General features: G+C 42.5%; 2 protein-coding genes across 2 annotated transcripts; both read left to right on the top strand.

Annotated features, from left to right (window-relative positions):
- The first annotated feature begins 28,502 nt into the window (after window positions 1-28,502).
- Window positions 28,503-105,693, top strand: ACTN3 (actinin alpha 3). The gene is made up of 21 exons (XM_069740253.1): window positions 28,503-28,825; window positions 68,262-68,376; window positions 71,446-71,565; window positions 73,968-74,054; window positions 75,041-75,128; window positions 80,406-80,484; window positions 81,777-81,858; window positions 81,933-82,018; window positions 82,120-82,212; window positions 83,795-84,025; window positions 84,146-84,293; window positions 89,629-89,779; window positions 93,907-94,015; window positions 94,100-94,240; window positions 97,280-97,462; window positions 97,546-97,680; window positions 100,533-100,712; window positions 101,830-101,976; window positions 102,107-102,172; window positions 102,304-102,462; window positions 104,580-105,693. The coding sequence occupies exons 1-21, from the start codon at window positions 28,694-28,696 to the stop codon at window positions 104,736-104,738; spliced, it is 2,691 nt and encodes an 896-aa protein (XP_069596354.1). The 5' UTR covers window positions 28,503-28,693; the 3' UTR covers window positions 104,739-105,693.
- Window positions 105,694-114,649: 8,956 nt separating this feature from the next.
- Window positions 114,650-127,231, top strand: CTSF (cathepsin F). Its single transcript, XM_069738953.1, has 14 exons — window positions 114,650-114,888; window positions 116,271-116,384; window positions 118,271-118,352; window positions 118,457-118,518; window positions 118,616-118,691; window positions 119,922-120,035; window positions 120,742-120,887; window positions 121,231-121,327; window positions 122,963-123,043; window positions 124,028-124,147; window positions 125,210-125,274; window positions 125,908-125,998; window positions 126,241-126,299; window positions 126,759-127,231. The coding sequence occupies exons 1-14, from the start codon at window positions 114,682-114,684 to the stop codon at window positions 126,831-126,833; spliced, it is 1,389 nt and encodes a 462-aa protein (XP_069595054.1). The 5' UTR covers window positions 114,650-114,681; the 3' UTR covers window positions 126,834-127,231.
- Window positions 127,232-144,179: the final 16,948 nt, after the last annotated feature.

Genomic DNA, 144,179 nt, shown 5'->3' with positions numbered 1-144,179 from the left:
TATTGCCCAACCACGTAGTATATTGCCCAGTCACATAGTATATTGCCCTGCCACATAGTATATTGCACAGCTACGTAGTATATTGCCCAACAACGTAGTATATTGCCCAGCCACGTAGTATATTGCCCAACCACGTAGTATATTGCCCAGGCACGTACTATATTGCCCAGCCACGTATTTTATTGCCCAACTACGTAGTATATTGCCCAGTGACGTAGTATATTGCCCAGCCACGTAGTATATTGCCCAGTCACATAGTATATTGCCCAGCCACATAGTATATTGCCCAGTCACGTAGTATATTGCCCAGTCACGTACTATATTGCCCAGTCACGTACTATATTGCCCAGTCACGTACTATATTGCCCAGCCACATAGTATATTGCCCAGTCACGTAGTATATTGCCCAGCGACGTAGTATATTGCACAGTCACGTAGTATATTGCCCAGCCACGTAGTATATTGCCCAGTCACGTACTATATTGCCCAGTCACGTACTATATTGCCCAGCCACATAGTATATTGCCCAGCCACATAGTATATTGCACAGTCACGTACTATATTGCCCAGCGACGTAGTATATTGCACAGTCATGTAGTATATTGCACAGCCACGTAGTATATTGCCCAGTCACGTACTATATTGCCCAGTCACGTACTATATTGCCCAGCCACATAGTATATTGCCCAGCCACATAGTATATTGCCCAGTCACGTAGTATATTGCCCAGTCCCGTAGTATATTGCCCAGTCACGTAGTATATTGCCCAGTCACATAGTATATTGCCCAGTCACGTAGTATATTGCCCAGCCACACAGTATATTGCACAGCGACGTAGTATACAGCACAGAGCCACGTAGTATACAGCACAGACACGTAGTATACTGCCCAGTCACATAGTATATTGCACAGCTACGTAGTATATTGCCCAACCACGTAGTATATTGCCCAGTCACATAGTATATTGCCCAGCCACATAGTATATTGCACAGCTACGTAGTATATTGCCCAACCACGTAGTATATTGCCCAGTCTCGTAGTATATTGCCCAGCCACGTAGTATATTGCCCAGCTACGTAGTATATTGCCCAACCACATAGTATATTGCCCAACCACGTAGTATATTGCCCAGGCACGTACTATATTGCCCAGTCACATAGTATATTGCCAAGTCACGTACTTTATTGCCCAACTACGTAGTATATTGCCCAGCGACGTAGTATATTGCACAGTCACGTAGTATATTGCCCAGCCACGTAGTATATTGCCCAGTCACGTACTATATTGCCCAGTCACGTACTATATTGCCCAGCCACATAGTATATTGCCCAGCCACATAGTATATTGCCCAGCCACGTAGTATATTGCCCAGTCACATAGTATATTGCACAGCCCACGTAGTATATTGCCCAGTCACGTAGTATATTGCCCAGTCACATAGTATATTGCACAGCCCACGTAGTATATTGCCCAGTCCCGTAGTATATTGCCCAGTCACGTAGTATATTGCCCAGTCACATAGTATATTGCCCAGTCACATAGTATATTGCCCAGCCACGTAGTATATTGCCCAGCCACATAGTATATTGCACAGCGACGTAGTATGCAGCACAGAGCCACATAGTATACAGCACAGACACGTAGTATACTGCCCAGTCACGTAATATATTGGCCAGTCACGTAGTATATTGCCCAGCCACGTAGTATATTGCCCAGCCACATAGTATATTGCACAGCGACGTAGTATACAGCACAGAGCCACGTAGTATACAGCACAGCCACGTAGTATACTGCCCAGTCACGTAATATATTGGCCAGTCACGTAGTATATTGCCCAGCCACGTATGTAACAGGTTAAAAAAGGCTTAAAATAAAAAATAAACATATACTCACCTTCCGAAGGCCCCTTGTAGTCCTGGTGCCTGTGTGCGGTGCACGCGGCAGCTTCCGGTCTCAGGGTTGGTATGAGCGCAGGACCTGTGATGACGTCGCGGTCACATGACCATGACGTCATGGCAGGTCCTTCTCGCATAGCAGCCTTAGCACCGGAACCTGACGCTTGCACTGCTGAGGACAGGACGCGACATCGGAGGGAGAGAATAACGTTTTTTTATTAATACTATTTGTAACATTAGATCTTTTTACTATTGATGCTGCATACGCATCATCAATAGTAAAAAGTTGGTCACACAGGGTTAATAGCTGCGTTAATGGAGTACCTTACACCGCCGTCCATTAACGCTGGCATTAACCCTGTGTGAGGGCTGACTGGAGGGGAGTATGGAGCGGGCACTGACTGCGGGGAGGAAGGAGCGGCCATTTTGCCGGCGAGCTGTGCCCGTCGCTGATTGGTCGTGGCAATGGTCGTGGGCGTTTTGCCACGACCAATCAAATCAGCGACTTGGATTTCCATGACAGACAGAGGCTGCGACCAATGAATATCCGTGACAGACAGACAGACAGAAGGACAGACAGAAAGATGGAAGTGACCCTTAGACAATTATATAGTAGATAGCAATCTCTTGTGATGCAAAGAGGAAATAATGACTTCTAGGTTGGCCAGATTTTGAAAACTCCTGCCCTTAATCATCTGCTAAATGGAGCAGTTCAGTGGTTTCCTTCCATAGTGGTCTGTAAGGAAAATCAAGAGTGAATGGAGCAGCAGAAACATAATACAATGTTTACTAACTAGACTTGTGGCTGGGAGACCAGCTAAGACACTGACCTATCCTTAAGCCCCCGTCACACACAGCGAGATCGCTAGCGAGATCGCTGCTGAGTCACAAGTTTTGTGACGCAACAGCGATCTCAGTAGCGAACTCCTTATGTGTGACACGTAGCAGCGATCAGGCCCCTGCTGTGAGATCGCTGGTCGTGTCGGAATGGCCTGGGCCATTTTTTGATCGTTGAGGTCCCGCTGGGTAGCACACATCGCTGTGTTTGACACCTTACCAACGACCTCGCTCACAGGACGTCCCATTGAATCATCATGAAATAGCATCGTGCTACAGGTCGCTACAGTTCACCGCATCGCTGCTGCGTCGTTGGGGAGATCGCACTGTGTGACATCTCACCAGCGACCACATAGCGACGCAGCAACGATCCCTGACAGGTCGTATCGTTGTCGGAATCGCTCAAGCGTCGCTATGTGTGACGGGGCCTTTAGGGTAGGTGATAAATGTCATATCAATGGGGGGTCTGACACCTGGCACCACCACGATCAGCTATTTTAAACTCTAGCCGGTGGATGTAAACGTTGAACAAAGCTAACCAGAGCTGCTCATTTCACTGTGTGGTGGCTCTATCCACATAGTGCAGCTCAGCTCAACCCAAAACATCCAAATGACCCTGATCAAAAGTTCACATACCCTGGTGATTGCGGCCTGATAACATGCACAGAAGTTGACACAAATGGGTTTGAATGGCTACTAAAGGGAACATCCTCACCTGTGACCTGTGCGCATAAAAGCTGAGATCCACAAACCCAACCGCTAACCACGAGTGGAGAAAAAGTTTTGGTGTTATCATTCATATTCTCTTAAAAAAGGCCAAGAAAGCAAAAATTCCGCCGGGGTATGTAAACTTTTGAGCACAACTGTATCTTGATCACTCTGTATTGCATTTTTTTTTAAGTCATAATGATGACGAAAAATCTTCAATTTTGTCTTTTTGATATTTTTGATATTTTTTCTTAATGACGTTTACAGTAGGGGTTTCATTAATTTTATATTGTGATAGACTGGACTATAACCCCTTTATATCAAACCCCTTTTTCTCAAAAGTAAATTAAAAAATATAAGTAATAAAAATCTTTATAATTTTGGTCTCATCATATCAATCCATAGAACAAAGCTATCAGGTAATTTATACCACAGCGTAAACATCGTAATAACAAAATTCAAAAAACTATGCCATTATTGCTGTTTGTTTTTCAGTTCCTCCCTGTGCTTCAGTACATTATATGGTAAAATGAATGGTGTTAGTAAAAGCTACAACTTGTCCCGCAAAACAAAAGCCTTTACATGGCTATGTCAGTGGAAAAATAAAAAAGTTTTGGCTCTTGGAAGAAGAGGAGGAGATAAAAAAAAAAGCGGCATTTTCACTGCTCCTCCCATAAAACTTTTTATCCTTTTAATATATTACAATCATCATATTATCCATATAATCCACCTCCCATAGGGGTGGAGCCGCACATTCATTACTGTAATAAGCGGCACCACGCTGAGAGGATGGAAGCGCCGAGGGAGCTGGGTAAGTATTTTAATGCCAGCAGGCGGGCGCACAGGGGGTGGGAGGGGGCAGATTACCGGCAACTTTATTTTAAAAATAAAAAAAAATGCTTTTTCATTCCTTCTTTCCAGCGAACACTGCTGGGAAGAAGGGATGAATACCGGCTTCAGCACCGCACGCAGGGGACAGCGCTTACTGTAGCGCTGTCTCCTGCACAGTCCGTGTGGTCCTCAGTCGGCACACGGGCGGCACACGGCTGTCGCACGTGTGCCACACTGATGTGCTACGTAAGCACACGGACACGGATAATTCCGGTACCGATTTTTCCGGTACCGGAATTATCTGGACGTGTGGGACAGGCCTTACATTGTGTTTAAATCTGTAAGGCCATATGCACACATTGTGTTTTTGCCGTGCAGATTTACCAAGAAAACCTGAAGGGATTCCTGATGCCAGGAAAGTGAATGAGAATCCTGAAGACTCATGCACACTTGCAGATTTGGTGCAGAAAATAATCTGCAGCGCGTCAATTATTTCTGCATTTTTGCAGCATTTTTTTTCCCACTCATTGACTTCAATTAAGCGAGTAAAAAATGCTACAAAATCGCAGGTTGAAAAATTACCGTGGATTTGGTGCTTTTTTTTGTACTGCGTTTTTAGACAATAAATGCTATAGAAATAGAAAATAACCTACTGTATATGGCCTGAGTGTCAATATGAGAGTCAAATGCCCCCTTGGCGTCCCTGGAACACAGTCATATGGTAATAACTATTCTCTCCTGCATTGTTTCGTATTAAACATATTATAGTTATGTGTGGTTGTTATTTGATTTCACACCTTGGTCAGCTCCTTTGTTAGCACTGGTTTAGTTCTCCCTTCTTGAGACTCCCATACTGTCACACCTTGGAGCATTATTTGCACACAAGCATCCCACTACCGTCCATTATTTAAATATGTTCTGTGTATGCATACCTATCCATTTTATATTTACAACCAATGTGGTGTTTGATATTGTGCCTGTCTCTGTTCTTCGCATCCTACATAGCCCTATATTTTCTCTTTTTAAATGGTTTTAATATGTATATCCCTTTGAATTGATGTATCGATAAAGGATTTTTACATTAAACGGGTTGTCCAGTCCAAAATCGATAAGTCTGCAGTCACTTTGTGTGACTACAGACGAAGGGTAAGTTCACACAGGGCGTTTTTGCTGCTTTTTTTTTTTGTTCTGCAGAAAAACCTGATCATCTTGGCAGGAAAGAAGCTGCGCCAAAAAACGCAGGTTTAGGTGCGTTTTTGGTGCCTTTTTTGTTGCGGATTTGGAGCGTTTTTTGGTGCTTTTTTTTCTCTTTGTCCAGGCTAATGTCCTTGGATTTTCAGCAGCAAAAATGCAGCAAATAATGACACGTGCGTTTTTGCTGCTTTTTTTCAACACCCATTCAAGTCAATGGGTGAAAAACCGCAGCAAAAATGCTGAAAGAAGTGACATGCTCTGTCAAAAAAACGCATCAAAGCACGAAATACTGATCAAAAAAACCCAATGTGTGTGTATGAGATTTCTGAAATCTCATAGGCTTTGCTGGTACTGTAAAAAGCAGCTGAAAATTAGCATAAAAAAAGCAGCAAAAATAAGCAGCAAAAACGTCCTGTGTGAACTTACCCTTATGAGTCCCTCCTGCGCATGCACTCATTTATGGTTGAGAGTTTTGTCCTGATTGAGTTAACAGTTGAAATGAGTGATTTATGTGTCATCTGCTGGACACAAGTGGTACTGCATTTTTTTTTTTTTTTGGGATGCTTTTTTTACACCATTGAAGCAATATTTCTGGAGAAGGGAATCGGTAGCGTTCAAAATATGCAAATAATAACCCACAAACTCCAATGCATGTGATAGCAAAATCACAATTTTTTTTTTTAGGGGGGACAACTACATACATGATAAAACTCAATGAATTAGGGATATTACCCTTCGCTGTACTGACCTTGTAGGATCAGGACAGCAAAACATCCTATTAATATCAGGATTGGGATTTCTTCGGTTTAGAAAGCTTAATGTGACGCCTCCTGTTGGTTTATTGTATTTACACGCTTTGACATAAGCCTATGCCTATGCATATCTGTTCTTTGTTAGCAGCAAAGTAAAAAATTCAAAATGGAAAAATAAAGTTTAAAATATATAAATAAATTTGCATAATTTGCCTTCTTTTACCAACCTAAGTTGCACATGGCCATATTCCTATGTGCAAAAATGCAGGTTTTTTTTTTAAGCCTTTTGCTGCAGATCCGGCAGTTTTTCTGCATCTGCCGCGTAACGGATCACTTACGGCAACACTGCGTTCAGCCTCATTCATTCCCTATGGGATTTGTGGACATTTGCCGCGATCCGGCAAATGCGGTATCATACCTCCCAACTTTTGCCACGCGCGCGGCAAATTTTAGGCTACGCCTCTGACCACACCCATTTCATAACTAGTCACACCCATATCCACACCTCAACCACACCCATTTAGCACTGCTGATCACACTGTTTCATAAACAATAATTATAAACAAAAAAATATGGCCACACAGTGCTCCATACTGTATAACGACCCCACATGATGCTCAATACTGTATAATGGCCACACATGATGCTCCATACTGTGTAATGGCCACACATGATGCTCCATACTGTGTAATGGCCACACATGATGCTCCATACTGTATAATGACCCCACATGATGCTCCATACTGCATAATGGCCCCCTCCCTCCCATCTTGTATGCATGGCTCATCTCCCCCCTCCCATCCTGTATGCATGGCTCATCTCCCCCTCTCCCATCCTGTAAGCATGGCTCATCTCACCCCCCCTCCCATCTTGTATGCATGGCTCATCTCACCCCCCCTCCCATCCTGTATGCATGGCTCATCTCACCCCCCCCCCTCCCATTCTGTATGCATGGCTCATCTCACCCCCCCTTCCATCCTGTATGCATGGCTCGGCTCCCCGCTCCCATCTTGCATGGCTTGGCTCCCCATCCTCCTTCATCCTCCCCCCGTCCTCCTTCATCCTCCCCCTGTCCTCCCTGGCTGTCATACTCACCTTTCCCACACCACGCCGAACATCCCTCCATCTCTGTCCCGGCACAGCATCTTCTTACTGCGTGAGCAGTCATGTGGTACCGCTCATTAAGGTCATGAATATGCATCCATATTCATCACCTTAATAAGCAGTACCACGTGACCGCGCACACAGGACGAGCTGCTGGCGCTGAGACCAGGCATCGCTGGAGTAGGGTGATTATGACTTCTTCAAGGAGACAGGCAGGCAGGCGGGCGGTCGGTCGGGAGGTGACCCCGGACTTTAATTTTAAAAAAACAGAAAAAAAACTTGCTCAGGTGCTGCCCCCCGCATCGTCCCGCCCTAGGCATGTGCCCTCAAGTGCCTTATGAAATCACATTCACTTTGCTTGAACTATTAAATGTAACAGACCTTCTGCACAAAATATACACTGGAATACTGGCCCAGAAATTAAATTAAAATAGCTGCAAAGCAGGGAATGAATGAATACAATAAAATAGACTATTATTCACTAAGGCTGGTAATGTTAGAGGGGCACTGTGGTTGTCACCGCTTGGCTGAAGGCATTAGGTTGTGGGTGTGTAGGGACATGCCATCATTGGGGTGACTACCCAGTTGCAGGATCTGTCAACCACAATGTCCACCCTGCCTTCCGCCTCTACCACGTCTGGCCAACTCTTCTTTGGATAGTTAGCCTCTCTGAGGGAACAAACTAATACTTCAGTTTCTGGTGCAGCTTTAACTTCCGTCCCGCTGCGATGGAGGTCCCAAGGAGTGTCACAGCTTCTTAAATCAGTGTCAGATCCACTTTATACTCCACGTTCAGCACTTTCCTTTGAACCAGACCAAGATAGCATTTATAGTATCTATGCTGTCTGGTCAAGCCCTGGCCTAAGCAAACCTCATTTGGGAGTGTGGAAGTCCGGAGACCTGCGATGTTGGGTGGTTTCTGGAAATGTTCTGTGTGGCTTTCGAGGTTCAGGCCTTACCTCCTCTGCTGCTTCATGCCTCTTGTCCCGAAGACAGAGCACAGATATAATCCTGTATGTGTTATGCTTCCCTACTTTGGCGATGGAGCTGGCTTGGAATGAAGAAGCCCTAGTGGTGACCTTTTGGCATGGTCTGTCTGGTCAAGTCAAGGATGAGTTGGCAGACAGAGATCTACCATCCTCGCTGGACTTCCTTATACACCTGGCCACTAGAATAGATATCTGCATCTATGAGCTTGCTCAGAACAAGCTTCAGTGTCTCCTCATGCCAGAAGACCACCCAGACTGGCTCCAAACTTACAGTTGTCTTTGCTACCTCAAGTCGCACCACCAGCAACTGACCTAATGCAGGTTGAGAAGGCCAAACTTTCTGTATAGGAATGACAGCGAAGGTACAGCGTGAACGTTTGTATGTACTGGTGGTGAGGTGTAAGGAGATGGACATATTGCCCTGTTCCCCCTTGAATACATCAGTGCTGTGTACAATGTAAAGTGTAGTGTCATGTATTAAGTTTTGCACTGAACTGTTTGAAAGCTCAGTTCTGCCCAACAATAGACAGTGAGTAGGGTAAGACATAGTTATATATTGGGACTAGCCCAGAGAAGGAGGGGCTATGTAGCAGTATCAGAGAGGACTTCCTGGTAGTGACTCAGACAGGGCCTAGCTTGCAGTGCGTGTTCTGTGGCAAGAAAGAAAGGAGATCGGGACAGAGAGAACATGAACCCGAGGAATGACCGAGACAGAAAGAGTTACAGAAATGGAGAGAAGAGGACAGTGCCAGCTGAGAGTACTGCCCGAGAGCAAAATGATCAAGTGAGAAGGGTCCGAGGAAAGTACGCCTAGCAGCACAGCCCCGAATAGCTTATTGCTCTTAAAGATAATGAGCCAGGAAGGAATAGAAAATTAGATGAAGTGAGTGTCCCGGGCAGGAATTCTCTAAGAGTCAGAGAGCTTGAAGCTCGGTCCGACAATATTGGCAAACCTTCTCCTCTTCGAGGAGATTTAGACGTGGAACCACGGGAAGAGGAAATTACTTTCACGGACTGTACTGTGGTGCAAAGCTGGGTGATGGGGGAAACAAATGAGACCAGTGGAGACAGGAATATGTGAGGCCGAGGAAATGAGACTGTGTATTGAGACGCTCTGTATTAATATAGAAACATGCAAGAAGTTGTCTGCTGTTTACATAGGTGCCATGTGTGAAGAGCAGAACAAAAATGATTACCTCAATGAACAAAAATAAAAAAAAGAATTTGTGATAAATATTGACCTGTCCATTCAAGGACATTTTAGCTATAGTATGAAATCCTGTTTTTCTTGTCTGTGGAATTGCCTTTGTACTGTTTGTTGTGAAACTGCCGCCCACGAAACTGTTTTCTTTTCTTTTCTTTCTTTCCTGTTTTGTCTCTTTGTTTAAACATGCAAAACTTGTATAACCACTAAACCTAGAAACAACTATATAAAGAAGGGATAGCACTTTGAAGGCAGGCGTGCTTCAGAGACTTCCCAGTGATACACTATACAAGACGTGTCTTGTGTATTATTACCTGGTGATTCCCCACTTCCAAAGGCTGCTCCGACTGAGTGTGATCTCGACATTTCCTGGCGCCCGAACAGGGACCCGAGGTCTGTGTATTCCTTCAAGAACACCGTGGAGTCTCACTATACGCACTAATTTGAGCTTCATTATGTAAGAATGGGTGGTCTCTGTTTACTTATTAAGCTTTGTTCTGCAGTATCATCCATGTTGGGCCTCTGTGGCTGCTGATTCTCTTAGCTTCCTTGTTACTCATTTATTATTATATATGCGGATGTCCTTCCTCCCTGGTCCCGTGCGTCTGTGGTCTTTTATGCACCGGTGAGGCAGATGTGCACACCATGCGGTACTTCCCCCTACTTGTGTCTTTCTTGTTCTATGTTTTTGTTGTTATATTGAATAAAGATTTTTCTATATTTATATTTTGATATTGACTGTTTGGTCGTTTGTTCTTGGTCCCCGTGGACCAATTCTGTTTACTTCAAGAACACCGGTAGAATACGAACGAAAAGAGAATCTGGGATAATGGACGGCAGATGAACAAAAACCTGGCCAGGTAAGAGACACTGTTAGATCTCTTATATCTGCCCTGCACTGTCCGTAAGATTTTGTGTGTCGTGTTCTTTAGCGGGTAGTTCTAGTAGAGGAGGATACCTATAGCTCGGGTTCTTGAACTATTTAGGAATTGATCACCTCACGGAGTACGGCATTGAATGAGAGTGAATGTGAATAGAAGGTGTGTGGAAGTTGGGAATAGCCCTATAAGCCGCCCAGGGGGTTGAAACAGAAGAAGTGACTGTCCCACTGGGCAACGTGGTTGCGTCCTTTCGGGGAGACCTCCGCGCCTATGTTCAATCTCTGATCCTGTCTTTGACAAAAACCTGGTGACGGATAAGTGTATGATAGTATGAGCCCAGGACAGATAAATTAGCCTGGGACAAGAATACGTTGTATGTGATAGTATAAGCCCAGGACAGATAAATTAGCCTGGGACAAGATACGTTGTATGTTCTTTTTCTTTTTCTGTCTGGTTGCATTTGTGTTGTTTGCTATAGGTGTAGGAATCAGGATTTTCTTACATCAACACAGTTTAAACATCCTAGCTCCTTAGGAAGAAGGTAACGAGGTATTCTCATACCCAAACGCCACCTAGGGCAAGAAAAAGACATCCTAGCTCCTTAGGAAGAAGGTAACGAGGTATTCTCATACCCAAACGCCACCTAGGGCAAGAAAGCTCAGGATAAGAAAATGGGGAATAAGCAAACAAAGTCGGAACCAGAAGAATTAGATATCTATACTATCATAAAGGAGAGAAGTGGTGAAGATGCCACTAAGGGGCTGAAAAAGATTTTTAATAAGTTTGGAGTTACTAGGGCAGAAGCTTTTAGTAGAAAACTATGGGAAGGAATTCAGGAAAGGAAAAAAGGCATAATCAGAGACAAGAAATGGATAGATCAGATCCAAGCATTGATTGATGTCTCTAGGGTAGCAGAAAATGAGGGATGGACATATAATCAACAGAGTAAAAAGTGGTGTATTAGACCCACAGGCTGTGGAGAAAAACAAAATGTGGAATCTAAAAATACCCCACCCCCATACCTTAACCCACATGCCCCATCTTTTCTCCAAACACCACCTCAAAGTTTAGCCGGACCAGGAGGATGGGTATGTCCGCACTGTGGACAACAAAATCCAGACTGGAGAAATGATTGCCTAGCCTGTGATACACCTAGACATGGCGCTGTACTTGCCCCTGTTAGGGTAGTACCAAGACCCTTTAGGGAACCTGGTGCTGACGGAGTAATGGGAACTAGATATCACCAAACTCGACAATATTTCCCTTGGTCCCCCGCTGAAGGCATGTCTCTCTTGCATAACGCACCAGATCCCACCCAGTGTCCAGTTAGATTTGCACAATATATACAGCAAATTATGCAGACTCACGCTGGAGTTTGGGCAGATGGAGAAGAATTATGTAGAATGAAAATGACTCCTGGACTCTTCCAGGAGCTATTAGCAAATCTACAGGTACATAGGCCCCAAGCAGGAGATGGTGCCTTACAAACGATAGAATCAGGTACACAATTTGTAGATCACTTAATGGTTTTCATGAGGGAGAGACAGAGGCAGAGAGGAACAACGGGAGTGGTGGCTCAGAAATCTGGACAATCAGTAGACGAATATTATCTAAGTGTAGAAAATAACTTCAGAGATGAAGGCATGGATCTAACCGCTCCAGGAATGATGAGGTTAGTTACAATAACCTTTATAGATGGATTGTCTCCAAAAGTGAAGGAAAAGCTTAAGGCCGCAACCCCTGATTGGAGAACCTTGGAAGACCCACCCCTGGCTAGACAGAAAGCTGTAGGGATAGAAATGGACTTAAGAGAAAATTCTAAGCCAGTAAGAATTGCACAGGCTAATACTGGCTCTGCTAATCAAAAGTTTACTTGTCATTACTGTAAGAAGCCAGGACATTTCCAAAGGGAATGTAGGAAGAGAAAAACAGATATAGATTCAGGAACCTTTGTACCCAAAAATAGGATAAATAACCCAGTGCCTGATCAAACAGACAGCTCAGAATTACTGAAAGTTATGCAGGTCTCTCTTCCTTCTAGAAGACCAATAATACAAGTTGAAGTTGAGGGTAAAAATGTACCTTTTCTGATAGATACGGGAGCAACATCCTCCATTTTAAATCAGGACTTTTTACCATATCCTGACAATATATCCTCAAAGGTTACATATGCAGAAGGGTATGATGGTAAAATTCAGGCGTTGCCCTTTACAAAACCTTTAAATGTGAGCTTTGGCCCTAAAACTTTTGTATCCAAATTTTTATTTGCTAAAGGTGCACCTACCTGCTTGTTGGGTACTGATGTCTTAAGTAAAATGCATGCAAACATCCATTTTAGAGAAGATGGCACAGTTATGCTGACCATCCCTGAAGATGCAGAAACTCTGGAACCATATGTTAGAATACAGGCAATGGAGGATTTTCCCGAAATTTACACTCAACAAGCAAAAATTGACTTGTCTCGGGTTCCTGACAGCCTATGGGCAAAAGGAGACACTGATGTAGGATTTTTATCAGTAGCTCCTATACTGTTAGAAACTGCCCCGGGAACCATATTACCTCAGCTTAGGCAATACCCCATCAGCGCCCAGCAAGAACAGGCGATTTCTCAACAAATTCAGGATTATGTGTTTCAAGGTGTTTTGGTAGAAATCAGGTCACCCGCCAATACACCCTTATATCCTGTTAAAAAGAAAGTGTCCTCCAAAGAAACTATGGTGAAATATCGCATGGTGCACGACTTACGGGAAATCAATAAGGTTTTGGCACCGGTCACCCCTGTGGTACCGAATCCTCATACCTTACTGTCTCAAATTCCCAGCACTGCTGCATATTTTACGGTAATTGACTTATCAAACGCATTTTTTTCTGTGCCACTACATAAGAACTGTTGGCATTTGTTTGCCTTTACATTCAAGGGTAAACAATTAGCATGGACAAGATTGCCACAAGGTATGGTACACTCACCAACTTTGTACTCTGAAGCAATGCAGACCGTGCTAAAAAATTTCATCCCAGAACCAGGAGTAGTCATTCTACAGTATGTAGATGACTTACTTATTTGTTGCCCTGATGAGCAGACGGCAGTTACCTCAACTGTTAATTTCTTAATTTTCCTAGCGCAAGAAGGCTGTAAAGTAAATAGACAGAAACTCCAGGCTTGTCAACAAACAGTCGTGTTTTTAGGTCACTGCATATCACAGGGCATCAGACACCTCACACCTCAACGTACGGAAGCCATACGTAACATGCTTGAACCCAGGAATCACAAACAGCTGCGTGCTTTCCTAGGTATTGTTTCACACTGTAGACAGTGGATCATACATGCAAGTCAACTCATGCAGCCTTTATATGACTGTATTGCCAACACACCATATTCACTCAGTGAAGAGGCTAAACAGTCATTTTCCTCTTTGAAAACAGCACTGGTATCAGCTCCGGCTTTGGGACTCCCAGACTACACTAAACCTTTTCAATTGATGGCAGCTGAGATATCCTCACATGCTACAGGGGTGCTCACACAAAAACATGGAAACAAACAGAGACCTGTGGCATACATATCAGCTCATCTGGACCCTGTAGCTAGAGCCGCACCTTCTTGTGTAAGAGTAGTAGCCGCAATGTTATTAGATAAAGCTTCTGAGATTGTTCTTGATCACCCACTTCTAGTTCAGACCACTCATGATGTACATGGCATTCTTAACCAGGTCCAACCTAAACATATTTCAATGGCCAGACACCTCCGTCTCCAATGTTCCCTACTACTGCCGCCCAACATTTCCTTTGCCAGGATTCAGACTCTTAATCTCGCGTCTTTGCTCCCTTTAGAGTCTGAGGGGGGTACCATACCTGAGGAAACTGCACTCTCCAACTCCTTTGAAACTGCACTCTCCAACTCCTTTGACCCATCAAAGTCAATGCATGATTGTGTACAATTAATGGAACAAGAGACTCAGGGCTTATGTAATGTACGTGACAAGCCACTCTGTAATGCTACATTTGAACTTTTCATAGATGGCAGTAGATATGCAGATATGAATGGACAATTTCATACAGGTTATGCGGTAGTAACTCAGCATGAAGTGCTGAAAGCAGAACCTCTCCCTGCTAATCAGTCTGCACAAGAAGCAGAACTTACGGCATTAGTTGAAGCTCTAAAAATAGCCAAAGATCAGACAGCAAACATATACACTGATTCTAGATATGCACATGGCATTATTTTCGATTTTGGCGTAATATGGAGAGCCAGAGGTTATATGACTGCTTCAGGCCAACCTGTTAAACATGCCTCCCTCATTAGACAGATTCTGGAGGCAGCACAAGAAACTAAAGAAATAGCGGTGATAAAGGTAGCTGCACATGTGAGACTCGACACCGAGGAAGCCAGGGGTAACGATAAAGCCGATAAGGCAGCAAAACAGGCAGCACGTAAACCCTTACATCATGCCCACACACGAGATAGCTCTGAAGATGATGAGGAAAGATTGAAGGAAGCTCAGAAACAGGTAGACGACGAAGAACGAGGGCAGTGGCAGAAAAAAGGGGCAGAAGATCAGCAAGGATTATGGAAAAAAGGAACTTTGTTGTGTTTACCCAGAGCCTGGTACCCCGCAGTGGCAAGTGACCTCCACCTACCCACGCATGTGTCGGCAAATGGTATGACGCTCAAGGTAAAAGAAAGGTGGTTGGCTCCAGGCTTTGGTAATTTTGCTCGGAACATGTGTGCTGCATGCGCTATATGCCTGGCACACAATCCAGGTCAGGCCATTAAAACCCCAACCAAGCATCATGTAAGACCACTGTATCCCTTTCAAAGACTCCAGATCGACTACATCCAACTTCCTAGGTACAATGGATACGAATATGTGCTTGTGTGTGTGGACATGTTCTCAGGGTGGCCAGAGGCTTATCCAGTTCGTAAAGCCTCAGCAAAAACTACTGCCATTAAAATAGCACATGAACTGATACCCCGTTACGGCATGCCTGAGGTGATCGAGTCAGATAGGGGTACCCATTTTACTGGGGAAATATTCCAGAATGTTATGAAAATGTTGGGAGTAGAAAACCAGTTTCACACTCCATATCATCCACAGAGTTCAGGTAAAGTGGAAAGATTAAATGGGACAATAAAATTAAAAATCCAGAAGGCCATGGCAGAAACAGGAAAGCCTTGGACCGAGTGTCTACCACTTGCCCTGTATTCCATCCGAAACACCCCAAGGGGGAAGGCTAAGCTGTCACCACATGAGATTCTTTTTGGTAGAGCAGCAAATTTGGGTTGTTATTTTCCACAACAACTGATGTTGAATACTGAGACTTTAACTGCTTATGTACAAGAATTACAAAAACGTTTAACTAAAGTGCATTCGCAAGTTTTTGCTTCCCTTCCAGATCCAGAAAATCTCGAAGGAGGCCACAAGTTGGAACCTGGTGATCAAGTCTACGTGAAAAGACACACCAGAAAGACTCTGGAACCGAGATTTGACGGACCTTTCCAAGTCCTGTTAACAACTCCAACAGCAGTCAAGCTTGAAGGAAAGGCATCATGGATACATGCAAGCCATTGCAAAAAAGCAGTATAAGACTCATGATATTGATGTTAATAATGTTAACCTCAACGGAGGCATGGGAAAGACTGAATTCTCTAGCCCCTTTGAACAATAGATTCGTACAACATCATAGAAAATTAGTGCATGACTTGTTAAATAATACGCAACCCCTGGCAGATTGTTGGATCTGTACCCATTCACCAGTATCAGCCACAAGTATACCTTTTCTAGCAGTTCCCGTGTCAGCTGAAGAAATATTCGCTTGGCCTAATTGTTCAGACAACCTGGCCAACAACCAACCTGGCAATACTAGACTATGGAATACTACAATCGCCATACCAATTGTGGGATGGGTAGAATTTCCTTGGTGGCAGGGCAATCTTACAGGAAAAATAGACAACTTACAATATTTAGCATTCAAGGGAGGAAAATGGGTACCTAGGAATAAGACTGGATTAACTGATTTAGGACAGGTCCCCACTGAAAATCTACAGCTCAGTTTCAGTACAACCACCCCTTCCTCTGATGCTTTCAAACCTACAGTATTGGAAAGATACATACATAATAGAAAATGGGAACATTCTGAGTTGTTCCCCCAAGGTGATGCAAACAGTTGTACAAGTAAGCCGGGGAACCTGGTTTGTAATGAATCCAATGAGTATGTCAACGGAATGCATGTATGTGGGAATCCCGCAGCCGGGTACTGTAGCCCCTTGGGACAAAAACCCTCTTGGTGTATGCTTCAGAATGTATCTAGTTTTGTGGATTTGGCTCACAGATTGGTATTGCAGCACTCAGCTCTATGGGATCTGCCTGAGGGTACATTTTGGATATGCGGAGAAGGAGCATATAAATGGCTTCCCGTAGGTATAAAGGGTACTTGTACATTAGGACGCCTAACCCCAGCTACTTTCATAATTTCAAATAAACAAGTGAATATGCAAGCCGTGCCCAAGCACACACTGTATAAAAGAGCTGCAGATAACTCACCACGTCCCTCGGGGAGGCCGCATATAGTACAAATGGGAATTCCCAACAAAATTGCTAGTACCATTTTTATTTATCCTATGTTAACACAAATGTGGGATAAATTAGTTAGAGCCACGGATTATCTAGATGATCAGATTTGGGATATATTGGACATATTAAATACTAGTATAGCTGTACAGAATCAGCTTATAATAGTCACTAACCAACATACCCTGGTATTGGATTACCTAACTGCCTCACAAGGGGGTATGTGTCAAATCATCGGACCCACCTGCTGTCATTATATAGACCCAAATAGTACTATGAGTATGAGATTTAAATTAAAAGACGTACAACGACTCAGGGATCAGTATGACAAAGACAATGACCAAAATAAGGATAGCTGGTGGTCAGATACCTTTTCTTTTCTTAACCCGGCCAATTGGTTCAGAGGGATCGGTGGGTGGGTTACCGGGATTATGCAAAGCCTAATACATACAGTTATGGTTATTCTAATTATATATGTATTATTCAAGGTTGTACTCAAGGGTATCTCGGTATGCACAAATAAATTTTGTGTAATGGATGCGAGAATATAAAGTTTTTTTTTGTAATATCACAAAAAGAATGACTAAAATGATCGACAAGGTTTTGAATGGAATATGTCAAAGGGGGGATTGTGAAGAGCAGAACAAAAATGATTACCTCAATGAACAAAAATAAAAAAAAGAATTTGTGATAAATATTGACCTGTCCATTCAAGGACATTTTAGCTATAGTATGAAATCCTGTTTTTCTTGTCTGTGGAATTGCCTTTGTACTGTTTGTTGTGAAACTGCCGCCCACGAAACTGTTTTCTTTTCTTTTCTTTCTTTCCTGTTTTGTCTCTTTGTTTAAACATGCAAAACTTGTATAACCACTAAACCTACTGAAACAACTATATAAAGAAGGGATAGCACTTTGAAGGCAGGCGTGCTTCAGAGACCTCCCAGTGATACACTATACAAGACGTGTCTTGTGTATTATTACCTGGTGATTCCCCACTTCCAAAGGCTGCTCCGACTGAGTGTGATCCCGACACACGCAATGGCTGTTTAGTAAAGCTTTGTTTGCTAAGAACTGTTTAACATCTGGTCCTAGCAAACCAACATTTGGTGACATGGGGCCTGAACGGGCGTAACGCCCTCACAGCACAAGCTCACGCTCCCAGCCAAGACCTCCACTTTCATGTAACGTGCCAGGTGCCAGGGCACAAGAGATGATTACCTTGCCCACAGCTACCACCTCACACCACATTACAGAGGCAAGAGACATTTTGTTCACACATGCCCTGTCAGACTGGGAAAGGCTATAAGAACATAGCAAAGCGTTTTCAAGTTGCCCTTTCCTCAGTTGAAAATGTAATTAAGAAATGGCAGTTAACAGGATCAGTGGTGGTAAAGATAAGGTCTGGAAGACCAAGCAAAATTTCAGTGAGAGCTGCTCATAGCATTGCTAAAGAGGCAAATCAGAACCCCCACTTGACTTTAAAAAGACCTTCACAATGATTTAGCAGACTCTGGAGTTGTGGTACATTGTTCTACTGTTCAGCGACACCTGAACAAATATGGTTTTCATGGAAGAGTCATAAGAAGAAAACCTCTCCTGCATACTCACCATAACATTCAGCATCAGAAGTATGCAAAAGAACATCTAAACAAGCCTAATGCATTCTAGAAACACGTCCTGTGAACAAATGAGGTTAAAATAGAACTCAATGATCAAAATTATGGGTGGAGAAAAAAGGCCACAGAATTTCAGGAAAAGAACATCTTGACAATCATTAAGCATCGCGGTTGATCAATCTCACTTTGGGATTGTGTTGCAGCCAATGGTACTGGGAACATTTCACGGAGAGACGGAAGAATGGATTCTATGAAATTTCAGCAAAATTTTGATGGAAACATAACACCATCTGTAAAAAATCTGAAGATGAAAAGAGGATGACTTCTACAAATGGATAATAATGACCCTAAACACATGTCAAACTCCACAACAGACAACCTCAAAAGGCGCAAGCTTAAGGTTTTACATTGGTCCTCACAATCCCCTGATCTGTGGTTACACCCCAAAATAGCAAAGGATGCAAGACGACCCAAGAATCTCACAGAACTGGAAGAATTTTCCAAGGAAGAATGGATGAAAATCCCTCAAAAAATAATTGAAAAACTCTTGGCTGGATACCAAAAACCTTTGCAAGTGGTGTTACTTGCAAGAGGGGGTGCTACTAGGTACTTACCATGCAGAATGCATGTAATTTTTAAAATGTAAAAAAAGATAATTATTTTTACTTAAAATACAAAGGAAATGTGTCATTTTTAACTTTAGTCCTTTTAGAGATCAATTCATCTTACACTTGCTTAAAGATCCCTTCCCAATTTGTATTAGGTGTAATAATAATAATAATAATATTAGCAAATACCTCCAATTAGAAATGTAGTATAGTTTTTCTGATTCGCTATGTCTCTTTCCTCATATACAGGCATTGCATAACCTTAGGTATCCATGGTTATGTCCACTGATATAGTGAAAGTTAGTTAGCTAGTTGCTAGTGGTCATAACTGGGAATACCTAAGGTCCTGCAATGCCTGCACATGAGGAAAGAGACATAGCGAGTCAGAAAACCTATACTACATTTCTAATTGGAGGTATTTGCTAATATCAGTAATTTTGACCAGTGGTGCCCAAACTTTTACATGCCACTGTACTTCTGCATGCTGCTTAGGTCTGTGAGTTCTGTTTTTCTGGGCCTTCAATGGCTGCATCTACATGTGCCAGTTATTGACTGGTCCTCCAATCAGGTACTTCATTGGGGACTGTATTTTGCTTACAGCTGCCTAGCCAAGATCACACCCAAGCCACCGCCTCTACTGCCTTCGAATTTTGCTTTGCTGCCCATCCATTATCGTGCCTTTGCAGACATCTTTTGTGAAAAGAAAACAGAGTTGCTGCTACCCCATAAACCTTATGACTGTCCCGTCGATCTTCCTGGCACTTCACCATGATGGGGGTGACTGTATCCCCTATATCTACCTGAAACTCGGGCTATGTATGAATACATCCAAGAGAATTTAGCCTAGGGAATAATCCGTAAGTCCTCTTTTGACAGTGCAAACTTCTTCATGACTAAGAAAAATGGGATTGAGGTCTTAAAATCACTATTTAGAACAAGTACCCCCAGCTTTTAATTTCTGAGCTATTTCACAGAATCCGTGGAGTTAGAATCTCCTCTAAACTGGATCTACGAGGGGATTAAACCTTGATTCGTATCTTTACAGGCAAAGAATGGAAAAAGGTCTTTAATACACGTAACATTCACTAAGAGTATCTTGTCATGCCCTTTCAGACTGTATAATGCACCCGCCATGTTACAGCAGTTCATTAACAACTTCTTCCACAGATCTCCTCTGTTTCCGTGGTTGTGTATTTGGATGATATTTTGATATTCTACCCTGATCTACCTTCCCATAGAAAACACATCTGTCAAGTTCTGCAGCGTCTCTGGGAGAACAATTTATTTGCCAAATTGTCCAAATGTGTCTTTGGAAAAACCTCCTTGCCTTTCCTCGGCTACATTGCTTCCAACCAAGGTCTTGAAATGCATCCAGAGAAAGTTTCTGCTGTTCTATCCTGGCCCTGTACTCAAGGTTTACTTGCTATTCAGCACTTTGTGGGTTTTGAATACTTCAACAGGCAATTTATCCCACACTTTTCATCCCTTATAGCACCTATCTCCGCCTTAACTAAGAAAGGGGCTAACAAAGTCAGAGACTGCACTGAAGTGGCCATGTCGGCCTTCCAGAATTTGAAAGAGGCCTTTGCGAGTGATCTGATGCTGCATCACCCTAATTCTATCAAGCAGTTTCTCTTGTAGGTAGATGCCTCATCTATTGGTGCTGGGACAATGCTCCTACAAACAATTTCTTCTGAGAAATCTGTCTCTTTTTTTCTCCAAACCGTTTTCACCAGCTGAACGAAATTTTACTATTGTGGATCGTGAGCTTCTGGCTATCAAGATGGCACTTGAGCAATGGCGACATCTACTGTAGGGTGCCAACCCTTCGGTAATAATATACAAGGACCTTAAAAATCTGACCTTCCTGCAGTCCACCCAGCGGTTGAAACTTCATCAAGCCAGGTGGGAGCTCTTTGTTTGTTGTAACTACAAATTACACTTCCGTACTATAGAGAAGAATGTCAAAACAGATGCTTTATTTGGATCCTTTCATGTGGCCAATTTTCTGGAGGAGCCTCAGCTCATTAACCTTGCCAGGATTACTGAAGCAGCCCCTGTCGTTTTTAAAGACATTCTTCTGGACAAAACCTTTGTTCCCACTGCTAAAAAGAGGAGATTTCTGTCCTGGGGACATGAATCCACGTTTGCTTGTCATTTGGGTATATGCAAGTCCACTGAGCTGATTGCTCGCCACTTCTGGTGGCCCTCGCTGGTCAAGGATGTTGGGAATTTTGGAACCGCTTGTTCACAGTCCACTAGACAGAAGTCTTCCAGGGATAAACCTGCTGGTCTCCTTCAGCCTCTGCTGGTTCCATCTGCTCTCTGGCAACATATTGCTGTGGACTCTCTAAGGGTTACAACACCATCTGGGTTATTGTGGATTGGTTCTCAAAGATGGCTCACTTATTACACCTGGACGGTCTTCCCTCTGCTCCCCAGCTCGCCACACAGTTTTTCCAGCATGTATTTTGTCTCCACGGTCTTCCTCTCCACATAGTCTCTGATCTTGAAGTACAGTTCACTTTGAAGATTTGGATACCTCTGTGCAAGCTGCTAAATGTCCAGGTGAACTTCTCCTCCGCATACATTCCGCAAACCAATAGTGAAATGTAATGGGTAAATCAGATTCTCAAGAGCTACCTTCGCCACTTTATCTCTGCCCATCAGGATGACTGGGTGCAACTACTCCCATGGGCGGAGTCTTCCTACAACAACCATGTTGGGGGATCTTCCGGAGCATCTCCATTCTTCGTGGTATACTCCCAGAAGCCTCAAATGTTCTCTCCTATGTCTTCTTCCTCCAAAGTTTCAGCAGCTGATGACTCATACGGCGATTTCCCCCAGATTTGGCAACAGACAGTCTTCCCTCCTTAAGGCTATGTCCCAGATGAAGACTTATGCAGACAAAGAGAGGTTTGCCTCCTAAGGATCATCCTGGAGATAAAGTCTGGCTGTTGTCCTGGAATATTTTCTTGAAGTTACATTCATACAATGTTGCTCCCCTGGAACCTCAGTCCGTAAAAATCCTCGGGCAACTTAATCTGGTGACCTACCGTCTTCAACTCCCTGTTAACTTACGGATCCCAAACGCCTTTCATGTTTTGCTATTGAAGCCAATGGTCTTGAATCACTTCTAGAAGCCCCAAGGTACATCTGCTACTGCTGTTCCTGAGGGTCACTCGGACGTCTTAGAGGTTAAGGATATCCTGGATGCTAAAAATATTCAGGGGAGGAATTTCTATCTGGTGGAATGGAAGGGCTTTGGATCTGAGGAGAAATTATGGTACCTTGCATAGAATATTTGATCCCCTGTCATTTTGGAAAGGTTTCTCTCTCGGTCTGGACAAAAAAGGGGGGCTGTAATGCGGGAGTACTGTCATGACGGTAACTTGTGTGCCTCCTCAGCTCCATGCTACTCACCATGGTCAACGTGCGGCTTCTCCCTGTATCTGGCCGTCTGGCTGAATTTTCCTCTTTCAGCACTTCTCAGCACTACTACATCTGCATGTTCTTTCCATTTGACTATAGGGGGTTTGACCGGTCCCTGCAGAGATCAGGTTCCCTGGCCTATGCCGTGTCAGCAGCATATTAGGCAGCTCCGCCCATCAGCCCTTACCTAAATGATGGTACCTAGCCTGCTAGCAAATGTTTGTGCATATTTCCATATTCTGTCTCCCGTTATCGACCGTACCTGTTTACCAGCTCAGTTTAACTTCTCCTTTTTTGTCTCCAGCTTTGTCTAGTGAACCCACGCTGCCTGGTCTGACCTCAGACTGTCTGACTATGCTTCTGTTTCGCCATCCTGTACCTCTGGTCAACTTCTGCAGTCCCGGGGACTACCATGGTGTGGTACCTGGTGTCTATCGACAGCCAAGCCTATGCTCACCATTAGAGGTCCTAGTGAAGACCTGGTTGACACTTAGTCACGCCCCTCCAGGGTAAGCCCGGCCTGTGGCACACTGGGTCCACATCCACCAGCGTTACATAGGGACAGGCATTGTTATGGGGGCACTGTGGCTAGCACTGTTATGGGGGCACTGTGGCTAGCACTGTTGTGTTCAGGGCATTAGATTGTGGGTGTTTAGAGACATGCACAGTTTCAAGGGCACTGTGATTAGCACTGTTATATTGGCCCAATGGTTGTCACTGATGTTTTCACTGCATTTGGTTGTGATTAGGTGCATATACTGTTAGAGGGGCACTGTAGTTAGCACTGTTGTTGCTGTAATATCCCCTACTCTGGATCTTCAGCAAGACACAGGCCACTTCCAGCTATGCCTTGTTGGAGAAGGCGCACTAAGGGGATGTTGGATGGCGTGATAGAGTGACGTCATCTTGCCATCCAACATCCACTGCTGCACTTCACAGAAGAGGAGACTGTGGACGGGAGCCGGGATTACGTGAGTATAAGCTTTTTTAAAATTCTTAAAAATTTTTTACGTTACTGTGCAGGGGGGCATAATATGAGGGGATGTGCAGAGGGGTGGGGTATAATGAGGGGAGAGGCTGAGCTGATGGGAGAACAATAAAATGAGGTGAGGGGCTACGCTGATGGGGGAATAAAATGAGGGGCTATGCAAATGTAAGAATAAACTGAGGTGCTGCTCAGATTGGGGAATAAACTGAAGGGCTGTGCAGATGGGGCAATAAAATGAGAGGTGCAGAAGGGGGAATAAAATAAGGGGCTGTGCAGGGGGCATTGTGAAAATTTGTTTGGGATGCTGTTTGTGGGTTATAATACTGTATGAGGTGTTGTGGGGGCCATCATAGTATACATGGGGGTCTATGGTGGACATCATGCTATATTTGGGGGCTGTAGTGGTGACCATACTATATATTGGCAGCTTGTTGTGGATATTATACAGTATAGGCAGCTGTGGTGACCATCATACTGTGTAGGGGGACAATGCGAGGAGTGGTTACAGTTTGAAGAGGGCAGTGTGGTGGGCGGTGTGAGGACATAGTGAGAAAAGGAGCGCATGATGGATATGGAGAGGGGACAGCGTGAAATGGAGGCACAATATGGAGATGGGTTAGCATGACGGGGGGACAGTCTGGAGATATAGAAAGTTTAGTGGAAAATTATACAGAGGACAGCCACGGTAAAGGCCGTGGTTCATAAGGGCGGATGGCGTGGGGGTTATAGCTGATAATGATAGACAGTGTGGAGGCCATATACCACAGGAGGCTTATTTAAGTCATAATATGGACAGATATTTTTATGCAGAGGGCATTTTAATAACAATTATTTTTAAGGGCACCGTGTGGTGATATGCTGTAAAAGACCGGAGAATAGGGAGGTTTGCAGAGAAGAGCTGTGGATGTGAAAAGTCATCATGGTGTCTGGACAAGATGGAGATGAAAAGAATGAGATTACTCCAGAGAAGATGTAATCTATAAGGTGGATGTAAATGTTTATTTGTGATACTGACTATTTCTCATCAGTATTGTGGTTCCTGTATTGTCTGCAGTCTGATGATGGCTATTAATTACAACTTCCAGTATCCCCTTACGATTGTTAAGCACATACTGGGAGGTGTAGGGTTGTAGGTTCAGGTGATACAATAGTTTTGGGGGCTGACTTGATATTACAATCTATCATTGTACTAAGCTTGTTTCTAGTATTCAAGTACTCTTGGTTCTTGTCATGCATTCATGCACTTATGATGGGTCTGGTGATATATTTATGCACTGATGGAGGCTCTGGTGATGTATTAATTTACTGATGGTGGTTCTGGTGACATAGTCAAGTGCTGATGGTGAGTCTGTTGGTATGCTCATGTACTGATGTGGATCTAGTGATGCATTCATGTACTAATGGTGGTTTTGGTGACATATTCATGTACTGATGGTGGTTCTGGTGACGTATTTATTTACTGATGAGGTTTCTGGTGCCATATCAGTGTACTATTGATAGCTCTGGAGCTCTAATTATGTGCTGATGATGATTTTGGCTTCATATTCATGTACTGATGATGGTTCTGGTGATGATCATATCACCAGAATCATCATTACTACATGAATACAGAACCAGAACCAGAATACACCAACACAACCACTATCAGTTTTGTGGAAGCTGTAATTGTCGCGTGACGGATACAAAATACAACAGACGTATCCCTTTATGTATCATGAGGGTCTGTTTATTTTCCATTAGGATAGCTGCCAAATGCTGGACACCTTAATTGAAATTAAATGGCCCTAATTGTAGTTATGCTTTATTAGTTTCCATAACTATCCCTAAGTTCTACATTTAGGATTACAGTACATCAGGGATGAATATTGCTATTTTTCCCTTGTATTGTGTAAATAGTCCTCAAAAAATAATTGATTCTGTATCTAACTTTGAAATTGCACTTTCTGTTAAGTCACATCCTTAAAGTACACCACTTTTTTTTTACTTTTCATGACATTGTTTTGTGAAAAAGGTAACAATTCTAGTGGAAGTGGTCAGCAGAGTTTGCTACATAACCCATCGGAGGTAGAGGGGGAGGTGCATTAGGGGTCCTGTTACCTTATTCTCTAAAGGTACCTTCACACATAACGATTTCGTTATCGATATCGTTGCAACGTCACGCTTTTTGTGACGTAGCAACGATCCCGCTAACGATATCTTTATGTGTGACAGCGACCAACGATCAGGCCCCTGCTGGGAGATCGTTGGTCGCTGGGGAATGATCAGGACCTTTTTTTTGGTCGCTGATCACCCGCTGTCATCTCTGGATCGGCGTGTGTGACGCCGATCCAGCGATGTGTTCACTTGTAACCAGGGTAAAAATCGGGTTACTAAGTGCAGGGCCGCGCTTAGTAACCCGATATTTACCCTGGTTACCATTGTAAAAGTAAAAAAAAAAAAACTACATACTCACATTCTGATGTCTGTCGCGTCCCCCGGCGTCAGCTTCCCTGCACTGTGTCAGCGCCGGCCGTAAAGCAGAGCACAGCGGTGATGTCACTGCTCTGCTTTACGGCCGGCGCTTATTACACAGTGCAGGGAAGCTGACGGCGGGGGACGTGACAGACATCAGAATGTGAGTATGTAGTGTTTTTTTTTTACTTTTACAATGGTAACCAGGGTAAATATCGGGTTACTAAGCGCGGCCCTGCACTTAGTAACCCGATGTTTACCCTGGTTACCCGGGGACTTCGGCATCGTTGAAGACAGTTTCAACGATGGCGAAGTTGTTCCCCTGTTCGTTGGTCGCTGGAGAGACAGCGACCACACAACGACTTACCAACGATCACGGCCAGGTCGTATTTGTGGTCGTGATCGTTGGTAAATCGTTTAGTGTAACGGTACCTTAAGCCTACTCCTTTGCTTTGCGGTGGGGGGAGCGCCATTGGCTTCATCTGCCTAGGGCACCAAAATACTTTGTCCTGGCCCTGGCTGTCACTGATGTGTTCAGGTCATTTGGTTGTGTTTACATGCATACAGGGGCCGGGGTTAGCACTGTAATGGGGGCACTATGGCTGTCACTATTGTGTTCTGGGCATGTGGTTATGTTTAAGTGCATACACTGTTAGAGGGGCACTGGTGATCACTGATATACACAAGACAGGGGTGGAAATATCATTAAAGAATCCTGTGCAGCCACACAGGGGCCCAAGACGTAAGGGGGCCACTTCCAATTACGAAACAATGGTGCATTATGATGGGCCCTTTTCTGTCTGTGTCCACCAGTGGCGCATGACATTAATTCCTCTTTCACACTTCTGTTTGTAGAATCTGCACAGGATCCGTCAAAATGTTGAAATGACGGATTCTGTGCATATTGTAAAAAACAGGTGCACTGGGCCCGTTTTTCTGACGGACCCGTCGAGGCTATGGGCACCTATTGTGTATGTGTCTTCGCAGTGGTTTTCCGCTGCAAAAACGCATACACAACACAACCCAGGTTAAAAATAATTAAAAAGATAAAAAAAAATCGCAATATTCTTACCTTCCGGCGTCCCGCGCAGCGTTACCGATGCTCGCGATGCTCCCTGAAGCTGGTGTTCCCAGTTATGCCTTGCGTGCAATGACCTCTGATGACGTAGCGGTCTCGCATTACTGGGAACGCTAGCTGCCGGGAGCATCGGTAACGCTGTGCAGGACGCCGGAAGGTAAGAACATTGCGATTATTTTTTTTTTTTAACATTATATCTTGTTACTATTGATCCTGCATAGGCAGCATCAATAGTAAAAAGAGAGAGAGAATTTGCCTGACTGGAAACTCTTCCACGCATGCTTAGTGCTCAGTTTCAAAAGACGGAACCCGTCGCTGGATTCCTGCTTTTGACAGTCAGTGACGGATCCTGCGTCATAGGCTTCCATTATAGCCAACGACGGGCAGCGCAGGATCCGTCACTGAGCGAGTTTCCAAAGTGCAGAAAAAACGTTCTGTGCGTTTACTCTGGCCGACGAACAGCAATTTTCCGACGGTTCCAGTGCACGATGGATGAAACGGAAGGCCATCCGTCACAATCCGTCGCTAATACAAGTCTATGGGAAAAAACAGGATCCAGCAGAAAAAATTTGCTGGATCCTGTTTTTTCAAAAATCGACGAGAGCTCAAAGACGGAAGTGTGAAAGAGGCCTTAGTTGTCAGTGGTTGGGGGACATGAACTATATAACAATGGTCCACGCACAACTCACAATAGAAGTTCTGGCCTTTCCAGTAGAGTTGCAATTCAGTAGTAAATGCAAACAGAAAAGAAAAAAAAATAATAATTCCTACTTTTTTTTGCACTCGTGCAACACAACATTGTCATGAGAGCACCGAAATATATATTTTTCTATTATTTGCTCCCAGATCTGTTGCCTTTTGGTGCCCTCTATATTTTCTTTAGCTTCTTAGTTTTGAAGAATTTTTAGAGATAACCCGTCTCCAGTGCAGTATGAAAGTCACATACTTGCTATTTACAGGGAGTATTTGTTTTACTGCTGGACTATTCTTGGACGTTGAAAGTGCTTGCAGTTTAAGTGTATGCCACGGGAAGACAGCGAGGAGGGAGAAGGCTATTTCTGTAGATGTGACATCATGACAGATGTCACATACAGTAGCCTTGAGAGATCTTAAGAACTTGGAGTTACAAAGTGAAGCAGGTGACACAGACCTTTAAAAATTGATATTACTAATGTGACCGGCCGCAAAATAAGTGTAATAACCCTATAAAAAACTTTTCTCCAAACTTTCATGAGGTCTGAACTCATAGGGCAGCTGATCAAGGAGGGGTTTTGTTAGACCACCCACTCACCATTTATGGGTGCCTGTGTGACCACATGGTACCCAGCTAATGGTACTTATGGGCAATAGGTCACGTGTATTTTTTTTGACCAGGGACGGCAGGCTGGTAAGGAGGAAGCAAGCAATTTGAAGAGGGGATTCCTGGGTTAGATCTCCCAACTACCTACTACTGCAATACATTTCTTAAGCCACTACCTGCCGGCCAGGGGCTGCAGGAGCCTTGAAATTCAAAGCCAAGAATAATTAAAGAGCGAGCAAGGGAAGGGGCGAGCGCAAAGATGACGGCCATCGATCCACATCTACAATATGCCAATTCATACAATATTACAGAAGAAGACTACATGCACCAGGAAGAAGACTGGGATAGGGATCTACTCCTAGACCCTGCATGGGAAAAGCAGCAGAGAAAGGTAATATCATGTGGATTTTTATCCTAATATTTTTGAAACAGTTTGTTGCTTTTAAGAAACAAAAAATCTGCACGTTTACCATTATCGGGTAAGGAAACAATGACGGGAATAGTAGTTAGTTTTGCGGAAAGGGAGCCATCTGACTGGCTTCCTTGGGTGTCTAGCAAGTCGACCCAGCTGGCCCCTGAACAGGTGCCCCTCCACTAGAGCTCTCCCACCCTACGCACGCAGCTCCCCTCCCTGGCTCAAGATGTTCCACTGATGCTTTTTTTGGAAGGAGTGGGCTCAGCAAGAGTGATGGATTGTTTTTCAGTCTCTAACCAGCTCCTTCGTTTTAGTTTGGCGAGCTGCAAGGTGATCCTTGTAAGGGAGGGGACCTAGGGGGTTGGGAAAGGAAGCCCGCATCTGTGGTTTTGGGAGCAGCTGGTCCCTTGTAATAACCCTGGTATGGTTGATGCCTTATAGGTTGGTGACATTTTCAGTAGAAGGTGTCATCATCATGTGGAATGTATGAGGAGGGCGATCAGGTGGCACGGCGGAGACTTTATGGTTGGGATATGACTTCAACGTACAGATATAGAGGCGAGCACGGTTATCAAATCTCTAATGACATCAGTCTAGTCACTTTATCTGCCCGTGTCGTAAATGTTTGGAATGGCATGAAACAGTGTTTGCTTTATATCAAATGGAGGGTGACCTCTAGTTTTCCATAGCCATAATCAATATTGTGTCTGTTGGCAACCAAAGACAGCCAACGACTGGGGGGGTCTACAAACATCTCTAACTCTGGACCATTGTCAGGATGTCCGGATCTCCAATAAATCACAAATACATTGCTACTCTAGAATCTGTATACATCACATAGCATCAGAATTAGCAAATTAAAACATCAGTTTACCCAAATAATAATAATAATATTAACAATGCTAAATATTGTAATTTATACTATATTATTATAGATTAATTTCCACAAAAAATATCTGCAATTTGCCTAAATCAGGAACGTATGAGATACATAACGTAATACTAAAATAATGATGACCAGGGGAAATGATCATTTCTAAGGAAGAAAACAATAACCGCAACCATTCATAGAAAGCAATATGTCATGTATAATTTATGTTGCCTAAAAAAAAAAAAATAGAAATATCTACATGTTCATTTTTAACATTGACTAATATTACACTTTAAAATTCTTTTACATTTTAACTAAAATAAAAAAAAATATATCTATCTAAAAACACAAAAAGGAAAAAACAGCATGAATTAAAAATGGTTGCATTTGAAAGCATTTAGGATCCCTGACCTGACCTCCCCCCCCCAAAAAAAAAAATCACCAAATGTAAACAAGAAAGCAGCACCCTTATCTAATTTAAATAAAAAAGCATTTTATTTTTCCAAATTGCCCAAGTACACAGCGTTTCAGTAGGGGGTGAAACGGTCTTTTTTATGCAAGATACAGTAGTGGTGCCACAATTATATAGTGCATATATACATGTATGCATAATTAAGCTCTACGGCACTTTTTTATAGCACTATATATATATATATATATATATATATATATACATATACGGCATATATATTTTATATAAAATCTATAATATATATATACGATATATATATATATATATATACACATATCAATATATTAAAAATATATATGTCAAGTATATATATGCCGAATAAAAAAAAATAAAAAAAAATAAAATATATATATATATATATATATATATACACATACACACATAGTAATGTATTTATTTATTCAGCATACATACATGTACGGTAATTAATATGGACTACGTTGGTGATTCACTCCTCTATTTAAATATTATTTTTACACCACCGTATTGCTTGAAAAAAGGTGTACATATATATATATATATGTATATATATATATATATATATATATATATATATATATATATATATATACACACTGGACTGAAACATTGTGTACTGGTAAAATACCAATTTTATTTTTCAGCTTCTGAATGTGAACAGTTGTGGACGAGCAAACGTGTAATTGGATTGTAAAATTGAGCTTCACAGACAAAAATCTCGTTGTTTTTTTGCTTTTTTAAATAAAATGCAAATTGAGGCAACTTTGCCATTAGACTTGCTTGAATACGCTGATAGATCATAGGTGCAACCTTTGCAGCCACACAGGCGCCCCAGAAGAAAGGGGGACCACTTTCATTTACAAAGCAGTGAACAGACACATACAGGGGTGTCTTAAGAGAAGCCAAGGGCCCATGTACTGTTCTTGCACAGGGACTCTCTTCTGTCTGTATCTGCTCTCATTTACACCTTTACATAGAGCTTTTTGTAAGTTCCTTCTGTCCCCTAATTTGTGCATATCAATGGTAAAGAAGTAGTAGAGAATAGATAAAAACTTCCGACTGTAAAATCAGACTACACTGGGAATATTTGTAGTCTGTAACCATGGCGACACAAATGTGTAATATCCATGGTATAAATTATTACAGTAGCTATTCCTCTCTCGTTAGAGGCTGTCATAGAGCTTTCATCCTGCTGTTGGTTGTCTACCCCTCTGTAGGCTGACGTAGGCTGACATGCCACCCATACAGATGGCATACCACGGAACAATAGCAATTCATTATGGGCCATTGCAGTGATGTTTCATCCACAGTGTGAACCACTGCAGTCAGGTGGCACGTCATCCGTATGGACAAGGGTATAATTTGGTTCATTTTCCTTTCAGATACATTTAGGACAAACTAAAAGTTTTAAATTAAATACTTTTGTAAAACATATTATCTTGTTTTTGGAAGAAAATATAATGGAACATCTTCTACACGTGTGATCCTTTCAATGAGCCCCACAAGGGTTTCCCTTGGTAGACGCATATGGATCAGAAGAACACAAAGTAAAGTGCGCCATAACGGTGTCATCACTAAGGTGGTCATACGCATGAGATAAGAAAAGTTTGATAGCTCAGCAACCATTGAAAGAATGATCATCTGGTGAATGATTACACCGATGCAGCCACACATTTTGGAGTATGTTGGCTGTTACAGTCGTTCAACCTGGCCATACAAGTTCATTGATCAATCCTTCTGGGAATATTCTTTCAGCAAAAAGATCTTTCGTCCAATTATCAGATGAAAAAATCAATCTTGACCACCTTATTTTCAGACTGTGGCAGTGTATGATCAGTTAGCTAAAACAGCAGCTCACTCTTAATAGGGTTTTCTCATCGTCGTAAAGAGGTAAAATGCAAAGAGCTTGAAGAACAAGCAACTTTGCAATTTACCACTTATTAAATTTAAAACTCCTCTCCATTCTCAAGAAAGGAGGAATTTTTAATTCCATTGTGCACTGCTCTTTGCATAGATTACCGGTTTCTCTGCAGTTGATCAGCAGTGACCGCTCTCCTAGGCAAGGAGTGCGCGCTTACAAGCTATTTGCTGCAGAGCTTACAAGCGCTTTTCTGAAGTTGGTCAGGTCACAGGATCTTGCTAGCTTCTTCCCTGTGCTTCTCGCATGCTGTAGAAGTAACGTTGTCTCTACTTACATTAGGTGAGAACATATGGATTGAGCTAGAGGTGCAACTATGCAGCTGGTCCAAACCGTCAATCATCAGAAGCACATTGCCCCCCAGCAGGCACTAAACCGGGAGGCAGGGGAGCACTGTGCTCCTGAAGATCAATCGTGAGAATGACACTAAGTTTTTCCCAACTTTTTGTTTGAAACTGTTCATTTTCATACACCACAGTCTAATGTCTATGGGCACTTCTAGTCTCACAAAAGAGAAAGCTAGAAGAAATGTACTTAAAAGTATATTCCAGACAAAGACAAATATGGCATTTCCACATAATATGCAATTTAAGTCTTGACCCATGGACAACCTTTTGGAATAGATCTTGACTGGTGGCTGCTGCTAATAAATGAATGTACTGGAGGCGCGCCCACGCATTTTCTTCTATGTAGGTTACAAAAATAGCTAAGCACAGAGGTCAGAGGAGGTGAGAACCTTGTCTAGCAGAAATCTCTATCATATCATATGGACATGCAATGAATGTCTTTTGGTTTCCTAATTTGCAACTTTTTTAATAGTCACAGATCATAAATATGCCTAAATCAGTATCAAACAGGAAGCCGCAATTCCACTCCACTTCTACAAATGGATGTGCAAGATGAAATGGTGTAAATTCTTGGAAAAATCTTGAGATCAGAGAGGAACTTTTCTGTTTTTTGTTTTTTTTTAACCTTCACTTAGTTCAATAATGGGAAACAAAATTCCAATACAGCTGCTCCCCATTTCTTTAATCTATATCATCTCCCCTCCCCTTGTTCAACACATCTGGCATACATGGCAGTGTTATTAGCACCCTGCAGTTTCAATGCAAAACACATACCGTATATACTCGAGTATAAGCCAAGATTTTCAGCCCATTTTTTCAGGCTGAAATTGCTTATACTCCAGTCATTCCCAGGGGTCAGCAGGGGAGGGGGAGCGGCAGCTGTCTAATCATACTCACCTGCTCCTGGCGCGGTCCCTGGACGTCCCTCGTTCTCCGGGCGCTGACATCTTCTTCCTGTATTGAGTGGTCACATGGTACCGCTCATAACAGTAATGAATATGGACCCCACTCCACTCCTATAGGGGTGGAGCCACATATTCATTACTGTAACGAGCGGTACCACGTGACCGCTCAATACAGGAAGAAGCTGCCGGCGCCTGGAGTACCAGGGACATGCAGGGACCTCGCCGGGAGCAGGTGAGTATGGCGGGGGCAGTGCGCTATATTCACCTGTTCCTCGCTCCACCGTCAGCGCCGCTGTGTCTTCTGCGTCCTCTGCAGTGATGCTCAGGTCAGAGGGCGCGATGACACGATTAGTGTGCACGCCGCCCTCTGCCTGAGCGTCAGTGCGGAGGACGGGGAAGACACAGCGACACTCGGCAGTGGAACGGAGGACAGGTGAATATAGAAAGTGCGACGAGAGGTGAGTATGTCATTTTTTTTTTTAAATCGCAGCAACAGCATATGGGGCAAAAATCTCTATGGAGCATCTTATGGGGCCATGTGCAGCATTATATGGGGCAAATATCTGTATGGAGCATCTTATGGGGCCATATGCAGCATTATATGGGGCAAATATCTCTATGGAGCAACTTATGGGGCCATGTGCAGCATTATATGGGGCAAATATCTCTATGGAGCATCTTATGGGGCCATGTGCAGGGTTATATGGGGCAAATATTTCTATGGAGCATCTTATGGGGCCATGTGCAGCATTATATGGGGGCAAATATCTCTATGGAGCATCTTATGGGGCCATAATCAGCATTTGTGCAGCATTGTATGGTGTATAATAGTCTATGAAGCATCTTATGGGGCCATAATCAGCATTTGTGCAGCATTATATGGGGCATATTTTAATATGGAGCATCTTATGGGGCCCATCATAAACTGTATGGAGCATTATATGGGGCGTATTTTGTATGGAGCATTATATGGGGCCCATCATGAACTGTATGGAGCATTATATGGGGCTCCTGATTCAATATGGATATTCAAAAACACTTAACCTACTGATGTCTCAATTAATTTTACTTTTATTGGTATCTATTTTTATTTTTGACATTTACCGGTAGCTGCTGCATTTTCCACCCTAGGCTTATCCTCGAGTCATAGTTACATAGTTACATAGTTATTAAGGTTGAAGGAAGACTTTAAGTCCATCTAGTTCAACCCATAGCCTAACCTAACTTGCCCTAACATGTTGATCCATGTTGAGTCATTAAGTTTTCCCAGTTTTTTGTGGCAAAATTAGGGGTCTCGGCTTATACTCGGGTCGGCTTATACTCGAGTATATACGGTAAGTTTGTTTTGATTTTTAACAGCTTTTAATAGCTATATGAACATTGTAGGCAGAATATTATGCTTTGGACAATCAGACCTATTCTTCAGCAGTCCCACAGACAATGAATGGAGCAGAGGTTGTCCATGTGTACCACCACTCCATTCAAACAAGGCTGCAAAGCCTGGTTCCTGTCTTCAAGAACCCCACTCTCGAGATTGCTGAGGGTCCCAGAGGCCAGATTCCCAGCAATTATTAATTAGACAGGTATGCAAAATTTGGGTTCATGAAAATTGTTTCAAATTACATGATTGATTAGGCCATATTTTCTTATGGCCTAATTAAAAAAAACGCACTTACATTTTCAACCATCACATATTGATTACGTACAAGCGAGATGAACAAGAAAAAAGTTTATGGTAGCCAAAAATGTACACAATATAAATAAAAATGTATTGAACATTCATTCTGTAACTTTATGAGAAATTCTTGTGCCTTTTCCTTTTCTCTTCAATGCTTCTCTTGATATCTTTTCTCTTATAGAAGGCCTGCGGATCTTCTCTGTGAAGTATCTAGCAGTTGTCCCCCATCATGTTTACGTTCCAGCTACCTTGATATCCTGATTAAATCTTTCTCCTTGCTTTTCACTAACGGCATCAAGGTTTTCAGGAAAGTAGTCCAAATGGGAATGTACAAAATGTAACTTCGAATTCATCAGACAACTCAAGGTTTTGAAACATTTCAGCATGTTCTCCATGATGGACTTACATTTTGGATCTTTGTTATTGCCTAGACATTTCTTCACAACTTCTTTAAAAGAATCTCAAGCTTTTTTCTCAACAGCTTTATTTTTTTTTCCAAACATGTCGTCCTTCATGAGTTTCAGAATATCTGGATCACAAAAATGCCTTCCCTCAGTTTTGCTTTGGAGAGTCCCTGAAAGTTGGTGCACAGGTACTTAAGTCTCTCCTTCTTTCAGTAGAGCTTTTACAAACTGCTTCATCAGTCCAAGCTTAATGTAGAGTGGTGGCAGGAGAACTTTGGTGGGATCAACTAAACCTTCCGCAACTATGCTCCTGGGTTCAGGTTGCGAAAATGTTCTCATTGTCAAACTTTTTTGCCACCAGTGATGATTTCTATCCCAGCTGTCCCATTCACACAAAACGCATGGATACTTCATGTATACTCCTTGATGCCCATGGAGCAAAGAGAGAACTTTCTGATCACCACATATTGGCCATCCCTGATACTCATAGTTAAGTTTCTTGAGAATAAAATCTAAATTCTCAAAGCTTTCCATCAATCACACAGAATTCCCTAAAGGCACTGAAGAATATTTGCTGCTATTGTGCAGCAGCACAGCTTTCAGACTTTTTTTGGATGAATTCATAACATCACTGCAATACATTAGAGCACCGTCATGAGAAAAGTATGGAAGGAATTCCTTTTCTCTGCTTCTGTGCCATGAAAAACCATTTGTAACAAATCTAATGACACCAAGACCATCCACTAAAGGTCACACAAAGGGGTCAAAGTATGGTGCAGGAAAAAGCCTATTAAGTCAGTGTTTGTGAAAAAACTGTATGTGATGGATTTTTTTTATATTTTTACTAAGTTCTACGATTAAAAGTATATAAAAATCACCTCTTACTTTTAAAACACTTTTACCCTTGCAGAACTGTGATACGGATAGGAGATAAATATGAGTGGGAAGGGGATAACTTGCTATCTTAGTAATAAAGATAGATGACAATTTGTTCAGTAGTAGGGGTCTGGCTGCTCGGACCCACACAGAATGTCAGAAATGGGAACTTTTATCTCCCTTAGGCTAGAGCAGCAATGCACCTGTTCGACCACTGCTCTATTAGTTTCCTATGGGGATGCCAAGTGCTGCACTCACCTTTTACCATCTACCCCATAGGGAATGAATTAAGTGGTGGTCGGGCATCCTACCTGCTGCATCTTCTTGCAATGGGGATGAAGGCTTGTTATCACCTGTAGATAGATGACAAGTTATTTTAACTAGAAAACCCCTTTAAGGTGGCCATGTTGTAAGCTAATCAGTTTACTGCTCCATGCAACCTCTAAATGATACAAAGATGTAATACACAGCTCATGGCCTCAATTATAGCTGTATGCTGTCCATTTTATACAAATGTGTTTTCACATGAATTATGATAGACATCATAATGAGCCTCATTTATCAAAACTTTCAAAAAAAAATCAACAAACTGCTATTACTGCCCATATCAGCCAATCATACAGCAGATTTCATTTTTTTAACAGCTCTGGTAAAATAAAAGTTGCGCTTTGATTAGTTGATATGGGCAGCTAAGACCTTTTTTCTATTTTAACCAGTTTCATAAATATGCCCCTTTTCTGCCACATTCTATGAGATATTGTATAAGGCTGGGTTCACACTTTGCGGTTTTTACCGCGGAACCGCTGCGATTTTGATGCTGCGGGTCCGCAGCAGTTTCCATTGCGTTTCCATTTACATGTAAACCCTATGGAAACCGCAAACCGCTGTGCACATGCTGCGGGAAAAAACGTGCAGAAACGCAGCGGTTTAAAACCCGCAGCATGTCACTTCTTTGTGCAGAATCGCTGCGATTCTGCACCCATAGGAATGCAATGAAACCGCTTACTTCCCGCATGGGGCTGTGCCCACCATACGGGAAGTAAGCGGCTAATGTGCGGTTCCTACCCGGGGTGGAGGAGAGGAGACTCTCCTCCAGGCCCCGGGAAGCATATTTGGGGTAAAAAAAAGAATAAAAATAAAAAATCATGTTATACTCACCTCTCAGCGCTGCACGCGGCCGTCCGGTCAGAGTTGCTGTGCGAACAGGACCTGCGGTGACGTCGCGGTCACATGACCGTGACGTCACGAAGGGTCCTTCTCGCACATCATCTTTGGAACCGGACCGCCGGGTGCAGCGCTGAGGAGATCGGGACGTCAGTGGGTGAGTATAACCAATTTTTATTATTTTTAACATTACTATTGATGCTGCATATTGCTGCATATGCAGCATCAATAATATAGGCGGAAACCCGCAGCGGAAACCGCGGAACAAACCGCGATAAATCTGCAGGGAGAACCGCAGCGGTTTTGCCCTGCAGATTTATCAAATCCGCTGCGGGAGCACCCGCAGAGGGACGCCGCAAAGTGTGAACATGGCCTTAAGGAGCTATTCTTCTAGAATTGCTTTTAGGGAAAAGTGTGGCAGATTTACGAAAACTGTCTTTTTTGCCCGTAGCAACCAATCACATCTCAGCTTTCAATTTATCAGAGCATTTTATAAGATGAAAGCTGAGCTATAATTGGTTGATATGGGTGACTTAGACAGTTTGTTTTGGACAGCTTAGTGATGTGCAAAACACCAGGGTCCCGATTAATCAAGACCAGCCATATTCACGATGGTCTTGATGAGTGACGAAGTAGGATGTGCCTTGCCACAAATCTTATTCCAGTCTCAGCCGGCATAAGATTTGAGGTGTAGCGAACCACTGCCTTCGTCAAATTCATGAGGGCCCCATATTTATACCAATAATCTGTATTACAAGTTTCTAGATATATCACTTTAACACAGTCTCTCATTAAATTTAGGCTTTATGTTTTTGGTCAAAACACAATCGTGTAGCCCTAGCCTAAGTGTATGTTCTCCATCTGAGAAAAATGGTCCGATTACACAGGTCTGCAAAATTTGTTTTTCTGAAAATTGTTTCAAATCCAATGACTGATTCTTATGTTTTCTTATGCCTTGATTTATAAAAAAAAATGCACAAAATGAGCGTGAAATTACGAACAAGCAAGATGAACAAGAAAAATCTTTATTGTAGCCAAAAAAGTACTCAATATACAGTATATAAAAATTAATCAAAATTCATTCTCCAACGTCATGGAGAATGAATTCTTGCACCTTTTTCCTTCCTCTTCAAAGCTTCTCTTGATACCCTTTCTCTTATTGAAGGCCTACGGCTCTTCTCTGTGAAGCATCCAGCAATAGTCCCTCATCATGTTCTCCTTCCACCTACCTTGGCATCGTCGTTCCATCTCATTCATATCAGTGCAAATGGGATTGTAAAAAATGTAACTTTAAGTTCTTCAAACAGCCCAAGGTTTTGAAACGTTTCAGCATGTTCTCCACAGTGGACTTACATTTTGGACCTTTGTTGTTACCTACAAACTTCTTCATGACTTCTTTGAAAGAATTCCAAGCCCCTTTTACACTGACCAGAGTTTGATCAAAGTGGGATCTGTTTTTCTCCGATATGGAGAACAAAAAAATTTTTCCCCATCTTCTTCATTCAGACTGTCCGTGAAAATCGGTTTTGGATGTCATCTGAGTGCGGTCCGAATTTGCCCCGGACTCATTGACTTGAATGGCCGAGTTCGATCAGATTATTATCGAAAGCAATTCATGATTCCACTTTTTTCCAAAGATGACTCGGTCTGAGGAAAAAATTGGTCATGCACTCAGCCTCATTGAATAACACTGGTCCGAGTGTGATCCAATATTTTGATGGTTCACACTCGGACCAAAGCTAAGGTCGTCTACCCGAGCCCTTAAAGAAATGGTAGAATCTGGAAGGCTGGAGTAACAACTTAAAAACATGGGATGCCTAAATGTTTACAACTTAAAGACAGCAAAGAATTAAAAAAAAACTATAAGGCCTCATACACATTTGCATATCTGTTTAGCAATTTAACTCCATTTATTTAAGGGATAGCTATTTTACTAATGTAAACCAATGAATGATAACTGTGATTATAGTCTAGGCACTAAAACATGCTTTTTTTGTTGTTGTGTCCCATTTTCTGTATTTCTGAAGTCACTCCATGATGCCTATCCCATCTATAAGAGGGAGGCGGATGGAGGGTCATGTCACCGGATATGTCATATGGCCTCCTTAATTCACACTGCGAACAGGAAACTAGAGCAGGCGTAGTGGAGGAGGTTGATATGCCGCAACCTCTCATGTACTCCTGAAGAATATAGAAAATGGGATACTACGTGAAAAAATATCAATAAAGTAACATATAAACGCCGATACATCGGTACAAAATTTACTTACGGTATGTTATAACCATGTAATGGAAACATTTATACTTCTCTTTTTTTTTTTTTTGCATCCACTATGGATTTTGGTTTGAGAAGAGGATGCAAAATACTGGTCAAATATACAAGTGTGAATGGGCAGTGGCGAAACTTGCAGTTTATGGGTGCCAATGCAAAAGCCATCACAATCATAAAGAAATCCTCAATATATATAAAACCACTTTTTATTACCGTATTTTCCGGCGTATAAGACGACCCCCAACTTTTCCAGTTAAAATATAAAATCTTCTCAAAAGTCGGGGGTTGTCTTATATGCTGGGTGTCGTCTTATAGGGTGGGTGCGGAGCAATCTGCGGTCGACGTATATAGTGGGGGGAGTGGTCCAGATGACGAGGTGAGGGAGCTCCTCACCAGGAAGGTGTAAGTGAAGCAAACTGTCAGCGTCTGGGATGCCAGGGGTATACAAATAAGAGAGAGAGCGGTGCTGTGCCTAGAAAAACACTCCTCTTTCACTCATCTGGCTCGCCCTTGTATCCTATTATCTCCTTCTCTGCTTCAGTTACACCTTCCTGGTGAGACGCCCCCTCACCTCGTCATTGGGGTCGCTCCCCCCACAATATGCGGCTACCGCAGATTACTCCGCACCTGCCCTATAAGACGACACCTGGCATATAAGACGACACCCGACTTTTGAGAGAATTTTCAAGGATTAAAAAGTAGTCTTATACGCCAGAAAATACAGTAGTTAAAAGCAAGGCAACGAACCCCACCAATAGTGACAAACAACAACCGAAATAAGCAAAAACCAAATAACAAAAGTGCTATGAAAAAACAATAAAAACTAATGGGGAATAACTATACCACCCTAGCTGAGGCAACTATATCTGCCCGTGCCTGGCTGCGGAGGTAGACACCCTAAGGGGGAACGTTGTGGCGCCCCCGCTCCACGATGACTATCCCTAGGGGCCCTACCCACAAGACTATTTATGACACATGGTATGATCCACCGACAATCACGGGAGTAGTTGGTGGTATCAATGATTAGGCATCGTGGATTTCAGCGTGGTTATCTTTTTGTCTCCTGAAGTCGTGGAGATACCTGACGGCTTTTTGTCTGCCCCCTCCTGTTTTTACATGCTTGGCTGACAGCTATCTAATACTAAGTACACGGAGAAACAAAGAACTGTGAGAATATAGAGCCCCAACTCTTACATATCACTGTTATATCTGTCATGACCATGAGTTATTATTATATGGTATTAATCCTTTAATTGGCACAGGCATGTGATACATAGCATGTCATGCTGTCCTATTAGGCTCCCTGGATGAGGTGTGAATGGTCGCATAGCTGAGGTGTGAAGACTTCTGACAGATGTATCTATGACATTGATATTGTATTCCAAATATGTACCAGATATCTATATATAACCTTGCCAGTTTCATCGAGCACATTCATCTATACGGTTGACTGCATGTACATTGATTCTGCAGGACTAATTAACAAAAGTTCAAAAAAAAGGGTCTTAACCAAACATTCATTAATATCAGGTTACTAGAAACCTTTATCAGGTTACAACAGCCCTGGAGGTCTATATTTCAGATGTGAATTAACAGGTTATGGAAATTTCCTATAATGTAAGTCGCAAGTCCTCAAACATTAGCTACTTGTGCTACATGAAGGTAAAATAAGATAATATTGAAAAATACGATTAGAGAGAGATTATTAAAGTGCGTCTCCAATTATATAGAAAAACGATTATAATGTAAAAGTGGGCACTAGAATGTTAGCGGCTCATAGCACGGAGTGCAGCAGATCGGCGATGCTAGCTTTTAGAAAAAAATTTTTTGTACATGCTTGTATGTAACTGAAGACACACGTTATATATATATATTTTTACGGATTACCACATAATCTGCCATTAAAGGAAACCTATCGGTTTGGGAAGACTGTGCAATCTAATGACGTAATGTTATAGAGTATCTGGAGCTGAACAGATTGATATATCGTTTTCTGGGAAAAGAGTTATGATAACCGGCAATTTAGCCATTGAGATCCCTGCTTGGGCTTAGGAGTCCAGTAGGCGGTCCTAATCAGTGATTGCCCAAAATGAGCAGGGATTTCAATGAACAACATATGTTATTCTGAATATTTTCCTACAAACCTATATATCAATCCGTTCAGCTTCACCTGCTCTATAGGATGTTGTCCATAGATTGTCCAGCATTACCAACCCAAGAGATTGCTACAGTTGTACTCAAAAGTGTACATACCCCGGCAGAATTTTTTGCTTTCTTGGCCTTTTTTCAGAGAATATGAATGACTAGATGGTGGCCCGATTCTAACGCATCGGGAATTCTAGAATATGTATGTATATAGCAGCCACATAGTATATAGCACAGGCCACGACATATTCTTGAATACCCGATGCGTTAATACAGGCCACGCATTATATAACAGTGGCCACGCAGTATATAACATAGCCCAAACAGTATATAACACAGCCCACGCATATATAACATTGCCCACATCACATAGTATATAACACTGGCCATGTAGTATATAGCAGCCATGTAGTGTATATAACGCAGCCCACATAATATATAACACTGCCCACATAGTATATAACACTGCCCACGTAGTACATAGCAGCCATGTAGTATATAACGCAGCCCACGCAGTATGTAACATAGCCCACGTAGTACATAGCAATGTGGGCACTATATGCGTGGTTAAAAAAGACTTAAAATAAAAAAATAAACATATACTCACCTTCCGAAGGCCCCTTGTAGTCCTGGCATAACGCGGTCCATTAACGCTGCCATTAACCCTGTGTGAGGGCTGACTGGAGGGGAGTATGGAGCAGGCCCTGACTGCGGGAAGGAAGGAGCGGCCATTTTGCCGCCGGACTGTGCCTGTCGCTGATTGGTCGTGGCAATGGTTGTGGGCGTTTTGCCACGACCAATCAGTGACTTGGATTTCCATGACAGACAGCGGCCGCGACCAATGAATATCTGAGACAGACAGACAGACGGAAGTGACCCTTAGACAATTATATAGTAGATAACACCAAAGCTTTTTCTCCACTCATGGTTACCGGTTGGGTGAAGCCATTTATCGTCAAGCTACTGTTTTTTCTCTCTGTTTTGCAAGACGTCAGCCCCCAATTCAACTATTTTCTTTTTGCTGCTGTCTTGCTATTAGGTGTGTCACATATTGCGCAGCCAAGTGGGACTATAGATTTGTAGGACTTATATACAGTCTTCTGCCCAATTCATCATTTGCATTTTTTAAAGTCACCTTTAATTTTAGACATGTGGATGTTTTTTGCACCAAATTCACCCAAATGTTGCCCATGATTCATGAGGGTTTTTTTTTTTTTTGCAAAGCCCGAAATTGCTTTCTTTTCTGTCTTAACTGGTTTTGTAAATTTTTTTTTTTTAACTGAAAAAGTCTCATGTTTCGTAAAATAATGAGCAAATATAACCGGCGTACATAAAATCACTAGGGGTGGAGGGAAGAATTGGAGTTGAGTTGCACCAAATTTTGCAACTTTTTGAAAAAGTTTATGGCATCTCCTAAATCTGGCCAAAACATCTGGAAAAGCCACATTGAGGTAGAAATGGGAAAACGAACTAAACCCCAAAAGACAACTTGAAAATCGTTTGATGAACTTGTTGAAATAAAAAAGCCATTAATTGGGAAGTATTTACACCAAAAAACTGGCAAGAATGCAATGTTGAATCTGACTCATCATCTTGTATGTTTCATAGGAACTTTTCTGGAAAAAAAAACAAACATTTCAGACAAAGAGCACCGATCGATAGGCCATTTTGTTTCATTGGCGAGGGTCTGACTTTCAGGAACATATCAGATCAGCAGAATGAAGGGCTGTAAAGCCAGTGCCGAGCCGTAACGATTACCCATTGATGGTCTATCTCAAGGAATCCCGGGGACTGCAATATACTTTTTCTTCTTTAGAAAGGTTGACCTTGATGGACCTAGGTCTTTTTTCCACCTATGTACCTATGTATAGTTTTGGGTTTGTTTTTCATGATGATAACACATGATGACGTGGTGTGACATGAGACCGTTCATTCTTTACACTCAATCACTAAACTTTTAGGTTGATTACCACTTTTCCCAGTTGTTAATGATAAACATTATTGTAATTATTCATGAGAATAAGTTGCAGTGTTGGAAAAATAATTTCCAATGATCATAAGTATTTCTGGGGAGCAAATTTCCCCCTCTATGGTCAGCTGAATATTGGTCATGACATTTCTCAATAATGCTTCTACTTTTTGGCCTACACATTCATGAATATTTTTCCACTGGTTTCAACCATGTGAGCTGGAAAGAAAAATAGGACATATTCTTAATGGGATCATCTCACTCTTGACCTTGCTCATTCTCCTGTTGGACTGGACGTGGCAGGGATCTCGATCCCTGTGACTGTGAAACCACAGATTTTCACAATCATCCACAACAGAGATCATAGTCAAGACTCATTCAAACGTCCATGCCAATCGGTCCGAGCATGGATTGCTAAAGTATGGACTAGCCAAGGTTCTCCCGACCCATAGAAATATGTGAAGCTATTATGCTTCGGTTGGGAAAGCCACAGCTAGTCCGTGCTTTAGCAATCCATGCTCGGACCGATAGGCACAAACGTCTAAATGAGCCCTAACTGATTGTGAGGTTAACAAAATATCAAGAGGGGTACTGTCCTATTATACTGTCTATTAGGATACAGATATATGCTAGTGCATTCTAAAATAAAACAACCTAAAAATCATTAAAAATCAAAGCAAGTTATCCCCTATCCATAGAATAGTGGAAAACTTACTGATTGGTGGAGGTTCGACTGTAGGCACCGCCAGCGATCGTAAGAACAGCAATATGGAACCTGAGATCTGCAGAGCCCCATTGTAAATGGAGAGCCCCATTCCAGATTCTCAATATAGTTGGAGGGTCCCTGGAGATATACTCACAGGATTGAGTAAGTTCATGGGTTGGGAGCCCCATTCTTGCTATTGCTGGGAGTTCCAGTGGTTGGACCTCCAGTGATCAGTAAGTTATCCCCTATCCTGCCCACAGGCGAACATACTATTGGTACAACCTGTGGGTCAAAGACGTATGAGGACCTGCTTCTTCCTCCAAAGCAGGTGGAATGGTGCATTATGATGAGCTATTGGACTGTGAAGAACTCATATAGTGTTGTTGTATAGGGGCTCTTTTCTATCTGGGTCTGTTCCTGATCCTGCAGATTAGGGATAACTTACAATTTTGGGAATAACCTTTTACATCAAGTAGAATGTGCCAATAGGAATCAACACTTGAATTAACATACACAACAAATAAATAAATTGTATACATATATATATATAATAAGTATATAAGGTAATGTTTGAGACTGAGGTCCCATCTCTTCAAGTCACTGACCAGGTCCTCCCATGTAGTTCTGTGCTGATTCATGACCTTTCTCAGAATCACTCTTACCTCACAAGGTGAGATCTTGCATGATCTTCTATTTTCTAATAATTATGCCAAAAGTTGTTGCCTTCTCATGAAGCTGCTTGCCTATTGTCCTGTAGCTCATCCCAGCCTTGTGCAGGCCTACACTTTTGTCCCTGGTGTCCTTAGACAGCTCTTTGGTCTTGACCATGGTGGAGAGGTGGGAGTGAGATTGATTGAGTGTGTGTACAGGTGCAAGTAATACAGGTAATAACTGCAGAGTAGGAGGGCTTCTTAAAGAAAAGCCAGAAAAAGCCAAAATTCTTGCTGGTAGGTGATAAAATATTTATTTCATGCAATAAAATGCAATTAAATAATGTAAAAGTCAACAATGTGATTTTCTGTTTTTTTTTTTTTATGTTTAGTTTCTGTGTCTCACAGTGAAGTGTACCTACGATAAAAATCACAGAACTCTGATCAGTCTGATCAGATGTGGCCTGACCGCTGGGAGCCAAAACAAAGCCTGAAAGGAAGGAGTTATGTCCTACAAATTTCTTGTTTGATTTGTGCGGAAATGCAAGATAGTCCCTATTCCAGCAATAACACAGCACTAAGAAAAGTGATGAGACCTTTATTAGATACAGCATTCATATTAAAAGTGAGAAGACATATAAATGATTCCCTGTGTAGCAAAAAAAATAAACAAAAAAAGAATAACGGTCAAATACCAATAGCCTACATGGTAACATACTGATGGGTACATCTTGTCGTAGTAAGATGGCTTTTATGGTAAGGTTTTAATACTAGAGACAGAGTAGGACTGTCCCGATGGGTACACCTTGTCGCGGTAAGATGGCTTTTATGGTAAGGTTTTAATACTAGAGACAGATTAGGACTGTCCCAATGGGTACACCTTGTCACGGTAAGATGGCTTTTATGGTAATGTTTTAATATTAGAAACAGATTAGGACTGTCCCAATGGGTACACCTTGTCGTGGTAAGATGGCTGTTATGGTAAGGTTTTAATAATAGAGACAGATTAGGACTGTCCCGATGGGTACACCTTGTCGCGGTAAGATGGCTTTTATGGTAATGTTTTAATACTAGAGACAGATTAGGACTGTCCCGATGGGTACACCTTGTCGCGGTAAGATGGCTGTTATGGTAAGGTTTCAATATACTAGAGACAGATTAGGACTGTCCCGATGGGTACACCTTGTCGCAGTAGGATGGCTTTTATGCTTTTTTAATCAAAATAGTGTTAACTAAGTCCCCTATGTTTTTTTACTCGTACTATTACCATTTACTGATTTACTTGATGTAGGGTATTTGCTCATTTTTATTTTTTTTCTTGTTTTTTTTATATGGTACTGTATTTGTAGCTTGATTTTATTATGTCACTTGCGGCAGAGGACCATAGTGATATGCTTTACTAGTCTCACACAGGACGGTGACTACAGATAACGTACATGCTGAAAGATAGCGGACAGTTGGTAAAGTTATTATTATCCACAGAGCAGGGCAGGACTGTATTCTATGCTCTACATGTAGAAATAGGTGCTGCTCTGGCTGTACTGCAGACAGTCTGCATTGTGTGAACAGGCCTTACACTCATCGTAAATCATTTAAAAAAAATCCAACAACAACATTGTATGTAAATTGGCATTCGTCATAAACCAGTAATGACCATTGTTGGAGATTTAGGTGCTCCCTTTACAAGTTGGAGGAATTAATTAACTGATGAAAGAGATGGGAGAAATTCCTAATCTCCAGTCAATACTACAGTATATAGTCCTTAATGCTATATACTACAAAACAATAATATTTTTATAAGTTAATTTAAAAAGGGCAACACCATCTCCAACCAGAATCATATGTTTATACTGTAATATGTGTCCAGGTGGAAGACCACTAATAAATACAGATATAGACCACGGAGAACTAATTTTGCACATACATTTTGGATAAAATATCAGAAATAAAATGTAATATAAAATATAACAAATTACAGAGTAACACGTAAATCAACAATTAAACAAGAAAAGTGAGTTCATGATGAGAGAAAATCGGTTGTGTCACCGTACCCTAAGAGGGAATGTTCTTTTGAACTTTCACGGATTTGTAACTTGATGAAAATTCTTTACATTGCAGACTTGTGCCCAGATGATGGCAGGCATTTTTTGGGAAAAATTATTGATGTTACATTCCACCAGATGAACGATCATTTTGATAAAAATTGTCTGTGCTGATGGCGATAGATGTTTAATGGCAACAGGTGAAGGACAAATAAGCTTTTCAAGAACATTCTGGGAAAAGATCTTTTGTGGACTTGTGACTACTGACGAAAACTTTAAACTTAATCGACTCCTTTCTAGACAATGACAGTCATCGGTAGGCAAAAACAATGTTGACGATTGTGTTGGTTAAAATCTTCTGAATGGATAATCTTTAATCTAACACGTAAGGCCACATTAAAGTGGTATTCTAATGTTTGAAAGTTATCCCCTATCTATGGAATAGGAGATAACTTTCCGGTCACTGGGGGTCCGACTGCCGTGGCTTATTCAATCCGGTGAACTGGGGCTCTGAAGAGCCTCAGATGCATGGAGTGGTTTTCGATCATGTACACTGCCGCTCCATCCAGTCTTAATGGGAGCATTGGAGATTGCCGAGTGCTACGCAAGGCTGATCTTCAGTGTTCCCATTAGGTTGAGTGAAGCAGTATTAGGTATGATCAACCTCCGGAATAACTTCAGTCTTGAGAATAACCCTTTTAAGAGTTCCAGAACCAACAATTAGTGGCATTTACTTTTGCTATGTTATGTGTCATTCTGAATACACATACATTTTATGTCCAACTTTCCAAATTTCGGCACTCCCGTCAGCTGTCGAAGGGACCGTAGGTCTCATTCAGTCTCTTCAACATTTCCTTTGGTTTCAGATTGGTTTGTCCTCACTTTTCACCGTGGTGGAGGGTGATTGCATCATTGTCTCATTCACTTGAAGAGTGAAGCAAAACCATATTCCAACCCTATAAAAAGTATGATGTGAACAAGTACAAACCAGCCTAAAATTGACATAACAAAAACCCATGAAAAGGCTACTTCACTAGCCCAAGGGCCATGGCTGCTTCAAACAGCTGATCTGAGGGAGTGTTGAGAGTCAAACTCCCACCGGTCTAATATTAACGTCCCACTTTAAGGATAGGTCATTAATTTTAGGAAGCTGAATATCTATTAAAGACAGCACAATAGGTACTTTATTTTTTTATATGCTTTTTTCCATCTGGATGTTATAGCCTTCATCGCGTTTATTCAGTTTTGCAGGTACTTACTTCTGGATATGTAAATACAATAGGTGCAGGGAATCCAGTCACAACCGGGCAATGGAGTCTCAGTGGCCCACATGGTCCCTTTGGCCCATGATAGTTAGTGGCCCTGTTGGAGGTTTTCCATCGGGGCCCATGAGCTTCACGTTACACCACTGGTAATCGTTAGTGATGAGCGAATATACTCATTACTCGAGATTTCCCGAGCAAGCTCGGGTGTCCTCCGAGTATTTGTTAGTGCTCGGAGATTTAGTTTTCATCAACGCAGCTGAATGATTTACAGCTACTAGCCAGCATAAGTACATGTGGGGGTTGCCTGGTTGCTAGGGAATCCCCACATGTACTTATGCTGGCTAACAGATGTAAATCATTCAGCTGCTGCAAGGAAAACTAAATCTCCGAGCTCTAAAAAAATACTCGGAGGACCCCTGAGCGTGCTTGGGAAATCTCAAGTAACGAGTATATTCGCTCATCACTAGTAATTGTCCATGATTTTTATGTTCTTACGGTCCATTTTTAGTTTTTTGGGAAGAACTCATAAATATACCTTTGCATTATTGTACAGCATAAGTACTTCATTTTAGACCCTTAAAACACATCTGACCATACGTATAAAATATGTCATTCATTCTCGTGGGTGAATGAACAGTATAAAAGGTTTGCTTTGACTAAAAAAAAAAAAAGAATATTATAGAGAGTGAATGACTATGAGAATTAAAAAATGAAACTGCTAAATAACATTAAAGTAGAATGGGTTATTCAGAATTAAATAGAGAAGAGTGAATCGATTTTTAGGACCCTAATCATGCGGCCAGGTCAATATTCCATGACCGCTTTACGGGAGCCTCACAAACTGCCTTCTACCTGCCAACATTCGCGACTCCTCTTTTCATTAAGCAGCCTGGCACAAGGCCATCATTGTGGCATAATACACAAAATCACATGCCAGGCTGACTAATCAAAGGAGTAGACATGGATGCCAGGAGGTAGGAAGTGGTTTACAGGGTTTTCGGGCCAGCTGCCATGGACTATTGGTGAAATTTATCATCTCTAGAATTTAAAAAAAAATGCAGCTCTACCCTCACCTACTGTATCCTCACCCATCCCTTGTAGATTGTGAGCCTTCGCGGGCAGGGTCCTCTCTCCTCCTGTATCCTCACCCATCCCTTGTAGATTGTGAGCCCTCGCGGGCAGGGTCCTCTCTCCTCTTGTACCAGTTGTGACTTCTATTGTTCAAGATTATTGTACCTGTTTTTATTATGTATACCCCTCCTCACATGTATAGCGCCATGGAATATATGGCGCTATAATAATAAATAATAATAAGAAGAAGAACGCAGCCATGTTTTTCTAATAGTGTACAACTCCGATTAGGATATGGACTGGGGTATAAGTTCACATATTTTAAAATCAAGGTTATTTACTCCTAAACAAAAGGACTTTGCTTTTTAAGCCAGCCGGATACAAGCTGTGTTATGAGGCATGGACTCATGGGACAGGGACATAATCTTACTGCTTTGCAAAGCCTTAGCGCAGCCTCATTTGGAATATGGAGTTTAGTTCTGGGCACCAGTTCATAGAAAGGAAGAGCCAGGAGTTGGAAAAGGCACAAAGAAGAGCAACAAAAGTAATAAGGGACATAGAGGATCTCAGTTATGACAAGAAATTTTAAAGGCAGGAAATAAGTAATGTAGAACTGTCCCTGGACAAAAAAAATATATTGGGAAAAATAACCCTTAAACAATATAGGGACAAGTATTCTGTCTCAATAAAAAAAAAGGTTCAGTCCCAAGAGACAACAAGGATTCTTCATCAACTGGGAATCAGTGCAATAGCCGACCTCAGGAGCTGGGTTTAAAAAAAAAAAGATTTTGAGGATTTGTTAGAAAACAAATTGTACGTTTTTGTATGAGTGTTTATAAATGTTTATACCTTAATGTACTTTTCAACATTGGATTCGTCAGGAGAAGCAAACGACTAAGACTTACTCATAACCGTGCCTCCACGCCATCTCTACAACCCTTAACGGTGTCAAAAATTATGACATTTCTAAAGAAGTAAAGTCCTAATAACGACTTTGAATGTCTCTATTATGGAGAAATCAAGCACGAAAGTCATATTTCTGATATTAAGACTTTTTAGATATACCGGTAGAATTTGAAGAAAGTGTCATTGTGATCAGCAAAAAGTCATGTTTCGGGATAAATCAAAATTGTAGAACTTAAAAGAGCTTAAACTTAGAACTTTTACAGTTAAAAAAGACTCAATATTTAGAAGTTTTAAAGTCCGAGCTAAAAAAAAAAAAAATATTCTTGGCTTCAGAACTCTTATGTTGAAAAATATTAAGATTCGAGAGTCCTTAGTGGTTGATACCTTTTAATGGCTAACTGAAAGGATGGTAACAAATTGCAAGCTTTCGAGACGTAGCCATTAAAAGGTATCGTCTACTGAGGACTCTCATATCTTAATATTTTTCTATTTACCGACTAATACAGTAGAAAGATATATATCTTTTCTGATCTCTTATGTAGAAACTACACCTTGTATAAAAGTTAATTAATAGCTTCCCTTTCAGCATTAGTATTTGTAAGTTACGACTAGTTAAACACCGGTATCAATTTTTTCATCACTCTTGTCGACATTTTCACGTAACCTCACATTTGATTGTTACGTTGTTATTTTTGCAATTAATATTATTATAATTACACCAAACATATCTGTTATCATTTAGATATACGCCTGGAATTTATTTTCCGTTATTGTTCCTTAAGTCATCTATTATGACTGAGTCATGGAATAATCCATCGTTTTTGATCCTACAGTTATGGAGGATCCATCATGTAAAGGCCCTGTCTGAGCTATAATGGTTTGCGTGTGTAAGGGGAGTAGCAGGAGGAATCCAGCATCGTGTAACAGCTGCTATTCCGGACTGGGGATCCTTTCATGGTAATGTCTAAATTAGCTCAAGATTCCTACACTGTAGAGGAGGGGTGGACATGAAGGAAACGCAGGGCATGAGGTCACTTATGTATTTCTAAAGGAAGACCTGTCTTAATTAGGGTATTTAAGGGACTTGGAGATACATTTTAAGGTTACAGCAGGAGGGTAAGTTGAGGAGATCTTGGAAGGTCTTGATATCATCAGGGAAAGACTTCACGGTTACCAGTGGTGCCCATTCTCCTAGAAGACATAACGCTTGGGGGGAGCACTATGGGAGATCCATAAAACAGTAAAAAGGAAATACACTAACAATAGCCTCAACATTGTGGAAGTAATCTAAAAACTAAAAATAATAAAACAAATAGCTACATAAAGCCCATATTAATCAGTGGTAGTTCATACAAGGTCATCATGCATTACTTCTCAGAGTCAAAATCTATGTCATATATTTTATCTCTATTATGTAGTAGTGCAACTAGTGGTTAATGTCAGTCCTGCATGAAAATATAAAGCAACTTATCACCCTGACATGGAAAAGTGTCTACACATTTGTCATGTACTGTCACCCTACTCGACACCCTTCGTTTGCCTCCTGCTCCCTTCTGCGTTGAGACATGCATTCTGATCCTATTGCATTCAAGATGGCCACCCCAATGGCATAGGGAACACAGTGTTAAGTCTGAACCATGTCTCCTCTCCTTTTCTTTGCCGCGGAGGTGTGTGGTTCAGACTTACCACTGCACCCTATGCCACTACAGGGGCTATCTTGGATGCAAGGAGGGCCAGAATGCCAGTTTCACAGGAAGAGATGGCGAGAGGCAAAGGAGGACATCATGTAGGGTGACTATACATGACAAATGTAAATGCAGTGCAAGATGTTGGGTCGCTCTAATGATCCAAAATGTTGAAAGGCTTTTCTCACTTCTGCTCCATTCAAAACAGGGTTGCAGAGTCTCTTTTTTGGGTTCCGATCTCAAGATCAATAGGGGTTCCCACTGGTTGGACCTTCAGCGATCAGCAAGTAGGGGAAAGCCCTCATTAATAAAGAGGAGGTAGGACAACCACATGTTATTATTAGTGCTGCCTCTTACAGTGTCAGCAAATTGCCTCCCCAACAATGCCAGCAATGTGCCCGCCATTAATATCGCCAGCAAAGTGTCTCCCTCACCAACCGCTTGGTACCACACAGTACATTTATAGCGCTGAATGCCTGCTATTAAGGACAAGCGAAGTAAATGTACGTCATGACAGTAATGAAGCTGACAAAATAACTTGACTGGCAGATGACTCCTAATTGCAATGACAGACATCAGAGATAACTTGGCCCTTTCACCTTTTAGATCACACTTTCCATAGTGACCACAGCATGCAAGGGATTAATCTAACCATCGTCTTCACCCATCTGTACATGGCGTAAAATAATAAAGGTAAACAAAAATCACAATTAGTTTTTTTTTTCAATACTTCCCTTAACAAAATTAGAACAGTTAAAGAGTAACTAACTTTTTGGACAAAGTTTTATATTCAGCAGCCTTTAAGTTTGTGCATATTGGGGTTCGGGTCCAGAAACACCTAGAGATTGCTCAAAAGGGTCTTTCAGAAGTGAAAAAAGAAAAAAGAAGTGGAGCGCACTCACCGGAGTAGAAGTGTCAAACTTTTATTCGGACATACAGTATTGCGGCAGGGAGGGATGTGGAGACAAACGGACGATGGCCGTTTCGTGCACACAGCACTTCAACGGGTCCTGGCACGAAACGGCCGTCGTCCGTTTGTCTCCACATCCCTCCCTGCCGCAATACTGTATGTCCGAATAAAAGTTTGACACTTCTACTCCGGTGAGTGTGCTCCACTTCTTTTTTCTTTTTTCATGCTATTGTGGATTTCTTTTTTGGAAGCAGCATATATGTGGGGAAACATCAGCACGGCCAACACAGCTAAGTAGGGTTAGAGGCATTAGGGTCTAAGAGATTGCAGCAGCGCGGAGGTACTCTTGCTTGTTTTTTTTTCAGAAGATCTTTCAGAAGTGTCTTTCCATGCAAACAGTAAGTTATGAAATAAATATAATTTTTTTATACTGCCACACCCAAAGTGATGTACAGATTCAATAAAAATGTGTACTTCACTCAGTGCAAACGGTCAGGCAGGAACTGTGCTCTCCAACCTCCCGAGCAGCTTGCGTCTCAAATTTTCTGCTCAGGTAGGGGGTTGTGCATTCTTCCCTCCAGAGCTGTTCGCTCCTGTGGATTTTCCATTGAATCTGTGTGCGTTCTCATGCTGGAGTTGTGCGTCATTGTGCCGTTCTTAGAGGTCTTTTGAGCAATCAGTTGGTGCGCAACATTAAAGGGTTTAGAAAATATCAAACTTTATCCAAAAGTTTACTCTATAAATGCTAATATATGTAGCCCCATGTTGGGAATTAAAGCATAAAATATTAAGACTGCACTATTAGAGGTTTAAGAAGATTATGTTTTCTTATGGCCCTTTGAAGAAACACAATATGAAATTGCAGCGCACCTGGGATTTAGATAAAGGTGGAGCAGGACATTGGGCTGCTGTAACCTGATATACTGTGTACATAAAGCCATTGATAACCAGCTTTTTATATGACATGTAACCAGGCTTGGACTGGCCCACTGGAGAACAGGAGAATCCTCCGGTAGGCCCTTCTGCAAGAGTAAGCCACTTACTCCCAACATGAGCAGTAGTTGGCCAATAAATTAATTCATCGATGAGTTATGACCACTGGTGGGTTGTAGAAATCTATTAGCACTGTTTTACAGCTCACTATAACTTGGCGGTTGTAAATCAAGACTAAATCCCATGTAAAGCACCATGGAATAAATAAATATGGGGGTAGTCGGATCGTCTGGGGTAGTGCATTCCGGAAAACTGGTGCAGCACAAGAGAAGTCTTGGAGACAGGAAATGCTAGGCTCGGATTGTGGAGGTCGTTAGTCTTATATCAGTTGCAGAACGGAGGGAACAGGTAGGGTGGTAGACAGAGGTGAGGCAGTAGATGTAGGGTGGTGCTGAACATCGGAGCTCCGTCTTTGCTTATTGTCAGTAGCAGGGAGAATGTCAGCATGGTGATTATGCAAAATGCAGCTTTAATATTTCTGGATTTACTAATTGTACTGTATATGTGCGTAGTGTTTGTGGAGATATACTACATACCTATCATATACACTATACATGCCTATGGCGTTACTAAAAACTAGGCAGCACCCATGTGGAATCAACTTATGCAGCTTGCAGTTTGTTTTCATCACTTTGTGTTTGAGAGAAGACTGGCAGCCGATAAGAAGCTTGTAAGAGGGTGCTTGAGTGGTCCTCTCGCTGCGCTCCGTGATAGTCTCCAGGCTCTGCTTAGTGATATTGGGGGGATAACTCTCAACTAATGGGTCTCCCAAAAAACACTAGGCAGTAGGTGACCCACTTTATAGGGTCTTCACAGGCTTCCGAGCACACTCTTCAGCCCACAGCCTCCTCTGCTATATATATATATAAGCCACTTGGCTTCCAACTCACCAGTGGAATCGGCCCAAGCCTAAGGGCCTCCGTACACATTAGATGTGCTGTGGGCTGAATGATTATTCAACCCTCCTCACTCTCCATACACATGGAGCCAAATACTCATATATTCTCAAAGAGGAAGGTGGCAGGAAGCTCTGGCAGTGACTTACCTCCAATTAGAAATGTAGTCTAGTTCTTCTGATTCGCTATGCTGTTTACCCTATAAGCAGGGCATTGCAGTAGCTTAGGTATCCATGGTTACGACAACTCATATAGTGACAGTTAGTTGTTAGTGGTCATAACCGTGGAAACCTAAGCTACTGCAATGCCCTGCACATGAGGTAAGAGACATAGCGAATGAGGAGAACTATACTACATTTCTAATTGGAGGTATTTGCTTATATTATTATTATTACATCTACTACATATTGGGATAGGGTCTTGGAGATGGGAGTACGCTTTTAAGTCTCTATAAAGGCATATTTTGTCTCCTTCGAGTCCAGCTTCCTTTCTTTATCAACTCTTCTCTGCCCTTACTATCAGCATTGCGTTGCATCACAATTCCCAAATAAGTAGCCTATTTCCCTTAAAAGTTTGGGATATTTGTTTGCACCACTTAAAATGATAAATGGATAAAAATGGATAAAATGGAGCTCATCAAGAAAGGACTGATCAAATCAGAGTCCAGACTGTAATAGCAGGTTCACACTGCACTTTTTGACGAGTTTTTCTTAAGTGAATCTGATAAAAAAAAAAAAAAACACTTCAAAAGAGCTTAGAAAATCCTTCTTATTCTTTTTTTATGGGAAATCCACTCTGCTCACAATTTGCTTTGTTCATGAGAGGAATTTGAGGGTTTCTGTCCAACGGCCCCAAATATTGACCTGGCCTTGGATCCTATGGATCCTATTCACTCACGTCTCATATTTACTTATCTTCAAAAAATGACTCTGAACTGTCATCGTGGATTTACTCTAACAGTGCCGGACTGGCCATCTAGCAATTCTGGCAAATGCCAGAAGGGCCTGTCTGGTCATGAGCTGCCCTGTCTTGCTACATTGTTAACAGAATCGGTGTTCTCAAGACACCCATACTGTTAAGAGTTGTGACGGAGTACAAACTGGCTGACTCCATCACTTATCCCAGCAGGGCAGGGGTATCATTAGAAATATTGGTCTTATCGAAAATCTTCCTTTCCTCCATCCAGGGTAATATCTATATATAATTGTCTAAGGGTTTTTCCGCCTGTCTGTCTGTCCTGGAAATCCCACGTCCCTGATTGGTCGAGGCCGCCAGGCCTCGACCAATCAGCGACGGGCACAGCGACGATGATGTCGTAAAGGACGTAGACATCCCGCGTCTCTGATTGGTCGAGGCCACCAGGCCTCGACCAATCAGCAACGGGCACAGCGACGATGATGTCATAATGGTTGCCATGGCGACGATGATGTCATAAAGGTTGCCTCGACCAATCAGCGACGGGCACAGTCTGCCGCGAATTCTGGAATCATCATTGTCCATATACTACGGGGACATGCATATTCTAGAATACCCGATGCGTTAGAATCGGGCCACGATCTAGTTAGTAATATATCCCATCTGGTTCATGGGGACGGGGACAACATGGGCTTGTGTGATTTCAAATGCCAGGACTGAACTTCAGCCCCAGTCCATACCTGTACTCTACTATACACAATATAAGCATTAAATATATTTTGTCGAAACCACATGAAAGTTGATACGTTGGCCCATATTTATCAGTTTACCCCAGTTTTGGAGTAAGATGAAATGCAAAAAAACCCTAAAATCTTTGCACTAGAATAAAAAAAGTTGGCATGGTATACAGAGAAGGGTCATGGACTCTCAGGCAATATGTTTTGTAGTTGTCAAAAACAGTCAAAAACGAGTGTTCTGGTTGATAACTTTTCAGGAAATGCTCCTTGTTTGGGGAGGCTTTAGAAGAGTTTGTCAATTCCTGAAGAATTTATTGGAGCAGTTTTGAAGAGTTTTTGAAGCATTTTGGAAGAGTTTTTGCTTCTGAAGATTTTTTTTTGCAGCCTAGTTTGGAGCGCATTCCATCAGGAGATGCATTAAAGAAGTTACATGCGAAAAAGTCCACCCGCTAGGCATTTTTGAAGATCTGAAGAGGAAAAAAAAACAACTCAAAAGACTCAACATATGAACAGCAAAGTGGGTTTACAATAGAAATGTATGGAGGAGTCAAGCATTTTTTGAGTGGACCTGCTCCAAAAAACTTCTGAAAAAACTCCCTTAGGGAAGGTTCAGAGTTTCATCCAGAAAAGTGGGATTATTTTATTCTCACTTATGCAATCTGTTTTTTTTTCCAGCACCAGCTATTAATCATTTACAGGACCATTGACAGTTTCCTATTTTCCATTTTTGCAATGTATCTGTAAAATCGGATGTAATACTGTGGTTCCATACAGCATCCGATTTTTTTTCTCACACTCATAGACCTGAATGGCTGAGACTCATCCGATTCCTGGAGGAAAATGGCGCACGATGCAAATTTTGACACATGCAATTTGGTTGGTGAAAAAGAAAAACGGTCATCTGCACTGCCCCATTGAATAACATTGGTCTGAGTGTGATCCTTAGAGGCATTAATTAAGCCTAAAGTCAGAAAATGGTGCAAAATGCGGGCACATATGTACGTCATAACTGTTTAACTGTATTAACTTCAGAACAGTCCAAAATGGGTCCAATTTATCAAGAGGTATGGGCCTTTAAAAATTAAATTTGGGACAATATACTCCAACCGTGTTTTTTAAATGGGTGTATGAAAAATATACCACATTGTTTATATGCAGAGAAAAATTGCCATTTTTGTCATGTGCATGAATTACAATTTGTCACTGATCTCAAAAAGTAATCCTAACCTAATTTTTATTTTATAAATGAATAACGTAGTACAAAAATAAGTAATGTTTTAATATTTCTTATAAAAGAAGTTTGTTTCTTTCTCTTTGATTAATTCGCTCTCAATTTATGGATACAATCTGTATTCAGTGAAGACAGATTTTCCCATTACAGTGACGGGAGATGACAGTTGGTGCTCGTAAAGTTCTATGCAAAGGGGAGGAGCTAGAGGCGGACATATTCTACTGCACCTTCCATAGAATGTTAGGAGCACTAACTGTCATCTCCTATATCAGTAATGGTAAAATCTTGTCACTTAATATCGATTTTACCCATGAATTGAGAATTTTGAAAATGACTGATTAGTCCACAAGTAGAAACAGATTTCGCTGATAAGATATATCGCAAAGTTTATTATTTCCACGTGTACTCTTTAAGGACGCAGCCATTGTTTGTTTTTGCACTTTAATTTTTTTCTATCCTTTTTCACATAGCCTAAACTTTTTTTCTTTTTCTGCTGACATAGACATTTGAAGGCTTGCCTTTATGGATCGAGTTGTAGGTTTGAATTAAACCATTCATTTTATCATATGGATTAAGAATAAATGTCAAAAAAAAAAATTCAAGTGAGAAAAAATGGTGAGAAAAACGCAACTCCTCCATTGTTTTTGGGGTTTTACTTTTATGGCGTTAATTGTGCCGTAAAATTAGCTGAAAATATGATTTTCCAGGTCAGTCCAATTATGGGGATACCAAATGTATAGGTTTTTTTTCCCAGTATATTACTGATTTAAACAATTCTGAACTTTGTAAAAAAAAAAATTTGGTTTGTGTCACCATTTCTGAGACTCATATCTTTTTTTCCTTTAATGGAGATTTCTGATGGCTTGTTTTTTTGCAAGATGAGCTGGTGCTTTTCTGTATAAAATTTTGAGGTGCATATTGTGTTTTGATAGTTTCTTATTGCATTTTTTGTTGTATTGCGACAACCGAAAAACTGCAATTCTGGTGTTTCGCTCTCCTCTCTTCTTTACAGCGTTTATTTATCGAATTAGTTAAATTTACATTTCGATAAATCGGACTTTTATGGATGCTGTGATACCAAATATAGTATATGTTCAGATTTCTTTCATTTTAACTGTCAAAAAAAGATTGGCTCATAGGGGAACAAGGGAATCCTCTGGTGGGCCCTGTCCTCCTGCAGGCCTCCCACCTCCTATATGAGCAGTACTTGGCACCATATACTATATTCACTGTTTACAGACACACAGCATCTCAAAATTCATTTAACCCCTTTCCGACATCGAGCGTAATAGTATACTGATGTCGGATGCCTGCCGATGTCAGCATCGGCGCGTGCACCTTTCCGGGCACATGTCAGATAATATGTACAGCTCACATGTGCCCACAACAGCCGCGGATGGAATCACGATCCACCCGTAGCTGTTAACTAATTAAATGCCGCTGTCAATTTACCGGAAGCGTGTGGTAAATCCCGCCCATTGGTGACCCAGTCACATGATTGCGGGTCACTGATGGGTCAGCATGACAACCAGAGTTCTCCAGCAGGCCTCTATGGTTGTTATTGCCGGATTGCTGAGAACGCCGCCCGCCGCTCATAGCAAGTGAGCATTTCTGCTACACACAGGCGATCCGATCATCACCTGTGTGTAGCAGAGGCAATCAAAGTACTGCAGCTTCTATTCTCCAATGGAGACTATTGAAGCATTGCAAAAGTTTTTAAAAATATTGAAAAAAATATAAAAGGTCAAATCACCCCCCTTTCACCTCATTCAAACTAAAGCAATAAAAATACAAATATTTGGTATCGCTGCATTCAGAATCACCCGATCTATCAATATAAAAAAATAATTAATATGATCACTAAACGCGTAACAAGAAAAAAATAGAACCGTCAGAATTATTTTATTTGGTCGCCACTACATTGCAATAAAATGCAATAACTGGCGATCAAAAGATTGTATCTACACCAAAATGGTATCAATAAAAACGTCAGCTCGGCATGCAAAAAATAAGCCCACACCCAACCCCAGATCACGAAAAATGGAGACACTACCAAACCTTGGATTTTCTTTTCACCTTTTCACCTATTTACTTAAATAAAAAAATAAACTTGTCATGTTTGGTATCTAGGAACTCGTAATGAACTGGAGAATCATAATGGCAGGTCAGTTTTAGCATTTAGTGAACCTAGTAAAAAAAAAAACAACTGTGGCATGCACTTTTTTTTACTTATAATTGTTTTCCCGTTTTCCAGTACATGATATCTTAAAACCAATGATGTCGTTCAAAAGTACAACTCGTCTCACAAAAAACAAGCCCTCACATGGCCATATTGACCAAAAAATAAAAAAAGTTATGGCTCTGGGAAGGGGAGCAAAAAACAACAAGTTGAAATCGAAAATACCGTACCTGTGGTCATGAAGGGTTTAAAAAAACTATCCAGTTAATTATTATCTAGAAGTAGAGGTAAATTTATGCATGAGGCTGATGTAATATTTGCATGTGACTGAGCGGTGAACTCAGAGTCATTGGTAGTGATCAGCCCTTGGCACTCCAGTCCAACACTGGCTTCTAAAATATACAACAATGGTATTGCTGTATAGGGAAAAAAAATCAGTGTCTTCTATAACGCCTAGAAATCATGACAGGCATAGGGGCCTTCAGCTGTCCCCCGACAGACATAGTAATCCGTCAGCTTCCAACTATGTTGGCCAAGTCCACCAATATGAACAGGTTCGGACAATGGTCTAATGTATATGGGGGCACCGGCCAACTGATGGTCTGGGGAGATATCGATAAGGCACGTCTTATTTTGGACTGACAATCACGTTGTTCTCCTGGATATGGAGAGAACAGGAGTGCTCGATCAAACGAGTGCACCTGTGTATCAGAAAGATGACCAATATGTTCGAAGCATCGTTCGGGCGACAACCATCTAATGTCTACGGGACCTTTGTGCTGTGCTAACATACATTAGGTATGTTAGAGTGCTTTGGCACCCATTCATTGGTCCTGTCAGGGCTTATGTCCGAACCTCCAGCAAAACCGGATTCGGGCGTATGCGCCAACAGGACCATAGTCTATAATGGTGTCAACAGAGCGATCACGTGCTCTGTCGTGCATCACTTTCGGGCGTGTATGTCTACTGGACACTCAGACATAGTAGACTGCATCTGGGTGTCCATCTACAGTAGGTATATATGCCCGAAAATTGTGCAAGTCAGAGCACACGTCCCACACCACTGCTTAACTCTGCAGGTTTTCTTTCAGGATTCTAAAAACTGGGCAATTACTCCTATCGGACCTGAAACGATGGCCAACAGGCAAAATTGACTGTTCACTACATTTACGCTGATGACCTATCCAGCAGTGGTAATGAAAGCCTATCGGGTGGGTGAGATGGCTGTCAGAGTCACATCAATCTGATATCAACGGCCTATCAAAAAGATGGGTCATCAATATCAATGTAGTGGACAAGGCCTTTAAAGAAAAGGGACTTTATTAACAAGCTCTTCGAATGGCTGTTGTACTGTCCCTTTTGGATATTTTATGGTACTCTGTGCATACTATTCTGAATGTTGATCCAGTTGATCGACACTCGGATTCAGGAGGGAAAGACCTACTTTTTAGGGCAGACGGGATCATGCATTATGGATGTACCTATACCTATTTGGACATGTGTCTTTTTCCAACTGTACTAATTGTATTACCATTGAACATATATCTTTACATATGATTGGTATCAAACCAATTTAAACCAAAAAATTTTGAGTACGAAAAAGGCTTCTGCCATCAAAAGATTTGCTATTCCAAAATTTCCCATCACTCTCAAGCCTAGGGGAATCTAATGCAATGGATTTGGGTTTGCGTTCCCAGCCATTCTATGGTTATGGTAAATCTGGTTCTACGATCAGAGTAAATGATCTTGGTGGTGACCATCCCATGATTGTGATCCAGGATGAATGGTGACAATCTCCCACCCCTGTCCAGGAGCAATCCAGTCTATGCAGTGATAATCTAGAAGGTATGGAGATCATCTAGACTGGCATGGACACCGAGCTCCGGCAATAGTGGCCATACACTGCTGTGGTGGTCAATTGAAATGTGCAAGGAATTACAGATTTTGTTGTTTTCTTTTTTTATAAACCATAGAAACATTACGGTTATTTAAAACTATACAATGTCTAAAACATAAAGCATTGGCTGAAGTGGACGTGTCGTACTGTATGCAGTGTCCTAAATAGACCATGACGGCCATAAAATCTGCAGGACGATGTTCCCAGCAAATTGCAGACAGTAACCGGATCTCCCACCTGTCCATCCATTTGGTATGGGATAGCCAAGCTCCGTCATTCCAAGATGATGTACAGCGCACACCCCATAAACCCTCTTTGGGACTCTCCAGGATATCGTTACCCTAAAAATAGATTTCTAAGAAGCTGACAGATTTTTCGGTTTGGCCAGACGCCTAAAAATAAAATGATTTTTTTTAAAGAAGTCTTAGTAAGATAGACGTATTAATTGACCAGGACAAAACATTAATTCACTGCTATTTTTTTTCTAAATAGAATAAAAAATAAATAAATCTGGGCAAATGTATTTTCATTACAAAAAAAATAGAGGTTTCCACTAGTCCACTTGTCTGCTATAGCAGTGGTCTTATAGAGCAGTCATGGGCAAAAAGCGGCCCATGGACCACATCCGGCCCTCTGGCCGTTTCAGTCCGGCCCACGAACAGAGACAGACAAAGGGCTGAAAACACTTGTCCATGGGCAGCACCATGCGGCCGCCCTTCCCTGCCCGATGTCACTGAGGACGCAGATATTGATGAATAAAATGGTGGAGGACGGAGCAGAAAGCTCCTTCTTCCACCATTCAGCGAGTGCGACTGACACAGCAGACACGAATACTTCACTACATCATGTCTGCTGTGTGGAGCGTCAGTGCACACAGCAACGACCAGAGCAAAGGGCCGAGGGGACAGGCACGAGATTTTTTAAGGTGTGGGATGTGTGCCTGTAGATAGGAGGGCTATGTGAGGGCTCATGCTGTATATAGGGGCTATGTATTGGCTCATACTGTTTATACGAGCTATGTGAGGTCTTATACTGTATATAGGTGGGCTATATGGGGTGTCATTCTGTATACAGGGGGCTATGTAATGCCTCATACTGTATATAGGGGTTATGTATTGGCTCATACTGTTTATACCAGCTATGTGAGGTCTTATATTGTATATAGGTGGGCTTTATGGGGTCTCATTCTCTATACAGGGGGGCTATGTAATGGCTCATGCTGTATATAGGGGCTATGTATTGGCTCATACTGTTTATGCGAGCTTTGTGAGGTCTTATACTGTATATAGGTGGGCTATATGGGGTCTCATTCTGTATACAGGGGGCTATGTGAGGGCTCATACTGTATATAAGAGCTATGTATTGGCTCATACTGTTTATGCGAGCTATGTGAGGTCTTATACTGTATATAGGTGGGCTATATGGGGTCTCATTCTGTATACGGGGGGCTATGTAATGGCTCATGCTATATATAGGGGCTATGTATTGGCTCATACTATTTATACGAGCTATGTGAGGTCTTATACTGTATATAGGTGGGCTATATGGGGTCTCATTCTGTATACAGGGGGCTATGTGAGGGCTCATACTGTATATAAGAGCTATGTATTGGCTCATACTGTTTATGCGAGCTATGTGAGGTCTTATACTGTATATAGGTGGGCTATATGGGGTCTCATTCGGTATACAGGGGGGCTATGTGAGGGCTCATACTGTATATAAGAGCTATGTATTGGCTCATACTATTTATACGAGCTATGTGAGGTCTTATACTTTATATAGGTGGGCTATATGGGTCTCATTCTGTATACAGGGGGCTATGTGAGGGCTCATGCTGTATATAGGGGCTATTTATTGGCTCATACTGTTTATGCGAGCTATGTGAGGTCTTATACTGTATATAGGTGGGCTATATGGGGTCTCATTCGGTATACAGGGGGGCTATGTGAGGGCTCATACTGTATATAAGAGCTATGTATTGGCTCATACTATTTATACGAGCTATGTGAGGTCTTATACTTTATATAGGTGGCCTATATGGGGTCTCATTCTGTATACAGGGGGGCTATGTGAGGGCTCATGCTGTATATAGGGGCTATTTATTGGCTCATACTGTTTATATGAGCTATGTGAGGTCTTATACTGTATATAGGTGGGCTATATGGGGTCTCATTCTGTATACAGGGGGGCTATGTAATGCCTCATACTGTATATAAGAGCTATGTATTGGCTCATACTATTTATATGAGCTATGTGAGGTCTTATACTGTATATAGGTGGGCTATATGGGGACTCATTCGGTATACAGGGGGGCTATGTGAGGGCTCATGCTGTGTATAGGGGCTATGTATTGGCTCACACTGTTTATATGAGCTATGTGAGGTCTTATACTGTATATAGGTGGGCTATATGGGGTCTCATTCTGTATACAGGGGGTTATGTAATGCCTCATACTGTATATAAGAGCTATGTATTGGCTCATACTATTTATATGAGCTATGTGAGGTCTTATACTGTATATAGGTGGGCTATATGGGGTCTCATTCTGTATACAGGGGGCTATGTGAGGGCTCATACTGTATATAAGAGCTATGTATTGGCTCATACTATTTATACGAGCTATGTGAGGTCTTATACTGTATATAGGTGGGCTATATGGGGACTCATTCGGTATACAGGGGGGCTATGTGAGGGCTCATGCTGTATATAGGGGCTATGTATTGGCTCATACTGTTTATGCGAGCTATGTGAGGTCTTATACTGTATATAGGTGGGCTATATGGGGTCTCATTCGGTATACAGGAGGGCTATGTGAGGGCTCATACTGTATATAAAAGCTATGTATTGGCTCACACTGTTTATACGAGCTATGTGAGGTCTTATACTGTATATAGGTGGGCTATATGGGGTCTCATTCGGTATACAGGGGGGCTATGTGAGGGCTCATACTGTATATAAAAGCTATGTATTGGCTCATACTATTTATACGAGCTATGTGAGGTCTTATACTGTATATAGGTGGGCTATATGGGCTCTCATTCTGTATACAGGGGGGCTATGTGAGGGCTCATGCTGTATATAGGGGCTATGTGGGGTCTCATACTCTATATAGGAGACTATGTGAAGGTACGTGCTATACAGTGGGTACGGAAAGTATTCAGACCCCTTTACATTGTTTCATTGCAGCCATTTGGTAAATTCAAAAACGTTCATTTTTTTCTCATTAATGTACACTCTGCACCCCATCTTGACTGAAAAAAAACAAATGTAGAAATTTTTGCAAATTTAATAAAGAAGAACTAAAATATCACATGGTCATAAGCATGTCACATCACTACCTGCTGTCCCATTCTCCTACACATGCTTAACCCCTTCATGACCAGAGCTTTTTTCGGTTTTGCGTTTTTCCCTCCCCTCCTTCCCAGAGCCATAAACTTTTTTATTTTTCCGTCAATATGGCCATGTGAGGGCTTATTTTTTGTGGGACAAGTTGTACTTTTGAACTACACCATTGGTTTTACCATGTCGTGTACTGGAAAACGGGAAAAAAATTCCAAGCGTGGTGAAATTGCAAAAAGAGTGCAATCCCACACTTGTTTTTTGTTTGGCCTGTTTGCTATATTCACTAAATGCTAAAACTGACATACTATTATGATTCTCCAGGTCAGTACGAGTTCATAGACACCAAACATGTGTAGGTTCTCTTTTATCTAAGTGGTGAAAAAAATCCCGAACTTTGCTAAAAAAAAATGGTGCCATTTTCCGATACCCGTGGCGTCTCCATTTTTCGTCATCTCAGATTGTGTGAGGGCTTATTTTTTGTGTGCCGAGCTGGCATTTTTAATGATACCATTTTGGTGCAGATATGTTCTTTTGATTGCCCGTTATTGCATTTTAATGCAATGTCGTGGCGACCAAAAAAACGTAATTTTGGCATTTTGACTTTTTTCTCGCTACGCCGTTTAGCGATCAGGTTAATCGTTTTTTCTTTTTGATAGATCGGGCGATTCTGAATGCGGCGATCCCAAATATGTGTATTTTTTATTGTTTTATTTTGAATGGGGTGAAGGTTGATTTGAACTTTTATATATTTTTTATATTTTTCAAAACCTTTTTCTTTTTGGCATGCTTCCATAGTCTCCATGGGAGGCTAGAAGCTGGCACAATTCAATCGGCTCAGCTACATAGAGGCGATGATTAGCTCACCTCTATGTAGCTGAATTACTGACTTGCTATGAGCGCCGACCACTGGGTGGCGCTCATAGCAATCCGGCACTGACAACTATAGAGGTCTCCAGGAGACCTCATGTTGTCATGCCGACGAACCGATGACCCCCCATCACGATCGCATCGGTGTGCTTATTTCCGTCACAATTGCCGGAAGCCCCATTTAAGTGCCACTGTCAGAGTTTGGCAGTGGCATTTAACTAATTAATAGGCGCGGGTGGATCGCGATTCCACCCGCACCTATTGCGGGCACATGTCAGCTGTTTTGAACCGGGAAAGATGTGGTCTCCCCGCCGGAGCCCACATCAAAGGTGGGGATACTGACATTGGCCGTACTATTATGCTCGATGTTGGTAAGGGGTTATAGGGCTTTTCTCATGTTCAATTTTCAGGAGCCCACCCCTCACCTGCCTCCCTGCTTCCTGTCTGTCTGGGGGCGATGCATTCTTAAATGATTGACTGTTCGGACCAGCATACTTGTTGTTCTCCTGGTCCAAATTGTGCAGTATCTTTTGCTACTACCGTATATGAGTTGGAGAAGCACAGGAGCACTTCAGAGCAGCGCTTACAAGCTCTTAAAAAAGAGTCTGAGTAATGTGCTCCTTTGCCTAGGAGACCGGCCACCACTGATAGACTACAGAAGTGGCTGAAAACCTAAGCAAAATTTTAAACACAATAAAATTAAAAATCCAGAGACTGGAGAGGATTTTTCATTAGACTCAAAGTTACTAGTTTTTACAAGCACTTTCCAAACCCTAATCTTGTAGACTGGGGGATTATGCTTTCTCATATATAGACATAAAAATTGCAGCTGTAATCATGAAATATAATGATTGTACTCTTCTAATATTTTTTCTTAAAAAGTTTGCAATTTTTTTTTTTTTTTTTGGGGGGGGGAGGGGGGTGTCAGTTGAATATAATAGACTAGCGGAAATATAGTGGGATAATAGAAAGTGGGAAAAATATTAAATTGGTTGTCCGGTCACAATATATTGATGCCTCATCCATAGGATCCATATGGCAGGACATCAATATCAGATAGGGTCTGACTCCGGGGATGCCAACCAAACAGTTGTTATCTGCTCATTCGGTGGCCAGATCTAAAAACTTTGACCAGAACTAGCTCCGTTCAATGTGTAGCAACCACTACAGGGTGCTGCAGAACAGCTCCAATTCATGAGAATAAGAACTGCTCTGCTGTACACGGAAATGGCTACTACATAATGAATGGATCCAGCTCTGTTCCTAATGCCAAAATCCGGATGTGATGCAGATTATGGGTAATTGTTGGGGGTGCCAAGTGTCTGTCCTCCACTGATCTGATACTGATGACCAATCCGAAATCAAAATATTGTGACTAGACAATGAAATGTTCATTTATTTATAAGGAATTATGCCATATTCTGTGCCAAATAGAAAATTCCCTAATTGCTACCTATCACAGTCTACCGGCATGAAGGCTCGTCGTCATACTATTTCTATGGAGCTGTCATTTGCCGTAAATACCTGGTGTGAAGGACTGGTGGAAATGGTTCTTCTTCCCTTAATCCAGGGTTGCTTATTTTTTGTTGTTGCACCTCTCCATTCCTGAGATATAACCGCCTTGTCTTGCATATAAATCAAGTCTTATTAGTATGGTCCTAATGTAGACTCCCGAAGAGATGAGTTGAGGAGCACTTACCTTGGCCAACAAGATTAGGTTTACCTACATGGAAGAAGGGGCCATATCTCTGGAATGCAGAGGCGCAAGAACAAAAGAAAAACAAAGCCGGATTCAGGGAAACAGTGGCGTTTACACCAAATATGTAAAAAAAAAAACTACATATTTATGGCAAGTGACAGGTCCTTTGTAAAGATTGAAGCCTGATGCCAAACCATCAGATTATGGCATTGGGATTTAGACATTTTATCCATGAAGATACATTTGTCCCTGAGAAGGCCGTCTTCTTTATTGGAAAGGTTTTACCACCCAAGGAAAAAAAAAAATACTAGTTGTCATTCACTTAGGTAGTTTTTGGGGACACCCTTATCGCACCAATAAATCACGTTACGCTCTACTAGAAATATGAATAACCCGTCCATCATTTATTTTGTCCTCACAGACCTTCACAGCCTGGTGTAACTCTCACCTCAGGAAAGCCGGGACACAAATTGAGAACATAGAAGAAGATTTCAGAAATGGCCTGAAACTGATGTTACTGCTTGAGGTTATCTCCGGTAAGTGGAAGACAATGAGGCACTTTACTGATTTATGCTCTGAACCAGTCATAATTCATTACTATTGTGCCTGTGGAAGCTCAGATTATTACGCTGGTGTCATGAGTAGAGTTGAGCGAATATGTTCAGAATTGGTCGCCGAATCTGAATTTGCCATATTCGTGTCATATTGGTATGCTATTCGTGCCAAATTTATGTTGGATAATAAGTTCCGACCATATTTGGTAATTTCAACTCCCATTGACTCTAATGACATTCAGCAAATATTGCAAAAACAAAATTCACCTCCGATCGTAACCGAAACAGAATTTTGAAAAATTCGCTCAACTCCACTCATGAGCAGTTAAGGTACCGTCACACTCAGTGACGCTGCAGCGATATAGACAACGAGCCGATCGCTGGAGCGTCGCTGTTTAGGTCACTGTAGAGACGTCAAACACAGCAACTCCTGAACAATGCAGGAGCGATCCAGTGACGTAACGGCGACTCACTTCTCGTTCTCGCTGGTTGTTAGCTCCATGTCAAACAGCCGGAGTGTACCGCTCCGACACACATCTAGGGGCCCTATGCTCGTTGCTGACGTCGTGTCAAACATGACGATACACGCCGACCTGGCGACGAAATAAAGTTCTGGACTTCTAGCTCCGACCAGCGATGGCACAGCGGGATCCAGATCGCTGTTGCGTGTCAAACACAACGATATCGCTAGCCAGGACGCTGCAACGTCACGGATTGTTGTCGTTCTCTTTGCAAAGTTGCTGAGTGTGACGGTACCTTTTAGGCAGGAACCCTGCTGATCAGGACCCCATCAGAGTGGAGCAGTTGTCTCGCATGTGACCACTATTTCATCATTTCTCTATGGGACTCCTGAGGATAGTGAGTACATTTGACTAGACTCCGCAGTCCTACGGAACAGGAATGGTGCACACATGTGGACTGGTCACCATTCCATTCTGATGGGGTACTTCGGAGGCTCATTCTCAGGATCTCTCTCAGTCTCATAGAGAATGAATGAAGCGGTAGCGCATAGGCAAAGTCACTGCTCAGTTCTGATGGGACATTTCAATGTTGCGTTCTCAGGAAGACAGGGACTCCCAATGATTTCCATGTTTTCACCAATTCTGTGGATATGTCATAACTTTAAATCTTGAGCATAATATTTTGACATATTAAAAAATCTGTGTCTCACAATATGGTTCCAAAAATGGTATGATAGGATAACAGTGTAGGAAGAAAAGTTGTGGGCATCTGAGTTACTTCTCAGTCCTTCATTGTAGGATATATCCATATTTTATCTGGACTACACGTTGCTCCAATCAATGGGGTAACTTGAAGCTTAAGGGCACAAATACAAAATCTCCAACAGGGCCCCCAGCTATCATAGGTCTATATTAGTATTGGTCTTCTAATATGGGCCAAAGTGACCATTTGGGTAGGCTAGTAGGCTCCAAGGCCTGATGCAACTGCAACTCCTGCACCTATTACAGTATAGTTACACCCCTAGTTCCAATATATACAAAGAGTATAACAAAACTGGTTACATATGGGATACCTATCTGCCAAATCCTCATTTGACCACCCGCTTTATCTTCTGATACTATGTGCTAACTACCATGGAGCATCAGCTTATGGGCGTTATAGATAATGCTGTAAAAATCGTGCTGTACATAGGTGAGCAAATAAATTGGTCGGTTAAACATTGGAATAATAACTTTTACAACGTGTGGCAAATTTGTGTATAATTTAATTTGGAATTCTTAGGTTTTTATGAAGCTCCTGCACTACTTCGTGGGCCTTCAAGACCATGAAAACTCATTTAAGGACACATTCAGTCCTTTGTTTTTGTGCATACGAGAAAAATAAACTACTAATCAGAGTGATGAATCCTATTTTCATCCCTATTTGATTTGTATGTCCCTTTAACCATCAGGTTTTTTTTGTGTTTTCCCTTGTATGCAAAAATAAAAATTTTCAAGTTTCTCCTACCCATTATAAACTTGAATGACACACAAGAAGCATCTGAATGCTGACTGCTTTTGTTTACAGACCTATTATATTACATGGGTGATTTTCATACCATCTTTTTTTGGGGGCGGGCTAATCGATCATCAACAAAAACGGACATCTGAACGATAATGGGTACGTATTCCATCTGTGAAAGATATACATTATTGAGGCCTAAGATCAGTCAAGGAGAGGCATGTGGGTCCTCTTAAACAGAACCCGTCAGAAGGATTTTGCTACGTAAACTAAAGGCATTGTCAGGTTGGCGCTGTTACACTGATTAAAATGACACCTGGAGTGAAGAAATCCGTCTTGTGGTTCTTGTGTAATCAGTGTTAGAAGTTTTCAGTTAATGATATGCTCATGCTCTGAGGCGGGACTGTAGGCAGAGTCTTATTTTCCTGCTCTAAGCCAGAGAAACCAAGGAAAGACCTGCCCACTCGCCGCCCCGAAGCATAAATAGTCTGTCTCTATAATGACAAATATGTTTGTGCTTCGGGGCGGCCTGTGCACAGGTCTTTCCTTGGTTTCTCTGGCTTAGAGCAGGAAGACAAGACTCTGCCTACAGTCCCGCACTGGAGCACGAGCATCTCTTTAACTGAAATCTTCTAACACTGATTACACAAGAACCACTAGACAGACTTCCTCACCCCAGATATCATTTTAATCAGTGTAACAGCGGCAAGCTGACATTGCCTGTACTTTACTCAGCAAAATCCTTCTGACAAGTTCTCTTTAACTAGCCAGACAAGCAGTTCAGCATGTTGTTCATTGAGTCCCGATAGTTTACTGCTAATAGTTCATCTAATAGATTTGGCGGCAGATTTTCTTTACAACTTGGATTCACCTATGACACAGAGTTACCCATGATTCGCAACTTCAGTGTTTCCCACTAAAAATAACTTTGTTAATTAAAAAAAAGACAACTTTTTAGCCTACAGACAAACATTGAAGTCAGAAATCTATTACAGTAATTTGCGGACTAAAAGGGAGAAAATAATTACTTGAAGTTTGACTTTTTCCAAATTTCTCATTTTATAACACTTTCTCATTGCTCTGTTACAGGGGAAAGACTGCCTAAACCAGACAAAGGAAAAATGCGCTTCCATAAAATCGCCAATGTGAACAAGGCTCTTGACTTTATTGCCAGTAAAGGAGTGAAATTGGTTTCTATCGGTGCAGAGGGTGAGTTGCGGCTATAATTCTTTGCCCTTATCTTCTACTATGCCAAGTGAGAAAAATACAGCATATGGTATGCCCACCCCTGGATGCAACTGTATGGTTATACTGGATACCTGACGGTCACATGAAAATTCTTTCTACAATAAAAAATAAAATGTAAAATGGAGAAGGTAAAGAGGTAGAGGACAAAATGAAATTAGAGACTGGGATAGAAAAGTAATTAAAGGGGTTGTCCAACACCAGAACAACATTTTTGCCTATTTCTAGGCATGAATGGTTGCAAAATAATAAACAGAGGCATAGACACCTTTCGATATCCCCGCGGGTCCAGCACATGTGACTCCGGAGGTCAGTGCCAGCTGCGGAAACCATGTCTGCTACAATCAGAGATTACCAGGACCAATGGAGTCTGCAATTAACAAAATTAGGGTTGATTAGACGAAATCAGAGAAATATTTGATGACTCGTTCCTCTAGTCACCTGACCACTGCAGCCAATCACAGGCTGCAGCAGTCCTGGTATCTTCGGGACATATTAGGCTTTGTTTCCGGATCTACAGCTGAAAGGCGACTATATCAAAACCATTCATACCTAGAAAAAAATATTTACTCAAGTGTAGTCTACTATGTTAGTTTTCTCCTTGCTATCAGATGGGTGGTCTAGCACCTCTGTAAGTACACCCTACAATTACCGAAACCTTATTTTACCCCACCATCATTAAATGATGGACATGATAGAAGAGGGCAGGAGGTAACATGAAAGTAGCCAAAGCAGAAAAATTTTTCTGCTTTGGCTACTTTGGACTATGTGTTATTTCTTATTATGCTGAGCACCGCAGCCTGCAAGCATTCGTGAATACCTGGTTTCATTTGTCCGCCATCAGTCCTGCCTGTCAGATTTCGTATTCGCTCTAGTGCTGTCCGTTCCATTCTTATTGATGGTAACAAGAAAGTGTTTTTATTTATGTGGGTGACTGAGTGGCTGGAAAACTTGTGACTATTGGAGTAAAATATGCAAGACTGACAGACAAGGAGAGAAGTGGAAGTGTAAAGCATTTACAAGTTATATCCAAAGAGAGATTCCCATGAACATGGATATGCCATAAATGTGGGTCCCACCGATGGGACCTGCATCGATCTCTGATCGTTCACAAATTAATTGGAATTCCGACTACCTTTCCACTGGCAATGAGCCCCCTTCTCCAGACACATCCAGGTCTCATTGGTGGTGCTTGCATTTATTATACCTTTATGGCATATGCCATAAGTTTACTAGATAGGAGGAATACACCTTTACATTTAATTCAATAACTCTAATAAAAAAGTATTTACGCCTATCAGTAGGAATAACAGTTTTTACTTCTGATAACAGGTCCACTTGAAACTGTAACTTTTTTGTGCAGTGAGGCATAAAATTATAAGAGGTCCTTCCACCTCTTCTTAGATGTTAAACTGACCACTTCATGATAAAAGGGACGGAAGAGCTGAATAAGACAGTTTTCCTTTTTAAATTTCTCCTTTCCACTGCAGAGATATTGGCTCCTAAGATTTAAGTGACCTAATATTCTAATTTTCCCTTCAACTAAGAGGGTGGTAACAGAGATTAGCCTATGGGTGTGTTTATTTTTTTCCCCCTGTATGAGGCTACCTAATCATAAGGAGGCAGCATCATACAGGGGGAAAAGTAAACACCCACAGAGAAAATCAGATTCGGCCTTTTCAGTGTGATCTGGTGAGACTGATGTATCTAACCTTGTCACACTGAGATCTCAATTCTGAAGGTGTTCTCACGCTCGTAATCCACTCCTGTTTGCTGGACAGTTTATCTCTTTCACCACTCTGCCAGCACTATAAGCATTGGAACTTCCCTTCTCTTGTTTTCCAGCATGCATTGTGCTTGCCATCGTCTAATGGCGTTACTGGAACTGGAATCCCACTGCTTTGTTTTCCTTTATTCAGATTTACAGAAGAGTGGGAACAGAGGAGCATAGAGACATAAACACACACCAACTTCCTGTAGAGACACAAAGCCCCACCCCCACTTCCTGTCCTGAGACAAAGTCCCGCCCACACTTCCTGTACATAGATAAAAACCCGCCCCATTTCCTGTTCAGTTGCGAAGCCCTGCCCCCACTTTCTGTATTCTTTTTCGGCATCTCTGCTGCTAGAGAGAGATTACATTTGACAATTAACAGCAAGTTAGAATGGTGATACCTAATGACTGGTAATGTAGAGTAATTTTTTTGGGGGAAATAATATGACTTTCAAATAGAGTGATTTGCAGATTGTCACTTTATCACAATATCCAGTTGTCTGAAAATAAAGTGCCCATTTAATGAAACACATACTATTATACAGGATAAAACATTTTGCATTATTTGCTGATTTTGTTTTTTCTTTATACAGAAATTGTTGATGGAAATTTGAAGATGACCTTGGGTATGATTTGGACTATTATCCTGCGTTTTGCTATTCAGGACATTTCTGTTGAAGGTAAAATTAATACATTTCATGGCTTACGTTACATCAGTTTGGTTGATTCTAATTTTTTTTGTATTTTTAGTTTTTTAATTTTTTATGTACTATTAAAGGTTATGAAGCTGAAGGTTAAAATCACTTTTACCATTGATCACTACAATACAAGTCTATGTTGGTCACGAAAGGCATGCTGCCTGAAAAACATTACACACATTTTAATTTCTGTTAGTCATTCAAGCCAGCTTAAAGGGACTTTCGGCCTTAGGCTACAAGTCTGCAGTCACTCTATGTGACTGCAGACTTGTGAATCCTCAAATCGTGGGTACTGCTTGCTGTGAGGATTCTCTGGAGCAGGGAATGGGCAAAATGCATACTTCCGGCCACATTCCGACTAGACGTGTCCAGCATCACTCAATACACTTGCCTTGAATGAGGCTGCGCACGTCTAGTTGGTATGTGACGCATGAATGCAAATAACATACTTACGGTAACTTGCTGCCAGTACTGGAGAACTCTCTCAGTGAGTTCTGAACTCTGTGAGGATTCACAAGTCTACACTCACATAGAGAACTGGACAACCCCTTTAAGTTTTTCCTAACCTTAAAGGGGATGTCCGGTGAAAACACATTATTACCTATCCACATGATAGGTGAAGATATACTGATCCTTGACTGACGGGACCCACATCGTTCGGCAGAACAGGCAATTTTTGTCTCCGACGGAGCAAACAAAATACTTTGGCAGGTCCGATGCCCGCCTGCCAATCCATTCTTTCTGTATGAGGCTGCCAGAAAAAAAGTCGAGCACAGTTCTCGACAGGTCCTTATGGAATAAACGGAGTGGCCATCGATCATACAAACTGCTGCTCCATATTAATGTAGATAAAAGTGCCGATCAGTAAGTTATCACCTATCGATCACTTTTTTTTTTTCACCAAACAATCAATAATTCTTTAGTTGCTCCTGGTTTTAATACATTATTATATCATTGTCCTTGTCCAGAGACATCCGCTAAAGAAGGATTGCTGCTCTGGTGCCAAAGGAAGACTGCTCCTTACAGGAATGTCAACGTGCAGAACTTCCACATCAGGTAACGTAAGACGAAAGAACAGCAAATCTCAAATGTTTAGCAGCAATATAAATGTTTGGAAAGGAAGCGAGTATCATATCGGCCACAGCAGGAGATTACGCCAACAACGGGGGCTTCTGTGTAATAATAGTGTATAAGCCTCCTGTGTAACATGATGACAGCTGGGAACTCGCCATAGAAAATCCCTCGCTGGTGTGCGCCAACTCGCCAGTAATTGTGAAAGCAATATATTCCTTTACATGTCATTTAGTAAATGCTCAGAAGAATTATTCATTTTTTAATTATATGTTATTATTGCAAAATCTACTTTTTCTTATCAAAACTCTGGATGTGATGATCTGGTAAGATGGTCTTACTGGATAAAAGTACTTGTTTTGGTCCAAAAAAAAGTACCGTAGTACTTTTTGGCCAATTACAGAAGACTGTTAAAGAGCCACATATTAGGGGGTCCCAAATAAAGCTCTGTATGCTAATTCCAAACACTGCACTTTCTAGAGTCAAGTAAGAAGATCCTAAATATAAATGCTTAACCCTTCACTTTCTAGTAATACAGATTCAGATAGTACAATTCACAAGTTTATGGTTGCCAGAGACTCAGGATCGAAAGCCATATATGACTAACGATGGGGTTAATCCGTGTGTAGATCTGGATTATCCAATGCCGCTCCCTTCCACATCGGAGGTGATTGGTGCCAATGATGTGCCGACCTCACACACCTGCCAAGACACGTGTTCCTTACAGAAGGACATTACCGAAGGTGTCGACAGGTTGCAGGGGTTATAGCGTCATTGGCACCACTCATCTGCGATGTACAAGTGAGAAGAGACAGATAAATCCTTTAAGCTTCAGATTTCTTCTGTAAGTCTTCCGAAAAAAAAATCCATGGAACTTTTCTGTTCTCAAAGACCATAACACAGCACGTTTTTACATCCACTGTTCGCTCTCTCTGAGCTATCCCTTTCCTCACTGGCATCTCCGGCCCATCGGATACTTTGACCGGCTCTGCAGCCTCTGTGAGTCCAGTCCCAACTCCCGTATGCAATTCCCCTTTCGGCTTCCTCTCATAGGAAGATAATGAGGCACGCTTCTCAGTGCCTTGGTTTGGCCATCGGGCCCGGATTTTCCAGGAAGTTTGTAGCTGACATTCTCATGCTGCTAAACAGCCCTTGCTCTTCGTGCCCTCCAGCCCTATGGCCTCGAACTACTGCTATCTCTCCTCTCAATCTAATCACTGCCACTAATCAGGAAGTGCTCTTCTTATTAACTAACCCTTCTCCCTCCCATGTTGGGGTTGTTCCCGAACATCTAACTGTTTCTATCTTGCGCATGTTATTTCCTACTTCTAATGTGCCCACAAAGGCACCTTTACCTTTCCTAACCTATGCCTGATGCTCTAGCTATAGCTATGTCCTATTCGTAACCTAGATTTTCCCTATATGTTACACATAAGGAACATTATACATTCATCACATTACAACACATTAACTGCGCACCTTAGTGCCTATAAGGTTCTATGCACAATAAAACCACGTTACTCACACAATACAATTCACAAACTTTATTTTCAGGGGGGGAAGCGTATGTCTTAAGAGGAAATCTTTTTAATTCTACCACAAGTTGCGGGTTAGATCTTATGCACACAGAGATTTTTGAGGAATTTTTTGATCGGAAACTCTCTAAATCCTCCTAGAATACTATGAGTTTCTGCGCATTTTTTGCTCCGAAAACCCAACAAAAAGACTCCTGGTGCATATAGACCTAGCTATACAGAGCGACAGATTTACTAGGTGCCAAGGATCTAAAATCTTTACAGATTCTTTGTTCCCAATACCCCGGGATCAAAGGCAGCTCTCCATTCCTGTCCTTACGTTATGCGACTTTGGCTGCTGTAATAAGCTCTGCCTCATTCTGACAACCCTCCCTGGAATCTGCTTAGGAGAGGAAACTGCAGGGTGCATCTGCTGACATCAGTCAGGACAACTATTTTTACTCCACGGTGTGGCTAACATTATTCTCAGGGATGGCAGGAGACAAGTTAAACTGCACTAATGAAATTCACAGCCTAAAAGAGTCTAATGGGAACCCAGGATGTTAAAAGTGCTGGGGCTCTTATAGTCTTCACTTAAAAGTTAGTGAAAAGAGAGAATTTGTGAGGAACATCATCAATATTGAGAATAAAATGGTTTTCTGTGGCTTTAAAGTGTAAGGTTTCTCCTTGTGTAGAGTGACAAGCCAGGCCTGGCATGTCAGAGTAAGGAGACTTATAGGCCATGCATGCTCGTCTGGGAAATTAAATCTGAAAATTGCCTCTTCAGAGAGGGCGAGGACTTGAACTCTAGTGCCACCTATTTATCCTAAGTCATATGGCAAGGCTCGTTAAAGGGTCTATATTGACTTTTAGGATTGACACTTCCGAAAGGTGACGCTAGACTTCCAAGTTCTGTTTCTCTCTGAAGAAGCAATTTGCATATTTAGAGGGGTTTTCTTATCAAATGGGTAAAATTGCAAAAAAACTTGTAGAAGTATTGCAATTTATCCCTCATTAAAAAAATCCTCTCGCGAGAAAGAAAGGACATTTAATTTGATGGCGAGCGGTTCATTTCCTTGGTCACCCGGCCATTCCTACAGTTTATCAGAGGCAGACAGTTTCATAGGGAAGGAGTGCAGCGCTTTTAGGCTCTTTGTTATAAAGCTTGCAAGCGCTGCTTTGACACTGGCTAATTCAGCTTTATTACCTCTGCGATACTCCGATGCTGCAGAGGTAAGGCTGCATCAGAGAGAGCGTATGGTTCGGTTGCCTAAAAAACAGCCAATCCCTGCATGTGTTGGGGCTGTCGAACAGCCGCGAGACATGCAGCCGCGGGGACTCAAACATTTTTTTCAAACACATAGAAGACATTTGGTTAGCACAAGAGCATGCTGAGATAACACCTTATCCCAGCGCGTTCCCTCCTCCAATCAGCTAATGGAAAGTTCTGTGGCTAACCAGAAGTGGCACAGCGCCATTCATTGTGTAGTGGCCATGGGTGGTACTGCAAGCTCACTCCCATACACGTGAGAAGGAGAGAGCTGGCCGGACCATTCATAGGACGGCGCTGTGCCAAGTACGGTGAGCCGTGACACGTTTAGTCAGGTGGTCAGACTCTTCACCAATATAATATTGATTATGTATAACAAGGACAGTTCATCAAAATTAAAGTCCCTGAAAATCCCTTGAATTAATCTGTGCCTTAAATTAAAGGCTCTATGTCTTCATCTTATGATATTAGGTTAGATCATTTTAGCAAACTAATCAAGTATTTTTAATTAATATTGTAAAATCAGGGCTTATCATAGATCAATTGCTGTAATATATTGATATCATTTTACATTTTGATGATCTATTATTAATAATAATAATAATAATAATAATAAATTAATTGTATTCATGCCTATGAATTTGTACTTGGATAGGTGATCCCGCTGACTTTCATCTAACATTTATTGGGGCCTTTGGTTGTTTGCTTTCAGTAGATAAAACTTACTGTTAGGTAAAAAAAAGCAAAAATTAAAATCTTTTATTTAATATTTAACCTATTTTTTTTTTAAAGAAGCAAAATCATAATCCCAACATAAAAGTTGCATTTCTTTTCCCACCACTTTATAAATGTTATTAGTGGAATTTTTTTTTTTTAATAATTGACAGGCATTTATTTACCGATATTTTAAGTAATATTTGTTATTATGATGATTTTTTAAAAAAAGCAAACCCAATGACAGGTACAACAGCCCTGACAAGTGGTAACGCTCACTCACCATCATGGTTTTACTGGGTATAGATAGATCTGGCAGTGTGGTCATGTGATATGTCACCTGTCAATCATTTGCTCGCTGGTCCCAATGGAAAAATGCCTCTATTGAAAATACAACACTGAAAAGTGCACTATAAGTAGGGTGACAGCAAACATTGTAAAATACCTTTCTGCCTTCTCTTCTATGCAAATATAATCTTCAACGAGAAAGGACACAGGGTCTTTACTGGCACCTAGAGGAGGTAGAAGTCTCAGATGTCAATCAATCAACACTATAAAGAGCCTTGCCACATAACTTATGATATAAAGCCAAACTAGAATCTTCTCGAAAAGGAAAAAACTTCCATTTATAGACAGATGTATTAGAGGTCATGCCCCTCATCGGAGCTCTTTGAAGGCTCAATATTGACTTTGAGGATTGCTACCTCCAAGACATGATCAATACAACACCTCCCCTTGAGAAAGTAGAGCTGTAAAGCGGCGAAACGCGCGTCGGGGTGCGTCCAGTGGTGTACTTCAGCACCGGTAAGGGTAACCTCCATTCATTTTGCCACATATTTATGTTGTGACTATATGTATTTGGGTGGCAGCACGACAAAAGGATCTTTGGAACTAGGGATATCATTATGTATCAACCACTAGGTCCTCCCTCCAAAGACTTTGGGAGTATATGGATGGACCTGATATTGGATGGGGTTATATATAACATACTTGTAGTCCTTTTTTGGACGGGTACTTGACAGGGTGCTGAATATTACCTGGGTTGGTGTCCTTGTTATCGCATCTTTTAACATTTTGTCTATTTATGTGTGATTTGTGATAATAAAGATTTGTTACAATTTTTTTACCATAAACTCCTAGGTTTCTCCTTTGTTGGTACCTCCAATACATGGTATAAGAGACCTTGCTCTCTTCCTCTGTGAAGAATTTATTGGCATACCTTTTTTACCTTTTCAAAGGGAGTCTTGCTTGGCCTATAAGTCTCCTTACACCAGCTATTCCCCCTTAGACCACCAGTCAGTCAAGGCTTGTTAAAGGGGTTGTCCACTGCTAGGATAACGTCTTCTCAATCTCAGTGTTTGCCCCCGTTAAAATAAAAACACTTATACTCACGTCTGATGATGGCGCCATTCCAGCGATGCCGGAACTCACGTTCGTCGGGACCACATGCCTTTGGACAAATCGAACATCAAGAGGAAGTGAGAGAGCAGCCGCAGCCCTGACTTCCTGCCGGTCTTCAAATTTTTCAGAAGGGCGGGACAGTGACGCTAACGCTGATTGGGCTCAGGTCACATAACGACCTCATGTGGGTCCTGGGAACGCAAGTGCTGACACTGCTGGAACGGCACCGGCGCAGGAGGTGAGTATAAGTGCTTTTTATTTTAACGGGCGCTAAGTTTCAGGTTGAGAAGATTAAATTCTTGATTTGCATGAAATTCATATTCCCTTTCTTCTCTTTCTCTTGTCCCTCTCTCTTTTGTCCAGCTGGAAGGATGGCCTCGCACTGTGCGCTCTCATCCACAGACACAGGCCTGACCTCATTGACTACTCCAAACTAAGAAAGGTACGGACAGCGACGACCGCACTCGTCATTATTAGGGGGAAGGTTCAGCATCAATTTGCAATGTAATAAAACCCTCTCTACACTTAGGCTGCTTTCACACATCAGGTTTTTTTGTTTCAGGCTAAATCCGGCTCTCGGGAGAAAAACCGGAACCGGAAAAAATAAAAACCGGATCCGGTTTTCCCCCCATTGACTTGTATTAGCGCCGAATGGCCCAGCGTTCCTTCCGGTTTGATGCCGGATCCGGCGTACCCTCGATTCCAGCGTCTGGAAAAAACGTCTACCGTAACGTTTTTGGTCTCCAGCAAAAAAGCCTGAAGCACCGGATCCGGCGCTTCTGGCTGTTTGCTAGAATGGAAGCCTATGGGAGCCGGAAGGTGCCGGATGCAGAAAATGGCAGATCTGGCGGTTTTTTAAACTGAGCATGCTCCAATTTTTTTTTTATCCAATAATCTAGGTAGACTAGCTGGATCCGTAAAAAAAAACGGATCCATCGCATCAGTTTTTCACAACCTGCGCCGGATCCAGTTTTTCCAACATTCGCCGGATTTAGCCTGAAACAAAAAACCTGATATGTGAAAGTAGCCTTAGAGAAGTGTCAATATTTTTGAGAAAATCTTCTACAACTCTCTTTTATCTTGTGTTGCAATTCTACAATTTCTAAAAAAAAGTCTGAAAACTTTTTCCTATTTTTACACCTACATGGCTTTTTATTTTTTACACTTGTAATAAGAAAAAGATTGCACCATGATGCATTAGTATGTGGACCTATTTCCTTAAAGGGCCTGATTTTTTACATATGGAAGTAATGATATGGCTGAATAAGAGCTTATTAGCCAATTTTTTTTCTTTCAGATCCGATGTACCAATCACAAATGGTCTAGTGTAGAAACCATATGCAAATCATGCAGAAAGTGCAATGTGTCAATGCATTTGTTAGACACAGCTTAAGTGCACCGACACGCCCCCAGTGCACTTCCAGCCTGATTTGCATATGGCTTCTACATTTGATTTCTCGGGACTGGCAGATGGAATCACTACAAGAAAAGTTATTATTTTACTTGAGGGACAAGCGCCTTCAAAGTCATACCACTACAATATATTGAAAAAACGTGATGACTGGTTCCCTTTAAAAGCACTGCAGCTCACAGATCTGTCGGGACTCCCTGTGTTTAGAGGATTTGTTCATATAGCAATGTCACATACATGGATCTATTCTCTTAATATCGATACATTCTTATGGACATTTATTGTCCCATGCAATAATATGTCTTCATCGACAATCCCTATAGGATGACCCCATTGGTAACCTGAACACTGCCTTTGATGTAGCGGAAAAGTTCCTGGATATTCCCAAGATGTTGGATGCAGAAGGTGTGTATTTTATATTAAAAAAAAAAGTAGAGGATAAAATGGATGCATATTACATGATATATTATTTCGCCCAGATATTGTGAATACACCCAAGCCAGACGAGAAGGCAATCATGACCTACGTGTCCTGCTTCTACCATGCATTTGCTGGAGCCGAGCAGGTAATAACAGTCATAATGATTAATCCTCTTTCTATAACGTGTGGTTTGATTGACAATATTTTTCGTGTACAATTTACCTAAATATTCCTTTCTTCTCGCAGGCTGAGACTGCAGCAAACAGGATCTGTAAGGTTCTTGCTGTGAACCAGGAAAATGAAAAGTTGATGGAAGAATATGAAAAGTTAGCAAGTGAGGTTAGCAACTTCTATTCTTGATTTCATTGTCTGAGTAAAAAAAAAAAAATTATCATGGAAGTTAACAAAAAAAAAATCTACCGTAGTTCCATTACATCGATGATCTCTCCCTGCCATATCTACATCAACATGAAACTCAGCCTTTCTCAGACCCATGATACATAATGGAATAATCAATTATTTAGAATCCTCAGCTTTTATCATTATATAAGCATCCAGTCTTTGTTTGAATGCTGTCACATTACCTCTCGGGGTTGCGAATTCCATAGTTCGTCTGCTCTAACTGTAAAGAACCCTTTCCTAGATTAATGTCTCAATTGCCTTCTCTCCGCATGTAAAGAAAAAGAACTTTCTCTGCTCTTAAAATTAATAAATCGTATGCCAACTCTATGTATTGAGCATACATTTATACATGTGGATAAGATCTCCTCTAAGCAGTTCTTTTTTTTTTTTGTTTTCAAGCCAAATTTGATACATTTTTCTGACCTCTCATTATAAGGCTGGTTTCGCACATCCATGATTGATGGCCCGATTACAGATATTGATGTCCGGATCGGTTGCGGGTCTCCTGACTTGACCTCAAAAGCCTCATGTATGAATGTGAAGCTATTGAGTTTGGCCAGGAAACCCATGGTCGGGCCAGATATGTAAGAGGTGTGGAACTGGCCTGAGATTTAATAGTATTGTCCCCCATTTTTGAACTTCATCTGAGTCATCTATATCCTTTTTTTTGACAATTCTGACCCACATATTAATTCCATATTTTGAGAAACATGTTATTATAAGGGATTTATAGAGGGATAATTATGTGAAGAATTTTTTGTATACACCCTAAAATCTTATTTGCTTTTGCAGCTGCTACTTGGCATTGAGTAGTGCTGCTTAGCTTATATTGAAGGAAACAAGGGCATCCTTACCAAAAGGCAACCTTTGTGACTGATATGGCAGGGGTGTCAAACTGCATTCCTCGAGGGCTGCAAACAGGTCATGTTTTCAGGATTTCCTTGTACTGCACAGGTGATAATTTAATCACCAACTCATTATTTGTGTAGGTGATTAAATTATCACCTGTGCAGTACAAGGAAATCATGAAAACATGACCTGTTTGCAGCCCTTGAGGAATGCAGTTTGACACCCCTGTGATATGGGGTCTGTCAGGAGGGGTGCCCAGCTTAGTTTGGGAATCTCACAACCTATGCAACAATATGAGAAGCAGGGCAAAATGAGAAGGGGACACTTCCACCGATACTCTCTCCTACAAAAAAATGAGAACTAGGGTGGTAGAAAAAGTAGCACTATCGCCTAGACTGCAAATAAGCTGAAACATGGAAGGGACTCTATTGCAAATGTTGCTTTAGAGTCACATTTATTTCTGTTCGCGCCCCTGGAAAGAAATGTCATTAATTCATAGTTGATACATTTTGTGACTTGGAAAAATCTTTAGAATGGGAATAACACAGACTTCTAGCTAAAATGTAGAAAATGTGCCAAAATTGCAGAGAACATAAAGTCTTGTAAATAGCTTTTCATCTGTATTATTACTATTCTGATCACTACTAACACTTTTCATAACGTTCTTTAGCTCCTGGAATGGATCCGCCGTACTATCCCATGGTTAGAAAACAAAACCCCTGAACAATCAATGGGTGCCATGCAAAAGAAACTGGAGGACTTTAGGGATTACAGAAGAGTTCACAAGCCACCCCGTGTCCAGGAGAAGTGTCAGCTGGAAATTAACTTTAACACCCTGCAAACCAAGCTGAGGCTCAGCAACCGTCCAGCTTTCATGCCATCCGAGGGCAAGATGGTTTCTGTAAGTATAGTGGAACAGGGAATAAATGGAGTTATGCCGTGTTGCATAATTAGTTACTAAAAAAAAATCTTAATTTCTTAATTGGCTATTCTGTGAACACAAATTATATTTTTATATCAGGATATTGCCAATGCTTGGAAAGGTCTTGAGCAAGTAGAAAAGGGTTATGAAGAGTGGCTTCTTCTAGAAATCAGGAGATTGGAGAGACTGGAGCATCTGGCCGAAAAGTTTAAACAGAAGGCCTCTCTTCATGAGTCCTGGACCAGAGGTAGGTGGACGACCATGCAATCCAAATACATTGGGAAGTTTACTGGACACTCTGGTTTCATGCAAAAAATAGAGAAATGCTAATAATAAAATGAAAAAAACAAACAAACAAAATAGGCATTACCCTGCACTGTTGTCACTCTGCTGCTCCACTCAGTCAACACGTGACCACTGCAGCCAACCAAAGCCAAGGTGGACAGCACAAGACTCATGAGGCTAGTAATGTTTAAAAGGAATCTGTCAGCAGAATCAACCATCTTACGCCGTCTATATGGGCATGCAGGTTATAGAAAATGGAATAAAATGATACCTGAATATCTGCGATACGATTTCTTATTCAAGAGAAATCCACGTTTTTCTTAACATGTAAATGAGCTGTTAAGATCTAGGGCCAGACATAGATCTTACTGAGAATCTGCCTCCAGAGCTTATTTTAAATGAAAGTTGTCATTACCAATGTGAGACATGTAATGACTGACAGTCTGCTCACCTGATCTACATGTCTCACACTGGTAACTCTCCCTTTCATTTAATACAAGCCCTGGAGGCAGATTCTCATGCAGATCTATGTCTGGCCCATAGATCTTATCAGCTCATTTACATATTTTAAAAAATGTGGACTTCTCTGGAATAAGACATCGGATTGCAGATATTAACTCCTTAATCCCATATGACGTACTATCCCGTCAAGGTGACCTGGGATTTAATTCCCAGTGACGGAATAGTACGTCATATGCGATCAGCCACACACGGGGGAGCGCAGCCGATCGCGGCCGGGTGTCAGCTGACTATCACAGCTGATATCCGGCACTATGTGCCAGGAGCGGTCACGGACCGCTCCCGGCACATTAACCCCCGACACACTGCGATCAAACATGATCGCAGTGTTCCGGCGGCATAGGGAAGCATCGCACAGGGAGGGGGCACCCTGCGTACTTCCCTGAGACCCTCGGAGCAACGCGATGTGATCGCGTTGCTCCAAGGGTCTCCTATCTCCTCCTCCCCGCAGGCCCCGGATCCAATATGGCTGCGGGGCTGCTTCCGGGTCCTGCAGGGAGGTGGCTTGCAAGCGCCTGCACAGAGCAGACGCCGGAAAGCCTCCCTGCAGTGCATGTCAGTGCTCTGCAAAGTGTCAGATCAGCGATCTGACCCTATAACATTATGCCCCCTTGGGGCAATGTTATAAAGTAAAAAATAAAAATATTCACATATGTAAAAAAAATAAAAAAAATTCCTAAATAACGGGAAAAAAAAACATTGTTCCCATAAATAGATTTCTTTATCTAAAAAAAATCAATAAAAGTACACCTATTTAGTATCGTCGCGTCTGTAACGACCCGACCTATAAAACTGCCCCACTAGTTAACCCCTTCAGTGATCACCATAAAAAAATTAAAAAAAACAAGGCAAAAAAACAACGCTTTATTATCATACCGCCAAACAAAAAGTGGAATAACACGCGATCAAAAATATGGATATAAATAACCATGGTACCACTGAAAACATCATCTTGTCCTGCAAAAAACGACCTGCCATACAGCATCATCAGCGAAAAAATAAAAAAGTTATAGTCTTCAGAATAAAGCGATGCAAAAATAATAATTTTTTTCTATAAAATAGTTTTTATCGTATAAAAGCGCCAAAACATAAAAAAATTATATAAATGAGGTATCGCTGTAACCATACTATCCCGAAGAATAAAACTGCTTTATCAATTTTACCAAACGTGGAACGGCATAAACGCCCCCCCCAAAAAAAAAATTCATGAATAGCTGGTTTTTGGTCATTCTGCCTCACAAATATTGGAATAAAAAGCGATCAAAAAATGTCACATGCCCGAAAATGGTACCAATAAAAACATCAACTTGTCCCGCAAAAAACAAGACCTCACATGACTCTGTGGACTAAAATATGGAAAAATTATAGCTCTCAAAATGCTAAAATATTTTTTGCAATAAAAAGCGTCTTTTAGTGTGTGACGGCTGCCAATCACAAAAATTCACTAAAAAACCCACTTTAAAAGTAAATCAAACCCCCTTCATTTTCCCATTAGGGTTAGAGTTAAGGGTGGGGCTAGGGTTAGGGCTAGGGTTGGGGCTAGGGTTAGGGTTGGGGTTAGGTCTAGGGTTGGGGCTAGGGTTAGGGTTGGGGCTAGGGTTAGGGTTGAGGGTAGGGTTGGGGCTAGGGTTAGGGTTGGGGTTAGGGCTACAGTTAGGGTTGGGGCTAAAGTTAGGGTTAGGGTTGGGGCTAAAGTTAGGGTTAGGGTTGGGGCTAAAGTTAGGGTTAGGATTACATTTACGGTTGGGACTAGGGTTAGGGGTGTGACAGGGTTAGGGGTGTGGTTAGGGTTATGGTTGGGATTAGGGTTAGGGGTCTGTTGGGGTTAGGGGTGTGTTGGGGTTAGGGATGTGGTTGGGGTTAGGGGCATGTTCGGGTTAGGGGTGTGATTAGGGTTATGGATAGAGATGGTATTAGGGTTAGAGGTGTGTTTGGGTTAGGGTTTCAGTTAGAATTGGGGCTTCCACTGTTTAGGCACATCAAGGGCTCTCCAAACGCGACATGGGGTCCGATCTCAATTCCAGCCAATTCTGAGTTGAAAAAGTAAAACTGTGCTCCTTCCATTCCTAGCTCTCCCGTGCACCCAAACAGGGGTTTACCCTAACATATGGGGTATCAGCATACTCAGGACAAATTGGACAACTTTTGGGGTCCAATTTCTCTTGTTACGCTTGGGAAAATAAAAATTTGGGGTGCTATAAAACCATTTTTGTGGGGAAAAAATTATTTTTTATTTTCACGGCTCTTCGTTATAAACTGTAGTGAAACACTTGGGGGTTCAAAGTTTTCACATCACATCTAGATAAGTTCCTTGGGTGGTCTAGTTTCCAATATGGAGTCACTTGTGGGGGGTTTCTACTGTTTTGGTACATCAGGGGCTCTGCAAATGCAACGTGACGCCTGCAGACCAATCCATCTAAGTCTGCATTCCAAAAGGCGCTCCTTCCCTTTCGAGCTCTGCCATGCACCCAAACGGTGGTTCCCCCCACATATGGGGTATCAGCATACTCAGGACAAATTGGACAACAACTTTTGGGGTCCAATTTGTCATGTCACCCTTGGGAAAATAAAAATTTGGGGGGCTAAAAAACCATTTTTGTGGAAAAAAAGTTTTTTTTTATTTTCACAGCTCTGCGTTATAAACTGTAGTGAAACATTTGGAGGTTCAAAGCTCTCACAACACATCTAGATAAGTTCCTTAGGGGGTCTACTTTCCAAAATGGTGTCACTTGTGGGGGGTTTCAATGTTTAGGCACAACAGAGGCTCTCCAAACGTGACATCGTGTCCCATCTCAATTCCAGTCAATTTTTCATTGAAAAGTCAAACGGCGCTCCTTCCCTTCCGAGCTCTGCCATGCGCCCAAACAGTGGTTTACCCCCACATATGGTGTATCAGTGTACTCAGGACAAATTGCACAATAACTTTTAGGATCCAATTTCTTCTTTTACCTGTGGGAAAATAAAAAATTGGGGGTGAAAAGTTCATTTTTGTGAAAAAAAAAAGGATTTTTTATTTTTACAGCTCTACATTATAAACTTCTGCGAAGCACTTGGTGGGTCAAAGTGTGCACTACACATCTAGATAAGTTCCTTAGGGGGTCTACTTTCCAAAATGGGGTCACTTGTGGGGGGTTTCAATGTTTAGGCACATCAGGGGCTCTCCAAACGCAACATGGCGTCCCATCTCAATTCCAGTCAATTTTGCATTGAAAAGTCAAACGGCGCTTCTTCCCTTCCAAGCTCTGCCATGCACCCAAACAGTGGTTTACCCCCACATATGGGGTATCGGCATACTCAGGACAAATTGTACAACTTTTGGGGTCCATTTTCTCCTGTTACCCTTGGTAAAATGAAACAAATTGGAGCTGAAGTAAATTTTTTGTGAAAAAAAGTTAAATGTTCGTTTTTTTTTTTTAAACATTCCAAAAATTCTTGTGAAACATCTGAAGGTTAATAAACTTTTTGAATGTGGTTTTGAGCACCTTGAGTGGTGCAGTTTTTAGAATGGTGTCACACTTGGTTATTTTCTATCATATAGACCCCTCAAAATGACTTCAAATGTGATGTGGTCTCTAAAAAAAAAATGGTGTTGTAAAAATGAGAAATTGCTGGTCAACTTTTAACTCTTATAACTCCCTAAAAAAAAAAATTGGTTCCAAAATTGTGCTGATGTAAAGTAGACATGTGGGAAATGTTACTTATTAAGTATTTTGTGTGACATATCTCTGTGATTTATAAAAATTCAAAGTTGGAAAATTGCAAAATTTTCAAAACTTTCGCCAGATTTCCGTTTTTTTTCACAAATAAACGCAGGTAATATCAAAGAAATGTTACCACTATCATGAAGTACAAAATGTCATGAGAAAACAATGTCAGAATCATCAGGATCCGATGAAGCGTTCCAGAGTTATAACTTCATAAAGGGACAGTGGTCAGAATTGTAAAAATTGGCCCGGTCATTAACGTGCAAACCACCCTTGGGGGTTAAGGGGTTAAGGTATAATTTTATTCAGCTTCCTGTGACCTACATGCACATATAGACAGCTTAGGAGGGTAGATCCTACTGATAGATTCCCTTTAAAGATAGTGAATTATCCCATATACATATGATATAGGATAACTTACTTATAGCTAGATGTCTGGCTGCTGGAACCCCTAGAATGGAGCTTTGGAACTAGGGAACTCTTGAGAACAACGGTCTAGAATGGAATGGCTCCATTTCCTGTCAATGGGACTACTGAAGAGAGTGAAGAACAACACATGAAAAAAGTCAAATGCCGCATGATAAACAGTTGGCTTCCAGTTGCCCACCGCTGGTATATTGAGACGGGATATTTTATAAACCACTCTACTCTAATTTACATTCTCTATGAATAGATGTTAACTTGTATTTTTGGTACAAACCCTTTAATTCCATCCAAGGGCTTCACATTACATTCAACGTCACGTATCTTCATCTCATATTTTTTCTTTAAACTTTAGACTTAGGACTCGTATTCTCAATAATGGTGGGGGGTATAGGGTCCCATGTATATTCCTTTAGTACGAATGGCAGAATGGTCTATTCAATAGTGATAATATTGTATAAACAGGTGAAAGACGACAAAAGTCGCAGGGGAAGCAGTTGGCTGCCGGTTGACCACCACTGATAGAAAGGGGATGGGATGTATCGTAACCCTAATCCACACTAATTCATATTTGCAACTATTTGTAGTAGAAAGAAGAGGTTGAACGCTTTGATGCTTTTCTTCTAATAACTACCCATCTGCTCTGTGCAGGAAAGGAAGAACTGCTGACTCAGAAAGACTATGAATCTGCTTCCCTCATGGAGATTCGAGCTCTTGTACGCAAACATGAAGCCTTCGAGAGCGATCTAGCTGCCCACCAGGACCGTGTGGAACAAATCGCAGCCATCGCTCAGGAGCTGAAGTGAGTTTAGCTAATTCAATTACAATTTATGAATAGTTTATGAAACATAATTTACAATCATTAATATTTAGCATTGAGAGACATCAGTGGTCTCTCAATTCTAAATATTTTTCTATCTACTGGCTAACATGGTACCAAGATATATTTCTTTCCTGTATCAATCATTAATTTTAAAATCCAATTACTTTGAGGCCAATGTCATACAATAAACTGAAAAGTTGGCATCCAAACACCCAAAATCCATCAAATGAGATGAAATTTTGTCTCTAGTTGAAAAAGTCACAGAGCTAGATAGAAAAATATTTAGAATTGAGAGTCCTCAGTGGTTGATACCTTTTAATGGCTAACTGAAAAGATGGTAACAAATTGCAAGCTTTCGAGACTACACAGGTCTCTTCATCATGCAAAGACTAAAACAAATTCTGAAGAATCACATATTTATGCACAACATAGCATAGAAAAAAAAGGGAAAAACCATGGATAAGACAGGTGACATGAAGTTGTGCATAAATATGTGATTCTTCAGAATTTGTTTTAGTCTTTGCCTGATGAAGAGACCTGTGTAGTCTCGAAAGCTTGCAATTTGTTACCATCTTTTCAGTTAGCCATTAAAAGGTATCAACCACTGAGGACTCTCAATTCTAAATATTATTCTATCTACTGGATAACACGGTACCAAGATATATTTCTTTCCTGAATCAGAGCTAGATAATAATAGTGTTCTTACCACTTTCTGACCAAAGACCTGAGAAACAGAAGATAGTCGAAGGGGATCGTCATTGACGCTATTGTTCCTTGATCAAGTTTGAATTACTTAGGTATTATAATTAGTGGAGTGGTCACAGGTAGTCTTCATTATAGGGATTGTCCGGTCTGGCATGAAAGTCTGTAGTTAATCTGTGACTGCACTTGTGAATCCTCACATTGTGCACAGTGCACACTGTCATGGCTCTCCAGTGCCAGCGGCAGGAGCAGGTGTTCATGTGACTACAAGTGTTGAATATGCATACTTCCGACCATATTCTGGCTAGACATGCCCAGCCTCAGTGAATTGAGCAAGGTCGCACACGTCTAGTCGAAATATGGCCGGAAGTTTGCATATCACATACTTGCCATCACATGACTACCTGGTCTTGTTCTATCTGTGAAAACATGGACAGAACTCATACATATTTTTTTTTCCAAATAAGCCCTGTACAATTTCCTAAAGAAGTGATCTATGTTCCAACATGTATTTTTTTAGAGTTCTACTCTGAATTCTTTAGGGGAACAAGCATAATAATAATTAATAACAATAATTTTTATTTATATAGCGCCAACATATTCCGCAGCACTTTACAATTAACCCTGCTGTTCTGTTCGGTCTGGGGAGACCTATTTTGAACTTTGGTATTTTTTGGGGTGTTCAAGATGCGGTTCTGAAACTTGTGGTTGATTGACTTAAATGAGGATGGGTCGGTCGGCCACGGGTTTCAGAGCCGCATCTTGAATATTTTAAAGAATATTGAAGTTCAAAGTCGGTCATTTTTGACCAACAGAACAGCAGGGTTAAGCGGGGGCATGTACAGACAATAAATTCAGTACAAGTTAAGACAATTTAAACAGTGACATTAGAGGTGAGGTCCCTGCTCGCAAGCTTATAGTCTACAAGGAAATGGGGGGACACAATAGGTGAGAAGTGCTTGTTATTTCAGGTCTGGCAATTATAATAAATAGGGATTTTCATATAAAGCTGCATGATCCGGTCATCAGCCCGTGTGTTTAAGTGCAATAGTCAAGTATCAAGTGCAGTTATCGTGTGCATGGAGGGTGTGGAGACAGATGAATAGTAGGGTGCAGATTCACATGCAGATAATATTTGGAAGGAGGGAACAGGACAAAGTTAGTTTACTGAGTATTTGATGTGGTAGGCTTGTTTGAAGAGATGGGTTTTTAAAGCGAGCTTGAATAGGTCGGGGCTAGGTATCAGTCTGATCGTCTGGGGAAGTGCATTCCAGAGAGCTGGCGCAGCACGAGAGAAGTCTTGGAGATGGAGGTGTGAGGTTCGGATTACGGGGGATGTTAGTCTTAGGTCATTTGTAGAATGGAGGGCATGTGTATGGTGATAGATGGAGATGAGAGAGGAGATATAAGGCTGTGCAGAACTGTGGAGATCTTTGTGGGTGAGAGAGATGAGTTTATACTGGACCCTGTAGCGAATGGGTAGCCAGTGTAATGACTGGCACAAGATGGAGGCATCGGTGAAACGGCTGGACAGAAATATGACTCTGGCTGCCGCATTGAAGATGAATTGGAGAGGAAAAAGTTTGGTAAGAGGGAGACCGATCAGAAGAGAGTTGTAGTAGTCCAGACGAGAATGAATAAGAGCGACAGTAAGAGTCTTAGTAGTTTCAACGGTGAGAACAGGTCGGATTCTGGAGATGTTTTTAAGATGCAGGTGACAGGAGCGAGTGAGTGATCGGATATAGGGAGTTAAGGAAAGTTCGGTGTCGAATATGACCCCAAGATAGCGGGCATGCTGCTTGGGAGTTATGGTTGAACCCTCCAGGGTAATTTCGATGTTGGGTAGAGTGAGGTTAGTAGAAGGGAGAAACACAAGTAGTTCAGTTTTGGAGAGATTTAGTTTCAGATAGAGGGAGGACATGATGTTAGAGACAGCAGACAGACAATCCTTGGTATTTTGAATTAGACTGGGGGTGATGTCGGGGGAAGAAGTGTATAATTGGGTGTCGTCAGCATAGAGATGGTACTGGAACCCAAATCTGCTGATTGTTTGTCCAATAGGGGTAGTGTATAGAGAGAAAAGGAGGGGACCCAGGACTGAGCCCTGCGGAGCCCCTATAGTAAGGGGACGAGGAGAGGAAGAGGAGCCAGCAAAAGATACAGTGAAGGAGCGGTCAGAGAGGTAGGAGGAGAACCAGGAGAGGGCTGTGTCCCTGAGACCTATGGAGCGGAGCATGGTGAGAAGGAGCTGGTGATCCACAGTGTCAAATGCGGCAGATAGATCCAGGAGAATCAGCAGAGAGCAATGACCTTTGGATTTAGCTGTTATTAGGTAATTAGAGACTTTTGTGAGGGCAGTTTCAGTGGAGTGTAAAGAGCGGAAACCAGATTGTAAGGGGTCAAGAAGAGAGTTATCCGAGAGATAGCAGATTAGACGGGAGTGGACCAAGCGTTCCAGGAGTGTAGAGATGAAGGAAAGGTTAGAGACAGGTCTGTAGTTAGCCGTGCAGTTCTGGTCCAGGGATGGCTTTTTAAGTAAAGGGGTAATGACGGCATGTTTAAATGAGGAGGGAAAGATACCTGAAGAAAGAGAGAGGTTAAATATTTTAGTCAGGTGAGTGGTGACCACTAGTGAGAGAGACTGCAGGAGAGGTGAAGGAATGGGGTCACTATTGCAGGTTGTAGGCCGAGCAGAAGTGAGGAGCTTGGAAAACTTCTTTTTCTGAAACAGGCTCAAAGATGTCTAATGAGCATATTTAATTGATAAAATAAGAGTAATTTAACTGGATAATTAGGGAGAGCTAGTATGGCAAGATGGTATTTGTATGCTATTTATATTTTTTTAAAAAATGAAAGTTGGGCGAGTTTCATTCCTTGTAAGAAGGAACATAAACCAGCTCACCTGTGATTCAACAACCAAACCTCGGGAGCACGGACCCGCTGTGTCCAGGCGTACAAGGTCCAAAAAAAGAAAGGAATGTCCAGCTTCACCGAGTCCGTAAAAAAGAGTTTTCTTTATTCACAAACTTTAAACATGGAGGATACAGACTTCAGCACAACCATATGGGTAAGAATCTCAACGCGTTTCTGGAGACTAGGCTCCCTATATCATGACATGATTAAGGGAGCCTAGTCTCCAGAAACGCGTTGAGATTCTTACCCATATGGTTGTGCTGAAGTCTGTATCCTCCATGTTTAAGGTTTGTGAATAAAGAAAACTCTTTTTTACGGACTCGGTGAAGCTGGACATTCCTTTCTTTTTTTGAGTTTCATTCCTGCAGTTCTACTACTGATTTATCAGTTTCATGTATTAATTTTTTTTTACTAATATCCCTCTGATTTCTCATGCCACTCCAGAAACTATTGTTCTATAAAAAGCGTATAATATTTTGTGCCGCCCACAGTGAACTTGACTATCATGATGCCGCTGCCGTCAATAGCCGCTGTCAGGCTATCTGTGACCAGTGGGACTCTCTTGGCACCCTCACACAAAAGAGGAGAGATGCTCTCGAGGTAACAATGCCTGACAAATTATATTACAAGGTGATTTCTTTATGAGAACTGAACTTAGAATAAAGATCTGATGTTTCTCTCCAGCGTGTCGAGAAACTCTTGGAAACCATTGATCAGCTGTACCTGGAGTTCGCCAAGAGAGCTGCTCCATTTAATAACTGGATGGATGGAGCTTCGGAGGATCTGCAGGATATGTTCATTGTGCACAGTATTGAAGAGATCCAGGTGAGCAGAAGTTCTGTAAGACTCTTTCACCAGTCTCAGTATAGTAAACTAATCCGACACGTCCTAGAATAAGTCTGATTGCAAGAGCAAACTTGGCAACATTGACCATCAGGTCCGATGAGTAATTCATTGTAGAAGGGGGTTTCTCAAGGAGCAAAGTGCTGCTAATTTGGCTTTTAGAGAAGAATCAGAGGTCCGTATAACTCGGACGAGGATCATAACACAATGCTCGGACTGGTCATCGGCTTGTGATGGCATGTATTTCTATGTAGCTGTCACACTCGGGTGGGGAGAGCTGATGGTGAGTCAAAGCATTGCGTTGCGATCCTCATCCGAGTTACACGGCCATCTGACTCTTCCATTAAAGTGATTGCCCAACTTTATTTTGTAAAAATGGTAAGAATGACAGATAAAAAAAGACGCTATAACCACCTCACTGATCTCCCGCTACTCTTGTTCCGTTACTGCCTGCTCCCCTGTTGGTTTCTGCTTCCTGTTGCAATGATTAAATGGAATTAGCCAGGATTTTTATTATTTTGTGCATAAGGCTAAGAACTAACAGGCAGGTAGTTGCTAACTGCCTGCCTTTTCTGCACGATACGAACTTTGCTGGCTCACCTAGTGATTCTGCTGCTTCAATTCACCACTCAACAGAGCAGCATTTCCTTTTGCTCTGGTTTGATATGTCTATGGAACATCACAACCGGCTCTCCGCAGTTAGGCTGCAGGGAGCCGGCTGTCAACCACTATGATATCGACAGAGATGCCCCAAATACAGAGCAGAAGAGAAGATGGTGTTCTGTCGATGTGATATCAGCAGAAGCCGCAGGATTGCTGCTCTGTTCCGTGACAACTCTGGCAAAGATCGGCGCCAGGCAGAACAGGTGAGTAGTTAGCCAATTAATCACTGAGGATGATCACCACGGTGACCTCTGGGCGGTCATTTGGCTGAGCAGTAGTGGGCCTAAGAAGTGTTGTAATGCGGGCAGCGGATAATTGGTGGCATGAGTATCACTTCTTTTTTTTTGCCGTTATGACAAAATTTGGGTAAATCTCAAGGTGGACAAGCAATTTAGTTTTGTATGATTTTTGTGTAACATTTTATGTTTATGCTCCAATATATCAGGGTTTTTTTTATCAGTAGACCATTTGTTGTGGTGCACTTGTCTCTGTGTACCAGGCAACATACTCAGATTCTGCTGATTAGCATATTTATTAGAGATGAGCGGATAAATTCACAGAACGCTGGTCCAGCAACCAACTCAGTATTCCATGGTCATCGGATGAGAGCCCTCTTTATCACCTCCTATCTGCTAGTGCCTCTGACTCCCCTTTAGATTAGTTAGCTTGGCTTCATGTTACATCACACTGGAACCAGGACATCACACGAGGACGAGAAATCTAAAGCGGAGACGGACAAATCGGCAGGTAAGAGGCGGTCTGCAGGGCTCCCATCCAACAGCCATTGACTACTGACATGGCCGCTGGACCAGGGTCCTGCAAATTGATTCGCTCACCTCTAATGCTGATGTCTTAATTATACGCATTATCGGTGCTTAGACAACTCTAAAGCTTCACCCATGTTTCCTGACACATTGTTATGTGCATTGAAAAAGTGGCACTGGGGTCTCATGAATACAGTGATCAAATGCCATATTCTTCAATGATGTGCATAAAAAAACTGGCATAAAACATTGACACATTTTCCCTCTGAAACCAAAATCAGACTGCCATACTGTATGTAATTTTCACATTTAGAATTAGGCTGGTCAAACGCATGAAGATGTTACCACAATCTGAGGACATCACAAGTTTTTTTTATACCCTGAAAGGTGGTCAAGAAGGGGAAGATATTTCATGTAATACATTGGTGTGGAAAATATCTATTACCTCCAATTAATAATCCCCGGGCAATGGTGAAATAAACACCACAAATGCTGACAGGATGGCCACAGGGACAGGTATAGACTCATTGGTCTCAGGAAACAGTTTGGGTACCACCAATGCGGTTTCAGGCCTGAGTACTCAGTCCCCAGGGTTGCAGACAAAGACTAACTATACAGGACTAATGGGACACGGGATATGGGAAAGTTAAACAGACTAAGGATGGTGGACCTGGCAACATACAAACTGCACACACAAACACCTAATACTAAACTATAGCAGTTGCTCAGGCACCTCCCAATAGGGGAGGGTGCCTGTTATACAAGATGTCTCCCAGCTATTGGCTGGGAGACACCTAGCAGGTGAACCTATAATCAAAATTCTTCCCATATGTCAGCTGGGGACATTTAGCCATGTGTGCGCGCGCTGCCCCTTAAAGAGCAGAGGAGTACACCGACAAAACACAGTGCAGTGTGCACAGCAGGGCACCAGGAAGCACGCCAGAGAAAAGGAAGCAGAGAACATGCCGGGGCAGTGAGTAAGGCTGCGTCTCTGCATAGAGGGAGAGGAGGACACCATGCTGTGGTGCCAGGCATAGCGCTACAGAATGAAAAGTAGGAATCTCTCATGGCCCTGCATGTACTATGTTTGGGGGACAACTTACCACTTCAAAGTCAATTACAAATTAAGAGACAACGGCTACAGAAAAGAAATCGGTAAAAATGCAGATTTCAGGTTAATTAGTGGCCAAAAATAGTTCTACATACAAACAAATATATATAATGACAGCTTATCCTGAAAAGTTACTTGAAAGTACAACTACCTTTTAAAATTGCTGTTCTAACATTTTTGTCTCCACTCACAGGCATAGGGGAGAGGCTCCTGCTGCAGCCAGTAGTCTTATAGCCAATCACAGAATTGTAATAAGAAAGAGCAAAAACATACTGTAGAAACACATTGAGAAAATGTTTTTATGAATTTTTCCGTTTTTATTTCACTACTGGGACAAAAAAAGTTAGAAGGAAATGAGAGTAGAGTAGGACATTTCAGGAGATTTGTTTTTAATTTTCTTGTATTTTCTATGTTCAATGTTCATTTTAAAGTATTTTAACAAAGCCAGACTTGATATTATTGACTAGATTTATTTTATCGCAGAGCCTCATTACAGCACATGAACAATTCAAGGCAACTCTCCCTGAGGCTGACAAGGAGAAAATGTCAATTTTGGGCATCCAGGGTGAAATTCAGAAAATTGCTCAGACTTATGGAATCAAGTTATCTGGAATTAACCCATACACCATCCTCACCCACGTCGATATTGCCAATAAATGGGAGGCGGTGAGCCAACAGAGAGTGAAAGAAATATAAATTATAGAACATTTCCTGAGCTAAAACGTTTAAGACCTTTTCACTTTCAACAGGTGAAACAACTGGTTCCCCACAGAGACCAAACCCTGCAGGAGGAGCTGGCCCGTCAACAGGCTAATGAGCGCTTGCGTCGCCAGTTTGCCGCACAAGCCAATGTCATTGGGCCTTGGATCCAGTCCAAGATGGAGGTTGGTTAAACAACATCTAATGTTGGCTAACAATACATAAGTACTATTATACTGCTCTTTCCTCACCCCCTAAATATCCTCAGCCCCAAGACAAAAACATGTCAATCAGGGGTGGATTAAGGGTAGCCAGGGCCCCGGGCTGTTCAGGCACTGTGGGCTCCTTGATCATGTGACGGGGTCATGCGACGGGGTTATCATATACCTGAACAAGATTATTCCAGAAAAATAGTTGCTGTGTGAAACTATAACCTGTCAAACATCCATTGATCTAGTCAATTTACCCTTCAGTTAGGAAGAAAAAAAAACACAATACTATCACCATAAGTGCCAGTATTCACATGAGATCTGTACTTAGTATGCAGTGTCTGTGTAGAGGTAATACAGTGATCACCGGTGACATTATACACAGGAGCTCTGTATATAGTATACAGTGTATAGTGTCAGTGTATAGGTAACACTGACTCACCAGTGACGTCTCTAGGTGAAGTCCTTCATCTTTCATCCAGCACAGACCGCCATCACTTCATCCAGCCAGGACTCGTCTCTGCAGGAAATAACAGTTATCTCAAGCTCCACTTGCAGAACACATTACTTAATTTTTCCCAACTTCTACATTACACCACATGAAGAAAAAGAGGTGACATAGTATCACTCTACACAGTAACAAGACCGCCCCCTCATTTTAAACAGTATCCTCAAAAAATAAAATAAATACATCACTGCAGTAATAATATCCCTTAATTAGCCCCTATGGTAATAATAATATCCCCCATCCTGGCCCCGTGTGTCTCATTCCTGGCTCCAGCCATATGTTCTCCCATCCTGCCCTCATGAGTATCCATCCTGCCCCATATGATCTCCCCATCCTGCCCCATCAGTCTCCATCATATCCATCCTGCCCCATGATCCTGCATGATCTGTCTCCAATCCTGCCCCATGTCATTCATTCTGCCCCGTGTCTCCAATCATGCCCCGTATCTACATTCTGTCCATGTCTCCAGCATCTCTGCCCCCAGTGTCCAGCAACTCTGCCCCCAGTGTCCAGCAACTCTGCCCCCAGTGTCCAGCAACTCTGCCCCCAGTGTCTAGCATCTCTGCCTCCAGTGTCCAGCATCTCTGCCCCCAGTGTCCAGCATCTCTCCCCCCATTGTGTCCAGCATCCTGTCCCAGTGTGTCCAGCATATTGCCCCCAGTGTGTCCAGCATATTGCCCCAGTATGTCCAGCAATCTGCCCCAGTGTCTCCAGCATATTGCCCCCAGTGTGTCCAGCAATCTGCCCCAGTGTCTCCAGCATATTGCCCCCAGTGTGTCCAGCATTCTACCCCAGTATGTCCAGCATCCTGCCCCCAGTGTCCAGCATATTGCCCTTAGTGTGTCCAGCATATTGCCCCCAGTGTGTCCAGTATATTGCCCCCAGTGTGTCCAGCAATCTGCCCCAGTGTCTCCAGCATATTGCCCCAGTGTGTCCAGCATTCTGCCCCAGTATGTCCAGCATCCTGCCCCCAGTGTCCAGCATATTGCCCTTACTGTGTCCAGCATATTGCCCCCAGTGTGTCCAGCAATCTGCCCCAGTGTGTCCAACATCCTGCCTCCAGTGTCTCCAGCATATTGCCCCCAGTGTCTAGCATATTGTGCTTAGTGTGTCCAGCATATTGCACCCAGTGTGTCCAGCATATTGCTCCCAGCTTGTTCAGCATTTCTGCCCCCAGCATGTCCAGCATTTCTGCCCCCAGTGTCTCTAGCATTCTGCCCCGGGATCGCCGCTCTCAAAAAAAACCAAACAAACAAAAAAAAAACACGAGTTCTTACTTACCTAGCCACGCTCCTGCAGCGGCCAGCGGGCAAAGCTTCCTCCCTCCACTCAGGTGAAGCGCGCTGCGGCACACGTTAGCTGCCAGCCTCCGATTGGCTGGCGGCTGTTAACTATTGACGTGCGGGCCCTTACTGCCGCAGCGCCTATAGGGGGGCCCGGTGAGCAGATGAGACGGGGCCCGATGCGGGCCCCCTCTGCCCACCGGGCCTATACGCCAGTCGGGGCAGTAATATAATCCGCCAGTGATGTCAATTACCAGTTCTAGGTGGAGTTGAGCAAAAGATTTGGACAGCCCTTGTCTGGCATCTAGTCCAGTCCTCGATGATAGCAAGACCAAGACAGTCTTCCCTTTTGAAGCCAGCTTCTTCAAGTGGGCACCTTTGGCGCCTCTTGAATTTACGTCATGACCTACTAAGTGCATGAGGTGCCCAGGATGCTGGGTTGAGGGTTCTGGCTGCAGAAGTCAACACTGCTCTGGTCCGGCTGCTACGGAGGACCAGATTTGGTGCAAATCGAGTGCAGTGTGAATCCTTTTGCTTAAATCTAGTGCTAGATGTTTAGCGTTCCCACTATATAGCTACAAAAAGATTCTTTGGGGGACCATAAATTGCATCTGGCATCTAACTGAAAACTATATTGCATATAGCAAGGGTACTATGAGGCATAATGCTCCATCAAAATGTAATTTTCAATTAGACGCTAGTAGAAGATCTTACAAATTACTAGTTTAAAGGAATTTATCCAAAAGAAAATGTTTATTGCATATCAAGACAGCCCTAAAAATGGGATTGGAGTCAAATGCAAGATCTAAGATAATGGAAAATACAGAAACAACCAAGTGTGCTTAGATGTTTTGGTATTAGGTAGAGCCTAAAATGGAGACTGACCACACCGCATGTTCACTTCTCCATCAGAAACGGGGACAACCTCATACACAGTCCAAATTCTGACTGTAGGTGAAAATATGGAATTTTTGTAAAATGTATTTGGTCCTAATGATTTTTGCATGAGGCATTTCTGTTTACATGCCTGTGTCTAGGAGATCGGTCGCATATCTGTGGACATCAGCAGTTCTTTGGAAGACCAGATGAACCACCTTAAGCAATATGAACAGAACATCATCTCCTACAAGACCAACATTGATAAACTTGAAGGAGATCATCAACTCATCCAAGAGTCTCTGATCTTTGACAACAAACACACCAGCTACAGTATGGAGGTAAGCGGGGTCAAGAAAGTTGTAAAAGTCTTTGAAGCTGATATTTCATTTCTATGTGCCCGATTCAGTATTGCACTTTTCTTTTTTCCAGCTTTTTGTGTTTTTTTTTTTGCCTGTTTTTATTCATTTATTTTACGTTTTTTTAAAGTCTATTTTGTCTTTGGATATTTTTTTTTTTATGTTCGCCATTGTGGACAGAGTTCAGAGATTCCAGATATTTTCACCTGCCTCAACAAAGCTTTCACTCCAGAATTCTAGTGTAAGGGTATGTGCACACGTCAGGATTTCTGGCAGAAATTTTCCTGACAAAAACTGGACATTTCTGTCAGAAATCTGCATGCGTTTTATTCGCGTTTTTTTTTGTGCAAGTTTTTGATGCGTTTTTGATGCGTTTTTTCCAAATGCATAGAATAGAGGGAAAAACGCGAAAAAAACCCGCAAAATTAATGAACATGCTGCTTTTTTTTACCGCGATGCGTTTTTCCGTGGGAAAAAAAACGCATCATGTGCAAAAAAATTGCAGAATGCATTCTAAATGATAGGATGCTTAATGTATGCATTTTTAATGAGTTTTTATAGCGTTTTTATCGCGAAAAAACGCTAAAAAACCTGAACGTGTGCACATACTCTATAAGCTTTGAAAACTACATTTTGCAACTCTTGGCGTTTTCACACCACTTTCTCCTAGTTCCGACAAAATGGTCATAGCTAATTGGGAAAATGGGCAAAATTAATTCATAATGAGCTGCAATGTTCCATACGCCAGAAATTTCACTCCATTCCCTGATTGGAGTGAGATTTCTGGCCTGGCACACGGAGGTGCACGCCACTCGTCAGAAGCTCCAGATTCTTGAAGAAGCATGCACCTCTTCATGAGTCAGGAGCATCTGACTCCAGCATGCCCCCTCATGAAATCCCAAATCTTGGCCCAAATGTACTTTAGTCCCCCGACCCAAAGTGGTTTTGTGTACGTCCGTCAAGTTTTTTGGAGTCACTGCAGGAGTTGAACCCTTGTGGCCAAGTTAATCCCCAGATCGCAATAGTCGGTCAACTTATATTATAATATATTTTCATCTCATTACTTTGTATATTACCGTACTTTCAAATTTGTCCTCAGCACATTCGTGTGGGATGGGAGCAGCTCCTCACTACAATCGCTAGGACCATCAATGAAGTTGAAAACCAGATCCTGACCCGTGATGCTAAGGGCATCAGCCAAGAACAAATGAATGAGTTCCGCGCATCCTTCAATCACTTTGACAGGGTGAGCGTTCCCTACATAAAAATATGAATATTTCCATTCATAGTTTAACACAGTAAATAAACTACTTCAAAATTCATCAGAAATGGTATCCACAAATATCCAAATTATTTTTATCTTATTTTATCCACAGAAGAGGAACGGCATGATGGATCCTGATGACTTCCGTGCTTGCCTGATATCCATGGGTTATGATTTGGTAAGACAAACAACAGCCTAATAGTAAATACATTTTGAAAATTCAGTTTTAGACATTTCTATTCAATTTCTAGGACTGATGATTTTTCTGTTTTATCCGTGTATATTCAATATGGTTTCTTCTTTTCCTAGGGTGAGGTTGAGTTTGCTCGCATCATGACTTTGGTTGATCCCAACAACACAGGAGTTGTGACCTTCCAGGCCTTCATTGACTTTATGACTCGGGAGACAGCAGAAACAGACACTGCTGAACAAGTTATGGCTTCCTTCAAGATCCTGGCATCAGACAAGGTAAGTAGAAAACTAAAAAAGCCTTGATTGTGTGTTTAGGGGTCTTTTTACATGTGTAAATAATCTGCCCTGAACAAGCACTGATCACCGATTCAGCAGATGGATCACCTCTCCTTAAATTTCCATGTGCATGGGCAAAATCGTAAATGGACGATGGTTACCATGAGGGTTCATCCTCAAGCAATTTGGATATTCTTATCAACACATCCCATTTACAAGAGGAGATGTACTGGTAAGTCCGGCCTCACACATCCAAGCTTCATGGGCCATACACCGACCATAATTTCTGGACTGGCCACAGGTCTCCTGACCCAAACTCAATAGACTCTTAGGCATAGATGAGATGGAAGAGTTTGGAACAAGAGACCGGTTTGGAAATTGCAGTCCATATACAGACTGAAACTTGGATGCGTGAAGCTAGCCATATATAAAGCTCTTGAGTTGGGTTAGGAGACCTTTGACTGGTCTTGAAATCGCTGTCCATACACGGTCCATGAAACTCAGATGCATGAAGATAGCCTGTGAATGATTTTTAGGCTGAAGAAAAAAACTAGAATAACCCAGGGATTGAGTAAAAGGGGCTTAACTGGCTACAACATAAACTCAACACTCAAATACAGGATGATTCACTCACTACTTTACCTGAAAAATTGCTGTAACTTCCAAAAGAGATGATATATCGTACTAAAATTTGGACTGTACATACTTTGGTTCATGAGAAGTGAGAGTGCAATGAACCTTAGTGACATCGATGAGAAACATACTCGTGCTGAGTGGTCTCACCGACCTGTCGCCACACCGGTCATCTCCACTACGAGGTAGACTTGCTGCACACCTTTCTGTTTGTTGGTAGATTACCTATGGTGCTTGCACTTCACTCCTGCAAAATTCCTTCTTAATTTGTCAACAATGTACCAATACGGTTTAGAGGAGCGTGTTTTCCTTGTGAAAACTTATAAGAAAACTGAGTCCTTAAAGAGGTGCCAAAGGGGGTTTCTAAAGAAGTTAGACGAAGGTCAAATCTGCCGTCCAAACCATGCATTTTGTCATTGGTGAACAAGCTGGAATGTACAGGAACATTACTGGATAGACAAGATGGAGGACGTCCGATATTGTCTGAGGGAGCATCTCCAAGTAAATCATTGCATAGTCTCTCCCAGGAGACAGGCATGTCATATTCCACATGTCAACGTATGGCCAAGAAAGGCTGTGTTTGCCCGTACAGAGTCACTGTCGTTCAGGAATCAAAGAGAAAGAAAAGAATTTGTTATTGCTGTACTTTTTCTTTTGGGGCCACTTGAACGGTCAGGTGTACAGTAACAAGCCACGAACTTTACAGGCACTCTGAGAACATACAGCGAGAAATTCAGGCTATGACCTCAAACCCTCTGCAGATTACATTCAACAATATGGAGCGGTACGTGCAGGAGTACTTGGGTGCGAACAGCGCACATTTTCAACACCTGCTTTAAAACATCAGTTTCTCATGAACCAAGGTTTGTACAGTCCAAATTTCTGTACGATATATCGGATCTTTTACAAGTTACAGCATTTTTTTCTCGGTAAAGTAGCAAGTGTATTAATACTTCATACTCTATGGCCAACAAATAAAAACAAAACCCACTGGCACATATGAGATGGTTGAGTTTGGGTCAAGAAACACGCGATCGGTCTGAAAATTGAAGTTTATACACAAACAGTGAAACGTAGATGCATGAAACTAGGTATATATGAAGATCTGTGGGAAACGTAGATGCGTGAAGCTAGCTATATATGAAGATCTTGAGTTGGGTCAAGAGACCTCTGTCTGGTCTGGAAATCATGGTCCATGCAGAGACCATGAAACTTGGATATGTGAAACTGGATTATGAATGACTTTTAGGTCTGCAGAAGAAAAATAGAATAATCTAGGGACTGAGTAAAGTTGATGTAACGGGCTACAACCCAAACTCAAGACTCACATATCAATTCTTCATGCGTTATGACCAACAAATAAAAACAAAACTGAAAAAAAAAATCTTGTGGTTCTTCAAATTAAAACAGTCTGTACTCTGAAGGCGTACATTTAAATACACATTGTTATGACTCCGACTTATTTTATGTTTTTTTATTTTCAGTCCTACATCACCATCGAAGAACTGCGCAGAGAGCTGCCTCCCGAACAAGCAGAATATTGCATCAGCCGCATGACAAAATACACGGGCACAGATACTGTTTCCGGAGCTCTAGATTATATGTCCTTCTCCAGTGCTCTTTATGGAGAGAGTGATCTGTAATAACACCACCTTTTCCCTCCCCAACCCAATTCCCTTGACTCTTCTTCCCAAGCTCATTTCCCCTTCCCTTGTACCTGAATCATATATCTAAAGAGAAAATGACCTTTGTAAAGTGTAGGACAGCGTCAAATAAAATGTATATATACACTTTATTGAATGCAAATAGCCAAGAGCGGTCAACAAAGTGGCTCAATATGTTGTGACCATGTTTTATCACTTATCAAAATGAAAAGTCCATCATACAGGGTATTTATTTTATTATTTTCCTGCACGATGGAGTTCGTCATTATGTGATGTTATTAATTTTAATGATATCTGAAATTCATATGATTATTTTACCGTCGTATGTTCCAGACGCAGCAAAGCTGGATGCACTTTGCAGTACCAGTGTCACAGGAGGAAAGAACATGTATTACAAACAATAATTCATAATTATTTATTACGCCACTGGAATAAGCGTTTGTTGTGCAGATGGAGCAATTTATCCAGAAGCCTTTGTTGGTACTTCACTCATCCAAATAGCCACCCAAACCAACGTTGCCATTCGTAGCTCTCTGGCACATCATGTCTACAGAATTAATTATGTGAACCCCCATAAGTGTATATATACATTTTTTTTTCAATGAAGGATTGCTGTATGTTCATGAAGGTAGAATTTGTAGTTTAGCTTACAGGGCAAGTAGCATAAAAATAATACTTTTGTAATGTGCACAAAATCCTTGCAGCAACGATAAAGGTCATTGAAAGTGGTAAAAAAAAGAGCAGGAGTCATTATCAAGGTTGATGAACTGTCACTGAGCCAATACAAGTCAGTAATGCGCCTGTTTACCCGGTGTGGGGTGGCTATGGTTCAGGAACTATTTTTTTTTTAACACATAACATTGTCAACCATGTCACCGTCCTACTCTCAGAAAAACTCCTCTAAATATCAGAGGAAATAAATGTGAATATTTAACGGTTGTCGATTGTTTTGTTCTACTTATCTGTTCACAGAACAACGAGACACACAACCTAACCTGCAGAACACGTCACTAGGGATTGCAGTTGTGTGACGTGAAACACTTTACAGTAGGAAGATGAAATGTCACATTTATAAAAAGGGAAACTTACGAATCACAGATTGGTCTTGTTTTTAGTAAAGCAAGACAACCAGGATGTGTTTGGTCAGGATGATAAGGATCTAATTACTCAGTGCAATCCAACTATGGCTTAAATTGCAGTAAAAATTCATCACTGTCCCCATTGGGACTCACAATCTAAATTTCTCATGGAGTGTAGGAGGAAACTGGAAAACCCGGAGGAAACCCACACAAACACAGGGAGAACATAAAAACTCCTTGAAGATGTTGTCCTTTGTGGGACTTGATCCCAGGACCCCAGCGCTTCAAGGATTTCACTGCACCGTTTAAATACATCCTAATAGAGAAGGCTAATTGTTAAACGGATTGTCCTGTTCTAACCTTTCTTACACCGCATTCTCAGAGACATATAAAATTCAGCTTTTCTCACCCTCACTGAGGCCAGCGCTGCTGCTCCATCGCTTCGCCAGTCTTATTGATTGGCTGCAGTGATGGTGTCACATCTACAGTGCTACAGTCAATTACTGGGCCCAGCGGCTCATGCCCTACACATTGACAGAGCCGCTGAATTCAGTGAGTGGCTGCAACAGTTAAAAGCACTGTAGACATGACATTGCCGCTGCAGCCTATCAACAAAGACTGGAGCCACCAAGGAAGTTGAGTAAAAGCTCAGTTTGTTATTTTATATCTATGAGCCTACAGAGTAATACAAGGATAGAAAGAAGCAGGATAACTCCTTAAAGAAGCTGTCTAGTTTTATTAGTCCTTATATAGGTCTCATGCCCCTTCCAATAGATTGCTAGATCTCATGCCCCTTCCAACAGATTGCTAGATCTCATGCCCCTTCCAACAGATTGCTAGATCTCATGCCCCTCCCAATAGATTGCTAGATCTCATGCCCCTTCCAACAGATTGCTAGATCTCATGCCCCTCCCAATAGATTGCTAGATCTCATGCCCCTCCCAATAGATTGCTAGATCTCATGCCCCTCCCAATAGATTGCTAGATCTCATGCCCCTTCCAACAGATTGCTAGATCTCATGCCCCTCCCAATAGATTGCGAGATCTCATGCCCCTTCCAATAGATTGCTAGATCTCATGCCCCTTCCAATAGATTGCTAGATCTCATGCCCCTCCCAATAGATTGCTAGATCTCATGCCCCTCCCAATAGATTGCTAGATCTCATGCCCCTCCCAATAGATTGCGAGATCTCATGCCCCTCCCAATAGATTGCTAGATCTCATGCCCCTTCCAATAGATTGCTAGATCTCATGCCCCTTCCAACAGATTGCTAGATCTCATGCCCCTCCCAATAGATTGCGAGATCTCATGCCCCTTCCAACAGATTGCTAGATCTCATGCCCCTCCCAATAGATTGCTAGATCTCATGCCCCTTCCAACAGATTGCTAGATCTCATGCCCCTTCCAACAGATTGCTAGATCTCATGCCCCTCCCAATAGATTGCTAGATCTCATGCCCCTTCCAACAGATTGCTAGATCTCATGCCCCTCCCAATAGATTGCGAGATCTCATGCCCCTTCCAACAGATTGCTAGATCTCATGCCCCTTCCAATGGATTGCTAGATCTCATGCCCCTTCCAATAGATTGCTAGATCTCATGCCCCTTCCAATAGATTGCTAGATGTCATGCCCCTTCCAACAGATTGCTAGATCTCATGCCCCTCCCAATAGATTGCTAGATCTCATGCCCCTTCCAACAGATTGCTAGATCTCATGCCCCTTCCAATGGATTGCTAGATCTCATGCCCCTTCCAACAGATTGCTAGATCTCATGCCCCTCCCAATAGATTGCTAGATGTCATGCCCCTTCCAACAGATTGCTAGATCTCATGCCCCTCCCAATAGATTGCTAGATCTCATGCCCCTTCCAACAGATTGCTAGATCTCATGCCCCTCCCAATAGATTGCTAGATCTCATGCCCCTCCCAATAGATTGCTAGATCTCATGCCCCTTCCAACAGATTGCTAGATCCCATGCCCCTCCCAATAGATTGCGAGATCTCATGCCCCTTCCAACAGATTGCTAGATCTCATGCCCCTTCCAATGGATTGCTAGATCTCATGCCCCTTCCAATAGATTGCTAGATCTCATGCCCCTTCCAATAGATTGCTAGATGTCATGCCCCTTCCAACAGATTGCTAGATCTCATGCCCCTCCCAATAGATTGCTAGATCTCATGCCCCTTCCAACAGATTGCTAGATCTCATGCCCCTTCCAATGGATTGCTAGATCTCATGCCCCTTCCAACAGATTGCTAGATCTCATGCCCCTCCCAATAGATTGCTAGATGTCATGCCCCTTCCAACAGATTGCTAGATCTCATGCCCCTCCCAATAGATTGCTAGATCTCATGCCCCTTCCAACAGATTGTTGTCCATCTACTCTGTTCAGTCATATAATAGTGACCCTCTGATTCTTCCTCCAGTTTTTGGGGCTGCTGGGAGTCACCTCTTGTGCAGCTCCTCCTTCCTTCGCGCCTCTATACTGACTTATCGATATCCTTACGCTTTGGATGACACTGCTGGTGGGACTGATCCCACTTTGAACACATCGCCGGAGGTGTGGTGAGAAGTGGGAGACTAGTGATTGTAGTCTGTGCCGACTGGGTGACGGAGCGTTACAATGCTCGCAGAATCACATGATGGCACTAGAGGGAAGGGAAGAAGAAGATGTGGCCAAAATGTACGCAGAGGTAAAATATATAAGAAGGCTGCTTTAAATTGGCAAATAACGGATAGGGGAAAAAAAACAAAAAAACCCTGGACTACTTCTTAAACTGAGCACTACAGATAATGTTTGCCTCAGGCCAGTTTCATCCGAGCATATTACAGATGCATTTGTGGGTCAAGTATTATTGATACAAGTCTTGTCCCAATTGCGGATCTGAACTAACAGATTAATCAGGGATCGATGAAGCTACGAGTTTAGGTCCTTGGATCTGCCAGTAAGAAAAAAAAAAGTGCACAAGTGCACAAATGTGCATGTAATACATATGTAAGTCTGAAACTGGAGTAAAGATTATATTCAATTTCTGCTACTTTTCATCTATAATTATTTCTTTAAATACAAAGATGGAACCAACAAATGAGAACTCACGTGTAATTTTCAAAGCCATGAAAGTAATATTTTTCTAAATAAAATGCTTAAATATCTGTCAATTCAAACCGCTGCGATAAATGTTGGCGCAAAGAAAGAGAAAAATACAAGGTAAGCTTAGTCCTGCCAAAAACAGACTTATTGGCAGACACATATTAATAAAAGGTTCTAAAGAAATAAAATGTCTTCATAAAGTTATTTTGCTCCTGTTAACAATATATTTCCATTATCTTTCGTGTCTAGAAACTACTGCTCCATAAAATAATACTGATATTAAATGGTCACCGTCGCTTCAATGAACTCGGGCCCATCTGACTGTCAATGTAGGGACTAACAGAATTTAGAAACTGATGCTGACCACTGTCTGTTCTCAAGTGTTATCCAGTTGAGATGTAAGGGGGGCTGGATATTTATATCTGGAGAGGAAGTGGACCTTTGTCTCTCTTTAAGTAGGGGTGGGACTTTGTCTCTTTAAAGGAAGCAGGGGAGTGGCTTTGTCTCTGTACAGTAAGTGGGTGTGGCTTTGTCTCTTTACTGGAAGTGGGGGTGTGGCTTTGTCTCTCTACAGGAAGTGGGGGTGGGACTTTGTCTATTTACAGGAAGTGGGGGTGTGGCTTTGTCTCTCAACAGTAAGTGGGGGTGGGACTTTGTCTCTCTACAGTAAGTGGGGGTGGGACTTTGTGTCTTTACTGGAAGTGGGGGTTGGACTTTGTCTCTTTACAAGAAGTGGGGGTGGGACTTTGTCTCTCTACAGTAAGTGGGGGTGGGACTTTGTGTCTTTACTGGAAGTGGGGGTTGGACTTTGTCTCTTTACAAGAAGTGGGGGTGGGACTTTGTCTCTCTACAGTAAGTGGGGGTGGAACTTTATGTCTTTACAGGAAGTGGGGGTGTGGCTTTGTCTCTTTACTGGAAGTGAGGGTGTGGCTTTGTCTCTCTACAGGAAGTGGGGGTGGGACTTTGTCTCTTTACAGGAAGTGGGGGTGTGGCTTTGTCTCAACAGTAAGTGGGGGTGGGACTTTGTCTCTACAGTAAGTGGGGGTGGAACTTTGTGTCTTTACAGGAAGTGGGGGTGTGGCTTTGTCTCTCTACAGTAAGTTGGGGTGTGGCTTTGTCTCTGTAAGTGGGGGGTGGCTTTGTTTTGCTACAGTAAGTGGGGGTGTGACTTTGTCTCTGTAAGTAAGTGGGGTGGTCCTTTGTCTCTCTACAGTAAGTGGGGGTGTGGCTTTGTCTCTCTACAGTAAGTGGGGGTGGGCCTTTGTCTCTTTACAGAAAGTGGGGGTGTGGCTTTGTCTTGCTACAGTAAGTGGGGGTGTGGCTTTGTTTTGCTACAGTAAGTGGGGATGTGGCTTTGTCTTGCTACAGTAAGTGGGGGTGTGGCTTTGTCTCTCTACAGTAAGTGGGGGTGGGACTTTGTCTCTCTACAGTAAGTGGGGGTGTGACTTTGTTTTGCTACAGTAAGTGGGGATGTGGCTTTGTCTTGCTACAGTAAGTGGGGGTGTGGCTTTGTCTCTACAGTGAGGGTGTGGCTTTGTCTCTCTACAGTAAGTGGGGGTGTGACTTTGTCTCTCTACAGTAAGTGGGGGTGTGACTTTGTCTCTGTAAGTAAGTGGGGTGGTCCTTTGTCTCTCTACAGTAAGTGGGGGTGTGACTTTGTCTCTACAGTAAGTGGGGGTGGAACTTTGTGTCTTTACAGGAAGTGGGGGTGTGGCTTTGTCTCTCTACAGTAAGTTGGGGTGTGGCTTTGTCTCTGTAAGTGGGGGGTGGCTTTGTTTTGCTACAGTAAGTGGGGGTGTGACTTTGTCTCTGTAAGTGGGGTGGTCCTTTGTCTCTCTACAGTAAGTGGGGGTGTGGCTTTGTCTATGTAAGTAAGTGGGGGTGGGCCTTTGTCTCTTTACAGAAAGTGGGGGTGTGGCTTTGTCTTGCTACAGTAAGTGGGGGTGTGGCTTTGTTTTGCTACAGTAAGTGGGGATGTGGCTTTGTCTTGCTACAGTAAGTGGGGGTGTGGCTTTGTCTCTCTACAGTAAGTGGGGGTGTGGCTTTGTCTCTCTACAGTAAGTGGGGGTGTGGCTTTGTCTCTCTACAGTAAGTGGGGGTGTGACTTTGTTTTGCTACAGTAAGTGGGGATGTGGCTTTGTCTTGCTACAGTAAGTGGGGGTGTGGCTTTGTCTCTCTACAGTAAGTGGGGGTGGGACTTTGTCTCTCTACAGTAAGTGGGGGTGTGACTTTGTTTTGCTACAGTAAGTGGGGGTGTGACTTTGTTTTGCTACAGTAAGTGGGGGTGTGGCTTTGTCTCTACAGTGAGGGTGTGGCTTTGTCTCTCTACAGTAAGTGGGGGGGTGACTTTGTCTCTCTACAGTAAGTGGGGGTGTGGCTTTGTCTCTCTACAGTAAGTGGGGGTGTGGCTTTGTCTCTACAGTGAGGGTGTGGCTTTGTCTCTCTACAGTAAGTGGGGGGGTGACTTTGTCTCTCTACAGTAAGTGGGGGTGTGGCTTTGTCTCTCTACAGTAAGTGGGGGTGTGGCTTTGTCTCTCTACAGTAAGTGGGGGTGTGACTTTGTCTCTCTACAGTAAGTGGGGGTGTGACTTTGTCTCTCTACAGTAAGTGGGGGTGTGACTTTGTCTCTCTACAGTAAGTGGGGGTGTGACTTTGTCTCTCTACAGTAAGTGGGGGTGTGGCTTTGTCTCTCTACAGTAAGTGGGGGTGTGACTTTGTCTCTCTACAGTAAGTGGGGGTGTGGCTTTGTCTCTCTACAGTAAGTGGGGGTGTGACTTTGTCTCTCTACAGTAAGTGGGGGTGTGACTTTGTCTCTCTACAGTAAGTGGGGGTGTGACTTTGTCTCTCTACAGTAAGTGGGGGGGTGACTTTGTCTCTCTATGGGAAGTAGGTTGGATTTTTGTTGTTTCAATAAGTGGAGTAGGTCTTTTTCTCTCCGCAGGATGTGGAGGTGGATCTGTGTCTCTACAGGAAGCGATAGTGATGTTTTATGTCTCTATAAGTAGGAGCGGGGCTTTGTTTATATACAGGAATTTGCCTCTTTATAGGAAGTAGTGGTGGGTATTTTTCTCTCTACAAAAAGTGTGGATGGACTTTGTATTTTTGTTGGGAGTATGGGTGGGTCTTTGTTGCTGCAGAAAGTGGAGGTGGGTCATTGTTTCTCTTCTCCTGCTCTTCTGTCTGTTGGATGGCATACAGGTACAACACTCAGTTGCTGGAAAATGTCAAAAGCAAAGCATTGTGGGAAGTGAGGGGAAATTTAGTTCCAGCACCTAAAGTGGTTGCAGAATGCTGATGAAAAGGAACTGCCCACTCAAAGAGTGGATGGGAGAAGACAAACTGTTTATGTCCCCCATAACCTGCACAGCACACGGAGAGAGATTCCTGCTCTTCATTTGTTAGAATACAGACAGAAGCAGCATAGAGGACACTGTACAGCGGTACTGAACAGTGTATATGTGAATCCAGCTTTGAACTAAGTAACAGATTTGTTAGAAATAGTTTTAATTGAATACTTATAACACGGAGGGGGGGGGGGTCTTATCATTTTAGGTACATTGTGAGTCACGTAGGTAATCTATCCCTGTTAAGGCCTATAACTTACCCTACCTTGCTGTGGAGGTTGGCACCCTAAGATTGCGAGATGGTGCCCTTGCTCACCGTCGGCTTTCCCTCAATGACCCTAATGCGCCATAAATCATTACTAACGTAGATATTTCAGTCTGCTATGTGGGCTTGATACATCTGAGTTATCAATGCATCATTTTCTTCTGTCGATTATATGAATCAGTGATTTGATATTCTAATTGGCGCCCATATTTAAATTAATGGCCCATAATAAGTGACGCTTGGACTTATTGAATATTGTCTTCTTGATTTCACAATATTTTTAGCTTCTTCACGTTTGTATTTTCTTGTGTTATATTTAAGGTGCATTAGGGTCATTAAGAGAAAGCTGATTGTGAGCGAGGGCGCCATATCGCAATCTTAGGACGCCAACCTCTGCGGCAAGATAGGGAAAGTTATAGGCCTTAACAGGGATAGATTACCTACGTGACTTCCTATGTCTCTAAAATGATAATCCACCCCTTTTTGTAAGTATTCAAATAAAACTGCTGTAAATAGTAGGAGGGTCGTTTGATAGATGTTTTTCATAAATTAGGACCTTTGGTAAAACTGTTATATGAGTTTTTCTTATCACCAAGCCACCGCCATGCCTCACAGTAGGCATCACCGAACCACCGCCATGCTCCACTGTAGGCATGTCTAAGCCACTGCCATGCATCACTATAGACATCACTGAGCCAACGCAATTCTTCACTGTAAGTACCATCGAGCCATTGGCATGCTTCATTATAGGCAGTAACAAGCCACCACCATGCATCAGTGTTGGCATTACTGAGCCACCGCCATGCTTCACTGTAGGCATCACCGAGCCACCGCCATGCTCCACTGTAGGCATCACCGAGCCACCGCCATGCGCCACTGTAGGCATCACCGAGCCACCGCCATGCGCCACTGTAAGTACCATCGAGCCATTGGCATGCTTCATTATAGGCAGTAACAAGCCACCACCATGCATCAATGTTGGCATCACTCAGCCACCGCCATGCTCCACTGTAGGCATCACCGAGCCACCGCCATGTTCCACTGTAAGTATCATCGAGCCATTGGCATGCTTCATTATAGGCAGTAACAAGCCACCACCATGCATCAATGTTGGCATCACCGAGCCACCGCCATGCTCCACTGTAGGCATCACCGAGCCACCGCCATGCTCCACTGTAAGTACCATCGAGCCATTGGCATACTTCATTATAGGCAGTAACAAGCCACCACCATGCATCAATGTTGGCATCACTGAGCCACCGCCATACTCCACTGTAAGTACCATCGGGCAATTGGCATGCTTCATTATAGGCAGTGACAAGCCACCACCATGCATCAGTGTTGGCATCACTCAGCCACCGCCATGCTCCACTGTAGGCATCACCAAGCCACCGATATGCATCACTATAGATTTCACTGAGCTCCCGCCATGCTTCACTACAGGCAGTGTTCTTTTCAGCATATGCGTCATTCTACCTTTTTTTTTACACATATCATCACCATTTACATTGTTGTTGTTTCATTGGTTTATTGCAAAAATCCAGAAAGTTTATAAAATTTGGCAATAAACATAACGGGGGTGAAGGAATCATTTTGTTATATCGTTTACCACACTGTAAGGTGCAGGTGGAAGAAAGTATGGCGACTGCAGGATCAGGTTACGGCGTTTGGTGCCTGTTTTACAGCTAAAACAACACTTTGAATGAAGGATTTGTGCAGTTGTCCCACGCGGGGCCTAAATGTGACGGGATAATCCACAATACTGAAGTATTGCAGTATCAAACCATTGAAGGGTCGGATTAAAAAAATAAATAAATAAAACAACTTAAAGGGGTTGTCCACTGCTTATACTACCTCTAGTGCCCCATATAAAAAAAAAAATACTCATATAAAAAGGGGCTGCCCGGTGATGAACAATCCCTTTAAAACAGTACGCAAAAAGGAAAATGACTCAGACATGTGTATGTACCACACAAGGAAGGTGCTGCCACCTAGCGACCGGAGGTAGATACTAAGCAAGTGCCCACAACAAACATGTCTGCCGCGCTGCCTGGAGTGATCACATGACCCAGTCACATGACCCCCTGTTTACCTCCTCCTGCCACAGACAGCAGCCGGCAGCAGAGCAGACCTGTCCGGCGATGGCTGCGGGTGGCTGCTGCTCCTCTGTGCTGCTCCTCGCTGCGGCGGGGCTGGTGTGCGGCCTCCCTGCTGGACGGTGGCTGCAGGCGTCACCGGAGGAGCCCGAGGTGCAGACCCTGGTGAGGCTGGCGGAGCGGGAGTACAACGGTGCGAGCGGCCGGGAGGACGTGTACCGGGCGGTGCGCACCAGCGACCTCCGCAGGCAGGTGAGTGCCGCAGTGCTGGCTGTGCCGAGGGGCGGTGCCGGTGCAGTGTGTCGCCCCTTGCACCATCTGGTGCCAGCTACTAATCCCATAAGCTTCTATCCTTATTCATGGCCGTCTTAAAGGGGAGCTCCAGGAAGAATAACGTGCCATACTTTACCGCCTGCAGCCTTACATCACCAAGCGCAATGCCAGCGGCGGATGAAGTAGCGTAATGCCCGCGTAACGTCAGTGCAAGGGGTCACGACGAATCAAAACAACTTAGGATTTTTGCAACTTGTCGCGGTAACTTTGAGGTTGCACCGTCACTAGCCCGAGCCCGCGATATAGCGCCATCGTTGCCCGTGCAGTGTTTGCAGCCCCTGGTAGACATCTGTCAGAGGAGAGACAGGATCGTTCTCCTCTTCAAGCAGAATAAGGCTATGTTCACACTTTGCGGATTCCACTGCGGAATTTTCCGCAGCGGAATTCCAAAATCCGCAGTGAAAACCCGTCGCGCTTTTTACTGCGGATTTATCGCTGTTTTTTTTTTTACTGCGGTTTCTTCTGCGGATTTTCATCTGCATTTTCCCATTGGAGAAGGTGAAAATCCACAGAAAAGAAGTGACGTGCTGCGAAATGTAATCCGCTGCGTTTCCGCGCGTTTTTTTTCCGCAGCACGTGCACAGCGTTTTTTTTTTTGTTTCCCACAGGTTTACATTGTACTGTAAACTCATGGGAAACTGCTGCGGATCCGCAGCGGTGTCAAATCCGCTGCGGATCCGCAGCAAAATCCGCAAAGTGTGCACACAGCCTGACAGGGACTTAAGGCGATTAAAGGAAATTGCGACTCTTGACATGACGGTAAAGCAAATATTACCAGAAATCCAAACTTGCTGGACGGCTTGCCCCTGGCAGCTACGTACTAGTCTAAGAAGTCCGGCTTGTTTGGATTCCTGGCGACTCGTGTTTTCATGTAGCGCTGGGAAACCATCTTTTAATTCGCCCCCCAGATGAAGCTGGTGGCGAAACACATGTCGGTGATTGAATCCCTTGGGATTTTATTGTTGTCATTTTCTGTATTTTTCAGCAATATACCTCTATTTTTTGTAATCTTTGTGTTCTGCACGTTATTTATTGCCTGGATACGATCTGTGCTGGGATCAGTAGTGCCCTTCGTCTGGTTCCTCTGCTCCATGCTGCGTCGTACCGCCGGGTATCTCATACCGTTCTGTGTGTAGGGTGGAGGGTTCTTCTATCGTTTACTGTTTGTGTCATGGTATTTGACATTAGTTTTGTATTTACATCGTTGTGTCAATATTTGTGTTACGTTTTGTTGTTTCCTCGATCAGACCAGATACTTTTGTCTCTGTTTTTTTTTTTTAACTATTTTCTCTGTTGTCTAGCTGGTATCGGGCATCAGATATGACTTCACCGTCTTCTTGGGGCAGACTTTGTGTAAGAAGGGAGACGGGGAGGTGCTGGATAATTGCCGTCTTCACAGCTTAGCGTCGCTGATGGTAAGTGCCCCCCTCCCGTCGGGCTGTTTACAGAAAATAAATGCCGGGATTGAATATGATTCACGACCACAAACTGGTCACACGAGATTCTGGGATATTGTCGGCGTCAGCTGATGGTCTGGTGACTTGTGGAGTCTGGACTCGTTTCCATCTCTGATCTGCTGACATCAGGCGGTGGCGGCGCGGGATCTGCGCTGACTCCAAACATGCTGACACTGATTATAGAGGCTTTATTATCAGTACAGGGCTTTAGTAGATGAATCACAACTCATTACAAGAATGGATGGCATGCTTAAGGACTAGCATCAGGTTCTCTGGACGTCTGGAGTCTTCACCCCGTTTTTTACATGTACATCAGTGACCTGGCTGATCTTGCTCCTTGCCTCAAACAGCAGCAACTGGAGTTTGCTCCTATTGCTGCTGATCCACCATTTAGCTGCAGCTATCTGCGATGTGTAAACGGTTCTGTCGCCGGTATACACGGACTCTGGTGACCTTCGCCTCCTGGGATGTTGACAGGTTGCCATGTCTGCGTAGGGTTTACCCCTGTTGCTCCTATTTGTGGCTTTGAAGCCCATTCTATGGGCTGGGATTGTGAGCCCCATTGGGGACAGCGATGATAATGTGTGCAAACCGTAAAGCGCTGCGGAATACGTTAGCGCTATCTAAAAATAAAGATTATTATTATTAATGATGTCCCTGTATACTGCAGTACTTTAATATCACAGTGTATAGTACAAGCGATGGCAGGTTCAAAGGGGACTAAAAAAATAATAAAGTGAAAATCAATAAAAAAAAAAAAAAATAACGACACAGTTTATATAGACCGCCTTTATCTAATTAAAATAAAGAATAATTATTTATTTATTATGCAATTTTTTTTATATAGCGCCTTTAACTCCACAGTGCTTTACAGGTATTATTGGCACTGTGCCCATTGGGGCTCACAATCTAGATTCCCTATCAGTATGTCTTTGGAGTGTGAGAGGAAATCGGGTTTAATTAAAAAAAAAAAAAATAAATTTCCCGGTAATCTCCCCCCTCCCACCCCCTGTGCTCCCGCCCGCTGGCATTAAAATACTTACCCAGCTCCCTCGGCGCTTCCATCCTCTCAGCGTCGCAGCTCTTCCTGTATGAGCGGTCACGTGGTGCCGCTCATTACAGTGATGAATATTCGGCTCCACCCCTGTAGGGGTGGAGCCGAATATTCATCACTGTAATAAGCGGCACCACGTGACCGCTCATACAGGAGAAGCTGCCAGCGCTGAGAGGAGAGAGGAGACATCGCGGGAGCTAGGTGAGTATTTCTATGCAAGGGGCCGGGCGGCGCACGGGGGATGGGAGGCGGGAGCTCACCAGCAAACTTTATTTTTAACAAAAAATAACAAAAACTTGATCTTTCATCTCTTCTCTCCTGCGGGGAAGAAGAGATGAATGCCGGCTTCAGCACCACGCAGGGGGGACAGCGCTTAGTGTAGCGCTGTCTCTCCCGCACGGTCCGTGTGGTCCTCAGGCGGCACACGGATGCCGCACGTGTGCCACACTGATGTACCACGTGAGCACACGGACACGGATATTTCCGGTACCGATTTTTCCGGTACCGGAATTATCTGGACGTGTGGGACAGGCCTTACATGGTCGTGTGGACACCTCGTCCCGCAATATGAGCAAGCTATGTGGAAGCAAGGACATAAAAAGTTATGACCCTTGGTAGACAGGGGATGAAAGGAGAAGGCAAAAATGTAAAAATGGCCAATTTCTTAATGGATTCATGGGGACATTGTAGGAGGTCCGGGCGTCATCTTCTGAGTACTGGGTTTTCATGGAGGAATGCGGTTTCTTTAGACTGGCGGTTGCTTATTTTCCTGCATGGTTTTCTCCTGCAGGAAATCCAGTGCCGGTACTCCATGCTGGTGTTCCCGTGGGTGAACGAGACCAAAGTTTTGGAGCAGAAATGTTCTCCAGAAGGTTCGTGCTTCTCCATGGGTTTATGCTCCGTTCTTCATGTCTGATCAGTTTGGATCATTTTTCTTGCTCTATAATCTTTTTTTTATCTTTTTTTTTCCCTCCAGGTCTCAGTAAAGAGGTGAATGAAGCTTCCTCCGAGCAGGATGTCCTTTCCATGAAGTCGGAGGTAGAGGGTCTTCTCGCCTTGCTGCCCCCCATATCTTTTTCGTGTTTGCACAGATTATACCGGTGATTCCATTTTTATTTATTTATTTATTTTTTAGGAGGAGCTGCTGGAAACATTATCATTATTCAAGGACTTTGTGACAACCTACGATAAAAAATACCGGGATGATGAAGGTGAGCGATGATGGGGAAATTGGCACCAGTGTGACCCTAACCACCGTCCCGTCAGGAGACGCAGCACGTCTTAGTATGTTCTATGGGGATCTTGGTGACGGAAAGTCTTTCTTATCCGGAAGAGCTGGGGGAAAGAATGGTTTAAGGAGGAGGAAAATTAGGTTGCAATTACATTTCTAATCGTTAAAGGGGGTTGTGCACCTTTTTTTTTTTTTTTTTCTTAAATGCGTGTATTTTTGGCTAAAAAATTTAGATTTGTAATTGTTACCTTAAAAAAAATTTGCCTTCTATATCCTCTGTCTTGCACTGTCTATTGCTGGCTGGCAACTGAGTTAACTGAGAAACTGTCAGTGAGCTCAATGGGAGGGTTTTCTACCCCTTTTATCTGTCTTTTTCAGCTGATTTATGACCACATCAAAGTTTAACGTGCAGAGAAACAAAGAGCCTGTAAAATCTGTGTGTTGCACTGTCTTTTGCTGGCGGATGAGTTAACAGAGAAGCTGTCAGTGAGCTCGACTGTACAATGGGAGGGTTTTCTAACCAAATTTTATCTGTCTTTTTTTCAGCTGGTTAAACATTGATGTGGTCATAAATGTGCAGAGAAACAAAGAGCATGTAAAAGCTGTGTTGCGCTGTCTATTGCTGGCTGGCGAATGAGTTAACTGAGAAACTGTCAGTGAGCATGATGGTACAATGGGATGGTTTTCTATCCCTACCCCTTTTACCTGTCTTTTTCAGCTGATTTATTACCACATGAAACAGCCGAACGGTTGAAATTTGCAATGAAACCGAATAGCAAAAATGATTGTAACAACCAGATATATGCATTTAAGCATCAAAAATAAGTGTTCTTTCTCACCATGTGATATATGTAGATACAGACCAAGTGCCAGCTGTGTTATTCAGCCAGCGCCCCCCCTCTTACAGCAGCGACGGGTTGTGATCGGAGGGTGCTGCTATGCAAGATCCTCAAAGTGGGGAGCGGTTGTAATGAGGATCTGTTCTGTCCTGTTTTACGCAGAAAATGCACTGATTTAAATGGGCAGCCTGTAATGCCAAATTTCCCCTGCGGAGGCGCTGTGGGGAATGCTTCCTGCTAAGTTCCCCATAGATTACAGCAGATTGTCCAAAACAGAGTTCCCCTTCCACTTGCATTTATCGTGCAGATCTGTTTCTCAGGTCCACTGCATCCATCTGATTCCCCGAACACCCCCCAATCCTGTTTTTCAGAGGCTTTGATGAGGCTACAGATATTTTCTCAAAATCTCAGGAAAGCGAAGGAGATTCAGGAAAAAGACCAGGGGACTGCGGAGTACGGAGTCACCAAGTTTAGTGATCTCACAGGTGAGAATCTGAATTCCGACCAATGGAAGAAACAATGGAGGAAATATGGCAATATCCTCACTAGGAGGCTGTAACCTAATGTCCACGCTGGGGAGGGATGGCACATGATTGCTCGGCTCTCTTGTATAGGCGTTGGTGCCTTTTTAAAGGGGTTATTTCCATTTTTTTTTTTTTTTAATGGATATTTTTGGATAGTGCTGGTTAAAACAAGCACTTTTGCAATTTACTGCTTATTAAAATTTGCAGCCGTTCTTGAGATATTAACACTTTTGTTTTCCTTACAGTTCGTTGCCTAGGAGACCGACCACCGCTTCTGTCTAAGCTTGAAAGCACTGGGATGAAACAGGCCGGTGATTAGGAGGTAACGGTGCTCTCCAGCATTTCTTGCCAGCTTCAAAACCGTGCTTCCAAGCATAGAAAATTTAAGCTTGTAAGCACCGCGTACTTTCCGTTGTCTATCAGCGGTGGTCGGTCTCCAAGGGAACAAGCTGTAAACAAACGAAAAAGAGTTAATATCTCAAAAACGGCTGAAGATTTTAAAAAGCAATAAATTGCAAAATTGCTTGGCTTGACAAGCCCTATCCAACAATACCCAAATTTTGAAGATGTGGATTAACTCTTTAAGCGTCAGTTTTAGATCTGCCTGTAAGCGATTTTGGACATAAACACCGTCGTAAACTCTACACGACTTGTCTGCAACTTTTAGAGGAAGAGTTCCGGACTCTGGTTCTGAATCCGTTACTGTCCAGCCAGCCTTCTCGTCCTATGAAGATGGCTCCGGCGCCATCCGATCCTCCTCCGGCACAGTGGGACTGGAGAGATCACGGAGCGGTAACTGACGTTAAGAACCAGGTGATTACATTTCTCACACTTTATATTGGGGTCACGTCCCGTGTTTCTCTTTTTTTTTTTTTTCTTTTTTTTTTTTTTTACTTCCTCTTAAAGCCTTTCACAAGGGTCATTTACGCTTAGTTATTTTTCGCTATTTAGGCTTTTGCGCTTAGTTATTTTGCATTTATTACCGCTGGTCTCTCGTTGCTACATCCATGCAGCTCGTAAGAAATGCAGAAAAAAATGAGGATTTTTCAGGGGTGTCTGATCACTTCTTTGATACAATTGTATCCGTTTTTTTATTCTTTCCTATATGATTTTGTGCATTTTCGTGGCTACCGTTGTCTCTCTTCTTCCCGTACAGGGCATGTGTGGCTCCTGTTGGGCATTTTCGGTAACTGGAAATATCGAGGGGCAATGGTTCTTGAAGAAAAGGTCCCTCATCTCCCTCTCGGAGCAAGGTAAGAGGGGAATCTCGCAACCCAAATCTTCCTTTGACTTTTAACCCCTTAGTGATGATCACGGCTGACGTACATGTGCCATCGCTGTATGCAACATTCTCAGGAGCGGACTCGCTCCATACAGAGCCGGTGGCGGATGTGTTACATCGTCATCATCTGACAGCAACCGGTACGATCACGGCTAGGGAGCGCTTGTTCAGGTCCACATAGGAACCAATTAAAGGGGTAGTCAACTAGGTCATCAGTGTCTGATCGGTGGGGGTGTCCTGACGATCAGCTGTTGGCAGCCGGCACTGCTCAGTTACAGGGTAGCTACTTCAATGGATAGTGGCCGCGGCTGGGTGCTGCACATCCACCCCCCTATTGATTGTAATAGGGGTCAGATGTGCGGGACAATGGACGCCATAAAAAGAAAAGTCACAATGATGCCAGAATTTGAGGTTTTTTTCATCATTTTACAACACTCGCGGTAGATTTATTTATTTTTTTTTTACCATTCTCCAGTACTGACGTTATATGGTAACATAAACTATGCAAAACTACAATTCGTCCTGCAAAGCACAAGTCCTCATACTGCCATCGACGGAAAAATAAAAAAATATGACTTGAGAGAAGGGAAGGTAAAAAAAAATAAAAATTGGGGGTTGAAGTGTACCTGCCATAAAAATAAAAGTTCTGGTATGTTATGCAGATATGTTGGAAGTTTTGATCAGTGGGGTCCAGGCCCTGAGGCCCCCCACTGATGGCTGGAATTAGGAGGTGGAAGTACTTGATGCTCTGCTATTCAGCCGTTTTACACTTTGAGTTTGTCATGTATGGCTGTACATTTTCTATAGATCTTCCATCACGTCCCGGCCTGTAAAGCTTCTGATATCCAAGGTTCAGAGGTTCCATTATATGGCACTCGTCACACTTTCAGCTTATGAGCTTCACCTTCATGAGTTTCTCCCCAGATTACAGTTTACTCTCTACAGTCAGGATCAGGTGACACCTAGTTCTCATCTCGACATTCTCTCGTTACCTGTTAGAATCGATTCCTTGGACCCAGTGCAACGTCCGGGTCATTATTCCGTGAGCAAAGGACAGGAGCCCTAAGAAATACATCCAACCTGTCTGCATCCTTGGCTCTTCTTTTGAGTAGCTAACCTGGTGCAACGATGTGTGCGTTTCACGGTGCAACGATGTGTGCACGTCATGGTGCAATAATATGGCAACGATGTGTGCGCATCATGGTGCAATAATGTGGCTATAATGTGTACGCGTCACGGTGCAATAATGTGGCTATGATGTGTTTGCGTCACGGTGCAATAATGTGGCTACGATGTGTGCTTCACGGTGCAATAATGTGGCTATAATGTGTGTCATGGGCAGTAATGTGGCTATGATGTGTGCGCGTCTGGTGCAACAATTTAGAAACTGTGCGTGCGCGTGTCACAATGTAACGATGACATCATGCCAGGCCGGCTTATCAAAAAAGGAGCCACACGTGACAACAGGCAGAAGGCGGTTCTCACCGCTCCCATCCAGCAGACAGGAAGGCTGCCCCCGGCCTTTGCACCAGGGTCTTGCAAATGTGTTCACTCATCTCTACTGTAAAGAAAATAATTTCTAAATCCTACAAATTCTTTCTTCCAGAGTTAGTGGATTGTGACAGTGTGGATAAGGCTTGTGGAGGAGGTCTCCCATCAAACGCATATGAAGCTATTGAGAAGCTGGGTAGGTGTCTATAACGAGGGTCTATAAATGGGGAAACTGCTAGCGACATCCGAAAGGAACATTACAGCCCAAGGCTGGATTCACACATCTGTGTCTCCTGACGCACACATGCCTATGAAGACGTAGTGAGTTTGAGATAGGAGACTGCGGACGGTCCTTAATCAGGTTGCAAGATACGGATGTGTGAATCCAACCCAAAGCCTTTTACTGTAAGTCTCTAGAAGCTTCAGGCGGGATCCAGGAGCTTTTCTTCATGTTATCGGTGGGATCCAGGAGCTTTTTTTCGTGTTATCAGTGGGATCCAGGAGCTTTTCTTCATGTTATCGGTGGGATCCAGGAGCTTTTCTTCGTGTGATCACCCTTTTCACCGATCATCGAGGATATGTTGCCTCTCCTTGTCACGTTTTGTTATGATATAAGCAGTTGCAGACAGTGTGTTCTCTCCGTGACTCCAGTGTTTACGGTCATGTGGATCGTGGAGGTTTTGGTTTTTTTGCTCTTTAGTTTTAGTAAGTATGTAATATGTCTCGGAGATCACACAGTGACCTTTTCGGTGTCGCCAGCTCGTTCTGGTTCTGCTCTCTTGTAAAGGTCGCTCTTGTTTTGTGGTGCAGCAGTTCTGGATCCTATGCTTCTTGGGCTGAGGTCACACTTGTGTTTGTCTCTACTTTTTTTATTTCTTACATAATATTTTCTGAAAAAACTGTAGATAAATGTTTCCGGTAATGTCCCTGTGAGTGTATTTTTGGTGATGGTTACACCAACCAGCGTTTTTGCTCGTTTGTCGACCTGGGCACACAAGGCTCGTTCTCGATTCTCGGCTCTTCTAAAAGGGCCTCAATGACTTCCGTTCTCCTGCATCGTACGTGTCCAGGTCATGTTCTTCTCTTCGTTCTCAATAACCATTTGACAGCCGCAACACATGCAGGGATTGCCTAACAAACAGTTCTTACAAACTGGTGGGTTGTTTTTTTTATCTTGTAGGAGGACTTGAGTCAGAACAAGACTACAGCTACCTTGGCCACAAGGAACGGTGCAGCTTCTCCACCACCAAAGTATCTGCTTATATCAACAGCTCCATGGAGATCCCAAATGATGAGACACGTAAGTCCAGAGAGGTAGGAATAGGATATCTTACAAGCTTAGTCCTTTAGTCCCCAAAATATGTACAACCCCTTCAACTGTACACGAACATGAGTATTAATTCTTTTGGCAAGATGAGGTGCCTTGCCGTACATTGCATATGTCCTTCTGGTGAGTCCACGTGGCAAGAATGCATAACGTGCAAAGGGTTGTGGCCACCAAACCTAACGGGGTATGACTTTTACCGGTGAGGTTCGGTACCATTACGACATTACCAAACTTGTCCAGTTTAAAAAAAAAAAAAAAAAAAAAATCATTTTGCTGCTGAAAAAAAAGTTCCGAAATTTTGTAAAAAATTTTTTTGAGATCCGTAATTTTCTTTTAATTTTTCTAGCTATGAAGCTGGGCGAGGGCTTGTTTTCTGAGCCCTGTTTCAAATTCAGTTTCCTGACGGAATTCGAAAACTGCAGCATGTCGCTTCTTTCTGCGCATTTGCAACGTTTTTTTCACCCATAGGAAACAATATGTAAGTGCAAAAAAATGCAGGTGTCGGGTTTTGCAGGGTTTTTAATGAAAAAACAGCAGGATGTGAAACACATTTATTTTTGTGATTTTTATTTTTTTTTATTTTTTTTCCCCTAAGTTTAAACCATAATGTGCACAGTGGCCGACCAAGGTGAAATTGAACAATGCCTATGGCTGACCAAAGTGTGAAAGTAAACAGCGTCCTACAAACTCAGTGCTCTTCCAATGTCTTAGGTAAACTATTCCCGACCAATACACCTCCCACTGCTGTTACATTTGTAATTGTATTTTTTCACGAACTCGTATGACCTTTTTTTTCTTTAGAATAGTCACTATTTTTTTGAGACATTAAAATATTTTTCCACCAAATCGCCCTTTTTCCAAAAATGGTTTTATTTTTTTCACGTCTTGCATTGGAGACCTGTTTTCGTGCTTCTGTGGGGGAAGCAAAGCTGAACTTTGGGATACTGAAAAATGCAGCAAAAATGCAATGTGTGAACGTAGCCTAACCGTGTATTCTGGTTGTACGTCCGGTTTCATCATGTTATTTCTTTTTAGAGATCTCAGCCTGGTTGGCGCAGAACGGACCAATATCCATAGCCCTTAATGCTTTTGCAATGCAGGTAAGATCCTCCAACTTTTGGGAGCCTCAGTATTTTTTTTCCCTGTAGCTCGTGAATCGTCACTTTCAGCTGCCAACTTGATGCCTCTCCAGATCTCCCAAGCTGATGGTCTCCCTCAGGACTGGAAGTGAGAATATCACATTCCGTCACCTGACCCCTGCAGTCAGTCAGTGGCTGCAGCGCTCAGATGATGGAAGGGATGGGACATCATCACTTTGTAAATGGCCATTTCATCAAATCTGATGATGCCTTAATTGGTTGTTCCTTTATTCTTTGTGATACTGCTTTGCCATTTCCACCGGATGTTGACGCCATCAGTGTGCAATCCGTGGGCTGTCCCTTGGTATCGTCCGATCTGATCGAATCGGGTCAATAATGGTAATCGTATTCTGATCAGAGCGAGATCTGATTTTCTCGAATGTGGAGAAGAAGAAGAAAAATGTCTCCATCTTCTCCAGAGTGTCACTGTATGAAAATCTGAGTGTTGTCCATTGGTTTCCTTTACCTCCGTGACTCTCATGTATTACTGGATCAAGCTCGGCCATGCTGTGATTTTCTCCTCTGACCACCTCCACTACTGAATTACTGGAATCATTGACTAATTTCTTTTTTTTTTTGTTTGGTTTCTTTCAGTTTTACCGTAAAGGAATATCTCATCCGTTCCGCATTCTTTGTAACCCCTGGATGATCGACCATGCTGTCCTGTTAGTGGGTTATGGAGATCGTGAGTTGCAATTTGTACCTCTTAAGGCGCAGCCCAGACGGGTCCGAGATCAGAGCGCAGTGCCCGGACTGGCCGGTGGAGCTTGACTTATTCCTATGCAGCTGTCGGGCTCCAGTCGGGAGAGCCACCGGCCAGTCCGTGCGCTGTGTTCCGATCTTGCTCCGATTTATTTGTCAGCTCTTATTCTGATATTGATAAATGCCACTTATCATTACAATTCACTTTTATTTCTTTTGCAATAGGTGATGGGAAGCCTTTCTGGGCCATCAAGAACAGCTGGGGCAAAGACTGGGGAGAGGAGGTAAAGAAGGAATTACCTCTCTATGTTCGTCTCACATCAGGAGGCAGGCTCAGGCGCTGTGCCCGCTCCATGCAGATGCTTGGCTCAAGTCGCTGCTGCTTGACCATGTAAATGCTGCGAGGGCGGTATTTAAATGTCACGATCCCGGAAGGGCATCTGCCTCGGTGCCATTATTAGGATTGTTGGGGTTCCTAACAGTCGGACCTCCGCTGATCACATATTTATCTCCAATCCAGTGGCTAGATGATAAATACTATCTGTGGTACGACCCTATTGTACGGTTGGTCCGACCATATGTTGGAGGTAGTTTAGTGACTCCTCCATTGAGCAGGACGTTGGACACGATGACCCTTCCAACTCCAACATTCTATGATTCTCTCAAACCCCAAAATTGTTCAGCCTCGGAAGGATTCCCCCTTTTTTTCACCCAGAATAATTTTGATCATTTCTGTTTTGTAGGGATATTATTATTTGTATCGAGGAACCGGAGCTTGCGGGATGAACACCATGTGCAGCTCTGCGGTAATAGATTAGAGTCGTCTTCGGAGGAAATCCTGCAGTCCATGCACTGATCTTTAAGTATTAAGAGACATCTCTCCTTACATGGGTCTGCTCGTAGATTCTTACTAACATCCAGTTTTTAATGAAAGATATTTATTCCTGGGTGCCGCTAACTGACATGATCTACTAGATTACCGTGGTTTTTAATGTTCATGTTTGTCTTCTGCTGACGGAGCATCCTATAGGCGCATTTCACTTTTAATTTATGTTTTTAGGTTAACTTAAGTGTCATATATTGATTGTGAGATTTGTTTGTACATGGACAACTCATCCGTACGATCCGTTTTTATCTATGATCAACATTATGGAGCGCTGCACATTGCTGTCATGGAATTACTTGAGAAAATCCATTTTTGCATGTCAGATTTTGTAAAAAAAAAAACAAATATATATATATATATATATATATATATATATATATATTTCTCATTTTTAGGGAGTGTTCACACTGAGATTTTTTGGGGAGGAAGAGAAGTTTGCTAAGTTAAGAAGTTTCATGCGGATTTTGCAGGCAATGCAACTCAAAAGAAGTGAAATGTCACTTTCTAATTTCTGCTGCAAAGGTCTCAAAATCTTTCCAGGAGAAAACGTAAAAAAAAAAAAAAAATAAACGTCATGGATTTTCCAGTGAAATTCATAGGAAGAGCAGTCAGAGTGTGCGAAGGGGGTTTATGATGTGGATTTTGGAGAGGATCTGCTTGGTGTTAGCACAACCTAAAGCCCCCATTTAAATTAGATAACCGCCTGCCTAACGATTTATTAGGCAGACAGCCATCTCGTCCATCTCCCCATACACAGGAATTCTCGTCTTGGCCAAACACTCTTGTGTTCTGTACGGAAGAGCTGCTGCCAGGCTCTTCTGGCAGTGGCTTTATCTTCAGGAATAACAAAAGGATCAGCCGCTGACATTTCAATAGGCCGAATCCTTCTCTCCACTGACATCACCTGCCTGCAGAGAGTGCGGACGTCCTGATACACATTAAATTGTTGGGTCAGCATTACCTATATTAGAAGATTCGGTATGTGAGGCCTTTACACTTTTGCTTCATGCTCTATAATTGGAAGAGATGCTGGGGTCGGATATATAATTAATGAGTAGCGGTTTCCAACCGGTGCCACTAAAGGAACAGTTTTCCCTTTCCTAGAGATAAGCTAATTTGCATAGTTTTCCCAAACTGCATTGACCTGTAAAATTTCCTACGATAGCTGGTGGTCTCCACATGGGGAAAGAGTACCCCATAGGCACACATCCATTACTCTTCAGTGCACCAAGGAGAAGCAAAAATCTTTCTCTCTTTCTTTGGAGGGGTCTCTGGTTTGAGTTTATGTCCTTAAAGAGGACCTGTCGCTTGCTAAAAAAAAAACAATGAATTAAATATATTGTAAAAATACCTGATTTTCTCCTGATTTTGACACTCTTTTCCATTTTACACTGTGTCGCTGCATTGCAGAGATATTCACATCTGTTGCTGCTGGAGCGCAGCATGTGAAATCTCCACTTGTAGTCTAACTGGGCTTACACTCCTCCCTCCTTTTTGCTACTAATCACAGCTCGGCAGCTGTTTTAGCAGTCTCGAGCCGTGATTGGCAGCGTCTGGAAGTGAAGACTCTGAAGAAACGCCCATTTTTTACTGAAAGGAGAGATTTCACATGCTGCGCTCTCTAGGAAACAAATGTGAATATCTCCGCAACGGAGCGACACAGCTGAAAACGGAAAAGAGCGTCAGACTCGGAGGAGCTCAGGGAATTTTACAAAGTAATTCAATTTTTTTTAAAAAACAAGGTCCCTATCCACCTATGATGAAAGTCCGCCGAATCCAAGTTGGATGAGTCGGTCGGGGGGGTGAGGGAACAGGTGTTACCCGAGCCTGCGCCCTCATCACTAGTTGTTACCCTACTGAAGGTGGCACTAGGGACGTGGCTTTCATTGTAGTCCCTAGTCCCGTATTGTGCGTGACTCCGCAGTACAGATCCGTGACCCAGATCTGTCCGGCTCGTTCACATCGCCGTTCCACTACACAGCAGCTTCCGATGTAACCACAGCCAGAAGCTCCTTGTAATTACACACAAAGGAGACGCGTCCATTTTTCATCCTTCGATGTACCATGTGTTGCCCATTTTCCACCCCGATGAATCACAAGAAAGGTTCGGCCGCTCTGAACGGTTCAGCTCCAGTCATTAAAAACGTTTCGCTGGTGCCAGCATTAATTCATTACAATGCTTATTATTCATTAACACATATCAGCGACACGCAGCCATTCCCCACCGGTCCAATTATAAATTACATCCATGATCAGCGAGGCATCGAGGAGACGACGAAGCATCTTTCCTGAACAAATAACCATTAAACAGAACACATTTCGGGAGGGGAGAGCACCCACCCTGGGATCAGCGGACCTCATTGTTCACATAAAGCCATTTTTCAGGGTATTATTGCTGTCTCAAGTATTTATGCGATAAGTGGACTATAAGTCATAATGAGAAAATGTGTGCTGAAATCATCTATCTGATAGGTGGTCTCCCTGATACAATTGACTTTTATAGTAAAAAAAAAATAAATCATTAACAGGGATGTCTAGCTGAATAAAAAAATGGCCTTCCAGTTTGTGTTTGACCCAGAAACAAACCTGTGTATGAAGGGGGATGGCTGACTGCACATTTTTAATAGCTAAGCCAGCCCCCTTTCTCTATCACAGCCTATGTATAAGCAGAGAAGGGGGCTGGCTTGGATGTTGAAATGAGACAGCCAGCCCCCTTCATACACAACTATGGTCACTTACCAACACAGAAAAATCCTACGTTATGTTGGAATCAAATCAGAAAAAGACCTGCCGGGATCAGGTTTAACCAGATGTAAACTATATTAGTAAGTTGCTTAACCTACTAACTTAAATAATTTAACAACTATAGTTTTTTTTCTGTAACTAGAAACCCCTTTAACACCTTTAGAATTTATCTGTTTTTTTTTTTTTTGTTTGTTTTTTTAAAGTCAGCTGTAGGAAGGAATGCTGATTAACCCCTTCATGACCCTGGGATTTTTTCGTTTTTCCGTGTTCGTTTTTCACTCCCCTCCTTCCCAGAGCCATAACTTTTATATTTTTCTGTCAAGTTGGCCATGTGAGGGCTTATTTTTTGCGGGACGAGTTGTACTTTTGAAAGACATCATTGGTTTTAGCATGTCTTGTACTAGAAAACGGGAAAAAAATTCCAAGTGCGGTGAAATTGCAAAAAAAGTGCAATCCCACACTTGTTTTTTGTTTGGCTTTTTTTGCTAGGTTCACTAAATGCTAAAACTGACCTGACATTATGATTCTCGAGGTCAGTATGAGTTCATAGACACCAAACATGACTAGGTTATTTTTTATGTAAGTGGTGAAAAAAAATTCCAAACTTTGCTAAAAAAAATAAATAAATTGCGCCATTTTCAGATACTCGTAGCGTCTCCATTTTTCGTGATCTGGGGTCGGTTGAGGGCTTATTTTTTGCATGCCGAGATTACGTTTTTAATGATAGCATTTTGGTGCAGATACGTTCTTTTGATTGCCCGTTATTGCATTTTAATGCAATGTCGCAGCGACCTAAAAAACGTAATTCTGGCGTTTCAAATTTTTTTCTCGCTACGCCGTTTAGCGATCAGGTTAATGCTTTTTTTTAGTTGATAGATCGGGCGATTCTGAGCGCGGCGATACCAAATATGTGTAGATTTGATTTTTTTTTTTATTGATTTATTTTGATTGGGGCGAAAGGGGGGTGATTTAAACTTTTATATTTTTTTTTTTATTTTTTTTTACATTTTTTTTAAACTTTTTTTTTTTACTTTTGCCATGCTTCAATAGCCTCCATGGGAGGCTAGAAGCAGGCACAACTCGATCGCCTCTGCTACATAGCAGCGATCTGCTGATCGCTGCTATGTAGCAGAAATGGAGGTGTGCTGTGAGCGCCGACCACAGGGTGGCGCTCACAGCCACCGGTGATCAGTAACCATAGAGGTCTCTAGGACCTCTATGGTTACCATCCTGACGCATCGCGATGACGTCATTTCCGACCGCCCGGACGGAAGCGGTAGTTAAATGCCGCTGTCTGCGTTTGACAGCGGCATTTAACTAGTTAATAGGTGCGGGCAGATCGCGATTCTGCCCGCGCCTATTACGGGCACATGTCAGCTGTTCAAAACAGCTGACATGTCCCGGCTTTGATGCGGGCTCACCGCGGAGCCCTGCATCAAAGCAGGGGATCTGTCCCGTCCGAGGTCAGAAAGGGGTTAAAAGAAGCAGCACCCCCCCAAAAAAAAAATAAATCTGCCCTCTCCTCCATTGTTGCTTTGACTGTCTACACCGGGCTGGAGGAGATGTCGTCATGACCATTGATTGGCTGCATGGTCGAGTGAATGGTGGTCCCGACTCAGACACTTCCTGTCCGGTGGAGAATGTCGAAGCAGAACTGGTGGATCAGGGGTAGATTCCCATGGCAGTGGACTGAGGGGAAAGTGTCTAAAGTCTTATGGAAAGCAGAAAAACCAGACTATTTACAGAGAGAAAATGGAGAGGAAATAAGTGCAGGATAGAAGCTGTGATGATACACAACAGCAATTGAAAACATTCGACCTCATATCCAGCCTGTATTACTGGGAGTAATACTCCTATAAGATGAAAAAGAAGGGTCAAAACTGCTGATCGACTCCATTTAAAATCTGACGTGTATTTCTGAGTTTGACCCTACTGAGTGCGCACAGCAGATCCACGAGGGCAGTAGCGTCATTGCCATTCAATGGGTAATCCTCTGGATTGAGTATCCTTCTGCTGATTTCCAGGGCAGATTTTTTTTTTTCTTTCCTTACATGTGAACGGTTTTGTGGGAACCCCATTCGCATGGCATGGAGAGCAGATCGTTGATGGGGGTTTGATGCAATTTTGGTTCAGAATCCACAGAAAAATCCTTGTCAAACCTCCCTCTTGCGAGCGTTGCCTAGCATGGTGGGTTTGACTCTTGCATGTAAAAAGAAACTTTCTCCAAAAATGGTCTTCCCCTCTCAATTGTGTACTGTCTATTCGCACAAATGTTACACGGAGTATTTATCCATGAGCCAACTCTAATAAAGCTATATTTTATGCCAATGAACGAAAATCTCGAACTGCACAAAACGGGTTTGATAATTGTATTACGGTATATAAGCTAAAGTCCGCGGTTTACCTCGAGATTGTACTGATTAGATGCTAATACTAGTTGTCTAACTTTTGCGAGCGCAAGTTATTGTAGTAAATTGTCTGTATTCCTCCTTCCTTTACATTACAATAAATACATTTGCCTCTTGGTTTTGGTTATTTCGCTTTTCAGGAAGGGGGGGTAACTCCATACCTTTTTTTTCAAGGAGTTCTATAAAAGTTTGGTGTAACGGTATCTTCACATGTGGCAACAGAAAGCCATTACAAAAATACAAAAATGTTGGTGTTGAGGGCGAAAATTTGAGAGAGAGCCCCTTTCCCTCTGCCAAACACCTTTAGATGCTACAGTTGCCTTTGATCACTAAGGGGTTGGCCAAGGTTGTTGGCTTGTACGGGACAATGCATAGGAATGATTTTCTTGATGAGCCGCCAAGTTCCGAGAAGTGTCCTTTGACAACTTGGCGTTGACTTTTCGAGAAGGGCAATGCATAGGAATGATTTTCTTGATGAGCCGCCAAGTTCCGAAGAGGGCAATTTGACAACTTGGCGTTGACTTTTCGAGAAGGGCAATGCATAGGAATGATTTTCTTGATGAGCCGCCAAGTTCCGAGAAGTGTCATTTGACAACTTGGCGTTGACTTTTCGAGAAGGGCAATGCATAGGAATGATTTTCTTGATGAGCTGCCAAGTTCCGAGGAGGGCAATTTGACAACTTGGCGTTGATCTTTCGAGAGGTCAAGGTGATGACTGCACTGTTCAGAAGTTAAAAAAAAATGGATCATATCAAAAATCTCTTAGGATCTTGGAGGCTTTCTTTGCCAATTTTTTGGGGCAAAGAAATCATTAGGCTAAGTTCCCATGATGAGTACCGATACCTGTTGGGTGGTGAGCGTGTTTGGCAGATATCGGGTACCTGTCATATTCTAATTAAAAGGGCATGTTCTTGATACCTGCTGATTGTGCACGTGACCCGGCAGGTAGCAGTAGATGTGACATCACTTGCCACTTTCACCTCCGATGTGGATGTGCCGGAATACCCCTTTAACTGTTTAACGACCTACGATGTACATTTTCATCAATGATGGCTAAATTAAAGTATGAAGCTGAGACTGCTTCATACCAAGCAGATGTAGACTGTGTTACACAGCCGGTATCTGCAGGGCCCAGATGCTGTAGCTTAACCATTTAAATGCTGCTGTTGGTCTCTCGCAGTAGCATTTTAATGACGTAATTTACAATGGGATTGAGAACCGATGACTTGCTGTGATAGCTGAGGCCCCACTGAAGGCTCCTGTAACTCACATATTAGTCCTCTGAAGCTCAGCCACAGACTGAGCTTCATAGGAAAACTACAGTTTTGCTACACTGAAATACTGTGGTATTGCAGGATACCACATTATTTAAAAAAAAAAAATTGGTATCATAGTGTCTAAAAAAAAAAAGTCCAATAGATCAAAAACTAAAATTATTTAAACCGTACGATAATTTGCAAAAAGAAAAAATGAGCTCTGGAATTACTATTTTTTGGGGGGCGTCACTGCAATTCCACTCAAAAAAAAATCTAAACCTATGTATCACAAAAACACCAGCTTCCTGCTCAAAAAACAGACTGATCTGAAGAATCATCATTCAACAATAAAAGCTGTAAAAAAACACAACTCAACTCATGAAACAATGTCGGCATTTCATTATTTTTTTTGGAATTTTAACCTCATTTGGAATTTTTTCTACCAGTTTCCAGTACATTACATGGTAAAAAAATGAATGGCGTCACTCAAAACTAGAATTCGTCTAGCAAAAAAACAGATTAAAAAAAAAGGTTATGGCTCTTGGAAAAAGGGGGAGGAAAAAATGTTGAAAAGGAACAACATATATAATTTTTAAAATCCTAATGCAACAGTGCAGTTGAACTTAAAAAAATTTGTAATGTACTTAATTACAGAAAAATGCCTCGTTGCCCACTTATCAGACACTACTTCTGTCCCACACAGATCATTCACTCAAAAATGACTAGATCTGTTTACAGCTCTGTCTTCAGTGAGGGATCATATTATACCTGCTGCCTATAAATATCTATGGAGGTGGCTGGGTGGGGTGAGGGGTCAAAATAAAACAGCTGCCTATAAAAGTCTATGGAGGTGGTGAGAGGTCATATTACCGTATACCTGCTGCCTATAAAAGTCTGTGGAGGCCGTTGAGGGATCAAATTGTTCCTGCTGCTTTTAAACGTATAAGGAGGTGGTGGGGATGGCCGGGCGAAAGCAGCAGAACACAAAACAAAGATGCCACAGCTTCTAGTGCTAAATAATGTAGGGTACATGTCATATAATTGGCAGAAATAGGTATTCCATTTGTACACACATAACATTTTATACTGAAAGTCTCCTGAAACAATTGGGCTCGGAGATAACTCCAATCCCGGCTGTTGTAGAAATTATCCACTCCCCCCACTATAAAATGATGTCTCAGTGCCAGAACGTAACAGAATAAATCCCCTTTTTTAGACCAAGATTCTCTCCGAAATTCATCTTACACATCATTTTGGTCGGTTATCGCTCGGTGAACCCGTCGGTGGTTCTCACGTATGGCTTCTTCTGGTGAAACAAGCAGATTTGTTGTGCGTGACTCTTCAAGTTCCTTCCCATTAAATCTCAGCATTTGTTATTCTCACAACACCTAATTATGTAAGATGTTATAAAGGTATTGTCCTCCAGAATTGGCTCATCCTATACTTGTCCATTTCTAGCTAATTGCTGTTTTCATTTCCTGCCTTGTTGTTACTCGGCTTCTTGTTACAATTATAGTCCTGTGTTTTATGCTAATGGGAACATAAGAATTGTGCCGTCATCTTACACAATGTTCTCTGACATCTGCTGCCTCCTACAGTATTGTAACCCACCCAGCCGTAACAGAACACCGTGGGCTCGGTGCGCCAAGGGCATTGCATCCTGGACGCTTTACCAGTACGTTCTGGGAACATTATGTCCATTGTGCCTTGTGTAGGAACACTACTGAAATAAAACTATTGGGCTACACATCTTAATCATTGAATTCAGATTTTGTCTTCAGTCCTATTGCCCCGGTGTATAACATCCAGACCATCCCCCTGGTGTATAACATATGTCCCCTCACACCCCCACCGATGTATAACATTCAGCCCCCCAAGTGTATAACATATGTCCCCTCACCCCCCCACCAATGTATAACATCTGGCCCTCCGTCCCTAGTGCATAACTTCCAGACCCCCGATGTATAACATCCAGGCTGCTCGTCCCCTAGTGTATAACCTCCGCCCCCCCACCCCTGGTGTATAACATCAGTCCTCATTGCCCCCAGTATATAATATTCACATACAGACCCTCACCTTTTAGTAAATAACATCCAGCCCCTCGTCCTCAGTTGTATAACATCCATAGCCCCCACCCACCACCATACCGGCTGCCTTTACTACCATGTGACAGAGCGGCCGGTGGTGCAGAGCGCACTGATACCAGTGCAGTCCTATAATAAGAGCCACAGGGGTAACACGTCCGTCCATGACATTTCTTACTCCTAAGTCTTCCCTCATCACCTGCGAGTGATATTATTGAGGTAAAACTGCAGCAACTCGGCCACAAAGTGTAGACCAAGTACCGTTACAGAGCGGGGAGCAGAGAGCAGAAAAGTCACCAACGCCCTGCTGACTCCATTCCATAACTGCAGAGTCCAGATCTCCTCTGGTATTAACATCAGTACAAACACTGCGCCCCCGCCGGGAGCTTCTTGGCTGAGCAGCTGCATGCAGCCGTCCATCACCAATCACAATGCCGAGCATCGGCTGGAGTGGTGTAAAGCCGCCACCACTGGACTCTGGAGGAAATGTGTTCTGTGCAGTGACAATCACACTTTTCTACCTGGTGTCTGTTGGACAACTCTGGGTTTGGTTAATATCCAGAAGAACGTTACCCCCTGACCGCATTGTGCCTCGGTGGAGAAGGGATAAAACTATGTCTTGTTTTTCAGGAGTTGACCTCCATCCTTCACTTTCAGGGAAGGGAAATCTTGATACTTCAGCATACAAGAAATTTGAATAATTGTAGCTTCTACCTTTGTGAGAAGAGTTTGGTGAAGGCCCTTTTCTGTTCCCCATGACTGCACCCAGTGTTCGATGTCCATAAAGGCCATGGTTGGGAGAGTTTGGTGGAAGAACAAGACCAGACGGACAGAACCCTGACATCAACCCCATCCAACACCTTTTTGATGAGTAGAACGGGGATTGTGAACCCAACTTCTCCAACATCTGGGCCTGACTTCACAAATGGTCTTGTGGATGAAAGGACAAACATTCCCACCTTGTAGAAAACCTTAGGAGAGTCTAACTGGAGAAAGGTAACAACTCCATATTAATGTCTAAGGATGCAGAATAAGAGATCATAAAACCTCCTTGAGATGTAATTTGAAGCTGTCCCCATACTTCTGTCCATATAGTGCTTATTTGTATGTGTACATGGGTCTTTAGAGACATGGAACATTTGAACAATCGACACAATCCATGCATCTATGGTCTGATCTCACCCAAAAAACTCCTGTAAGTTTGATTGAAAGGATAAAACATTACAATCCTCAATTATGTGATTAGCAAAATGGGATAGACTTAATTTAGATTAATTTAATTAAGATGGTCATGGTAAGCCTGGTTCATGTAACCACTATGGTGGAGCTTGGCAGTGGGCTGTTGACATCTCTCGAGTTGTCACACAATAACTCCGACTCTCTCGTTTCTTCTGTACCAGCAGATGGCAACAATTCTCTCTGGATGATCACATTTTTTCCTGCAAGATGAAATCACATCTGAAATTGATGAGCCAGGAGGAAACTACTGAAGTATAAATTAGTTTACGAGACATCCAGGACAAAGGTTGACTAAACACATGGGTTCACTAAAAATTATGATGTTCTCTTGTAATAAAGTTTACTAAAATTAGTTTTTATTACATTTATGGGGTATAAGATACAAGAGACCCTCAGGTTACTTAAGTTTCAAGCCACACTACGTCCAGCTTACCACGGCCACAATGAAACGAAGCCATGTTCCGTCTACAATGAACAATACCACAGACATCGAATTACCTAGACCACCGTAATATCAATATTGCCACTCTATAAATTGAGAATACGAAAATAAGAGTCGTACTGAAGCCTACTAATTAGAAGGATATATATAATTAGATGGTGGCCCCTGTATGTATATAGCAGCCACATAGTATATAGCACAGGCCACCTAGTATATAGGAACCATGTAGTATATAGCATACAAATAGTACGTGGCCTGTGCTATATAGTATGTGGCTGCTATATACATACATATTGTAGAATACCCGATGCGTTGTATATAACGCAGCCCACGCAGTATCTAACACCGGCCACGTAGTATATAGCAGCCATGTAGTATATAGTACTGCCCACGTGGTATATAGCAGCCATGTAGTATACAGTATTGTCCACGTAGTATACAGAGCAGCCATGTAGTATATAACACTGCCCACGTAGTATATAGCAGCCATGTAGTATATAACACTGCCCACGTAGTATATAGCAGCCATGTAGTATACAGTACTGTCCACGTAGTATATAGCAGCCATGTAGTATATAGTACTGTCCACGTAGTATATATCAGCCATGTAGTATATAGTACTGCCCACGTAGTATATAGCAGCCATGTAGTATATAGTACTGCCCACGTAGTATATAGCAGCCATGTAGTATATAGTACTGTCCACGTAGTATATATCAGCCATGTAGTATATAGTACTGCCCACGTAGTATATAGCAGCCATGTAGTATACAGTACTGCCCACGTAGTATATAGCAGCCATAGGCAGCATCAATAGTAAAACGTTGGGGACACACAGGGTTAATAGCGGCAGTAACGGAGTGTCTTACCTGCGGCATAACGCGGTCCGTTACCGCCGGCATTAACCCTATGTGAGCGGTGACTGGAGAGGAGTATGCTGGCGCATGGCAGTGACTGCGGGGAGTAAGGAGCGGACATTTTCTTCTCGACTGTGCCCGTTGCTGATTGGTCATGGCTGTTTTGCCGCGACCAATCAGTGACTTGGATTCCATGACAGACAGAGGCCGCGACCAATGAATATCTGTGACAGACAGAAGGACAGACAGAGAGATAGACAGAAAGACGAAAGTGACCCTTAGACAATTATATAGTAGACTAGATGGTGGCCCGATTCTAACGCATCGGGTATTCTAGAATATGCATGTCCACGTAGTATATTGCCCAGCGACGTAGTATATTGCCCAGTCACGTAGTATATTGCGCAGCCACGTAGTATATTGCGCAGCCACGTAGTATATTGCCCAGTCACGTAGTATATTGCCCAGTCACGTAGTATATTCCCCAGCGACGTAGTATATTGCCCAGCCACGTAGTATATTGCCCAGTCACGTAGTATATTGCCCAGTCACGTAGTATATTGCACAGCGACGGAGTATATTGTCCAGCCACGTAGTATATTGCCCAGTCACGTAGTATATTGCCCAGTCACGTAGTATATTGCCCAGTCACGTAGTATATTGCACAGCGACGGAGTATATTGTCCAGCCACGTAGTATATTGCCCAGTCACGTAGTATATTGCCCAGTCACGTAGTATATTGCCCAGTCACGTAGTATATTGCACAGCGACGGAGTATATTGTCCAGCCACGTAGTATATTGCCCAGTCACGTAGTATATTGCCCAGTCACGTAGTATATTCCCCAGCGACGTAGTATATTGCCCAGTCACGTAGTATATTGCCCAGTCACGTAGTATATTTCCCAGCCACGTAGTATATTGCCCAGTGACGTAGTATATTGCACAGCGACAGAGTATATTGTCCAGCCACGTAGTATATTGCACAGCCCACGTAGTATATTGCCCAATCACGTAGTATATTGCCCAGCCACGTAGTATATTGCACAGCCCACGTAGTATATTGCCCAATCACGTAGTATATTGCCCAGTCACGTAGGATATTGCACAGCCCACGTAGTATATTGCCCAGCCACGTAGTATATTGCCCAGTCATGTAGGATATTGCCTAGCCACATAGTATATTGCACAGCGACGGAGTATACAGCACAGAGCCACGTAGTATAGACACTTAAAAAAAAAATTAAACATATACTCACCTTCCGAAGGCCCGTTGAAGTCCTGCTATACTCACCATCCGCCGCCTTTCCCGCTCCTCGGGACACTCCCGGGACCGCTCCATTGCAAGCGTCAGCTTCCGGTCCCTGGGCTCATGTGAGCAGGACCTGTGATGACGTTGCGGTCACATGACCGTGACGTCACGGCAGGTCCTTGTCGCACACCAGTCCTGGGACCGGAAGCTGCCGCTTGCAATGGAGCGGTCCCGGGAGTGTCCCGAGGAGCGGGAAAGGCGGCGGATGGTGAGTATAGCAGGTTTTTTTTAAAATTATTTTTAACATGACATATTTTTACTATTGATGCTGCATAGGCAGCATCAATAGTAAATAGTTGGGGACACACAGGGTTAATAGCAGCGGTAATGGAGTGCGTTACCGCTGCCATTAACCCTGTGTGAGCGGTGGGTATTCTAGAATATGCATGTCCACCTAGTATATTGCCCAGCGACGTAGTATATTGCCCAGCGACGTAGTATATTGCCCAGTCACATAGTATATTGCCCAGCTACGTACTATATTGCCCAGCCACGTAGTATATTGCCCAGCGACATAGTATATTGCCCAGTCACGTAGTATATTGCCCAGCCACGTAGTATATTGCCCAGTCACGTAGTATATTGCCCAGCCACGTAGTATATTGCCCAGTCACGTAGTATATTGCCCAGTCACGTACCCAGTCATGTAGTATACTGCAGAGCCACGTAGTATATCGCCCAGTCACGTAGTATATTGCTCAGCCACGTAGTATATTGCCCAGTCACATAGTATATAGCAGAGCCACGTAGTACGGTACATTGCCCAGTCATGTAGTATATTGCCCAGCCACATATTATATAGCAGAGCCACGTAGTATATTGCCCAGCCACGTAGTATATTGCCCAGCCACGTAGTATATTGCCCAGCCACATAGTATATTGCCCAGCCATGTAGTATATTGCCCAGCACAGAGCCACGTAGTATAGAGACTTAAAAAATAAATAAACATATACTCACCTTCTGAAGTCCCGTTCAAGTCCTGCTATACTCACCATCCACCACCTTTCCCGCTCCTCGCCACGCTCCCGGGATCGTTCCATTGCAAGCGTCAACTTCCAGTCCCAGGGCTGGTGTGAGCAGGACCTATGATGACGTCGCGGTCACATGACCGTGACGTCACGGCAGGTCCTTGTCGCACACCAGCCCTGGGACCGGAAGCTGCCACTTGCAATGGAGCGGTCCCGGGAGCGTGGCGAGGAGCGAGAAAGGCGGCGGAGGGTGAGTATAGCAGGTTTTTTGGTTTTTTATTATTTTTAACATGACATATTTTTACTATTGATGCTCCATAGGCAGCATCAATAGTAAATAGTTGGGGACACGCAGGGTTAATAGCAGCGGTAACGGAGTGCGTTACACCGCGGGCCGTTACCGCTGCCATTAACCCTCTGTGAGCGGTGAGCGGAGGGGATTATGGAGTGGGCGCCGGGCAGTGAGTGCAGGGGAGTAGGGGAGGGACTAATCGGACTGTGCCCGTCGCTGATTGGTCGCGGCAGCCAAGACTGGCAGCTGCCGAGACCAATCAACAAATGAATAACCGTGACAGAAGGACAGACAGACAGACGGAAGTGACCCTTAGACAATTATATAGTAGTTTAGAAGGAAGCAAGAAAAGCTCAATGTCAGGCAGCAGCTACTAAAGCAAATATGATTTTATTATATGTAACAGAGTGACTAACCCGTTATCCACCTGTACAGTTGCTTTTCTTTGGAAGACCACATATTGAAGATGGCGTTCACTTTTATGAAATGTATATAGAATAGCCGGAAATGGTTTGAAGGTGAGAGACTAGATTAATAATTTGGATGGAGTCTTATAATAAGACCCTGCAAAAATAAACCTTGTTCACCTTGGGAAAAAAAATGGTCTTTTTTCTAGTGATCACAGGGGTTCAGTGCCAACACTATCATCTCGAATGAATAGTGAGCCAAGGTTGCCTTAATTACATAAGACTAAATATGAGCGAGGCAATTGTAAGCGAATCAAATTTCCAGAAATTTGCCGATTCTAGCTAATTTGAGTTTTGGCAATTTCTCTTTACCAATCCATGCCACCGTAGCTCCCTGCCAGTCCTTTGCTGGCTTCCAAAGCCCCTTTCCGGCATTGATCTCCTCCTTACCAGTGTCAGCCAGGCCTCAATGCACATTCTTATGTTATGAAGTCTCGACATGACCACCACCCCCAAGTGACCGCATGGGGCAACACAACACATTGTGATGTCAAAATGTGAATAGAGGTCTAGGTGGTGCCGGAAACAGAGCTGCCGTTCACTTATTTCCTACAGATGTATGTGATTTGATCGAGAGCGCAGAGAGTGACGCTAACACGGATTGGCAGCTGGGATAGCGTGACATAATGTTACGCCATCCCTGGGAGAACCAGTGACAATACTGAACCAAAGGGGGTATGTGTTATTATTAAACTCAGGGATTGAGAAGGTGGACAACCTCTTTCATAGGGACCAGTTTGTGAATTCTATTATTATAGATGGAGGTCACAATTGATTTTTTTGTTACCCCAATGCCCTATGATTGTCAATGGCACTTTCTCTGATGATTGCTCTGGCACATACATTGGCATGCTTGGATAATTAGGCCCTTGGAGATTTAATAGGGTTGCTCAACGGAAAGCTGGGGAGCCATTATCGTAGCCATTATTAGGCTGCCAGGCTCCGAGTTAGGCTGGGTCTCAGCATCTTTGATTAGGGTATCCCTAGGATAGGGGCATTAGTAAACTATACGTCAAGGCTATTGTATCATGCCATGGACCCTACTGGGTCGTCAACTGTAATGCCTGCTGCTGGATTTCACCGAGTGCCTAGTATTTTGATATTTTGCCTAATTTTCCAGTACTGGATGCATATTTGGCTGTGCGGCACTGTCCACTCTTTATTTGCATACTGTGATACTTTGGTGTCGTTGGGCATATTTTAAAGGGGTTGTCCAGTCCAGAAAAAAAGAAATTATCACCAATCCTCAGGTTAGGTGGTAACTTGCTGATTGGTGGGAGTCCCAGGAAACTTTTATTCTCAGCGGGGAACTTACAAATTGGCGCCACAGGGCAAATTCCTGACCGCCCTCTCCATTAATTCTCTATTGGGCTACCCGAAAAAGCTGAGTGCAGCGACATAGGGAATAAATGGAGCAACGGCCGAGCAACGTACACTAAACCGAAAAAAGTTCCCCGTTCTGCCGATCTTTGCGGGTCCCAACTCCATCGATCAGTAAATTGACGTCCATCCTGTGGATAGATGATGACTTGTTTTCTCTGGAGAACCCCTTTATCGCTGCTGTTGTCTTCGGTCAAAAACGACCGACCTTGAACTTCAATATTCTTTAAAATATTCAAGATGCGGCTCTGAAACCCGTGGCCGACCGACCCATCCTCATTTAAGTCAATCAACCACAAGTTTCAGAACCGCATCCTGAACACCCCCAAAAAATACCAAAGTTCAAAATAGGTCTCCCCAGACCGAAGACAACAGCAGGGTTTAAAGTGTTTTTCGATAAAGTATTGATTTTAATGAAATGTTCGATCTAATGGTACGTGACGTTTAAGCAAACTTTTGCTGCTATTTCTGATAGAGCGGGATTTTTTTTGACCCCCATATATATTTGCACAATATTCCCATGCAAAAATATTCCCTTTTAAACTAAGCAACTACATTTCAATCCCATCCCCCCCCCCCAAAAAAAAATAAAAAAAAATAAAAAACAAAGGTGGATTTAAATGATAATCTTTATTTTGCACATTCAGCACGTTCTCATATTACATCGAAAGTAATTTTCATACAATGCTGAAAAAAAAACAAAACTTTTCGGTAACAATCCAGATACTATAATGAGACTGAATGTTACAGAGGTCGATTCTTCAAAGCTAATTTCAGCGCTGATGTGCCCTTCACTGCCCACGTGGGGTGACTACACCTGTTTTTAGCTCAGAATGATCCCTCATAATACCTGATATCGGCGTACTCCATTCTTCTTCTTATTCACCCATGCTACCAGTCAAGAACATCAGTAAAGTTGCAGTAGTGCAAATATCACTAGAATAATACTAAGGCGGCATGCTCTTATGTGGGAGCATTGCTAATTTACATTTCTGCCTATGCACAGTGTTTACAGCTTTCTGCCTATTCACAGCGCACACAGAAAACTGCTGATTAGTGGTGTTATACAGGATGATGATGCCGTCCTACGTACTGTATTGTGGAGCCTCTTTCAATTGCGATATTCAGAGCCGCTGTGGATATGCTGACCCGAACTCAACAACCTAATATGCTCAGGTCCGGACATTTCGGGAGCATAAACGTTGCCTTACACTCTACTATCGGGACTTTTACCACGTCCCAGACTATAGTCCTACCACAACCTAAACTTCATTTTCAGTCCTCACAACCACATACTTCTTCTTCTTTTTTTTTTTAACATAAAATGACATATTCAATGGTGTACCCTTAAAGTAATGTACACCACTGTATACCATATTCTAAAAAATTCTAAAAAAAAAAATAATAATAATATACCACTGCATACTATATTAATTCTAAAAAAAAATTAAAAAAAATTCTCATTTAAATTAAATTACATGAATTCCATATCTACGATACAGTTTATAGCAGAATAAAATTACACATTTTATCATTTACAACTTTATATTAAATTAAATTACAAAGTTAAGACGGCACATTTTAATAAATCAATGACAATACAATAATTGGAGAAATAAATTACTCTGTAGAATTGCAAATTTCGTTATGAACGATTCCAGCTTTGGAAATCTAATAACTGCAAGAGAATAGTTTTCATAGGTTTAGCCATGTACATGGTCGTGGGGGTCTTCGCAACGGTGTCGGGGGGGACTTGCGTACTTCGGTCCATGTACGTTGCACGTGCCACCATGTATCCCCCGTTTTGATTTTTTAACCCGTAACTCAC

Source organism: Ranitomeya imitator, chromosome 9, assembly GCF_032444005.1.
Source record: "Ranitomeya imitator isolate aRanImi1 chromosome 9, aRanImi1.pri, whole genome shotgun sequence".
Classification (NCBI taxonomy): domain Eukaryota; kingdom Metazoa; phylum Chordata; class Amphibia; order Anura; family Dendrobatidae; genus Ranitomeya; species Ranitomeya imitator.
The sequence above is the reverse complement of the archived record's forward strand: the minus strand, read 5'-3'. Positions and strand labels throughout refer to the sequence as shown.

Excerpts from the sequence above, each read along its gene's own strand:
- ACTN3 (XM_069740253.1), top strand. The coding sequence starts at position 28,694 with ATGACGGCCATCGATCCACATCTACAATATGCCAATTCATACAATATT. Across the intron at positions 89,780-93,906 it reads GCCATCGCTCAGGAGCTGAA|TGAACTTGACTATCATGATG; the intron begins GTGAGTTTAGCT and ends TGCCGCCCACAG. Across the intron at positions 101,977-102,106 it reads CCTTCAATCACTTTGACAGG|AAGAGGAACGGCATGATGGA; the intron begins GTGAGCGTTCCC and ends TTTTATCCACAG.
- CTSF (XM_069738953.1), top strand. The coding sequence starts at position 114,682 with ATGGCTGCGGGTGGCTGCTGCTCCTCTGTGCTGCTCCTCGCTGCGGCG. Across the intron at positions 125,999-126,240 it reads GTTAGTGGGTTATGGAGATC|GTGATGGGAAGCCTTTCTGG; the intron begins GTGAGTTGCAAT and ends CTTTTGCAATAG. Across the intron at positions 126,300-126,758 it reads GCAAAGACTGGGGAGAGGAG|GGATATTATTATTTGTATCG; the intron begins GTAAAGAAGGAA and ends TCTGTTTTGTAG.